General features: G+C 44.1%; 1 protein-coding gene across 3 annotated transcripts; it reads right to left on the bottom strand.

The window, feature by feature from the left end:
* Nucleotides 1–53323: 53323 nt before the first annotated feature.
* Nucleotides 53324–116496, bottom strand: LOC122929131 (B-cell receptor CD22-like). Of its 3 annotated transcripts, XM_044282622.1 has the most exons (11): nucleotides 116445–116496; nucleotides 114039–114149; nucleotides 107940–108305; nucleotides 100097–100459; nucleotides 94770–95063; nucleotides 79235–79480; nucleotides 77563–77671; nucleotides 58964–59018; nucleotides 56462–56541; nucleotides 56023–56083; nucleotides 53324–54618 (listed from the first exon to the last, which is right to left on the bottom strand). In XM_044282622.1, the coding sequence occupies exons 2-11, from the start codon at nucleotides 114091–114093 to the stop codon at nucleotides 54502–54504; spliced, it is 1746 nt and encodes a 581-aa protein (XP_044138557.1). In that variant the 5' UTR covers nucleotides 114094–114149; nucleotides 116445–116496; the 3' UTR covers nucleotides 53324–54501. The 3 variants fall into 3 exon arrangements, with proteins under 3 accessions (XP_044138557.1, XP_044138560.1, XP_044138559.1); XM_044282625.1 differs by lacking the exon at nucleotides 100097–100459 and having other exon boundaries at nucleotides 116445–116489; XM_044282624.1 differs by lacking the exon at nucleotides 116445–116496 and having other exon boundaries at nucleotides 114039–114308.
* Between the last annotated feature and the right edge of the window lie 27683 nt (nucleotides 116497–144179).

Genomic DNA, 144179 nt, shown 5'->3' with positions numbered 1-144179 from the left:
ATCATCCCCATGAACATTGGAAGCTGTAATCGCTGCCAAAAGGGCTTTAACTAAGTCCTGAATAATGGGGCTGAATCCTTATGTCAATGCAAGTTTTCAATTTTTAATTTTCTATAAATTTGCAAAGATTTCAACTGTGGTGGACTGAAAGCAGAATGATATGAAAAAACGGAATTTTTATTTTTTTATCTTTAAGGTAAGGCTGAAACAAACCAAAATGTGAAAAAGGTGAAAGGGTCTGAAGACTTCCCAAATTCACTGCTGATAGAGTCACTGTGTACATACATTGCATGACTTATCCTGTACTGATCCTGAGTTACATCCTGTATTATACTCCAGAGCTGCACTCACTATTCTGCTGGTGGAGTCACTGTGCAGATACATTGCATTACTTTGCTTATCTTGTATTGTTCCGAAGTTATATTTTGCATTATACCCCATAGCTGCACTCACTATTCTGCTGGTGGAGTTACAGTGTAAATCCATCACTGTTACGGTAGTGGTCCATGTCCGCCATGCTCCTCTCCTATAGGTGGGAAACAGCTAAGTCCCTGCTCATCCACTCCATAGCTGCAGGGCTCCAGCAGCGTATTCCTGTCTGTGTCTTCTTCTTCCTGCCCAGTGATCCTGGATGCCAGAGGACGCCTTCTATGTAGACTGAGGCCTGCTTCCTTCCAGCAATGCCTCTCTCTAGCATATGACTGGTTACCCTGTGGTACTTTGGGCACTTTTCATTGTGGGAATGTGCCTGAGCAATAGGTTTTAATTCACTAGTTTCCTGCTTAGGTGTGCTCTGTCCATTTGCCTTTTCCATGCACCTAACTTCTGCCTATTCTCTTTTCTGATCCTGAGCTGAGTTTACTGTATAGCACATACTCTGTCTGCCCCGACCTCAGCCGTTTCCTGATTAGGGATGTTGCCTGATCGTTCGGTGCTCTGAAACAGTGTCTCTTGACCACCGTAGGTCAGCAATCGCTAGAACCAAGATTACTCCTAGAGTTAGCAGCCTAGTGGTTTCCCTGCAGCAAAGTTTGGATCCCTGTATAGGGTTTAAAGGATTAAGACCAGGGAAGCCAACTAGATAATGCCCTTAGGAATAGCCTGTATTATATACCACAGCTTAACTCCTATATTAAAACTTTAAAGAAGAAATCCCCAGCATTCCCTGCTTGTTCAGTGTCTGGTGATTCTGGTTCATTTTGTCAATTGTTGTCTTTCAATTGTCTTCTTCAGTATAATAGCTCATAAATGCTGTTGTGGTTGGATCTGGCAATAAGGCTAATCATTTTCATTTCCAAACTGAATATGAAGATAATTAAATGGGTTGTCCAAGTTATTTTTTGGTTCTTTGCATGTTTCTAACTAAGCAAATGTAAGGAATTTGCAATTCACTTACTTTCTCTACAGTGGCCTGGTTATCATAGTTAACTGAGCATCGTGTGATCTGTGATGTCAGTTTCTTTCCCTGCTGTGATGACATTCCATGCACAAGCCTGAGGGAACAGTACTGCCTTTGTGCACAAAACCCCTTCTACCATCAGCAGCACAGACCCAGGGTTTGAGGCTCTGCTTCAGGTACTGAACATCTGCAGGTCTTCTTCTTTTCTAGGCAGAGAGTAGATAAATGCTGTGCACAGGATCTCTACCCCCTCCCACCTCACCCTGAAAACACTGAGCTGACAAATACCAGAGGAGGTTTCTCCTCTGTACTCTTCTGCTGGCTGTGAGGAAGTGTTTGCAGAGCATTGCACAAGAGCAGGTAGGGGGAAGATGCTGAGTGTATCAGCAATGCAATGGCACTGTACAGCTGGGGCTTGTAGTCCCATACATACAACATGCAGGTAGGGCAGCAATTTTCTTCACTTCCTTTGCAGAGCAAGGGGAGGGCAAAGGCAGTGTTTGTTAACACCCAGAAATATTCAAGGAAAACCTCAGAGCTTTTTGTTACATTCCCCAACAGCTCTGCAACTGCATGTCAACAAAGGGCCAGATCAGAACTAAGGAAACAAGTAAATATAATTCGTTTTTGTCTAAAACTTGCTTTGCATATATATATATATAGAACAAATAAGCACACCGCAGCACATCCAATAGTGAAAAGAAAGTGGGATCCTTTATTCACCCAAGCAACGTTTTGGTCCGCTTGCTAGGACCATTCTCAAGCAATACATCATAGACAACTGTGGGTTTTTATGTGGTCATATCAAATTAACATACATAAGTGATAATCAATAATAATATACAAAAAGGTGCTATAAAGCATCTCATATAAATATATCAAAAGCATCATAGCCGAAAAACAGTGTAATTGAATACCCAAAACATCCAGGTATATTAATTCATAAATAACATAATATGTTACATAAGTGTACCTGTACATGTGCTGACGTAGAAGGACCAAACATGGAATCAGGCATGCTCAGTGGTAGGAGGATACAGTGTTGAAAAATTGCACCACATGGATACAGCGTCCCGGAACTGAAACTGCGCATGTCTGTGATGTCATTCAGGAGAGAATCACATGATCCCGAGTGATACATCACCTGACATGTCGCATAGCAAGTTGCTTTATTAAAACGTAGAAGTGCACGCCGGGGTCGAGTGGAGGGGGAACGCAGGAACGCCGTTCCCTTTCAGCCTCAAGCCAGGAGAACGCGGCTGAATCAGATTCACAGGGGGAGACGGAGCGCACTGTGCAGGGCAGGCTAAGGGAGGAGGGGCGGCTTCAGTTGAGAGAAAGCTGTCTGTGCAGTGCCTGCGACTCCTCTCATGGTGCCCCGCCCCCTACTGACATCATCTCCTTCACTTCTTCCGTCAGCCAGATACGCTGCAACTCGAGTATGTTCAGTCACTTCGGGCAGAGCGTTCGCAGCTGACACATAGCTACGAGATCATTTAGAATGTCTTTCAGAAAAGTTTGTCCTGGGATTCGAACTCACGACCTCTACACATCAGAGGAAGGCATTTACCCTCACAGCCATGAAAGCTGTCTAGGTAGTTGCATAAAAAAAAAAAAATTAGACTTCTACTTATACCTAGTGTACTGATACCTAGTGTACAACCATACACATGACAGCTGCCCACTGTGTATGGATGTAGCAGAGCTGGGTGTGTTGGGGCAGCTGTCATGTGTATGGTTGTACACTAGGTATCAGTACACTAGGTATAAGTAGAAGTCTTATATATTTTTTTTTTAAGCAACTAGCAAGACAGCTTTTATGGCTGTGAGGGTAAATGCCTTGCCTCTGATGTGTAGAGGTCATGAGTTCGAATCCCAGGACAAACTTTTCTAAAAGTGTTTTTTTTTTTTTTATAAGACTTCTACTGATACCTAGTTTACTGATACCTAGTGTACAACCATACACATGACAGCTGCCCCAACACACCCAGCTCTGCTACATCCATACACAGTGGGCAAAGTTACCTACAGTAGAAGTCTTATATTATATTTTTTTTAAGTAACTAGCTAGACAGCTTTCATAGCTGTAAGGTCGAATCCCAGGACAAACTTTTCTAAAAGTGTTTTTTTTTTTTTTTGTCCGCAGCGACACAAATTACAGCATGCTAGATTTTCTGTGCTTTTTTATTTTTTGGAGGGGGAGGGGGGGGGGGGTTTGTAGTGGATCTTGGGTGAGTTCCCACACTTTTTTTCCCAGGACTTGACCCCTGAGTGCATGCGTCATAACAATGTATAGATATATAACGGCAATATATAAATTCAGGATAAATCATCCAGGGTATATTATCGGGTGACGTTGTCACAGACGGTGTACAGGAAACAAGGCAAAGCAACATGCATAAATGACTCGCTGGATCCAAAAGCTAAGGAACAAAAGGGAGACCCCTGCAGAAGACCTGGCACTTTCCCTGGCTGCTCAGCCTATGCAAAGATCCGAATGGTGGAGGTTTGCATATCCACGTACCTTGACTATATAACCCCTGAGCACCCTACAATAGTGAGGGGACACGACCACTGGCTCCCTACACAAGATACGGAGGGAGTCAGGGTCACCTGGGATCCAGCAAACAGAAAATAGCAGATAAATGTTCAACACTTAACTTTGTAGCAGAGAGGAGAACAAGACCAGCAAGCACACACACTCCAGGAAGAAGTATAAGCCGCCCAGAAAAGCATTCTGGGGAGGAATTTAAAGGGAAGCAATTAGTCCAACACATGACAGCTGAGAGAGGCTAACGAGATGAGTAACTGAATACCACAACAAAGAAAGTCAAGGAGGAGGTTCTGAAAGGCCTCTGTCAGAGCTTCTCAGCTGTCTGGTTGTGACAGTACCCCTCCCTCTACGAGTGGACTCCGGACACTCAGAACCCACCTTCTCAGGATGGGACCTATGGAAAGCCCTGATGAGACGAGAGGCCTTAATGTCCGTCACTGGGACCCACATCCTCTCCTCAGGACCATACCCCTCCCAATGAACAAGGTACTGAAGAGAACCGCGGACAAGACGAGAATCCACAATCCTAGAGACCTGAAATTCAAGATTCCCATCAACCATAATCGGAGGAGGAGGCAAAGGCGAGGGTACAATGGGTTGAACATAAGGTTTCAATAAGGACTTATGAAAAACATTATGGATCTTCCAAGTCTGAGGAAGATCAAGACGGTATGCAACAGGATTGATGACAGACAGGATTTTGTAAGGCCCAATAAACCTAGGACCCAACTTCCAGGAGGGAACCTTCAATTTGATATTCTTGGTGGACAACCACACCAGATCACCAACATTCAGGTCCGGACCAAGCACACGTCTCTTATCTGCCACACGCTTATATCTCTCACTCATGCTCTTTAGATTATCCTGAATCTTTTGCCAAATAGATGACAAAGACGAGGAGAATCTGTCCTCATCAGGTAAACCAGAAGACCCCTCTCCCGAGAAAGTCCCAAACTGCGGATGAAACCCATATGCACCAAAAAATGGTGACTTATCAGAGGACTCCTGACGACGGTTATTTAAAGCAAACTCAGCAAGGGACAAAAAAGAACACCAATCCTCTTAATTCTCCGCCACAAAACAGCGCAGATATGTCTCCAGATTCTGATTGACGCGCTCTGTCTGGCCATTCGACTGCGGGTGGAAAGCAGAAGAGAATGACAACCTTCCAGAATCTGGAAACAAACTGCGTGCCCCTATCAGAGACTATGTCTGAAGGAATACCGTGCAATTTGACAATGTGATCAATAAATGCCTGCGCCAGCGTCTTAGCATTGGGCAAACCAGGAAAAGGAATGAAATGCACCATTTTGCTAAAACGGTCCACCACCACCAGAATCACAGTCTTCCCCGAGGAACGAGGCAGGTCCGTTATGAAGTCCATGGACAGATGTGTCCAAGGACGGGAAGGAATGGGTAAGGGAAGGAGAGGACCTGATGGCCGTGAATGAGGGACTTTGGCACGAGCGCAAGTCTCGCAGGCTGCCGCAAAACCCTCAACCGACTTACGAAGCGCAGGCCACCAGAATCTCCGAGCGATGAGATCCAGTGTGGCTCTTACCCCCGGGTGCCCAGCAAGGACCGTATCGTGGTGTTCTTTAAAAATCTTGTGTCTTAAAGCGAGAGGCACAAACAACCTCCCAGGAGGACAAAGATCAGGAGCCTCTGACTGGGCTGCCTGCACCTCTGCCTCCAATTCAGGAAAAAGAGCCGAGACCACCACACCTTCAGCCAAAATGGGACCCGGGTCTTCAAAATTCCCGCCTCCCGGAAAACAACGTGACAGGGCATCTGCCTTCACATTCTTAACTCCAGGGCGGAACGTGACAACAAAATTAAACCTAGAAAAGAACAAAGACCATCTGGCCTGTCTCGGGTTCAGACGCTTGGCTGACTCCAAGTAGGCCAGATTTTTATGGTCAGTAAATACGGTAATAGGGTGTCTGGCTCCCTCTAGCCAACGGCGCCATTCCTCAAAAGCCAACTTGATGGCCAACAATTCCCTATCTCCACATCGTAATTTCTCTCTGCGGAGGAGAGTTTTCTTGAGAAAAAGGCAGACGGTCGCCAATTGGCAGGAGAGGAACCCTGAGACAAGACCGCCCCCACACCCACCTCAGAAGCATCAACCTCAACTATAAAGGGTAAAGAAACATCAGGTTGCACCAAGATGGGAGCGGAGGCAAAACTCTCCTTGATATCAGAAAAAGCCTTACGTGCCTCTACTGACCAAGAAGAAAAATCTACCCCCTTTCTGGTCATATCAGTGAGTGGTTTAACAATAGAAGAATAATTCAAAATGAACTTCCTGTAATAATTGGCAAAGCCCAAAAAACTTATCAGCGCCTTCTGATTCTCAGGAAGCTCCCACTCAAGCACAGCGCGGACCTTCTCGGGGTCCATGCGAAAACCAGAAGCGGAGAGAAGAAACCCCAGAAATTGAATTTCTGGAACCGCAAACACACATTTTTCCAGTTTCGCATATAATTTATTCTCCCGCAGGATGAGCAAGACCTGACGTAAGTGTTCCTTATGAGTTTTGAAATCGGGAGAAAAAATCTAAATGTCATCCAAATACACCAATACAAATTTTCCCATCAAATGATAAAAAATGCTGTTCACGAAATGCTGAAAAACGGCTGGGGCATTCATCAAACCAAAAGGCATAACCAAATTCTCAAAATGGCCCTCAGGGGTATTGAAGGCCGTCTTCCATTCGTCCCCTTCTCTGACCCTGACCAGGTTGTATGCCCCTCTTAGATCTAATTTGGAAAAGACTTTAGCCCCAACAACCTGGTTAAACAGGTCCGGGATAGGGATGAGCGAACTCGAACTGTATAGTTCGGGTTCGTACCGAATTTTGGGGTGTCCGTGACACGGACCCGAACCCGGACATTTTCGTAAAAGTCCGGGTTCGGTGTTCGTCGCTTTCTTGGCGCTTTTGTGACGCTTTCTTGGCGCTTTTTGAAAGGCTGCAAAGCAGCCAATCAACAAGCGTCATACTACTTGCCCCAAGAGGCCGTCACAGCCATGCCTACTATTGGCATGGCTGTGATTGGCCAGAGCACCATGTGACCCAGCCTCTATTTAAGCTGGAGTCACATAGCGCCGCCCGTCACTCTGCTCTGATTAGCGTAGGGAGAGGTTGCGGCTGCGACAGTAGGGCAAGATTAGGCAGATTAACTCCTCCAAAGGACTTGATTAACTGATCGATCTGCAGCTGTGGATCATTGAGCTGCTGATCCTCAATTGCTCACTGTTTTTAGGCTGCCCAGACCGTTTGTCAGTCACATTTTTCTGGGGTGATCGGCGGCCATTTTGTGTCTTGTGGTGCGCCAGCACAAGCTGCGACCAAGTGCATTTAACCCTCAATGGTGTGGTTGTTTTTTCACTAAAGCCTACATCAGGGTGAAGCTGTCACACCAAGTGCATTTAACCAGCAATAGTCTGTTTATTTTTTGGCCATATACTACATCAGGGGCAAGCTGCGCCTGTCACCAAGTGCATTTAACCCTCAATGGTGTGGTTGTTTTTTGGCTAAAGCCTACATCAGGGTGAAGCTGTCACACCAAGTGCATTTAACCAGCAATAGTCTGTTCATTTTTTGGCCATATACTACATCAGGGGCAAGCTGCGCCCGTCACCAAGTGCATTTAACCCTCAGTAGTGTGGTTGGTCAAGCTATCACACCAAGTGCATTTAACCAGCAATAGTCTGTTCATTTTTTGGCCATATACTACATCAGGGGCAAGCTGCGCCCGTCACCAAGTGCATTTAACTCTCAGTAGTGTGGTTGGTCAAGCTGTCACACCAAGTGCATTTAACCAGCAATAGTGTGGTTATTTTTTGGCCATATCCCAGTCTAATTCTGTCACTAAATCCATACCGGTCACCCAGCGCCTAAATACTAGGCCTCAAATTTATATCCCGCTAAATCTCTCGTTACCGCTGTCCTGTTGTGGCTGGGAAAGTTATTTAGTGTCCGTCAAAGCACATTTTTTGTTCTGGGTTGAAATACAATTCCCAATTTAGCAATTTCATAATTTAGTGGTTTCTGCTATATCAGAGCTATTTGAAATCTATCCCTAAAAGGGTATATAATATTCAAGGTGCACATAGGGTCATTCAGAATAACTTCACACACACGCTACTGTGCATTTCCAAGTCCAATTCTGTTAGTAAATCCATACCGGTCACCCAGCGCCTAAATACTAGGCCTCAAATTTATATCCCGCTAAATCTCTCGTTACCGCTGTCCTGTTGTGGCTGGGAAAGTTATTTAGTGTCCGTCAAAGCACACTTTTTGTTCTGGGTTGAAATACAATTCCCAATTTAGCAATTTCATAATTTAGTGGTTTCTGCTATATCAGAGCTATTTGAAATCTATCCCTAAAAGGGTATATAATATTCAAGGTGCACATAGGGTCATTCAGAATAACTTCACACACACGCTACTGTGCATTTCCCAGTCTAATTCTGTCACTAAATCCATACCGGTCACCCAGCGCCTAAATACTAGGCCTCAAATTTATATCCCGCTAAATCTCTCGTTACCGCTGTCCTGTTGTGGCTGGGAAAGTTATTTAGTGTCCGTCAAAGCACATTTTTTGTTCTGGGTTGAAATACAATTCCCAATTTAGCAATTTCATAATTTAGTGGTTTCTGCTATATCAGAGCTATTTGAAATCTATCCCTAAAAGGGTATATAATATTCAAGGTGCACATAGGGTCATTCAGAATAACTTCACACACACGCTACTGTGCATTTCCAAGTCTAATTCTGTCACTAAATCCATACCGGTCACCCAGCGCCTAAATACTAGGCCTCAAATTTATATCCCGCTAAATCTCTCGTTACCGCTGTCCTGTTGTGGCTGGGAAAGTTATTTAGTGTCCGTCAAAGCACATTTTTTGTTCTAGGGTTGAAATACAATTCCCAATTTAGCAATTTCATAATTTAGTGGTTTCTGCTATATCAGAGCTATTTGAAATCTATCCCTAAAAGGGTATATAATATTCAAGGTGCACATAGGGTCATTCAGAATAACTTCACACACACGCTACTGTGCATTTCCAAGTCTAATTCTGTCAGTAAATCCATACCGGTCACCCAGCGCCTAAATACTAGGCCTCAAATTTATATCCCGCTGAATTTGAATACAATACATTGGGCCAAATAATATTTTTGTTGTTGTGGTGAACCATAACAATGAGGAAAACATCTAGTAAGGGACGCGGACGTGGACATGGTCGTGGTGGTGTTAGTGGACCCTCTGGTGCTGGGAGAGGACGTGGCCGTTCTGCCACATCCACACGTCCTAGTGTACCAACTACCTCAGGTCCCAGTAGCCGCCAGAATTTACAGCGATATATGGTGGGGCCCAATGCCGTTCTAAGGATGGTAAGGCCTGAGCAGGTACAGGCATTAGTCAATTGGGTGGCCGACAGTGGATCCAGCACGTTCACATTATCTCCCACCCAGTCTTCTGCAGAAAGCGCACAGATGGCGCCTGAAAACCAACCCCATCAGTCTGTCACATCACCCCCATGCATACCAGGGAAACTGTCTCAGCCTCAAGTTATGCAGCAGTCTCTTATGCTGTTTGAAGACTCCGCTGGCAGGGTTTCCCAAGGGCATCCACCTAGCCCTTCCCCAGCGGTGAAAGACATAGAATGCACTGACGCACAACCACTTATGTTTCCTGATGATGAGGACATGGGAATACCACCTCAGCATGTCTCTGATGATGACGAAACACAGGTGCCAACTGCTGCGTCTTTCTGCAGTGTGCAGACTGAACAGGAGGTCAGGGATCAAGACTGGGTGGAAGACGATGCAGGGGACGATGAGGTCCTAGACCCCACATGGAATGAAGGTCGTGCCACTGACTTTCACAGTTCGGAGGAAGAGGCAGTGGTGAGACCGAGCCAACAGCGTAGCAAAAGAGGGAGCAGTGGGCAAAAGCAGAACACCCGCCGCCAAGAGACTCCGCCTGCTACTGACCGCCGCCATCTGGGACCGAGCACCCCAAAGGCAGCTTCAAGGAGTTCCCTGGCATGGCACTTCTTCAAACAATGTGCTGACGACAAGACCCGAGTGGTTTGCACGCTGTGCCATCAGAGCCTGAAGCGAGGCATTAACGTTCTGAACCTGAGCACAACCTGCATGACCAGGCACCTGCATGCAAAGCATGAACTGCAGTGGAGTAAACACCTTAAAACCAAGGAAGTCACTCAGGCTCCCCCTGCTACCTCTTCTGCTGCTGCCGCCTCGGCCTCTTCTGCTGCTGCCGCCTCGGCCTCTTCCTCCGCCTCTGGAGGAACGTTGGCACCTGCCGCCCAGCAAACAGGGGATGTACCACCAACACCACCACCACCACCTCCGTCACCAAGCGTCTCAACCATGTCACACGCCAGCGTTCAGCTCTCCATCTCACAAACATTTGAGAGAAAGCGTAAATTCCCACCTAGCCACCCTCGATCCCTGGCCCTGAATGCCAGCATTTCTAAACTACTGGCCTATGAAATGCTGTCATTTAGGCTGGTGGACACAGACAGCTTCAAACAGCTCATGTCGCTTGCTGTCCCACAGTATGTTGTTCCCAGCCGCCACTACTTCTCCAAGAGAGCCGTGCCTTCCCTGCACAACCAAGTATCCGATAAAATCAAGTGTGCACTGCGCAACGCCATCTGTAGCAAGGTCCACCTAACCACAGATACGTGGACCAGTAAGCACGGCCAGGGACGCTATATCTCCCTAACTGCACACTGGGTAAATGTAGTGGCAGCTGGGCCCCAGGCGGAGAGCTGTTTGGCGCACGTCCTTCCGCCGCCAAGGATCGCAGGGCAACATTCTTTGCCTCCTGTTGCCACCTCCTCCTTCTCGGCTTCCTCCTCCCTCTTCTTCCACCTGCTCATCCAGTCAGCCACACACCTTCACCACCAACTTCAGCACAGCCCGGGGTAAACGTCAGCAGGCCATTCTGAAACTCATATGTTTGGGGGACAGGCCCCACACCGCACAGGAGTTGTGGCGGGGTATAGAACAACAGACCGACGAGTGGTTGCTGCCGGTGAGCCTCAAGCCCGGCCTGGTGGTGTGTGATAATGGGCGAAATCTCGTTGCAGCTCTGGGACTAGCCAATTTGACGCACATCCCTTGCTTGGCGCATGTGCTGAATTTGGTGGTGCAGAAGTTCATTCACAACTACCCCGACATGTCAGAGCTGCTGCATAAAGTGCGGGCCGTCTGTTCGCGCTTCCGGCGTTCACATCCTGCTGCTGCTCGCCTGTCTGCGCTACAGCGTAACTTCGGCCTTCCCGCTCACCGCCTCATATGCGACGTGCCCACCAGGTGGAACTCCACCTTGCACATGCTGGACAGACTGTGCGAGCAGCAGCAGGCCATAGTGGAGTTTCAGCTGCAGCACGCACGGGTCAGTCGCACTACAGAACAGCACCACTTCACCACCAATGACTGGGCCTCCATGCGAGACCTGTGTGCCCTGTTGCGCTGTTTCGAGTACTCCACCAACATGGCCAGTGGCGATGACGCCGTTATCAGCGTTACAATACCACTTCTATGTCTCCTTGAGAAAACACTTAGGGCGATGATGGAAGAGGAGGTGGCCCAGGAGGAGGAGGAGGAGGAGGAGGAAGAGGGGTCATTTTTAGCACTTTCAGGCCAGTCTCTTCGAAGTGACTCAGAGGGAGGTTTTTGGCAACAGCAGAGGCCAGGTACAAATGTGGCCAGCCAGGGCCCACTACTGGAGGACGAGGAGGACGAGGATGAGGAGGAGGTGGAGGAGGATGAGGATGAAGCATGGTCACAGCGGGGTGGCACCCAACGCAGCTCGGGTCCATCACTGGTGCGTGGCTGGGGGGAAAGGCAGGACGATGACGATACGCCTCCCACAGACAGCTTGTCCTTACCCCTGGGCAGCCTGGCACACATGAGCGACTACATGCTGCAGTGCCTGCGCAACGACAGCAGAGTTGCCCACATTTTAACCTGTGCGGACTACTGGGTTGCCACCCTGCTGGATCCACGCTACAAAGACAATGTGCCCACCTTACTTCCTGCACTGGAGCGTGATAGGAAGATGCGCGAGTACAAGCGCACGTTGGTAGACGCGCTACTGAGAGCATTCCCAAATGTCACAGGGGAACAAGTGGAAGCCCAAGGCCAAGGCAGAGGAGGAGCAAGAGGTCGCCAAGGCAGCTGTGTCACGGCCAGCTCCTCTGAGGGCAGGGTTAGCATGGCAGAGATGTGGAAAACTTTTGTCAACACGCCACAGCTAACTGCACCACCACCTGATACGCAACGTGTTAGCAGGAGGCAACATTTCACTAACATGGTGGAACAGTACGTGTGCACACCCCTCCACGTACTGACTGATGGTTCGGCCCCATTCAACTTCTGGGTCTCTAAATTGTCCACGTGGCCAGAGCTAGCCTTTTATGCCTTGGAGGTGCTGGCCTGCCCGGCGGCCAGCGTTTTGTCTGAACGTGTATTCAGCACGGCAGGGGGCGTCATTACAGACAAACGCAGCCGCCTGTCTACAGCCAATGTGGACAAGCTGACGTTCATAAAAATGAACCAGGCATGGATCCCACAGGATCTGTCCGTCCCTTGTCCAGATTAGACATTAACTACCTCCCCTTAACCATATATTATTGGACTCCAGGGCACTTCCTCATTCAATCCTATTTTTATTTTCATTTTACCATTATATTGCGAGGCTACCCAAAGTTGAATGAACCTCTCCTCTGTCTGGGTGCCGGGGCCTAAATATATGCCAATGGACTGTTGCAGTGGTGGCTGACGTGAAGCCTGATTCTCTGCTATGACATGCAGACTGATTCTCTGCTGACATGAAGCCAGATTGTCTGTTACGGGACCTCTCTCCTCTGCCTGGGTGCTGGGCCTAAATATATGCCAATGGACTGTTGCAGTGGTGGCTGACGTGAAGCCTCATTCTCTGCTATGACATGCAGACTGATTCTCTGCTGACATGAAGCCAGATTGTCTGTTACGGGACCTCTCTCCTCTGCCTGTGTGCTGGGCCTAAATATATGACAATGGACTGTTGCAGTGGTGGGTGACGTGAAGCCTCATTCTCTGCTATGACATGCAGACTGATTCTCTGCTGACATGAAGCCAGATTGTCTGTTACGGGACCTCTCTCCTCTGCCTGTGTGCTGGGCCTAAATTATGACAATGGACTGTTGCAGTGGTGGGTGACGTGAAGCCTGATTCTCTGCTATGACATGCAGACTGATTCTCTGCTGACATGAAGCCAGATTGTCTGTTACGGGACCTCTCTCCTCTGCCTGGGTGCTGGGCCTAAATTATGACAATGGACTGTTGCAGTGGTGGGTGACGTGAAGCCTGATTCTCTGCTATGACATGCAGACTGATTCTCTGCTGACATGAAGCCAGATTGTCTGTTACGGGACCTCTCTCCTCTGCCTGTGTGCTGGGCCTAAATATATGCCAATGGACTGTTGCAGTGGTGGCTGACGTGAAGCCTCATTCTCTGCTATGACATGCAGACTAATTCTCTGCTGACATGAAGCCAGATTGTCTGTTACGGGACCTCTCTCCTCTGCCTGTGTGCTGGGCCTAAATATATGCCAATGGACTGTTGCAGTGGTGGCTGACGTGAAGCCTCATTCTCTGCTATGACATGCAGACTGATTCTCTGCTGACATGAAGCCAGATTGTCTGTTACGGGACCTCTCTCCTCTGCCTGTGTGCTGGGCCTAAATATATGCCAATGGACTGTTGCAGTGGTGGCTGACGTGAAGCCTCATTCTCTGCTATGACATGCAGACTAATTCTCTGCTGACATGAAGCCAGATTGTCTGTTACGGGACCTCTCTCCTCTGCCTGGGTGCTGGGCCTAAATATATGACAATGGACTGTTGCAGTGGTGGCTGACGTGAAGCCTGATTCTCTGCTATGACATGCAGACTGATTCTCTGCTGACATGAAGCCAGATTGTCTGTTACGGGACCTCTCTCCTCTGCCTGTGTGCTGGGCCTAAATATATGCCAATGGACTGTTGCAGTGGTGGCTGACGTGAAGCCTCATTCTCTGCTATGACATGCAGACTAATTCTCTGCTGACATGAAGCCAGATTGTCTGTTACGGGACCTCTCTCCTCTGCCTGTGTGCTGGGCCTAAATATATGACAATGGACTGTTGCAGTGGTGGCTGACGTGAAGCCTGATTCTCTGCTATGACATGCAGACTGATTCTCTGCTGACATGAAGCCAGATTGTCTGTTACGGGACCTCTCTCCTCTGCCTGTGTGCTGGGCCTAAATATATGACAATGGACTGTTGCAGTGGTGGGTGACGTGAAGCCTGATTCTCTGCTATGACATGCAGACTGATTCTCTGCTGACATGAAGCCAGATTGTCTGTTACGGGACCTCTCTCCTCTGCCTGGGTGCTGGGCCTAAATTTATGACAATGGACTGTTGCAGTGGTGGCTGACGTGAAGCCTCATTCTCTGCTATGACATGCAGACTAATTCTCTGCTGACATGAAGCCAGATTGTCTGTTACGGGACCTCTCTCCTCTGCCTGTGTGCTGGGCCTAAATATATGCCAATGGACTGTTGCAGTGGTGGCTGACGTGAAGCCTCATTCTCTGCTATGACATGCAGACTGATTCTCTGCTGACATGAAGCCAGATTGTCTGTTACGGGACCTCTCTCCTCTGCCTGTGTGCTGGGCCTAAATATATGCCAATGGACTGTTGCAGTGGTGGCTGACGTGAAGCCTCATTCTCTGCTATGACATGCAGACTAATTCTCTGCTGACATGAAGCCAGATTGTCTGTTACGGGACCTCTCTCCTCTGCCTGTGTGCTGGGCCTAAATATATGCCAATGGACTGTTGCAGTGGTGGCTGACGTGAAGCCTCATTCTCTGCTATGACATGCAGACTGATTCTCTGCTGACATGAAGCCAGATTGTCTGTTACGGGACCTCTCTCCTCTGCCTGTGTGCTGGGCCTAAATATATGCCAATGGACTGTTGCAGTGGTGGCTGACGTGAAGCCTCATTCTCTGCTATGACATGCAGACTAATTCTCTGCTGACATGAAGCCAGATTGTCTGTTACGGGACCTCTCTCCTCTGCCTGTGTGCTGGGCCTAAATATATGACAATGGACTGTTGCAGTGGTGGGTGACGTGAAGCCTGATTCTCTGCTATGACATGCAGACTGATTCTCTGCTGACATGAAGCCAGATTGTCTGTTACGGGACCTCTCTCCTTTGCCTGTGTGCTGGGCCTAAATTTATGACAATGGACTGTTGCAGTGGTGGGTGACGTGAAGCCTGATTCTCTGCTATGACATGCAGACTGATTCTCTGCTGACATGAAGCCAGATTGTCTGTTACGGGACCTCTCTCCTCTGCCTGGGTGCTGGGCCTAAATTTATGACAATGGACTGTTGCAGTGGTGGGTGACGTGAAGCCTGATTCTCTGCTATGACATGCAGACTGATTCTCTACTGACATGAAGCCAGATTGTCTGTTACGGGACCTCTCTCCTCTGCCTGTGTGCTGGGCCTAAATATATGCCAATGGACTGTTGCAGTGGTGGCTGACGTGAAGCCTCATTCTCTGCTATGACATGCAGACTAATTCTCTGCTGACATGAAGCCAGATTGTCTGTTACGGGACCTCTCTCCTCTGCCTGTGTGCTGGGCCTAAATATATGCCAATGGACTGTTGCAGTGGTGGCTGACGTGAAGCCTCATTCTCTGCTATGACATGCAGACTAATTCTCTGCTGACATGAAGCCAGATTGTCTGTTACGGGACCTCTCTCCTCTGTCTGGGTGCCGGGGCCTAAATATATGACAATGGACTGTTGCAGTGGTGGCTGACGTGAAGCCTGATTCTCTGCTATGACATGCAGACTGATTCTCTGCTGACATGAAGCCAGATTGTCTGTTACGGGACCTCTCTCCTCTGCCTGTGTACTGGGCCTAAATATATGCCAATGGACTGTTGCAGTGGTGGCTGACGTGAAGCCTCATTCTCTGCTATGACATGCAGACTAATTCTCTGCTGACATGAAGCCAGATTGTCTGTTACGGGACCTCTCTCCTCTGCCTGGGTGCTGGGCCTAAATATATGCCAATGGACTGTTGCAGTGGTGGCTGACGTGAAGCCTGATTCTCTGCTATGACATGAAGACTGATTCTCTGCTGACATGAAGCCAGATTGTCTGTTACGGGACCTCTCTCCTCTGCCTGTGTGCTGGGCCTAAATATATGCCAATGGACTGTTGCAGTGGTGGCTGACGTGAAGCCTCATTCTCTGCTATGACATGCAGACTAATTCTCTGCTGACATGAAGCCAGATTCTCTGTTACGGGACCTCTCTCCTCTGCCTGGGTTCCGGGGCCTAAATATCTGAGAATGGACTGTTCCAGTGGTGGGTGACGGGAAGCCAGATTCTCTGCTATGGGACCTCTCTCCAATTGATTTTGGTTAATTTTTATTTATTTAATTTTTATTTTAATTCATTTCCCTATCCACATTTGTTTGCAGGGGATTTACCTACATGTTGCTGCCTTTTGCAGCCCTCTAGCCCTTTCCTGGGCTGTTTTACAGCCGTTTTAGTGCCGAAAAGTTCGGGTCCCCATTGACTTCAATGGGGTTCGGGTTCGGGACGAAGTTCGGATCGGGTTCGGATCCCGAACCCGAACATTTCCGGGAAGTTCGGCCGAACTTCTCGAACCCGAACATCCAGGTGTTCGCTCAACTCTAGTCCGGGATCAAAGGAAGCGGATAAGGGTCACGAATTGTGATACTGTTCAGATCCCTGAAATCCAGACAAGGTCTTAAAGAACCATCTTTTTTCTTAACAAAGAAAAAACCGGCGGCAACAGGTGACTTCGAGGGTCGTATGTGTCCTTTTCTCAGACTCTCAGAGATATAAGCACGCATAGCGATCCTCTCAGGTTGTGAAAGATTGTATAAACGAGATTTAGGTAGCTTGGCGTCTGGGATGAGATTAATAGGGCAATCGTACTCCCTGTGCGGGGGCAAATCCTGAACTCCACTCTCAGAGAAGACATCCGAAAATTCAGAGAGAAAAGATGGTACAGTCTTAGTAGCAACCTCAGAAACAGATGTCATGAGGCAATTCTCTCTGCAAAAGTCACTCCAACCATTTATTTGCCTCGCTTGCCAATCAATGGTGGGGTTATGCTTAGTGAGCCAGGGCAGCCCCAACACCAGAGGGGTAGGCAAACCGCTAAGGACGAAACATGACACATCCTCAACATGAGCATCACTCACAATTAAACGGATATCGTGAACTATGCCCTTTAATGATTTCTGAGAAAGTGGAGCGGAATCGATAGCAAAAACAGGAATATCCTTTCCCAAAGTGCGCACCTGGAAACCATGAGTTATCGCAAATTGATTATCAATGAGATTGACCGCTGCTCCACTATCCACAAAAATCTCACAAAAAATGTTCTTGCTCTCTAGCGCCACCCTAGCCGGCAGGACAAAACGGGAACTACAAGCATATGGAAAACCTTCAATTTCCGCCTCAACCCTGCCAATAGTAACAGACGGAACATTTTTAAAATATTTTTTCCTGTTTGTTTCTTTATTACTCCCAGAAAACTGCCTGAATCTCCTAAAGGGACAAATATTTGCCAAATGATTTATACCTCCACAACAAAAACAAACCCTCCCATGCGAGCTGAATCTTCTATTGTCAGAAGCAATCAACCCCAGCTGCATGGGCTCCTGCTCAGAAGGGGCTGACAGCGACTGAGACCCCTGCGCACAGAATGGGACCGCTGCACTGTCCTGGAACTGAGTATGACAGGAATGGGACATCTCTCCTCTCTCTCTAAGACGCCTGTCAATACGAACGGCCTGAGACATAGCAGAGTCCAAAGAAATAGGCCTCTCATGAAAGGCAAATGCATCTTTCAATCCCTCTGAAAGACCATGGCAAAATTGACTTCGGAGTGCAGCATCATTCCAACCAGTATCAACTGCCCATCTCCGAAATTCTGAGCAGTATATTTCTGCGGATTGTTTACCCTGGCATAATAGACGTAGTCTAGACTCAGCCAGAGCAATACGATCCGGATCATCATATATCTGACCCAGGGCTACAAAGAATTCATCCACTGAACGGAGAGGCCGTGCCCCCTCCGGCAGCGAAAAGGCCCAGGACTGAGCGTTACCTCTGAGCAACGATATAATGATCCCCACCCTCCGTTCCTCATCACCAGAGGAATGGGGAAGAAGGCGAAAATGGAGATTTCAAACCTCTCTAAAACGCACAAAATTCTCACTACCCCCGGAGAACGTATCCGGGAGCGAGATCTTAGGCTCAGAACAAACTCCATGAACGCCAGCTGAACCGGTCATTCGAAGCTGAGAAAAAGTCCTGCGGAGATCAGCTACCTCCAATGAAAGACCCTGAAGGCGTTCAGCCAAAAGTGAAACCGGATCCATGCTTGAGACGGTTTCGGCGGCTTATAATGTCACGGACGGTGTACAGGAAACAAGGCAAAGCAACATGCATAAATGACTCGCTGGATCCAAAAGCTAAGGAACAAAAGGGAGACCCCTGCAGAAGACCTGGCACTTTCCCTGGCTGCTCAGCCTATGCAAAGATCCGAATGGTGGAGGTTTGCATATCCACGTACCTTGACTATATAACCCCTGAGCACCCTACAATAGTGAGGGGACACGACCACCGGCTCCCTACACAAGATACGGAGGGAGTCAGGGTCACCTGGGAGCCAGCAAACAGAAAATAGCAGATAAATGTTCAACACTTAACTTTGTAGCAGAGAGGAGAACAAGACCAGCAAGCACACACACTCCAGGAAGAAGTATAAGCCGCCCAGAAAAGCATTCTGGGGAGGAATTTAAAGGGAAGCAATTAGTCCAACACATGACAGCTGAGAGAGGCTAACGAGATGAGTAACTGAATACCACAACAAAGAAAGTCAAGGAGGAGGTTCTGAAAGGCCTCTGTCAGAGCTTCTCAGCTGTCTGGTTGGGACAGACGTGCTATCTTGCGATGCACTGTCATCCGAATTAAGCGAGCAAAGGGGGCGGGGACCAGCGGCAGCCGCTACCCTCCCACCTCACGCGCACGTAGTAAACCAGGCCCGGGATAAAAGGCCAAATAATCACGTGCAGGAAACAAAAAGCATGTGCATCTAAGAGAACAAACAAAAGAAAAGAGAAGGGAGGTTAGAAAAATAGAAAAAATTATCTAGCGTAAAAGCCTGTGAATAAAAGTTCCTCATTAAGACCCTGCGGGGACAAACAATCCAAGTTGTAAATCCATCGGGATTCCGCTTTGAGCAAACATTGTGTTATACGTGTACCCCTGATATTGATCAAATTTTTTATAGGCAGGAGTCTGGAACGGCGATGGGGGCACGCTGTGCGCCCTCCTACGCAAACCTATTTCTAGGTTGGTGGGAGGAGGCCTGCGTGTACCCGTCGCCGTCCTTCCGTGGGTGTGTGGTGGGCTGGTTCCACTATATTGATGATGTCCTGTTCTTTTGGCAGGGCTCCAGAGAGACTTGTGTTCAATTCATCGATACACTGAACAAAAATGATTTGAATATTCATTTAACGTACACCATATCGGATGATACAGTGGACTTTTGGATCTGAGATTACGTAAGGAGAACGAACGGATCGTTACATCCCTCTTCCGAAAAAGTACGGCTACCAACGATTTGCTGCACTATCAGAGTTTTCATCCAGCCCATATGAAGAGAGGGATACCGAAAGGGCAATTTCTCAGATTGCTGGGTTATCCCAGGAAACTTATATCCCACGCCTACGAGGAAGCCAAGGGCACTGATCGAATGAAATTATTCACTCCGAAACCAAAAACTAGGGACGATAAGATACATTTAATCACTCGCTACAATAATCAGTATTCAGCACTATATAAAATTCTGGAGAACCATTGGTTTCTGCTTACTTCAGATCACAGGCTGATGCCCCATATGGATGATAAGCCAAAGATAATTGCTCGTAAGGCACCCTCACTCAAAGACCAACTTGTACGGAGTCACTTTCAGCGCCCTACACGGGGATTAAACAGAGGCATCAAATTGAAGGGTACACACCCTTGCGGCCAGTGCAATGTCTGCCCATTCATGTTGGGAAAGGACAACTTTACAAACGGTAAGGCGTGTGTACGCCTGAATCACTACATAAATTGCCGCACCAGGAATATCGTATATGGGATCATTTGTCCATGCAGGAAATTGTATGGCAAACCTCACATGAACTGCGGAAACGGATCCAACAACCATCTGTCCAATATCACCCTGGCCGCTCGGGATAGGGCTAACGAGGAGAAATCTCTTACTTCTGTGGCCACACATTTTTTGGACCATCATGGTGGTAAGTACAACGGCTTGGGTTTGGAGAAAGTCCACTATAATATCAGGGGTACACGTATAACACAATGTTTGCTCAAAGCGGAATCCCGATGGATTTACAACTTGGATTGTTTGTCCCCGCAGGGTCTTAATGAGGAACTTTTATTCACAGGCTTATACGCTAGATCATTTTTTGTATTTTTCTAACCTCCCTTCTCTTTTCTTTTGTTTGTTCTCTTAGATGCACATGCTTTTTGTTTACTGCACGTGATTATTTGGCCTTTTATCCCGGGCCTGCCGGATTATCCCCTTCTCTGCACTTCAGTTTGGGACTGATCTAAATATTGCTTATTAGGAAGAATTTCACTGGACCACCACGGAAGAGGATCTCTTATTATCACCGTTTTATTGGACATGTAGTGAATGATTCATTAGATTCGCCACACTTTTATTTGTTTTGTACACTTATTTGGTGCAGCACCTCCCTGAATGCCACCTCCTGTAATATCCTCCTACCCCTGTGGCCTTGGTGTGGGGTCCTGTGGGTGACGGCACGGAGCATTCTTCTCATTTAATTTTCTTCCTTATCTTCCTTCTTTTTCCTTTATTTTTTTTTTATACAACATATTATGTGGAACAGGGAGGTATTCAGGATAGAATAATGTACAATAAAGTAATAATTGAATACAATTTAGATTGAAAATAATTGTTAGATATATTAATATAAAAAATAAAAAATATAAAATATAAAATATAAAAAATAGAAAATAAAAAATGTAAAAAAATAAAAAATTAATTATAAAAAATAAATAATGAAAAATACATATTTTCAAAGGAATATTTTAATTAAAAAGTAAAAAGAAATCTAATACCAAAAAAATTAAAATCGATAAAACTAAATAATAATAATAATACAAATTAAATATAAGAATGTCGGGGTAAGGAATAAAAATGAGGCACATGTTTTTAATCACATAACTTTGGGCAAAAATCATGTAGCCTAATTAACATATCAAGTCTAATTTGACTGATGGTTAATTCTGCACATGAATTAATCACAGGATGAAAATATTGGGTTAATTTAGGGCTTTGATGGTGCCTTTCTATGCACTAATTAATTCTATTTATTTATAGTATTTTTCTATTTATTTATAGTATTATCATCATAATTGATCCTCTACTAGATCACTTGTATGGATCACAATTCAATTTTCCACATTAGTTTGTTTCACTTTTGTTTTTCATCATTGTTCACAAATGTTTTTTTTTTATGTGTGCCTCTTTGTTTCATACATTTATACTTTTCTTTATTTGCTGAATACTTTGGATCCTGTAAACGAATATTGGCATTAGGTCTCATACAGGGACTCTATCTATCAATTATTGCCCGTTTATGTAAATGTTGTTCTATTCTCTGTCTGTCTATTTTCTCCTCTATCTCCGCTGCCGTGCGCTCGCCCACAGCATCCCATACACACATGCGCACTCTGCGCTCTATCTCTGTTATGTCATCTCCGGCTGCTGACACGCAGCAAATGCCTTCTGAGCCTGCACGATTTGCTGCATCCGGTGATTGGAACGCAGCACACGCCGGCTCTACTGTACGCATGGGCAGACGGCACGTCCGGTCGCCGCCTGCTTGTGGCGTTCCCCATTAGCCATATCCATGTGCTCTTAGAAGGCCTCTCTTCCCCTCTCTCCTCCTCCATGTTAACGAGGTGGTCGCCGCCCCCTCTCTCCACATGGGGGCCTGAGACGCAGGTAAAGACTATTATTATTTTATTACTATGTATATATATATCTGATCATGGGTCATTTAGGATCAGGCACTCCTGAGGAAGCCAGCAAGTCTGGCGATACGCGTTGGGCTTTTTTCCTGACCGCCACGCATACCCCCCACCATGCTACTTCTATGTTAAGTATTTGAGCTTTTATTCATTGTTGATGGCTTACATGCACTTTATAAGGTTATATACTTATTGATGTGGGGGCATGTCTATGACTTTGTGCTGAGCCAGGGTGGCATGTGCTGATATATGGTTCACATGGCCTTGATTTGTTGTATACAACGATTTTAACTTATTCTGTATTGTGTCTGTCTTCTTGAATAAATTTGTTATATTTTAGATGTGCTGCTCCTGTTTCGGTATTCTTTCTCTTTTTTGTTACATTGTGCACTGCATACCGTGAGCCGGCACTCTTCCTTTATTTTTGGATGTGCCCCTATTTTTTGAATTGCAAGGATATATATATACAGGTCCTTCTAAAAAAATTAGCATATTGTGATAAAGTTCATTATTTTCTGTAATGTACTGATAAACATTAGACTTTCATATATTTTAGATTCATTACACACAACTGAAGTAGTTCAAGCCTTTTATTGTTTTAATATTGATGATTTTGGCCACAGCTCATGAAAACCCCAAATTCCTATCTAAAAAAATTTGCATATTTCATCCGACCAATAAAAGAAAAGTGTTTTTAATACAAAAAAAGTCAACCTTTAAATAATTATGTTCAGTTATGCACTCAATACTTGGTCGGGAATCCTTTTGCAGAAATGACTGCTTCAATGCGGCGTGGCATGGAGGCAATCAGCCTGTGGCACTGCTGAGGTGTTATGGAGGCCCAGGATGCTTCAATAGCGGCCTTAAGCTCATCCAGAGTGTTGGGTCTTGGGTCTCTCAACTTTCTCTTCCCAACATCCCACAGATTCTCTATGGGGTTCAGGTCAGGAGCGTTGGCAGGCCAATTGAGCACAGTAATACCATGGTCAGTAAACCATTTACCAGTGGTTTTGGCACTGTGAGCAGGTGCCAGGTCGTGCTGAAAAATGACATCTTCATCTCCATAAAGCTTTTCAGCAGATGGAAGCATGAAGTGCTCCAAAATCTCCTGATAGCTAGCTGCATTGACCCTGCCCTTGATAAAACACAGTGGACCAACACCAGCAGCTGACATGGCACCCCAGACCATCACTGACTGTGGGTACTTGACACTGGACTTCAGGCATTTTGGCATTTCCCTCTCCCCAGTCTTCCTCCAGACTCTGGCACCTTGATTTCCGAATGACATGCAACAGTTCAGTGCTGCTTCTCTGTAGCCCAGGTCAGGCGCTTCTGCCGCTGTTTCTGGTTCAAAAGTGGCTTGACCTGGGGAATGCGGCACCTGTAGCCCATTTCCTGCACACGCCTGCACACGGGGGCTCTGGATGCTTCTACTCCAGACTCAGTCCACTGCTTCCGCAGGTCCCCCAAGGTCTGGAATCGGTCCTTCTCCACAATCTTCCTCAGGGTCCGGTCACCTCTTCTCGTTGTGCAGCGTTTTCTGCCACACTTTTTCCTTCCCACAGACTTCCCACTGAGGGGCCTTGATACAGCACTCTGGGAACAGCCTATTCGTTCAGAAATTTCTTTCTGTGTCTTACCCTCTTGCTTGAGGGTGTCAATGATGACCTTCTGGACAGCAGTCAGGTCGGCAGTCTTACCCATGATTGCGGTTTTGAGTAATGAACCAGGCTGGGAGTTTTTAAAAGCCTCAGGAATCTTTTGCAGGTGTTTAGAGTTAATTAGTTGATTCAGATGATTAGGTTAATAGCTCGTTTAGAGAACCTTTTCATGATATGCTAATTTTTAGAGATAGGAAATTTGGGTTTTCATGAGCTGTATGCCAAAATCATCAATATTAAAAAAATAAAAGGCTTGAGCTACTTCAGTTGGTGTGTAATGAATCTAAAATATATGAAAGTCTAATGTTTATCAGTACATTACAGATAATAATGAACTTTATCACAATATGCTAATTTTTTGAGAAGGACCTGTATATATATATATATATGTATATTGGTGATGTGCACAGTATGAGTGCTGGAAGGTGTGTATATCCCACCCAGATACCTCAGCTAGGTAAGAAAAATAAAGTCCAGAAAGCTGCAGGAAAGAAGTTTTGTTTACATTTTGTTCTGGGGTGGATTTTATTTGAACTGGTGGATAGGTTTGGTAGTGGGATCTGCCAGTCCACACCCTTCCAGTACGGGTATTGTCTTTTACATGAGGTCAGTGTAGGTGTAGCCTGTTGTAATCAAGAAGGGACAAAACAAACCCTCTGGGTGTCAGTCGGGGAAGAAAAAACTTGGAAACAGAGGCCTACAGAGGCTCTGGGTGGTCTCAGCCAGAAGGGCTGAGGGGCCACCAGGCTACGTGTAGCTGGACCTCTTCCCGGTATGGACTTTTGTTTGATTATTGGATCTGCTAAGGCTTGGAGCCTGAGACCCTGTGTATAACCTGTGCTTAGAGGTGAGTCGCTGAAAACGACTATGTATTAGTTAGAGCCCAGATGGGCAAGTGTTTATTTTTTATGCTATTTTTTGTGTGGATGCTGAAGTGCCAAAATAAAGCAATCCAATAAGTTTGGACGTTATATCTTGTTATCTGCGAAGAAGTCTGTGATTGCGACCCCCTGAGAGAGAGAGAGCGATCCCTTACAATTGGTGGAGGATGAGGACAATGTACATGCAAAAACGGCACAACATTGTTGCTAGGGGAAACATCCAGTAAAATGTGTTGCCAGGAGCAACGGCCTAACAGAAAGAGCAGGTGCTGCTGAATGCTGCTTTGCTATTGTGTTGGAGTTAAACGGTCGGAAGCCTGTTTGTCTGGTGAAGCTGCTGCTTGTGCTATTCTGGACACTTTTGCTGTGCATGCAAGGAAACACTTGCTGAGATTTAGAGGACTGTCTGTTACCAGTGGTCTCATGGAGGAATATATAAAACAACAGGAAAACCTGGTCAAACAGATGGGATGTACCCAAAGTGAACTAATGCGGTTTGATGCAGAGTGGGAGGCTTTGGGGGCGCAACTGCAGTTGGCCCTGAAGAGGGGGCTTCAACGCTAAGGGGACACTTTGTGAAGGTCGAGGGTGTCAGTGATGCGGCTGGAGAATCCGAGGAAAGGTCTTCAAAGTGTGTAACTTACCGTCTGAGAAAAGCCTGGATTCAAGGCCAAGGCGTTTCCCATGGCAACCACTGCATTGAGGAGTCTGCATGCGATTGTGGTGCCAGGAACCACGGGCTGGAAGTTCCTATGATCCAAGAGAAGGAAGATGTTCCCATGGCACCCTCATCTCCCGGGAGTACTGAACCTGTGACGTCACTGGGTAAGAGCGTTCCTATTATTGCTTGCGTAGCAGACAAAGTGAGCAGGGCTCTAGAGGTTGGGCGTACACTAAAGACTGAGTCCCATGGGCAGTCTGATCCTGGCGTGGTCTTCCCATCAAGGAGACCAGAGATGCTCCAGTGCTGGAGGTGCCGTGAGGGTGGACACATTGCTGCCCACTGCCCTCTTACCTCAGAAGCCCTGAACTGTGGTGTGAGCCGGCAGCAGTTGCTATCTACCAAGCCGCTAGGTGTTTTAAACACCGGGACTAGAAACTGCTAAGAAAATGTGTGACATTGTGGTGGATGGCAGTCCAGTCCAAGCATTGTTGGATGCAGGGAGCCAGGTGAGCTTGGTAGCTGGGGACTATGGACTGGACAAAATGTTAAGTGTGCTGGAGATTCATGGGGATAGCAAGGACTAAATGTGAGACTCCAGTGGGAACTGGGACTTATGAACTTGGAGTTGCAAAAACACTCATGCATGGTGTAATGTTGGGCCCGTGATTTCCCCTTGTTCTGGGAGTTGTGGGGAAATGGAGACACTTCTGCAGCAAGTGACAAAACCAGGGCTGTGGAGTCGGTAGATAAATGGTCCAACTCCAACTCCGACTCCTCAGTTTTTGGTACTTCCGACTCCGACTCCCCGACTCCGACTCCTTTGTATTTAATATGCGAATGTCATTACCATATCATTACCACAGAACTACTGGCTAGGAAGCTGCTGCCTTCTCCTTTGTGTGCTGATCTTCTGCTGAAGATAGGGCAGTGGGAGGATCCAAGAAGGGGCAGGGGAAGGGGCATTCATTTTAAAACATGATTTCCCTAGTAGAATCCCATAGTCATGTTTAAAGTTTAAGCTAACAATCGAGTTTACAATTTTTTATAGCAGTTTTTCAAATGGTTTACAGCTTCAGTCTTAAACTATTGACTATCCATTCCCTTCACTTATGCAAGTGTCTAGTCCTGCAAAAAACATATTTACTTAATCAGTTATCAGTAAGAGGCTAGGTTAACCATGGGCGTTGCGTTCTCTATAACAGCGGAACACAACACAATGGAAAGTATAAGTATTGCCGCTCCTTAACTGTGCGTTGCGTGCCATATAGTGAAGCATATGAAAAGCATGCTTCTTCATGGTCACTTAACGTGTTCGTTTTGCGGTAACGTGACGCACTGCATGCATTGGCCTTTATTCTTACAGTAGAGAAGTACTGTATTTTTCGCAAAAGTGGGGGAAAAATATCAGTGCGTCTTATGGGGCGAATGCTATGACCGTCCGGTGAATAGGCTGAGAGGGAGAAGAGGCTGGGGGCCGGCATCTGTTTCTGTAATGGCAGCGGGGCCCGGTGCAGTCACTGTATTCTACTACACCGGGCCCCGCTCACTGTAGTATACAGTAATCATATCTAACTTGTGGGTATTGTTAAAGTATTCCAATCATCTTAAAAACTTCTTGGCAGTCAGGAGGCCGGGAGGGCGCTCGTAGCGTAGCTCACTACGTCACGCGCCTGCTCCGCCCACTTTATGAATGAAGCAGGCATCGGGCCCCGCTGCCATTACAGAAACAGATGCCGGCCCCCATTCACTACACAGGGACACTGTTATGGGGAGGATCTGTGGATGACACATAAGATAAGATGCTATATATGTGTCATCCACAGATGCCCCCACAATGATCCCCTATAACAATGCCACCCACAGATGCCCCCATAACAGTGCCACCCACAGATGCCCCCATAACAGTGCCACCCACAAATGCCCCCATAACAGTGCCACCCACAGACCACTATTAGTTCAAAACCCACCAAAAGCACACCTTTTGGTTCAAAATATTTTTTTTCTTATTTTCCTCCTCAAAAACCTAGGTGCGTCTTATAGGGTGAAAAATATGGTAATTAATTATAACTTTTTGTGAATTGTGACATTTAAACTTGCTTTTTAAAATTTTTATTCCAATTTAAGTCGGTTCATTTTTTGCCGACTCCGACTCCAGGTACCCAAAATTGCCTCCGACTCCGACTCCACAGCCCTGGACAAAACTTCTGCAGAAATTGGGCCTAACCCTTTAAATGAAGGTGTGAAGGAGATGAACATTGAAAACAATGTGCAGATAAGTTGCAAAGTGAATTGTCAGTTACAAGAGGTAAATTTGGGATGGCTAAACTCAGGGATCCTATGCTAACCCGTGTATGAGGAAGCAGGATAGTGAAACCTGAGGTTGACAGAACAGTTGTAAAATCTGAAGTAGATGTGGTTACTGAGAAACGGCCCTAATGAAAATGTGAAGGTATTTGAAATATATAAATGTGATGACGACGACACCCCTTTTCTTTGCAGGATATGATTGGGGAAGAAGCTCCCCCTGCTGGTAAAAATGTATGTGATTTGACAATGTTGATTTATAATGTTGGTAGCACAGAGCTGAGGGAACCCACTGTAGTAAATGTGCAGGAAAGTGTGACAGTGTTAGAGGGTGTACCACACGTATCAGGTGCGGATAAGGAGTCTCCACAATGTTCTATGGGTAGTGAGCTCATGTGCAGTGTTGATGAAGATGTTGTAACATTCAACGCGAACCAGGCAAATGAAAGAGAGCCTGAGCGGGACCAGGACATGAACCTGATTAAGTAGAGAAGTCAGTATAGTGTCTGAGAACTATACTCAGGCAGTGGAAGACTTCCTGACCAGTCTGACCATCCCGAAGGAGCATGCAGAAGAACGTGACCATGCTGAAGCAGAGGCTCATGAAAGAGAGACCAAAGCGTCCAGGGAAGATATTTTAAGTCAGTCTAAAGAAAATAAAAATAAAAGTCTGGAGGCGGAGAGGATCCATATGCAGGAGGAGCTTGCTACGGCGAGCAGGGCCAAAAGGCAAGCCCAACAGGGTTATACTGAACTGGCCAATGACAGACTGAGAAAGGCTACTCTCCAGATTGACCAGCTGAATGCTGATCTGAAGGCAGAATATAGTAATGCTCAGAAGAATGAGAATGCCCGTCAGTTAGAGCGACAAAACAAGGAGTTAAAAACAAAATTGCAAGAATTGGAAGACTCTATTGAAACCAAATTCAAAGCATCTGTCATGGCTTTGGAAGCAAAGATCGCACAATTGGAGGAATAGTGATGGACGAACATCGGCCGGGGCGCGAACCGCAAGATCTCGGCGAACCCCATTCACTTTAGTGGCAGGCGAACCTGAAAAACCTTCAGGTCAGATTTTCAGTCACCAAATACAAACTATGAGTGCACAAATAGTCCCACAACATGGACAGTGACACACCAGAGGGGGATCATTGGCAAAAATTCCCACAAAAATTATGTATTTTAATCAGGGTCCATTTTTATGCATCTTAAAGGGAAACTCTCAAAAATGTGCCCTGCTGGAGCCTAAAATTTTGCATTTCCTATTGTTTTGATGTATACAAGTGTGCAGCACTCCACGTTCTTGTATCCTGCAGAGTCTATTAAAAAAATGCATACGTTAACATAATTTTTTTTTCTACCATGGATCTTTATGGTGAATGGACGCCACTGTACGGCATCCCTCTGGGGCATCATTTTTCTGAAACAGACAGTCCGTAAGCAGGCAGTTTCCTTGAAAATCTGGCTGCTTGCCAGGTTTATTGAGGCAAAAAGGTTTGTACAGCAGAAAACAAACAAAACATAAAGTAAATCCTTTCCGTCCGGCGCTAAGCTATACAGTCGTGTCCTGACTATACGGTGTGGAGCTGCTCCCCGACACCGCCAACATAAATGGTAAAGCAAACCTTTTGTTTTTCTCGCATCCAAACATAGCTCTCTCTTCAGCAACACAGGTTACGGTCCTGTGACTCAGCACATGAGAGCCCTGTTGTGCTCTCTTCCTGTTTATTTAAAGTCCACCTGGAGGTGAACTCCAGTGGACCACAATCTCTGGACCGGAACCAAGCCTGCCACAGAGGCTGGAAAAACCCGGTCCGGATTCCGGTTCAGTCCCTGACAACAAAGCGCATGCGAGGTGAAACATACCTATCATCCACCACCTTGCCTCGCATACCGTCACATATCCCCCCCCTCTGCTCTAGCCCCCGCGGCTGAGCAACTGTCCCCAGCATACAATGTATGCGGGAGAGGGAATCCGCATTGTTTTGGAGCTTGCCCGGCCTATGCTCTACTGAAAACTTAAAGGGCTGTAAGGCCAGAAACCATCTTGTCACACGGCTATTTTTTTCCCTGTTGTCACACATCCACTTTAGGGGTGCATGGTTAAACGACCTTCCCAATAAGTAATATTTCAGCGAGTCTAGGGCCCATTTAAAAGCCAGACACTCCTTCTCAACAATGGCATAGTTCTTTTCATGCTGTTCAGCTTTTGGCTCAGGTATACCACTGGGTGCTCCTCACCATCTCTGGTTTGGCATAGGACAGCCCCTAGGCCCACCTCAGAGGGGTCCGTCTGTACCACAAACTCCTTTGAGAAGTCCGGGGTTACCAACACCGGTAGTACACAAAGGGCCCGCTTTAACTTCTGGAAGGCCTCCTCAGCTTCAGGATTCCATTTAACCATGGCCGACCCTCTGCCCTTTGTCAGGTCGGTCAGAGGGGCGGCAATGGTGGCAAAGTTGGGTATAAATCGCTGGTAATACCCCGTAATGCCAATAAAGGCCCGAACTTGTTTTTTGTTTATCGGTTGGGGCCATTTTTGAATTGCCTCAACCTTATTGGTCTGGGGCTTGACCAGTCCCCGGCCAATAACGTAGCCAAGGTATTTGGCTTCCTCCAGGCCTATGGCACACTTTTTGGGGTTGGCCGTAAGACCTGCTTTCTTAAGGGAATCTATCACTGCTTGTACCCGGAGCAGGTGCGATTCCCAATCTGGGCTGTGGATGACCACATCGTCCAAATAAGCAGCTGCATACGGGTGATGTGGGCTCAAAGTTTTATCCATCATTCATTGGAATGATGCAGGAGCTCCATGCAGACCAAAAGGCATCCGCTTATACTGAAACGAGCCTTCAGGAGTGGAAAAGGCTGTTTTCTCCTTGGCCGATTCAGTTAGGGGTATCTGCCAGTAGCCTTTCGTCTGGTCTAGGGTGGTTATGTAGCAGGCTTGTCCCAACCTGTCCACGAGTTCGTCGACCAGAGGCATCGGGTAGGCATCAAACTTGGAGACACTGTTGAGTTTCCTAAAGTCGTTACAAAACCTAACAGTGCCATCGGGTTTTGGGACCAGCACTATGGGGCTCGACCAATCACTGTGGGACTCTTCTATCACGTCCAACTCTAACATCATTTTTATTTCCTTTGCGACTGCCTCTCATCTGGCCTCCGGTATTCTATATGGCTTTACATTTACGCGAACCCCAGGTTCTGTCACTATGTCATGCTGAATCACGTTGGTTCGTCCGGGTAAGGGGGAGAAAAAGTCTCTATTTTTGTACAAAAACACCCTAACGTCACTTTGTTGCACCAGGGATAGGGACTCCATTATGGGGACGTCAGGGATCACCGGTCGCCGGACTGTTGCGGCCGGAGACGTGGCCAACAAAGTCTCTCTGTCCTTCCAGGGTTTTAAGAGATTTACATGATAAATCTGTTGTGGCTTTCGTTTCCCGGGTTGGTAGACCTTATAGCTTATCTCTCCTACTTTTTCAACCACCTCAAAGGGACCCTGTCACTTAGCCAGGAACTTGTTTTCAACCGTGGGAACCAGTACCAACACTCGGTCCCCTGGGCTGAAAGTACGGACCTTGGCACCCCGATTGTAGACCCTCCTCTGGGCCTCCTGGGATCGCTTCATATGTCCACGAACCTAGGGGCAAGCCAGCTGCGATTCGATCCTTCATCAAGGAGAAATGCTCTATGAGGCTTCGATATGGGGTGGCCTCTCCTTCCCACGTTTCTTTGGCGACATCTAGCAGCCCCCTGGGATGTCTACCATACAAAAGCTCAAAGGAGGAATAACCTGTGGACACCTGCGGAACCTCGCTTATGGCAAACATGAGATATGGTAGCAAAAAATCCCAATTTTTCCCATCTCTGTCAACCACCTTTTTCAACATACTTTTCAGCGTTTTATTAAATCGCTCCACAAGTCCATCCGTTTGGGGGTGGTAGACAGAGGTGCGGAGATGGGAAATTTTATATACTTTACACAGTTCCTTGGTGACCCTGGACATAAATGGGGTGCCTTGATCGGTTAAAATCTCCTTTGGGATCCCAACTCGACTAAACACCTGGACTAACTCCTTGGCGATAGTCTTAGCGGAGGTGTTATGCAAGGGGATGACCCCAGGGTAGCGTGTTGCGTAGTCCAGGATTACCAGAATATGCTGGTGACCCTGGGCAGACTTCACCACTGGCCCCACCAGGTCCATGCCAATCTGTTTAAATGGGACCTCAATTATTGGTAGAGTGACCAGGGGACTGTGAAAATGGGGTGCCGGTGCTGATAATTGGCCCTCGGGGCACGACCCACAGTACTGCCTGACATCTGCATGCAACCCAGGCCAGAAAAATCTCTGGGCGATTCTCTCCCTGGTCTTTTCAACGCCGAGATGTCCCCCCATCACGTGACTATGTGCCAGGTCTAGTACGACCCTGCGGAAGGGTTTGGGGAACCAGTAGCTGTTTGACCTTGTCTTCTCCACGTTTTATCACCTGATACAGTAAATTGTTGTTGAGGGCCATGTAGGGGAAGGACACCGCCCAGTTAGGGACCACCGGTTCCCCATCCACCATCTTAACATTTTCCCTAGCTCAAATGAGGGTGACATCTCGCAGTTGTTCAGTACAGAAATCCTCTCTCCTGACTTCTAAATCTGGCATAACATTTGGACTACTCTCACTGTCAGGGTCAGAGACGTTCTCCTGTTCATTACCCTTGAACTGAGGGCTAGCTTCCCAGTCCTCCGGCTCCCCAGCCATGACAGGGAAAGGAAGAGGATCTCCTGCTTCTTCAACAACATCCCCTTCCCTTTGGAAAAAAGGATCTGGCGAAAGCCCCCATACCTCCCCAGCAGGGGGAGCTCTATCTACCAGTCTCCCCTTGCCTTCCCATAAGCTCCAAAAATTGGGAAAATCTCTCCCCACTAACGCTTCGTGAAGCAGTGACGGCACCACCCCGACTGAATGTGTCACACTGCCCCAAGGGGTATCAACCTCAATCACTGCTGTCTGGTAGTCTCGTGTGTCCCCATGAATACAAATGACCCCGATAGTACTGGGGTGTAGTTTGGTGGGGTTTACACAATCCTTCCTGATTAGTGTCACCACACTACCCGAGTCTAGCAGGGCTGTGAGTGGTTTTCCATCCACAGAAATAGCACACATTTGTCTCTCGGTGTGACTCGAACATGCTGCAGTATACGCGACCTGTGCAAAAATAGAAATGTGTCTTTTCCTGTAAGCATAGTCACACTGCATAGGTTTATCATTTAAAGGACAGTTTGCAGCAATATGCCCAAATGCATGGCACCGATAACACTGTATGTGCTCTACCCCCAGTCCTTTGAAGGGTCCCAAAGACCTTCCTGGCTTCTTTGGCCAGTCTCCAGGTCTAGGACCCACAGTCTCATTAGCTGCAAAATCAGTCTTAACATTACCCCTGATTTTGAACCCAGGAACAGTCTTACCACATCCTGGGGGTGATCTTGCGTCCCAAGACGCTCCACGGTGGGGCATAGACGGATTCAGCAAGTCCTCAGAAGCAAGGTACCTCTCCACTAGGTCCACCAACTGGGTTTCAGTGTTGGGGTCCCCCTGTCCGACTCACTTCTTCAGTGTCGCAGGTATCGGTCCATTACTACCCGCTCCACGATCTAAGGGCTGGTCAAGGTCTCTGGCTGCAACCACTTCCTGGTGAGATGGATCAGGTCAAACATTTGAGAACGGGGTGGCTTGCCGCTGGAGTAACTCCACTGATGCACACGCTGGGCTCGGACTGCCATGGTGACACCCAAGCGTGCAAGTATCTCCCTCCGTCTTCAGTGTCTCATAGTCCTGGGCCTTATCCGGTTCGAGATCAAAGTACGCCTTTTGAGGTTCCCCGGTCAAAAACGGGGCCACTAGACCCGCCCACTGTTCTTTTGGCCACTCCTCGTGGACAGCAACTCTCTCAAAAGTTGCAAGGTAGGCCTCAACATCATCAGTAGGTGTCATCTTCTGTAGGTGGTAGGAGGCACGTACCAATTTTGGTTCCCCTGGCGCAGGAGGTGCGAACCCCTTTTTCAGTCCCACAAGAGCCTCTGCGAACTGTCGGTCCATCTCCTGTTGGGCCGCCTGTTGTGCTGCAGCGGCCTCTGCGACTTGGCGGTTGGATTCCCGCTGAGCGGCATTGGCCTGTAGCAGGGTCTTTAACATTTCCTCCATTTTCAGAAAATGCCCGCTGAGTCCACCACGTGTGGGAGATTAGCTCGTGGGGATCGCCTTTTTCTGAAACACAGTCCGTAAGCAAGCAGTTTCCTTGAAAATCTGGCTGGTTGCCAGGTTTATTTAGGCAAAAAGGTTTGTATAGCAGAAAACAAACAAAAGATAAAGTAAATCCTTGCCGTCCGGAGCTAAGCTATACAGTTGTGTCCTGACTATATGGTGTGGAGCTGCTCCCTGACACAGCCAACACAAATGGTAAAGATCTCACTTCAGCAACACAGGTTACGGTCCTGTGACTCAGCACATGAGAGCCCTGTTGTGCTCTCTTCCTGTTTATTTAAAGTCCATCTGGAGGTGAACTCCAGTGGACCACAATCTCTGGACCGGAACCAAGCCTGCCACAGAGGCTGGAAAAACCCGGTCCGGATTCCGGTTCAGTCCCTGACAACAGAGCGCATGCGAGGTAAAACATACCTATCATTCACCACCTCGCCTCGCAAACCGTCACAATATTTTGATTGTTTCTCCTTGTTACTGGTATATTCCATTTCCCTTTTGGCTACCTCCTGTTCTTGTTTTTGCATCAAATACCTTTTTCCCCTTTACAGATAGCTATTTGTTTCATAAGTATCCCCCTCATATAGGCTTTCCCAGCCTCCCATACGCTCTTGGTTTCTGCTGTAGCATCATTTAAAAAAAATAATATTCTCTAATCTCATTTTTTATTTTATTGTGATTCCCATGTATGTCTATCCATCCCAATTCAATTCTAATCCTAACCTCTCTCTTCTGACACACATCCCTTATATTTACTACCAGTGGGCTGTGAACTGATACTCCACGCTGAGTATACTTAACCTTATAAATTTCATATAATGCACTTTTTTTGTGAATGCCATATCTATCCATGACAAACTTTTATGTGTTTTAGAAAAACATGAAAATCTTTTCACCATTGGATTGTGTAGCCGCCATATCTCTACCCAATTCATTTCTACTATAATATCTTGTAATCTAGTTTTTTGACCTGTCCCTGTTTTATTTCCTAATCTACACCTATCCATGTTATCATCCATTACCCTATTAAAATCCCCCACAATTAATAGTGTCCTATCACCTCGATTCACTGAGAATTCATGGATCTTTAATAAAACATCCATTTTAGAACAAGGAGGTATGTAAACATTTGCTATAATCCAAGGCTTATTTGCTATTATACAATCCAGAACCACATAACACCCTTCGGGATCTACCATCTCCTCCTTGACCTGTACACTAATATCCTTGTGCAACAATATACTCACTCCTCTTGAGTATGAGGGAAATACTGAGTGGTATGCCTTATGTATCCATTTTTTCATAATATTCCTACTATTTTCTTTTATTAGATGCGTCTCTTGTAAACATATTATAGCAGGTAGAAATGTGTTAATCACATCAAACACAGCTATTCTCTTTGATCCTTTTCTCAATCCTCTAACATTCCATGAAACTACACACATTACTTCTTTTAACTACCAAATAATGACTTGTAAGGTGCCGCCATATCTGACGAGGAGGAGGGCAGAGGACAGGAGACCAAGGAGGCGGCGAGAGAGAGAGAAGAGAAAAGAAGGAGAAAAAAAAAAAAAAAAACTTTTTGCTTTCCCACGGAGGTGGTATCCCACCCGGCTGCACCCCATTGTAGCCTCTACCAACTTGACCCAGGGGACCAGTATGGCCCCTGACTCCCTGACTAGCATACCCTACCGTCCAGGCCCCTCCCCCGACGCATATGCTGTTCCTTATCATTTGTCCCTGATCCATTCTCTAACTTCTTCCGGGGTAGTAAAGAATTGTGCTCTCCTATTCCATTCAATCCGTAACTTTGCCGGGAACATCATAGAATACTTTATCCCTCTTAAACAAACTTCCTTTTTGATTTCTATATATCAACTTCTTTCTTGTACTGTCTCCCTTGCACAATCTGGGAAAATAACACCGTAGCCCCCGAGCACAATAAATTCCCCTTATTCCTGGCCCTACGAAGGATCTCATCCCTATCTTTAGCAGACATTCATTTAACCATAAAAGGTCGTGGTCTCGTGCCTGGAGGGGGAAGTTTGTTTGGAATTCTATGTGCCCGCTCTGCCAGATCTAGAATTTTTGTTATATCCTGCCGTTGTTCCGTCAACCATTTTTGCACAAAGAGCGCAGCGTCCTGGCCCTTCACTCTCTCCGGGAATCCCAAACATCTTAAATTCGACCTCCTAGATCTCTTTTCTATATCTAGTATTTTCTTTTTAATTTCTTTATTTTCCATCGATATTTTAACCTGTTCCCCTGTGATTTTTGGTATCTGATCTTCTATCACAGATATCCTTTTTTCAGCTTCTTCCAATCTATTTTTATATTTCTGCATATCCGCCTGGAGAAGTCCCACTGACTATTTTACATTTCCCACCTGGAGAGAGAGATCGGATATTGCTGAATTACATTTTTTTATTTCCAAGTATATGCCTTGCAGACTGGGGTGTTGCCCCTCCTCTGCTTCTATTCCTTCCTCTATCATCAGAGGTCTTTTTTTTAGATCTCCCCCGCCAGGTGGGACTTCCTCCCTCACTTCAGCTCCATCTACCCAGTGAGTCCCCTCCTCACCCTGAGACATCTGCTCCACCTTATCTTGTTGCGATCTATCCCTTTTATTTTGGGAATTTTGAGGGGACATAGAGTGTCTGGTCATAGAGGTTATTAATTGTTGTCTGGAGCGCTCAACCTTTCTATTCCCCGGAGAGATAGAGGTATCCAGGACCATTTGTGCTTTTCCCCGTTTGCCCCCCATATGTTTGGCCATTATCCCCTTTTCTTTTCCTCTTTCCTTCCCCGTAAAAAAAAGAAGGGGCCTCATGCCCGTTTTATTAAGAAAAGGGGAGAGAGGTCCAAATAAAAATACAGGCAATGCAATCGGTACAAGTCACTACACCAATTAGTAATACACCCTGATAATACACAATAGTGCCGTCGTCACTCTCAAATACCAAATATCACTCTATCATCCATTATTCCATGCTTGATTGTTCTACGAAGGTTAGCCCCAATACAGGCAATATTTTAGTGACTGGGGTTAAGCTATTATAGCCTGTACGCTAATCTCGCGTGCTTCCCAGATTTTACGAAAGGAAGGAATGCTGAGTAAGACACAATCTGTATAGTGAGTCTATATAGTCAGTATAGACAGTGCGTGTAGTAGGACTGTTTGATATCACACCCAGATAATATGCCTCTAGTATGTAATCATCATTTCTCAAAAAGGGTATTACATTGACATCCACTATTCCACATATTGGTGACAAACTTAAAAAAATAAATAAATATTAAAACTTTTTTAATTTATCACCCGCTTGCTTTCAGGTTGGATTCACATTTGGATCATTAATTAGGATCCTCATCATTGTTTATAATTATAATTACATCGCCATTTTATCCTGTAGGAACTTTTATTGTGGTTATTGTTATACCATGAATACTTGTATTATGTTCATTCTGTATGTCTTGGCACTCTGGCTGCTATATATATCAAACTAATTGCCCTCATCATGTGGTATGATCTTATTATATTCTATTGGATGGCATTCGGCCATGCATTATATTTCTAGCATTATCCTCTTATTAAATAGGTTCTATCGTATCTATTTGTGCATATCGCACTGCTCAGGCTTTCCCCTTCACTACATTGTGCGCTTCAATGTGCGTCTCACCCCTCCTTTGCATGACGAACGCATCGTGCGCTCCACCATTCATGGTGGAGCGCACGGTGTGTTTCATCATGTGTTCCACCGCGGCACCTGATTTCCGGTCATGTGATCCACACATCCGGTTTATCATTGCCGCTCGGATATTGCCACCGCTTGATTTACTTATTGGTCCTCTTGTTGGGACATAGGATTCTGACATGCATGTATTTCAATAGAGTTCATGGCACTATATGGCCTTCCTCCATCTATAATAACTCCATAATAATCACATATTGCTGTAATCTGACAGGTGGAACGCATATGCCGACCATGTGACCCATACTTCCGGTTTCCGGCTACATTCGGTCTGACATGCCTCTTGATTGTTCACAACACCCTGCTGCACAGGTGAATGACATTTTTATTTTATTTGTTACCCTATATAACATGGTACCCCAACATATGGCTCTTTACCCCTGAGGAAGCCGGATTGCTCCGGCGATACGCGTTGGGCGTTTTCTCATTCTGTCAGGTCCACTATACCAGCGGCTTATTTAGGTTTGACTTTCTTACTCAGACTTTATTCTGGTCTGTTTGTATTTTTAGTGGTCTCACCTCACTTTATATTTGCTTCATGTTTTATATTGGATTTTTATGTGCTGGTTTATAAAATATGTATGCTTATCTCTTGCATTTCAGTGGACCTGTATGTGTCGGTTATATTTATTCTACTGTATACCGCACTTTGTCTCAATTGTATACAATTTTTAATGTGTATTTGTTGGTGTGTCTAATAAACTTTATATTTTTGATATTGATGGATTGTCGGATGTGCATATATGGGGTGGTTCTTATGACTCTCTCTTGGGTCAGGTGATATTTTTCCATGATTTTTTCACCACCCTTTGCACTCCGTGTATTATTAGGTGTGCCCCCTGATCTTTGCATCATATTAGTGACAATTAAACTACCATCACTTATTCTTTAGTAGTATTATATTCCATTCAATCCAGGCCAACATGTACCAGTAAGTCCGGTTAGTTGGTTATTACTGCTGATATTAGTATCTCACTCCAGTATAGCCGCTCACATCCAGCACCCCCTCTTATACCTTTTTTTTTTCCTTTTCCCCTCTGTCAATCAGTCCGTGGGTCTGCCACTACTGTGAGTGCTATCAGCTATTTACAAGTGTCAATCCAAGCATTTCTAATCTTTTTGGTGATTGCGCTACCAGTTGTATTATGTCATGCACACAATTCTCACGTGACTCTTTCGTGGCTGTTCCCAGAGATCTGATTCCATTGTTAAGCATTTTTTGAGGCTCTTTGTTGTTATTGCGCTGGGGGTGTTCGCAGCTTCCCCCAACCTGGGGAACCTCGCTCACAGCTCAGGATCTTACTGCGTCCTCTGTCTCCCGACGTCTCAGATGCGCCTCTCCCCGATATTCACACCACATTAATCGGATGTATAGCCGCTCCTCATCCACTCTCTTTCCGGGATCAAACCACCATGGAGGTCCGGGGAATCCTCACCGAATCCACCGTATCGACCTAGGGCTCCTCACTAATAGTTCCCGCTGCGTCGGCGGAGGTTTGTAGCCTGGGAAGGAGGCAGCGCGCGCCACGTCAGACGTCGACACTCATGCTCCTCCCTTGTGAGGACCACGAGTTACATGCTTGACAGTCGTCAGAAGGTTCACCCAGTGGACAGTAATAGTTATGTACCTTCCCTGCCCGTGTTTGCTAGACCACGTGTCTGTGGTCAGATGTATCTTGGCATCGACACTGTGTGCCAGATATACATTCACTTGCCGCTGAACGTGGCCATATAGCTTTGGGATGCCCTTCTGGGAGAAATATTTCCTTCCGGGGACCTTCCATCGCGGTGTTCCTATGGCCACAAATTTTCTAAAGGCCTCCGAGTCCACCAGTTTATATCGCAGTAGTTGGCGGTCTAGAAGTTCTGACAAGCCAGCAGTCAGCCATTGGGCAAGAGGGTTATCCGGCATCATCATCTTTTTTCGCTCTAACATTTGGGGGAAGGAGGCCTGCCTTTTGCCACATGAACACGACGACGGCACGGTGGAAGGTGGAGTGGAGGAGAGAGGAGAAGGAGAAGAGGCAGGACCGGGAGCGCCGGTAGTGTGGCTTTGTGGGTTCTGACGATGTTGCTCCCACTGGGCTCGGTAATGGTGCCTTCTTAAGGCGGTCGTCCCTAGGTGAGTGTTGGGCTTACCGCGACTTATGCGTTCACAGCACAGGCTGCAGATGGCAACACTATTGTCAGCAGTGGACACGTAAAAAAAAGCCCACACTGCAGAGCCATGTGCCGGCGTCCTGGGAGCGCCAGATGGTGGATGGCTCGTTCCAGATACATTAGCAGTCAGCTTTTTGCCTCCTGTGCACTGTAAGTTCTGCCTGATTCTCCTCCTTCTCCTACCTATCTGCTGCTCCGTCTCTCCCTCTGAACTCCCCTCTTCTTCCTCTCTTGTGGGCGCCCACGTGACGTCCATTGGCACGTCATCATCGGATTTGTCGCCTTCACCACCACTGACATTAGAGATCTCGGAGTAGGCAGCAACAGCGGGGACCACCCTCCTTGGGCTAATCTGGGTACTGTCATCAGACTGTTGGGTGGCGGCCATTGATACCTCCTCTTCCTGATCCGATGCTAAGGATGGCTGAGCAGCTGTAAGGTCTTGCAATAAATGGGAAAATAATTCCTCTGACTCGAGCAAAGGGATATGGTGGTGGTAGTGGTGTCTTTGTGGTGCACACAGCAGAGAGTGATGAGGGGGCAGATAGAGAGGATGAGGAGGGTACAGAAGCGTAAGGATGAGTGAGCCACTCAACCAAGTCTGGGGCGTCCTTTGACGTAATCGCAAGCACCTTCTGCAACTTCCCACTTAGGCTGCGGCCTGGTGCACCTGCACGACCCCTACCACCCCTGCGGAATGGCCTGCATCAAATTTTCAAAATGACCCTGTGACAAAGGTCCCTAAAGAAGAGCAGTATTTCTGGAAGAAGGTATATCGCACCCCTGCCTCAATCAGTTTTTTTGGAGTGCAACTCGTAAATCACACCAGTAGAAATTATTTCTTTAAATTGTGTTTTCACTCTGTGTAGATGCGGTAACGCAGCAAAACCTCAGACAAATGCTGCACTACCTAAATGCACTATATAGAAAGTAAATTATTGGCATATAGCACCCCTGCTTCAATCAGTTTTTTTGGGGGGCGACTGGTATATCACACCAGTAGAAATTATTTGTTCCAATTTCGTTTGTCCTTCTGTGTAGTTGCGGTATCGCAGCAGAACCGCACACAACTGCTGCACAATACAATTGCACTATAATATACTTTCTATGTTAGAAAGTATATTATAAGTATATTACACCCCTCAGTATATTACACCTATCAATAGCACACACATAAGAGTCCTTAAAGGGACTTTTGTGGCCCTATTAGCTAGCATTTCGTGTCCCTAACAGTCTGTCCCTGCTCCACACAGCAACCTCTCCCTACACTGGCAAAAGACTGAATGTAAATTGGCGGCCAGATCGGGTTTATTTATAGGGTAGGAGGTGTGTCCATGTGCTGAAACGTCTCAATTGGCTGTCCTGTACCACCATATGGAAGTGTCATGGGTCAAAGTTCGGGCGCGAATATCGCCATATGTTCGCCCGTTCGGCAAACAAGCAAAGTTTGCCGCGAAACGACCACCGGTCGAACCGCAAGGCCATCTCTATGAAGTAACAGCCTTGATACTGATACAATAGAAAGACAGTCTGCAAATAAACAAGTCCGTGTTAATGCAACTGGAAGATGAAAGGCGCAATGCTGAACAGTATAAAGATGAGGCAGGGAAAAATAATGTTCGTATGAAACAGTTGAAGCGCCAGGTAGAAGAGGCCAAGAAGTCCAAGCCAGGACCAGTTGAGAATGGGTCTGAAGATGGTGGCGCTGCAACGTCAGCCGAGACAGAGAAGAGGGAAGAGGTTTCTGCTAAACAAGTTGAGAGGGCTGAAGCGGGTGCACATGCCAGGAGACTCAAGGCAGTGAGTAACCGGAACCTGGTCATAAAAGACATCCCCTTCACCATCAATGCTTCCAGGAAGTCAGCAGCCCTCTGGGGATTAGATACAGTTAGATGGACAACCAATATGCAGATGTTGTCTACTACTATGGGATTGATCTCCTGGAGCTTCCATAAATGGAGAACAATGTCCTAGCTGACCCTCAGAAGGGAATGCCAGAAGAGGAAGATGAAGAGTCTGATAAGGACCCCAGTGTTCTCCGTGCATTCAACTTCGATGAGTTGTTTATGTACTAAGTGTATTTGTATTCTTGTACTGCAATTTCATTCTTGTCTCCAGGGGAGCTAGTTGTGTCTTGCGTCTGAGAGGCGTTTGATCGTGTGTGCGCTGTCAGCCAAACAATAGTATTTTCTTTTAAAGTGTTTCCTGACTTTGTGGTTTGAAATTAAATTTATTTACCCAACTATTTCTTTAAAATCACTAAATGGGAAAAAAATAATTACTGACATTCCGGCTGCACATGTCTGAAATAGCCCTGATCTCAGCACCAATGTTTTTATGTATGTTTAGCACACTAAGACTTTAAAGCAAATTATAGCAGACCTGTAAAGGATAAAATGAACTTGCTGGCTCCTCACTTCTCCTCCATGCCTAAAACTGCTCCACCGGGCTCCCTCACTGTAAACATACAGTTTGATATAGCCACAGCCGGTCCTTCTCCTCCAGGCCTGCGATGCTCAACTGGACTCCCTGGCAGTAAACAGCCAGTTTGACATTGCAGCAGCCAATCACTGGCGGAGCAGTGACTGGCTCCCCTTGCATAATGTGATCATCTGTCACGACATAAGAGGAGCCAATCACTGCTGCGGCCAGTGTTTGGCTGCGGTAATGTCAAACTGCCAGAGAGTCCAGTTGAACATCGCAGGCCTGTAGGAGAAGGACCGGAGAGCCAGCGATGATGTGAAGCAGGTAAGTAATCTTCCCTCACAGGTCTGGTAAAGTTGTGGGGGGAGGGTAGCCAACCCCCCCTCATTCTTGCACAACTAATTTATGAATATTTGGGATAGACATACATTGATCATGAGATACAGGGCATGATACAAAACACGCAACTACAATAGTAAAATAAAATGGAAATTAAGCAGTTTTTTTATTACAAAAAATATACGGTACATTTAAAATTATTATCCTCTCTCTGTTCTTCTACCCTAGAATATGTTTGTGAGGATACATATTCACATTCCACCCACAACTTACCCAGGCTGACTTAACACCCCAAAAAGATATCAATAATCCATAGATACATTGACAAAGTTGTCGAAATGCTGCACAAATATCTATTCATGCATTTTATTCTTCATTTTAGTAATGTTTTCCTGCTTTGTGCTGAACAGTTGTTTTCATGCTGCCAGGGCTTACTGATTGTTCATATGACTCCTGTCCCTCATACAGACTTTACATCTATTTACAGCTGCCTGCATGCTTTCCTATTTCAAGGTGTAATCGCTGATTTCCATGGGGGAAAAAGAGCAGACCAATTTCGGGAAATAGGCTCGTTTTGGAGTAAAGTGTTGCATGTCCTCAGTATGAGAACAAGCCATGGATACCGCTATTGCTCGTCCTCATACAGCTGCATTGTTTGTGGGCAGCAAAATGCAGTTTAGACAGTACAATCTACTGCCCAGAAATGATAATTTACCTGTCTGCATCACTCATCTTATAATCAATGACACCTTTAAATGGGCTGATTGTCATGATCGATGGTCCATACGAATGTTTGTTCACAATAATCAGCCCGAACATTGAAGCAGCGTAATAGGGCCTTATGGTAGTACTATGATTACTACCTTGACTCTCTGCTCTCCTCTAACCAACATGCACACCTTCTACAAAGACAAGGAGGGAGAGAAGAGAGCACAAAGCAATGGGGGAATGCCAGATTCCAAAGTACTTTATATCACTAGCAGGAGATTGCTTTATCTTCAGGAACATGGCCATGTGACTATATGTAAGTCATGTCCACAGAGACATTTCATCTACTAAAAAAAAAAAAAATTCCTCCAACGTCTTATGTGATACTTAACAGTGCAAGTAATAAAAACAAATGTCATACTTGTGGAGAATTGGAGATGCCATGCTACATAGACACTTTGAAGCCAACCAAGAAATGCAACTTTAGACTTAGGGTAGTTTAGGGGATGGTTGGTTGGCCAGACTGACTATAATAATGGATAAGCCTTTATATGGACTTCTTGAAATGATTTGCTATGTAGGGATCAAAGGCCGATGAAAAATATGTGGGTCAAGGATGGAAGTATGAACCTCCTTAACACTAGTCAAGACATTTCTATATGGTATTTCCTATAGCACTTTGTATCAGAGTCAACAATAAGTGCAAAGCCTCCTACTGTCCACAACATTCTTTTACAGATAATTGTTTTCCTGTTGAATGATATCAGTCTTTCAGTCTGGTAATGGAACAGGAGAAGGAAGGCATTTATAGGTTCTTCTAGATCAGTGAAAGAGGCTTGGATGCAGAATGATTGGTATTTACGGTATGGCTATGCATTTAGGCACCAAACAAGTACATTTTCTAGTCCCAAAAAATAAAAATGCTACAGAGATAAACATATAGAAATGAAAAAAAAAAAAAAGTGGTGGAAGGACGTGTCAGATACTGTATATCACTAAACAGTGAATATTAAATTAACGCCTTCAAGCGACAGCCAGTTTGAACCAACCAATCTAGTTGGTCCCTTGCCGGCTTCTCCGGGGTCTCTTCTCTCACAGAGAGCCAGAGACTTCAGGGCTGTGCACTAAGTTAGTTGCGATTTGGATGTACAGTTAAGTCCAAATGTGTGAATGGGTTAATCAATAAACATACACAAATATTGATGTAAATGTGCAATAAATTCTCAACCAGCAGGACGTGCTCCAATCTAAAAGGGAGCTGCCAATAGATTTCACAGTCATTTTGCCCTCTTCCCCTCCCATGCCATGCCCTCTTTTATTAGACCTGTCGGGAAAGTGGCGTGTGCAGAGAGAATTCTTGTTGCAAAATAACTTCGGATGTAGTCGAGCTAAAGTTGACTCTGATAACTCTGATAACACGCCACAGTGTTATTTGTGCCATCTTGTGACAAAAGCCATTGAAATAAATTGAAAGAGTTAAATAAACTTTTTGTTGAATTTTTTTACTTAACAATGTAACCATAAAGTTTCGCTCGGCTGCATCTGTTTGCTAAATAAGTGTCGTATATCAGATGATAAATGAGCCCCGATGCCTAATTTATGATGAGGCGCATATCTTGTCCCAAGTGGCATATAAAAGTTGTAAACACAAGGTTTGTGACTTTCTTATACCACAAAAGTGACCATTGATGATGCTGGACATGTGCTTGTTAAGCGTGGCGTGTAGCAGCTCTATGATACACCCTACAGGTTAACACCGTCTGATCCACAATTCAAAAAGGACTGGATTAAACTTTTTGTCCAAAGACTGAGCTGAAAGTCTTGGCTTTATGTTCAATGCTGCGTGGTTTACCACAACTACATTAAAGCTCCATTGAGTGATGAGAAGATATTTGAGGGTTTAGGGCTATTGCTATGTAAACCGTTTGGGGTCTGAATATTTTGAAATGTGGTGAACCTTCTAAATGATGTATTTCTCCTGCTTCAATTACGCCAATGGATTTCACAGCACTGATCAGAAATTGTCTTCACATCGGTCTAAATCTAAAATAAGTTTCTCAAACACATTCACACCTGAGACAGTTACATATTAAGTTAAAGGGGTTGTCTCATTTCAGTAAGTGGCAGTTATCATATGGAGAAAGGTAATACAAGGCACTTACTAATGTATTGTTATTATCCATATTGCTTCATTTGCTGGCTGGATACATTTTTCCATTGCATTATACACTGCTCATTTCCATGGTTACGACCACCCTGCAATCCATCAGTGGTGGTCATGCTTGCACAATATATGAAAAAACACTAGCCTATGTGCTCTCCAATGGTCCAGAGGCTGGCACTTTTTCCTATAGTGTGCAAGCACGACCACCACTGATGGATTGCAGAGTGGTCAGTAACCATGGAATGAGCAGTGTATAGTGTGATGCAAAAATTAATGAAGCCAGCAAAGAAAGCAATATGGGAAATCCCATATTGGGAACTCCCTGGATCAACGACCCCTCTCTAGTAGCTATAGCCTGTAATATTATTAAGCTCCAGAAATACATCCAGGTCCCTCCTGAATTCCTTTATTGTACTCACCATCACCACCTCCTCAGGCAGAGAGTTCCATAGTCTCACTGCTCTTACCGTAAAGAATCCTCTTCTATGTTTGTGTACAAACCTTCTTTCCTCCAGACGCAGAGGATGTCCCCTCGTCACAGTCACAGACCTGGGGATAAATAGATGATGGGAGAGATCTCTGTACTGACCCCTGATATATTTATACATAGTTATTAGATTTCTAAAGTGAATAACCCTAATGTTGATAATATTTCAGGGTACTGTAGTTGCCCCATTCCAGTTATTACTTTAGTTGCCCTCCTCTGGACCCTCTCCAGCTCTGCTATGTCTGCCTTGTTCACAGGAGCCCAGAACTGTACACAGTACTCCATGTGTGGTCTGACTAGCGATTTGTAAAGTGGTAGGACTATGTTCTCATCACGGGCATCTATGCCCCTTTTGATGCAACCCATTATCTTATTGGCCTTGGCAGCAGCTGCCTGACACTGGTTTTTGCAGCTTAGTTTTCTGTTCACTAAAATTCCTAGGTTCTTTTCCATGTCAGGGTTACCGAGTGTTTTACCATTTAGTATGTACTGGTGACTTGCATTATTCCTTCCCATGTGCATAACCTACATTTGCTAGTGTTACGCAGTGTTTTGCCACTCTACTATTATATAGCTATGGATCCATAACCTTAAAGGGGTTGTCCCATGATAAATATTTTACAGTTTTTAAACCAGTACCTGGATCTGAATACTTTTCATCTTATAAAAACATTAGTATAGCCACTGAGTTATTTGTGAAATGTATCTGGCGCCACCTGCTGTTTTTTTTTCTTATTTCTTTGTCCTGCACACTGAGATGGCCGCACATGCTCAGTTTCATCCTTCAACTGCCTCCTGAGCTGTGATTAGGAGAGAGATGTCGCAGAAAGGACATGCCCCCTGAGCTGTAGCAGCAAGGATATGCCCCCACCTGAGCTCTAGCAGAATGGACATGCCTCCTGAGCTGCCAGCCTGAAGTGACACAACAGATAATATCATTAGTATAGAGTTATGAGATTGGGAGTCCTCTCTAGTCACTAGAAGAATTCATAACCGTCCCTATGGTAAGGAGGACCAAGAAGTCTCTAAGGGAGTATAAGAAAAGGAGGTCCTAAATCACAACATCTAAGGATCTAAATGGGAGGTTACAATATAGCAGATAGAGTTCTCTGGTTTACAAATGGGTGGGGACTGAAAATCAGTGGTCCTCCTATCAGTGGTCAATGAAAAAAAGACTACACTTACAGATGTGATCAATGACTTCAATGGGTGTGTTTGGTCTGCATCACGGACCAAAGTAGTGCGCGTATCCATCATTTTTTTATGCTGATCCTCAGTGAATGAAACACATTAAAATCAATATGTATGTGCGTGGAAATTGCAGACTGGACGTCAGTAAAAAACTGAAATGTGAATGAGTCTTACATTTTTGGTTTAACCTCTTCCCGACCTCCCCATATAAAATTTATCTTGGCATCCGGGACATTAAATGTGGTGCCACCTCGCACATACAGCGGGTGCCTGCTGTTTTAAACAGCACTCACCCAGGACTAATGTATGTGATCAACAATAACGTTGATCGCATAAATTTCAGCCTTCAGATGCCATGGTTAAATGTGACAACAGCATCTGTGCAATTAAATACTGGGAGCGCGCGGCTACCCCTTGACGGGATCGGGGGAGCCAGATGTAGTGTGCTATAGTTCCCTAGTAAAAATCTTAAAAAGTATAAAACAAAAAAGAAAACTATAAAAAATATTAAAATATATAAAAATCCACTCCCTTTTCCTCAAAATTAAGATAAAAATACAAATGGGAGAGGGAGGTGGTCTTCTCTGAGGACATGGAGCGATTCACATCTGTCATCCCCCTATGGATCAGATACATTGATGATGTGCTGCTCCTGTGGGGGGGGGGGGGTGACAGTGTTTTGTTCCAGGAGTTTGTTGCAGCCCTGAATATTAATCCATTAGGGCTATTCTTCATGTCCGAGATCGATTCCAAACAAATTTCCTTTTTGGATTTCACCATATCACTGGATGCATCTGGTCATATCATTACCAATGTGTTCAGGAAGCCCACGACCACCAACAATTTGTTAAAATGGGAGAGTGGGCACCATTTGGCCCTGAAAAGAGGGATCCCGAAGGGACAATATTTAAGGGTGAGGAGGAATTGTTCTCAACTTGGTGATTTCAGGGTGGCTGCGAGAGATCTCCAACAGAGGTTCCGGCGTCGTGGTTATCCACAGCGATGCCTGAGACAGGCGTATCAACATTCACTCAGCGCCAATAGGGATCTTCTGCTGTCCCCCAAAAAGAGGGAGGTCGGTGACAACAATGTCAGAATTATTGGCACGTACAACAGTGCCCTAGAGGCTGTATGTCAAGTCCTCCTTGAGCATTGGGATATACTTAAATCTGATCCAGAAATTGGTAACATGATCCCACCCAGACCATCTGTCACTAGTGATGTTGTGAACATAAAATTTTCCATTCGCGAACGGCGAACGCAAATTTCCGCAAATGTTTGCGAACATGTGAACCGGGCGAACCGCAATAGACTTCAATAGGAAGGTGAATTTGAAAACCCACAGGGACTCTTTGTGGCCACAATAGTGATGGAAAAGTTGTTTCAAGGGGACTAACACCTGGACTGTGGCATGCCGGAGGGGGATCCATGGCAAAACTCCCATGGAAAATTACGTAGTTGACGCAGAGTGTGGTAAGTTGAAATCGCAATGCGATTTATAGAACTTGAATTAATCGCATTGCGATTTCAACTTTCTCAAATCCGACAGTACATTCTAGCATGGAGTCGTTCCCATGGTGACGGGGACGCTCCATGAGCACGGAAGTCGGCAGAAGTTCTAAGTTGAAATCGTAATGCGATTTATAGAACTTGAATTAATCGCATTGCGATTTCAACTTAGAGCTTCTGCCGACTTCCGTGCTCATGGAGCGTCCCCATCACCATGGGAACGACTCCATGCTAGAATGTACTGTCGGATTTGAGAAAGTTGTAATCACAATGCGATTAATGCAGGTTATATTAATTACATTGCAAATTCAACTTAGATCTGCTGGGTTCCTAATGGTTGTATTGCTAGAATATAACGAAGATTGGGAATATAGCGCTATATTCGTTATATTCATCAATTCTAGCAATACAACCATTAGGAACTTAGCTCTAAGTTGAACTCGCAATGCGATTAATATAACCTCCATTATTTGCATTGCAATTACAACTTAGATCTGAGTTCCTAATGGTTGTATTGCTAGAATTGACAACGAATATAGCGCTATAGTCTCAATCTTCGTTATATTCTATCAATATAACCATTAGGAATCCAGCTCTAAGTTGTAATCGCGATTAATATAACCTGTATTAATCACATTGCGATTACAACTTTGTGACACTGCAGCTTCAGAATGAATCTAAGATGGATGCTGTCCTTGCTTTTTGATAGGCGGTGGGAGGGTCTGGGAGGGAGGGTCTGCTGCTGATTGGCTGGAATGTGTCTGCTGACTGTGAGGTACAGGGTCAAAGTTTGCTCAATGATGAAGTATAGGAGGCAGATCGAACATCGCATATGTTCGCCTGCCGCGGCGAACGCATACATGCGATATTCGCCGGGAACTGTTCGCCGGCGAATAGTTCGGGAAATCTCTATCTGTCACCTATCGGCGTAGCAACAACTTACGAGACATGTTGACATATAGTATTTTTCTAAGTCCTGTAAACAAGGCAGACATAGCAGAGCTGGAGAGGGTCCAGAGGAGGGCAACTAAAGTAATAACTGGAATGGGGCAACTACAGTACCCTGAAAGATTATCAAAATTAGGGTTATTCACTTTAGAAAAAAGACGACTGAGGGGAGATCTAATTACTATGTATGAATATATCAGGGGTCAGTACAGAGATCTATCCCATCATCTACTTATCCCCAGGACTGTGACTGTGACGAGGGGACATCCTCTGCGTCTGGAGGGAAGAAGGTTTGTACACAAACATAGAAGAGGATTCTTTACGGTAAGAGCAGTGACACTATGGAGCTCTCTGCCCGAGGAGGTGGTGATGGTGAGTACAATAAAGGAATTCAAGAGGGGCCTGGATGTATTTCTGGAGCGTAATAATATTACAGGCTATAGCTACTAGAGAGGGGTCGGGGATCCAGGGAGTTATTCTGATGCCTGATTGGAGTCGGGAAGGAATTTTTTATTCCCCAAAAGTGGGGAAAATTGGCTTCTACCTCACAGTTTTTTTTTTGCCTCCCTCTGGATCAACTTGCAGGATGACAGGCCGACCTGGATGGACAGATGTATTTTTTCGGCCTTATGTACTATGTTACTATGTTACTAAACCACAGTCCTGATTGTGCAGTTCCCTTACAGGGACAGTCCCCTGTGGGTCTTGCAAGTTCTGTGGATTTATAGACAAGACCAAGAGTTTTGCCAACAGAGCATCAGATAAGACCTATTTTATTAGGTCATTTTTCAACTGCAAGTCAGTTGGTGTTATCTATCTGATGACATGTGTTTGCGACATCAAATATGTTGCCAAAACTATTAGGGAACTCAGGCGACGCATAGGGGAACATGTTATGGACATTACGAATCTGAAAGACACTCCTATTGCATGCCATGTGTCTGATTGTCACAGTGGCATCGGTTAAGTTTCACACAATTGATTCTGTAAAGATGTCACTAAGGGGCGGTGATTGTGACCTCATCATTTTGCAGAAAGAGGCGCGATGAATTTTTAAACACCATCTTTCCCCAGGACTAAAGTAGCTCCACCCGCTGTTCAGCCATTGGTTTATACTCTACCGAGCCTTCTGGCCGGATTGGCTGTCATGCCCCCCGGTGTCCGGCGGGGCGGGGTTTCACCCTTTTAATCTTGGCGTTCTGCGAGCCACTTCGCGGCCATTACAGCGCCGATTTGTTGCACGCCAGCACGTTGCCCCTCAATCTAGAGGTGGACAGCTTAGGCAGGACCGTAGGTTCCAGTGATTACGCCGTGCCTCACACTAGAGGAATTCGGTCATAGGCAGGTCACCCTACCTCTGCCTCCTTGTTGCAGCCTCAAGTGAACATCCATATCAGAGGCTGTGGGCTCCAGTCACGGTGCATGTTGCTCCTGATGAAGTGCATCGCGTGGAGCATAGATTACATAGGACTGTGTCAGAGGAATCGGTGCTCTTGACACACCAGTCAGAGTCAGCGGCTCTTACTCTGTCTCAGTCCTGCACCTGTACTGTTTCAGTGCAGTGGATGTTTGCGCGCTGACATCCACTGTTAGTTGAGGTGATATCTGGTACTACACATGGTAACAGGTATCCAGTTGTACAGTACTTCACCCAGGTTTCACACCCAGAACCTTGTGGTAATATGCCCCCAGTGTTGGTGGGTTTTAGTTTGTAGGACACACCGATCATTCTGCTCTAGTGCATTTCCACCTTCACCAGTGTGGTTATGATGATGGTTGGTCCCATAAATTAGTGACGTTTTAATCAGCTGCTTTGTGCAGTTTGGGTAGACACCCCTATATTTTATCCAGACATTATAAAAAAGAATTTGTTATTTTGTTTTAGCGTCCTTCCTATATTTATATATTTATTCAATAGTTCATTAGGACGCATACCTAGAACACCATCCTCTAGTTGTTATTTTATAATAAAAAAATATATAATAACATCCAAAGCCGCTCTCATTATTCTACTGGTAGATTCACTGTGTACATAAATTTCATTACTTATCCTGTACTAATCCTGAGTAACATCCAGAGCTGCACTCACTAATCTGTAGACGGAGTCACTGTGTACATACATTACTTATCCTGTATTGATCATTAATTGCATCCTGTATTGTACTCAAGAGCTGCACTCACTATTCTGCTGGTGCAGTCACTGTGTACATACATTACATTACTTATCCTGTACTGATCCTGAGTTACATCCTGTATTATACTCTAGAGCTGCACTCACTATTCTGCTGGTGCAGTCACTGTGTACATTACATTACTTATCTTGTACTGATCCTCAGTTTTGAACCTGTATTATACTCCAGAGCTGCACTCACTATTCTGCTGGTGCAGTCACTGTGTACATGCATTACTTATCCTGTACTGATCCTGAGTTACATCCTGTATTATACTCCAGAGCTGCACTCACTATTCTGCTGGTGGAGTCACTGTGTACTTACATTACATTACTTATCTTGTACTGATCCCGAGTTACATCCTGTATTATACTCCAGAGCTGCACTCACTATTCTGCTGGTGCAGTCACTGTGTACATACATTACTTATCCTGTACTGATCCTGAGTTACATCCTGTATTATACTCCAGAGCTGCACTCACTATTCTGCTGGTGGAGTCACTGTGTACTTACATTACATTACTTATCTTGTACTGATCCCGAGTTACATCCTGTATTATACTCCAGAGCTGCACTCACTATTCTGCTGGTGCAGTCACTGTGTACATACATTACTTATCCTGTACTGATCCTGAGTTACATCCTGTATTATACTCCAGAGCTGCACTCACTATTCTGCTGGTGCAGTCACTGTGTACATACATTACTTATCCTGTACTGATCCTGAGTTACATCCTGCATTATACTCCAGAGCAGCACTCACTATTCTGCTGGTGGAGTCACTGACACTGTGTACATGCATTACTTATCCCGTACTGATCCCGAGTTACATCCTGTATTATACTCCAGAGCTGCACTCACTATTCTGCTGGTGCAGTCACTGTGTACATGCATTACTTATCCCGTACTGATCCCGAGTTACATCCTGTATTATACTCCAGAGCTGCACTCACTATTCTGCTGGTGCAGTCACTGTGTACATACATTACTTATCTTGTACTGATCCTCAGTTTCGATCCTGTTTACTGCTCTATTCATGAACACAAAATAGGATGAACGTGAAGAAAACTTCCCATTTTGGCCAGTTAAACGTTGATAGTATATTAATAGTTATTCTATGTATGGAATTTGTGTCAGCAGTTGATTGTCTACATTTGTCTTGCATTCAGTGTTGCTCGTCCATTATGTGGAAATCCTTTTTTCTGCTAATTCTTTCCTGTTTGCACAGCAGATAATTCAGCAGTAAATTGCTGTAGAATACAGTAACAGGATAGTTTCAGGCAGCCTGAGACCCAGAGAATTCAGTAGAAATGATATGGAGAATTCTATGTAGTGATACATTTCATTTGCTAAATGTTACTACTGTGATGTCAGGATCTACACTGATCAGGTACTAATGGTATATTCCAGGGATATGTCATCAATGTCTTTAACAAGAAAACCTTTGCCACAGATTTGATATGAGGAATTCTGCTGCATGTAGTGCTGCTATTCCCAGTACAATAGCAAATTCCAGGACAGAATTCCATATAACCATGATGTATCAATTATACATGATTTAGTATTTTAAATACGAACAGAGTCTGTAGTAAGTCCAAGCAATCGAGACACACGTGATCCAAAAACACATGCTTATTAAAAAATACTTTCATTGCCTAACTGAAACAGAGAAAATACATACCCTCACCCTCCAAAAAAATCTAAAAAGGTAAAAGACACTTTTAACAATGTACAAAACATAGTCAAGAAACCTAGCATATGCCAAAATATAAAAATACGATAAGGTAGCAATGTCCTGTGTAGAGAGCCAACTGAAAGAGGAAAATGCTGTCACAATACCATCAATATTTAAGAACCTTAAATTATACTGACCACTAGAACACATATGTTTAGTTGTTGCCTCGTTTTCTGTACAGTATGTGTTACTCAAATCATTACAATCTAAAAGTTACTATGAATAACTTAAAAACAATGTTCTAGAAGAGCAATGTTAACAAATTATACAGCTTTCGGAACGGTTGATGAAGCTATTGAATGGGTTACTTTCTTGACTGGAAGATTTCTAGACCTGGATTTTTCTTGATTTTTAGACATCAAGTAAAATAAATTAGCATAAAATGGAGAAGATTAGAGACAATTGTGAATTTTTTAAGGAGAACCAACTACGGCAGGAGACCTGCAACAATTTGTCCTAGGTGTCATAAAGCATTTCAGAAGAACATTCTAGTAGAATTCCAAGAATATTTTTAAAAAAGAGCATTCCAAGAATACTAAACTTCAGGACCTGCAGCCATTCTACTCTCAAGAGAGATCAGTGTTACTCCAGACTGGTCAAAGTGACAGATACTAAGGCTAATGTAGAGGGGCATTCCTTGCATTCACGGGTTGATGATCTCCTTTCATAGACAGATAAATACTCCTTGATAGAATCACACATGGAGTTGATTAGGTGGTAACATTCTGGATAATATGTTATGCTTTAAGTAACTCATTGATCTAGAGCATTCTTGAGGAAAAGCAGATCTTTCATTGGGTCATCAAAATCCAAGTCAAGGCTGCATACAAATGATGGACGAGAAACTATAACTAGTTTCGGACCACTCAAGTCTAATTCCAGACTTGAATTAAAAAGTGATACTGTGGCAAGTAGAAATGTTCTCTGAAGGGACTTTTGAGGGCAGTTTATTCTTGGGTCTGTAGAGTTTACAGCATGGAATATCTAAATTTTCAGCTGTGCATATTCTGTTTCTTCCCAGGTCCTTGAAGTTTTTGGAATGTGATTTGCTTGAGGCAGCTTCACTGAGGTATAGACAATGGAGTCTTCAGTATTTTCTCCCTATAAAAATGATAGCATTTGTTTTTATAATATCTATCTATAATACTGTGAATATATTGAGCTGATTACATCTTTACCATTTTCCCTTTCGTGGCGGTGCTCCATGTCTGCCACATTTACACTGTCTGGATCAGGCATGGGAGTCACATCACTTACCTAGTTTTTGCTTAGCCGTCAGACTCTTGTCTATGTCCCACACTGCAGGCCGCAGCCTGACTGCAAGACCTCTTTCTGTGTGTATTAGATCCTACAAGAGCTAATTTACCTTTCTGATCCTATGCTCAACTGCTTTATTAATGAGTTAATCAGATCTTCTATATACTGTATACTGGGATGTTTGTTCCACCCCTTGCCTATTCAAGTGGTATTTCTAGCTTGCTAGACCCTACAAAAAGCTATAAACCATTTGTCTGCCCGTGTACCAACCATTGCCTCATTCCCGGACTCTTACCTCTCTGCCACCTTACCTGACCCATGCCTGTTCTCCGTTCTAACCCTGTGCTGCTTGTCCTGACCCTAAGACTGATTCTTGGATTTGCCCAAACTCTCCCTACGATTACTGACCACGAGCATTGCCTGCTCCGTCAGTGTTTCACACTGGTGTCTCTGACTGCTGTGGGTCAGCAGCTAACCACATTGGTTGGTTGGCACAATGGGTCAACTATCCACAACATAGCGTGTTTATTCAACATTGGTGTCTATACCCCTTTTTCTAGGGTAACTCCAAAACATGTTTTGCCTAGGGGCTTTTTTAGGACTTGATGAAATCAATCAATATTTCAATATTCTGTGATCTATAAGTTAAGATGACCAAATTTTCATAACTTTGTTTGGGTCCGATTTGGTTGAATACCGTAAATCCAACTAGAACTGAAAGTGCCTCAGTTTCCCTAAAAAGTAATTTATGACACTCGGGGGTCTTTTAGGATTGTATCCAATCTTTTTCCAGATCAATAAGTTCCAGACTTCATTGCTAATGTCAGTGACATATACGGCTATGTTTAAAAGGAAGGTAGCCGCTGGTAAACAGCCTGTTTGATAACACGCTGCACTGTTGGATATTTTTTAAGTCTGTATTTAAAAAATGGGATGAATCTTAAAAGTGTCTGATTCCCCAAAAAATAATTGGGGGAAAATTTGTTACAAATTTGATTTGTGCAGAATTGATTCACTCATCTCTAGCTGCAAGGAAGCTATTCCTTGGCATGAAATTATATGTGTCTTTTGAAATCTTTGACCATAACTGCTACTTGCCAAATGGTTTTGTATGACTAGAGTATTGCATATAGGAGGCAGCAAACTTTTATAACAGAGAATATCAAACACACAATCATTGTTTTGGAATATGGGACCAATAGGGTTGGAGATGCAGGTTGACAAAATCATCCCGTCTACTGTAGTTACCTTGCACTGGCAGCCCGTTCTTTTTTCTCCATTGTCAATATTTTGTCCAATAAGAAAATTCCTGTAAAATTAATGTAAAAGTGCAAATCATAAACCATCCACAGCAAATCTACAGTACAATAACTGCTCAGTGATGAGAAAACCAAGAAAACTGTGAAAAACACATTGTGGATTAATAATTACAAGTATATGTATAGATATAAGTAGTATTGACTTCAAACTACTGGAGTCTCCTGTGTGGTTCTCTGGCTTGTGGCTGTCAGAGCATACTGGGAGTTGTAGTTTTTAATTGATATACAAGTTGGAGAACAACTCCTCTAATTAACATCCATGATAAACAGCAATTTTCACTTTTTCATTAGGTTCCCATATCCAGAAACATCATGCTTTCCTAGAGAGAACCGCAGTCTACTCCTGAGTACATGAAGCTAGAACGTACCGTCTTCTTGGAGAGCTTTTCTCTTGTGCACCATCAACGCTTCCGTATAAAAGGTTATCCATCGTTATCTGCTCCGTTATCTGAGTCCAGATGCAAATTATAGGTTAGGAAAGAAAATGGGATTGAATGTGTTTAATCACTCATTTCTAGACAAATATTCTAGTTGGAATATTTAAAGAAATTACAGTCAAAATTATAGTGAAACTGAACATCTGACTATAGTATAGATAAAGACAACCAAATCAAACTGAGTAAAAAATATTACACTTGGTGATTGATTGATTTATTGAGTAAAATGATCCAATAGTCATGTCTGTGAGTTTCGAAAAGTATGTGAACTTTTGCTTTCTGTTTCTACAGTAGTGTGACCTTCTATAACTACAGCAAAATATTTCCGGCAAATGTTAACTAGTCCTTCACATCTGCCTGGTGGAATTTTAGCCCATTTTGCTATATAAAACAGCTTCATCTTTATTATTTTGGTGGGTTTCTTCCCATGAACTGGACCTTCCACAACAGTTCTATTGGATTAAGGTCAGGACTTTTACTTGGCCATTCCAAAACTTTACCTTTATTATTCTTTAACAATTCTTTGGTAGAACAACTTGTGTGCTAAGGGCTCCTTCACACTTGCGTTGTTCTGTTTCGGCATAGAGTTCCGTCTCTCGGGGCTCTATGCTGGAAGAATCCTAATCAGGATTATCCCCATGCATTCTGAATGGAGAGAAATCCGTTCAGGGTTCATCAGGATGTCTTCAGTTCCGGACCGGAACGTTTTTTGGCCGGAGAAAATACCGCAGCATGCTGCGCTTTTTGCTCCGGCCAAAAATCCTGAACACTTGCCGCAAGGCCGGATCCGGAATTAATGCCCATTGAAAGGCATTAATTCGGATCCGGCCTTAAGCTAAACGTCGTTTTGGCGCATTACCAAATCCGACGTTTAGCTTTTTTCTGAATGGTTACCATGGCTGCCAGGACGCTAAAGTCCTGTTTGCCATGGTAAAGTCTAGTGGGGAGCGGGGGAGCAGTATACTTACCGTCCGTGCGGCTCCTTCAGAGTGACGTCAGGGCGCCCCACGCGCACGGATGACGTGATTGCATGGACACGTCATCCATGCGCATGGGGCGCTCTGACGTCATTCTGGAGCACCCCGGGAGCCGCACGGACGGTAAGTATACTGCTCCCCCGCTCCCCACTACTACTATGGCATCCAGGACTTTAATAGCGTCCTGGCTGCCATAGTAACACTGAACGCATTTTGAAGACTGATCCGTCTTCAAATGCTTTCAGTTCACTTGCGTTTTTACGGATCCGGCGTGAAATTCCGGCAAATGGAGTACACGACGGATCCGGACAATGCAAGTGTGAAAGAGGCCTTAGGCTTGTTGTCTTGCTGCATGGCCCACATTCATTGAAGCTCCATAGATAGCTTTTGTTCTACTGGAGAAGATCATAAATATCAATTTCTCTAGAGCCACTCGTTCAATAGATACCCTGTAAGTCACTGGCTGACCCTTTAACTCATCCTTTGGAATAATAACTTGGGATATGAGCCACAATCATAAACTCTGCAATCCACAGGCTGCTGTGATTTTTTCATGGAACTTAGAATGGCCCTAGAAAAAAAAAAAGCTAAAAGCGCCCTCAAGTTTTAGGCGAGTACAAATTGCCAGAAGGTGGGCCAACAGAAGTAGGCCGGGCCAGTAATACCATAGTGCAGCACAAAATACCACCCCAGCAAAACTAAATGGCACAGTGCAGCATAAAATATTGTCCTACCATGATACTGAGGACTGTGATACAGTTGAATACATGAAGGCAGCTGCTGGACAGATACATAAGTACCTGATTCTTCCAGCATTAATTAATACTGAATTACATCATTATGTACATGGCTAGCAGCCATGAGGAGGGCTCAGGTGGCCCAGTGTAGGGTATATGGCTATTCCACCCCTGGAGGAGGAGGTATATTAAAGGCAGTTTTAAGCAACAACCACTTGGAAGCAAATATGGATCTGTTAAAAGGTGTAGACCAAGGCAAATCACCCATGGGGCCCTAGTTTGCTTAAAGGAGTTGTCCAAGTGCCCTCAGCATGCCTCTGTAAACAGAAGATTCATACTAACATGTTCCCCACCACTCTATTCCTCCTCTGCGTGCATGTTGTGGGCCCCAACTTGTTTTTTTTCTGAGGCTGCATGGGCATAACCACATGCTCCTCTCCAGCCAATGACTGGCTTTAATGATGATGCGCTGCTTCTAGACAGAATGGAGGTCCAGCGGGGAGAACGTAAGTGAGAATCTTCTGTGTACGAAGTATTCCTGGAGAACCCCTTTACGGGTATACCTGATAAAATATATGTATTTGAAAAGTAGCCCTTTCATGAATCTGAAATGTTGTGCCTAATTTTAGTTGAGTGGTCCACTGAATAGTTTGAGCAAACCAACATTTTTTGGTGCCTTTCATTTAGAACTTAGACATTTTAATATACAGAATTAGTACCTTAGCATTCTCCTGAGTTCTTCTCTTCTCTGCCAGGGCTAAGGTTCTTTTTCTTCTACAAAGAGAATATTGAAACAGATACTGCCATATACTTAGACATTGTAAACTAAAGTGTCTGCTTTTAGGCCCTTTTTTTGCAACAAATTTACCAAATGTCACACCCCATTTGTTAATATGGAAGACAAATTAGGCATTAATTTTACTCCACATTAGACACTAACAACTTTTTTGTGACTTGGCTAAAACTGTTATACGCTACATAAAACTTTCTCACTCCCTTAGTAAATACACAATTATGGGCATGGAGCAAACCAACAAAAAATTGCTAAACTTTCATACATGTGTCACTTATCCTACTTCACCTAACAAAATACAATATACTCTCCACTCTTCTGGCACAAAGAGTTTCATGCATTTCCTCTTAAGACTAGATGGTCTAAAAATGTGGCAAATTGTGGCTAGATGATCAATCTGTTTAAGCTGTCAAGTCTAATTTTACACAACCCATAAGTTGATTTACTTTACACCAAGATCAAATGCCGCTTTTATGGCTTATAAAAATATCATACACAGCTAATAAATGGTGGTGCAAACATATACACCCGATTTTTGGCACAATTGACACATTATGATGTGTAAAATCTCCCCAATTTTGTTTATAGAAAACTATAAAATTTTGAGAGCTGTAAACGACTAGAGAAGAGAAAAAAATGAGAAGGAATGAGGGAGCAAAAGAGTGAGGAAGGAAGGAGGAAGGGACGGGAGAAGGCAAGAGAAGAAAAGATTGTAGGAACGATCAGGGATAGAGGCTTAGCTAGGCTTTTCTCCACCTGGGGGAAAATATTTAGATTGGTGACCTCTCATTTGAAAATGCACCCCTCACCCTATCGATTAATGTTATGCAAGTTAGTGCACATAACTTATGTAGAGGTCAGCGTAGACGTTTCATGTAGACGTTGCACCTAATGTTAAAAAATAAATGTAAAGAAAAATGAGAAAAAAAATTTTGTAGCAATAAAGATGCTTTAATGTAAAAAAAAAATAATCAAATGAAAAAAGATACACATGATTGTCATTGTATTGGCCTAAAATATCAAGTTACAGTATTTAACCTCCATGGTGAGCAATGTAAGGAAATAAAAAGAAAAATCTAATAATCCCAGAATTGCAGGGTTTTTTTTTGCTTGTTTATCCCATGCCTCCCAAACAACTAAAGAATAAGTAATTAAAAAGTTGTATATATCCCAAAATGATGCCAATAGAATTTTCAACACATTGCATAAAAGAGAAGCCCTCTCAATGCTCTGATGAGGAGAAAAGGGGCTTGGTTGTTCATAAATACTAAAACATAAAAAAGCTGCAAACATTTGATGCATAATTGCACTATTTAGTAAAGTTAATGTCATATGAATGAAATCCAAATAACAAAAGCTTAAAAATTGGGGGTTTCTATAAATTCATCCTCCCCATTTGGAGACATTATTGGTGGAAATGTATTGTTACATTTGTGCCAGAAAACACAAATTTAGAGACTTGTATTTTTATGTCTAGGTAGGTAGATGACAAATGCTGAAGTAACATCTATAAACAATATTTACCATTTAATATACTTTCTACAAATTACACCAACGGAGATGCAAAGCTGAATTCAAAATGTACCCCCTATGTGTATCACAAGATGGTGAACTTAGAAGAAAAGACTAATATTCGTCCAAAGAGAAATCCCTCAACAACAACAAAAAAATAATAAAGGTAAGGTCCCTGGAAGGTGAGGAGAAAAAAAAAAAAATAGAAAAATCTCTACGTCATAAACAGAACTAGAAGGCTCTATATTATAGAAGTTAGTTGAAGACCTGCAGTGATACTCCATGGAGCACCACTATGTACACCTTTGACCAAAGTCGGCGCAGACTTCCTCTGCTGGGCACCAGCACTGTTCTCATGATGATATACAGGGCTAATGACTGCTCAGAAGTGTCTGCTTCCGAATTCAGGTTTTTGCTGTCACCCTCTCCTGGCAAACAGAAGCAGACTCAAGAGAAGAGAGGATACAGCACAAAGACAGGAATTTTATGGAGGCTGACAAGCACGCACACAGACTGTATGGCTGATTTATGAGTATCCTGGTCGGTAGTCACAGCAATCAACTGATTTCTTCCATTGGCTCCTCATGTCTGTGTTTGCCTAAATTAGTTCATGTGTTTATGCTGTTTTATCTTGAAGAAAAAAAAATGTTTGGCTCTTCTGACATCCCCTGCCCTCAGACCTAATTATGCACAGGATATATTTCCTGACTGTGCAACCCACCCCTTCCCTCCTTATTTCACATTATCAGAAAGGAAAGGAGAAAAGAGAGAAGTACCTGCATGTGCTCCTCAATAATAAACTGGACTGGGCAGATAACATGGATGCACTATACAGAAAGAGTCATATCAGGCTCTACCTGCTCAGGAGGCTGAGAGCTTTTGGACTGCAGAGAGCACTTCTTAGGGCCTTTTTCAACTCTAGTGGCATCAGTCATCTTCTTCGGAGTGACCTGTTGGGGTAGAAGCATCTCAACCAGGGAGGGGAAGAGACTTGACAAACTGATTAGAAAGGCCAGCTGTATCCTGGGGAGCCCCCTAGACCCAATGCAGGTGGTAGGTAAGAGAAGGATATTATCCAAGTTGATCTCCATGCTAGAGAATAACTCCTATCCCATGCGTGGGACCATGATAGCATTGGGCAGTTCCATCAGTGAACGACTGTTTCACCCAAAGTGTGAGAAGGAGCGCTATTGGAAGTCATTCCTCTCTGCTGCTGTTAGGCTGTACAACCAACACCGACCCAAGCGGAGATAGACTGCACTCATCGCCTACTGTATTCCAGTGGATATCATTCCATTTAACCCCACTCTACCCCGGACCAGTTTTCACTCTCCTGCCAAAGGCCATTTTTTTGCAAATCTGACATGTGTCAATTTATGTGGTAATGACTTTGGAACACTTTTACTTATCTAAGCCATTCTGAGATTGTTTTCTCGTGACACAATTTGAGTCAATATATTTCACCTTTATTTATGAAAAAAATCCCAAATTTACCAAACGTTTGGATAAATTAGCAATTTTCAAAATTGTAATTGTTCTGCCTTTAAAACAGAAAGTGATACCTCATAAAATATGTATTACTTAACATTCCCCATATGTCTACTTTATGTTGGCATCATAAAAAAAATAAAAAATATGTTACTTTATTTTTTGGGACATTAGAAGGCTTATATCTGTAAAGAATAAATAATGGCAACTGGACTTACTGTAGATTTCTTGAAAACGTTTCACTCGTTCTTCCAACGAGCTTTCTCAGTTCTGAGTGATTGTACAAAAATTCTGGGAATAAATATGTAACTGAATCCACATCTGGTAATTATACCCAGCATTGGGTCAAAGGTGTTGATTCCATTATCCTAATTGGAGTCAGTAGGTGATAAAGACTTCCCAGAAAAAGGTGTCAAGACAGCATTGTATGTGGCAGACAATAGATGTCTAACCCCCCCACCTCTATTCAAGCTTGGCTTCTCCATTTTTACGTAGATGGCCTCCTTCACGCCTCGTTTGTACCAATCGGCCTCCTTATCCAAAACACGTACTTGACTGTCTTTAAAGGTGTGACCTGTTCCTTTTAGATGTAAGTACACGGCTGAATCTTGACCAGAGGTTTTGGCTCTTCTATGCTGAGCCATACGCTGATGTAGTTGTTGTTTTGTTTCGCCGATATACAGTTCTGAGCAGTTCTCATTGCACTGGATTGCGTACACAATGTTGTCCATCTTGTGTTTAGGCGTTGGGTCTTTGGGGTGAACCAGTTGTTGCCTCAGTGTGTTTCTGGGTTTAAAGCAAACAGGAATGTGATGTTTATTAAAAATCCTTTTGAGTTTCTCAGACACCCCAGCTACATATGGGATAACCATATTCTTGCGTCTGTCATGCTTCTCGCCCTCACTGGTAGTCTTGGTGGTCTTTCTTCTCCTTCCTTCTGTTTTGACAAAGGCCCAAACTGGATACCCACAAGTTTTAAGTGCCCCTCTGAGGTGTTTGAGTTCCTTCGCCTTGGCCTCTGTGCTGGTGGGGATTTTCTCTGCCCGGTGGTGTAGAGTCTGGATGACTCCCAGCTTGTGGTCTAGAGGATGGTGGGAATCAAATAGCAGGTACTGGTCTGTGCGTGTTGGTTTTCGATAGACCTCTATTCCCAGCTATCTTCCCTCTTTCACTGTTATAAGACAGTCCAGAAACGCCAGTTTGTTGTTCTGCATATCTTCCCGCGTGAAATTGATGTTATGATCCACTGAGTTGATGTGGTCGGTGAAAGCCTGTAACTCTTGTTTATGAATTTTAACCCAAGTGTCATCCACATATCTGAACCAATGACTCAGTGTAATTCCCTTGAAAGTGGTCAGGGCTTTCCTTTCTACTTCCTCCATATACAGGTTCGCTACAATAGGCGAGACTGGCGATCCCATAGCACAGCCATGTTTTTGCTTGTAGAACTTGTCCTTATACTTGAAGTAGGTGGTACTCAGACAAAGGTCCAGTAAGGCACACACTTGGTCTGGCCTAAGTTCTGTTCTGCATCCTAAGGTGTTGTCTAATAGCAACTGTTTCCTGACTGTTTTAATTGCCTCTGTAGTGGGTATGCAGGTGAAGAGGGATGTAACATCATAGGAGACCATTGTTTCTTCTGTGCCCAATACCAAGTTCTGGATTTTGGTGGTGAAATCTTGAGTCAATACAATGCTGTCTTGACACCTTTTTCTGGGAAGTCTTTATCACCTACTGACTCCAATTAGGATAATGGAATCAACACCTTTGACCCAATGCTGGGTATAATTACCAGATGTGGATTCAGTTACATATTTATTCCCAGAATTTTTGTACAATCACTCAGAATTGAGAAAGCTCGTTGGAAGAACGAGTGAAACGTTTTCAAGAAATCTACAGTACGTCCAGTTGCCTTGATTTATTGTTTACAGATATATACCATGACCTGGATAAATGAGAACCTTCACAGACATTAGAAGTAGAGTTGAGCGAACACCTGGATGTTCGGGTTCGAGAAGTTCGGCCGAACATCCCGGAAATGTTCGGGTTCGGGATCCGAACCCGATCCGAACTTCGTCCCGAACCCGAACCCCATTGAAGTCAATGGGGACCCGAACTTTTCGGCACTAAAAAGGCTGTAAAACAGCCCAGGAAAGAGCTAGAGGGCTGCAAAAGGCAGCAACATGTAGGTAAATCCCCTGCAAACAAATGTGGATAGGGAAATGAATTAAAATAAAAATTAAATAAATAAAAATTAACCAAAATCAATTGGAGAGAGGTTCCATAGCAGAGAATCTGGCTTCCCGTCACCCACCACTGGAACAGTCCATTCTCAGATATTTAGGCCCCGGCACCCAGGCAGAGGAGAGAGGTCCCGTAACAGAGAATCTGTCTTCATGTCAGCAGAGAATTAGTCTGCATGTCATAGCAGAGAATGAGGCTTCACGTCAGCCACCACTGCAACAGTCCATTGGCATATATTTAGGCCCAGCACACACACAGGCAGAGGAGAGAGGTCCCGTAACAGAGAATCTGGCTTCATGTCAGCAGAGAATCAGTCTGCATGTCATAGCAGAGAATCAGGCTTCACGTCAGCCACCACTGCAACAGTCCATTGTCATAAATTTAGGCCCAGCACCCAGGCAGAGGAGAGAGGTCCCGTAACAGAGAATCTGGCTTCATGTCAGCAGAGAATCAGTCTTCATATCATAGCAGAGAATCAGGCTTCACGTCACCCACCACTGTAAGAGTCAATTTTCATAAATTTAGGCCCAGAACCCAGGCAGAGGAGAAAGGTCCCGTAACAGACAATCTGGCTTCATGTCAGCAGAGAATCAGTCTTCATATCATAGCAGAGAATCAGGCTTCACGTCACCCACCACTGTAAGAGTCAATTTTCATAAATTTAGGCCCAGAACCCAGGCAGAGGAGAAAGGTCCCGTAACAGACAATCTGGCTTCATGTCAGCAGAGAATCAGTCTTCATATCATAGCAGAGAATCAGGCTTCACGTCACCCACCACTGTAAGAGTCAATTTTCATAAATTTAGGCCCAGAACCCAGGCAGAGGAGAAAGGTCCCGTAACAGACAATCTGGCTTCATGTCAGCAGAGAATCAGTCTTCATATCATAGCAGAGAATCAGGCTTCACGTCACCCACCACTGTAAGAGTCAATTTTCATAAATTTAGGCCCAGAACCCAGGCAGAGGAGAAAGGTCCCGTAACAGACAATCTGGCTTCATGTCAGCAGAGAATCAGTCTTCATATCATAGCAGAGAATCAGGCTTCACGTCACCCACCACTGTAAGAGTCAATTTTCATAAATTTAGGCCCAGAACCCAGGCAGAGGAGAAAGGTCCCGTAACAGACAATCTGGCTTCATGTCAGCAGAGAATCAGTCTTCATATCATAGCAGAGAATCAGGCTTCACGTCACCCACCACTGTAAGAGTCAATTTTCATAAATTTAGGCCCAGAACCCAGGTAGAGGAGAAAGGTCCCGTAACAGACAATCTGGCTTCATGACAGCAGAGAATCAGTCTGCATGTCATAGCAGAGAATCAGGCTTCACGTCAGCCACCACTGCAACAGTCCATTGTCATAAATTTAGGCCCAGCACCCAGGCAGAGGAGAGAGGTCCCGTAACAGAGGATCTGGCTTCATGTCAGCAGAGAATCAGTCTGCATGTCATAGCAGAGAATGAGGCTTCACGTCAGCCACCACTGCAACAGTCCATTGGCATATATTTAGGCCCAGCACACACACAGGCAGAGGAGAGAGGTCCCGTAACAGACAATCTGGCTTCATGTCAGCAGAGAATTAGTCTGCATGTCATAGCAGAGAATGAGGCTTCACGTCACCCACCACTGCAACAGTCCATTGGCATATATTCAGGCCCAGCACCCAGGCAGAGGAGAGAGGTCCCGTAACAGAGGATCTGGCTTCATGTCAGCAGAGAATCAGTCTGCATGTCATAGCAGAGAATGAGGCTTCACGTCAGCCACCACTGCAACAGTCCATTGTCATAAATTTAGGCCCAGCACCCAGGCAGAGGAGAGAGGTCCCGTAAAAGAGGATCTGGCTTCATGTCAGCAGAGAATCAGTCTGCATGTCATAGCAGAGAATCAGGCTTCACGTCAGCCACCACTGCAACAGTCCATTGTCATAAATTTAGGCCCAGCACCCAGGCAGAGGAGAGAGGTCCCGTAAAAGAGGATCTGGCTTCATGTCAGCAGAGAATCAGTCTGCATGTCATAGCAGAGAATCAGGCTTCACGTCAGCCACCACTGCAACAGTCCATTGTCATAAATTTAGGCCCAGCACCCAGGCAGAGGAGAGAGGTCCCGTAACAGAGGATCTGGCTTCATGTCAGCAGAGAATCAGTCTGCATGTCATAGCAGAGAATCAGGCTTCACGTCAGCCACCACTGCAACAGTCCATTGTCATAAATTTAGGCCCAGCACCCAGGCAGAGGAGAGAGGTCCCGTAACAGACAATCTGGCTTCATGTCAGCAGAGAATTAGTCTGCATGTCATAGCAGAGAATCAGGCTTCATGTCAGCCACCACTGCAACAGTCCATTGGCATATATTTAGGCCTAGCACACAGGCAGAGGAGAGGTTCATTCAACTTTGGGTAGCATCGCAATATAATGGTAAAATGAAAATAAAAATAGGATTGAATGAGGAAGTGCCCTGGAGTCCAATAATATATGGTTATGGGGAGGTAGTTAATGTCTAATCTGGACAAGGGACGGACAGGTCCTGTGGGATCCATGCCTGGTTCATTTTTATGAACGTCAGCTTGTCCACATTGGCTGTAGACAGGCGGCTGCGTTTGTCTGTAATGACGCCCCCTGCCGTGCTGAATACACGTTCAGACAAAACGCTGGCTGCCGGGCAGGCCAGCACCTCCAAGGCATAAAAGGCTAGCTCTGGCCACGTGGACAATTTAGAGACCCAGAAGTTGAATGGGGCCGAACCATCAGTCAGTACGTGGAGGGGTGTGCACACGTACTGTTCCACCATGTTAGTGAAATGTTGCCTCCTGCTAACACGTTGCGTATCAGGTGGTGGTGCAGTTAGCTGTGGCGTGTTGACAAAAGTTTTCCACATCTCTGCCATGCTAACCCTGCCCTCAGAGGAGCTGGCCGTGACACAGCTGCCTTGGCGACCTCTTGCTCCTCCTCTGCCTTGGCCTTGGGCTTCCACTTGTTCCCCTGTGACATTTGGGAATGCTCTCAGTAGCGCGTCTACCAACGTGCGCTTGTACTCGCGCATCTTCCTATCACGCTCCAGTGCAGGAAGTAAGGTGGGCACATTGTCTTTGTAGCGTGGATCCAGCAGGGTGGCAACCCAGTAGTCCGCACAGGTTAAAATGTGGGCAACTCTGCTGTCGTTGCGCAGGCACTGCAGCATGTAGTCGCTCATGTGTGCCAGGCTGCCCAGGGATAAGGACAAGCTGTCCTCTGTGGGAGGCGTATCGTCATCGTCCTGCCTTTCCCCCCAGCCACGCACCAGTGATGGACCCGAGCTGCGTTGGGTGCCACCCCGCTGTGACCATGCTTCATCCTCATCCTCCTCCACCTCCTCCTCATCCTCGTCCTCCTCGTCCTCCAGTAGTGGGCCCTGGCTGGCCACATTTGTACCTGGCCTCTGCTGTTGCCAAAAACCTCCCTCTGAGTCACTTCGAAGAGACTGGCCTGAAAGTGCTAAAAATGACCCCTCTTCCTCCTCCTCCTCCTCCTCCTCCTGGGCCACCTCCTCTTCCATCATCGCCCTAAGTGTTTTCTCAAGGAGACATAGAAGTGGTATTGTAACGCTGATAACGGTGTCATCGCCACTGGCCATGTTGGTGGAGTACTCGAAACAGCGCAACAGGGCACACAGGTCTCGCATGGAGGCCCAGTCATTGGTGGTGAAGTGGTGCTGTTCTGTAGTGCGACTGACCCGTGCGTGCTGCAGCTGAAACTCCACTATGGCCTGCTGCTGCTCGCACAGTCTGTCCAGCATGTGCAAGGTGGAGTTCCACCTGGTGGGCACGTCGCATATGAGGCGGTGAGCGGGAAGGCCGAAGTTACGCTGTAGCGCAGACAGGCGAGCAGCGGCAGGATGTGAACGCCGGAAGCGCGAACAGACGGCCCGCACTTTATGCAGCAGCTCTGACATGTCGGGGTAGTTGTGAATGAACTTCTGCACCACCAAATTCAGCACATGCGCCAAGCAAGGGATGTGCGTCAAATTGGCTAGTCCCAGAGCTGCAACGAGATTTCGCCCATTATCACACACCACCAGGCCGGGCTTGAGGCTCACCGGCAGCAACCACTCGTCGGTCTGTTGTTCTATACCCCGCCACAACTCCTGTGCGGTGTGGGGCCTGTCCCCCAAACATATGAGTTTCAGAATGGCCTGCTGACGTTTACCCCGGGCTGTGCTGAAGTTGGTGGTGAAGGTGTGTGGCTGACTGGATGAGCAGGTGGAAGAAGAGGAGGAGGAAGCCGAGAAGGAGGAGGTGGCAACAGGAGGCAAAGAATGTTGCCCTGCGATCCTTGGCGGCGGAAGGACGTGCGCCAAACAGCTCTCCGCCTGGGGCCCAGCTGCCACTACATTTACCCAGTGTGCAGTTAGGGAGATATAGCGTCCCTGGCCGTGCTTACTGGTCCACGTATCTGTGGTTAGGTGGACCTTGCCACAGATGGCGTTGCGCAGTGCACACTTGATTTTATGGGATACTTGGTTGTGCAGGGAAGGCACGGCTCTCTTGGAGAAGTAGTGCCGGCTGGGAACAACATACTGTGGGACAGCAAGCGACATGAGCTGTTTGAAGCTGTCTGTGTCCACCAGCCTAAATGACAGCATTTCATAGGCCAGTAGTTTAGAAATGCTGGCATTCAGGGCCAGGGATCGAGGGTGGCTAGGTGGGAATTTACGCTTTCTATCAAATGTTTGTGAGATGGAGAGCTGAACGCTGGCGTGTGACATGGTTGAGACGCTTGGTGACGGAGGTGGTGGTGGTGGTGTTGGTGGTACATCCCCTGTTTGCTGGGCGGCAGGTGCCAACGTTCCTCCAGAGGCGGAGGAAGAGGCCGAGGCGGCAGCAGCAGAATAGGCCGAGGCGGCAGCAGCAGAAGAGGTAGCAGGGGGAGCCTGAGTGACTTCCTTGGTTTTAAGGTGTTTACTCCACTGCAGTTCATGCTTTGCATGCAGGTGCCTGGTCATGCAGGTTGTGCTCAGGTTCAGAACGTTAATGCCTCGCTTCAGGCTCTGATGGCACAGCGTGCAAACCACTCGGGTCTTGTCGTCAGCACATTGTTTGAAGAAGTGCCATGCCAGGGAACTCCTTGAAGCTGCCTTTGGGGTGCTCGGTCCCAGATGGCGGCGGTCAGTAGCAGGCGGAGTCTCTTGGCGGCGGGTGTTCTGCTTTTGCCCACTGCTCCCTCTTTTGCTACGCTGTTGGCTCGGTCTCACCACTGCCTCTTCCTCCGAACTGTGAAAGTCAGTGGCACGACCTTCATTCCATGTGGGGTCTAGGACCTCATCGTCCCCTGCATCGTCTTCCACCCAGTCTTGATCCCTGACCTCCTGTTCAGTCTGCACACTGCAGAAAGACGCAGCAGTTGGCACCTGTGTTTCGTCATCATCAGAGACATACTGAGGTGGTATTCCCATGTCCTCATCATCAGGAAACATAAGTGGTTGTGCGTCAGTGCATTCTATGTCTTTCACCGCTGGGGAAGGGCTAGGTGGATGCCCTTGGGAAACCCTGCCAGCGGAGTCTTCAAACAGCATAAGAGACTGCTGCATAACTTGAGGCTGAGACAGTTTCCCTGGTATGCATGGGGGTGATGTGACAGACTGATGGGGTTGGTTTTCAGGCGCCATCTGTGCGCTTTCTGCAGAAGACTGGGTGGGAGATAATGTGAACGTGCTGGATCCACTGTCGGCCACCCAATTGACTAATGCCTGTACCTGCTCAGGCCTTACCATCCTTAGAACGGCATTGGGCCCCACCATATATCGCTGTAAATTCTGGCGGCTACTGGGACCTGAGGTAGTTGGTACACTAGGACGTGTGGATGTGGCAGAACGGCCACGTCCTCTCCCAGCACCAGAGGGTCCACTAACACCACCACGACCATGTCCACGTCCGCGTCCCTTACTAGATGTTTTTCTCATTGTTATGGTTCACCACAACAACAAATATATTATTTGGCCCAATGTATTGTATTCAAATTCAGCGGGATATAAATTTGAGGCCTAGTATTTAGGCGCTGGGTGACCGGTATGGATTTAGTGACAGAATTAGACTTGGAAATGCACAGAAGCGTGTGTGTGAAGTTATTCTGAATGACCCTATGTGCACCTTCAATATTATATACCCTTTTAGGGATAGATTTCAAATAGCTCTGATATAGCAGAAACCACTAAATTATGAAATTGCTAAATTGGGAATTGTACTTCAACCCAGAACAAAAAATGTGCTTTGACGGACACTAAATATCTTGCCCAGCAACAACAGTACAGCGGTGGGTAACGAGAGATTTAGAGGGATTTAAATTTGAGGCCTAGTATTTAGGCGCTGGGTCACCGGTATGGATTTAGTGACAGAATTAGACTTGGAAATGCACAGAAGCGTGTGTGTGAAGTTATTCTGAATGACCCAATGTGCACCTTCAATATTATATACCCTTTTAGGGATAGATTTCAAATAGCTCTGATATAGCAGAAACCACTAAATTATGAAATTGCTAAATTGGGAATTGTACTTCAACCCAGAACAAAAATGTGCTTTGACGGACACTAAATATCTTGCCCAGCAACAACAGTACAGCGGTGGGTAACGAGAGATTTAGAGGGATTTAAATTTGAGGCCTAGTATTTAGGCGCTGGGTCACCGGTATGGATTTAGTGACAGAATTAGACTTGGAAATGCACAGAAGCGTGTGTGTGAAGTTATTCTGAATGACCCTATGTGCACCTTCAATATTATATACCCTTTTAGGGATAGATTTCAAATAGCTCTGATATAGCAGAAACCACTAAATTATGAAATTGCTAAATTGGGAATTGTACTTCAACCCAGAACAAAAAATGTGCTTTGACGGACACTAAATATCTTGCCCAGCAACAACAGTACAGCGGTGGGTAACGAGAGATTTAGAGGGATTTAAATTTGAGGCCTAGTATTTAGGCGCTGGGTCACCGGTATGGATTTAGTGACAGAATTAGACTTGGAAATGCACAGAAGCGTGTGTGTGAAGTTATTCTGAATGACCCTATGTGCACCTTCAATATTATATACCCTTTTAGGGATAGATTTCAAATAGCTCTGATATAGCAGAAACCACTAAATTATGAAATTGCTAAATTGGGAATTGTACTTCAACCCAGAACAAAAAATGTGCTTTGACGGACACTAAATATCTTGCCCAGCAACAACAGTACAGCGGTGGGTAACGAGAGATTTAGAGGGATTTAAATTTGAGGCCTAGTATTTAGGCGCTGGGTCACCGGTATGGATTTAGTGACAGAATTAGACTTGGAAATGCACAGAAGCGTGTGTGTGAAGTTATTCTGAATGACCCTATGTGCACCTTCAATATTATATACCCTTTTAGGGATAGATTTCAAATAGCTCTGATATAGCAGAAACCACTAAATTATGAAATTGCTAAATTGGGAATTGTACTTCAACCCAGAACAAAAAATGTGCTTTGACGGACACTAAATATCTTGCCCAGCAACAACAGTACAGCGGTGGGTAACGAGAGATTTAGAGGGATTTAAATTTGAGGCCTAGTATTTAGGCGCTGGGTCACCGGTATGGATTTAGTGACAGAATTAGACTTGGAAATGCACAGAAGCGTGTGTGTGAAGTTATTCTGAATGACCCTATGTGCACCTTCAATATTATATACCCTTTTAGGGATAGATTTCAAATAGCTCTGATATAGCAGAAACCACTAAATTATGAAATTGCTAAATTGGGAATTGTACTTCAACCCAGAACAAAAAATGTGCTTTGACGGACACTAAATATCTTGCCCAGCAACAACAGTACAGCGGTGGGTAACGAGAGATTTAGAGGGATTTAAATTTGAGGCCTAGTATTTAGGCGCTGGGTCACCGGTATGGATTTAGTGACAGAATTAGACTTGGAAATGCACAGAAGCGTGTGTGTGAAGTTATTCTGAATGACCCTATGTGCACCTTCAATATTATATACCCTTTTAGGGATAGATTTCAAATAGCTCTGATATAGCAGAAACCACTAAATTATGAAATTGCTAAATTGGGAATTGTACTTCAACCCAGAACAAAAAATGTGCTTTGACGGACACTAAATATCTTGCCCAGCAACAACAGTACAGCGGTGGGTAACGAGAGATTTAGAGGGATTTAAATTTGAGGCCTAGTATTTAGGCGCTGGGTGACCGGTATGGATTTAGTGACAGAATTAGACTTGGAAATGCACAGAAGCGTGTGTGTGAAGTTATTCTGAATGACCCTATGTGCACCTTCAATATTATATACCCTTTTAGGGATAGATTTCAAATAGCTCTGATATAGCAGAAACCACTAAATTATGAAATTGCTAAATTGGGAATTGTACTTCAACCCAGAACAAAAAATGTGCTTTGACGGACACTAAATATCTTGCCCAGCAACAACAGTACAGCGGTGGGTAACGAGAGATTTAGAGGGATTTAAATTTGAGGCCTAGTATTTAGGCGCTGGGTGACCGGTATGGATTTAGTGACAGAATTAGACTTGGAAATGCACAGAAGCGTGTGTGTGAAGTTATTCTGAATGACCCTATGTGCACCTTCAATATTATATACCCTTTTAGGGATAGATTTCAAATAGCTCTGATATAGCAGAAACCACTAAATTATGAAATTGCTAAATTGGGAATTGTACTTCAACCCAGAACAAAAAATGTGCTTTGACGGACACTAAATATCTTGCCCAGCAACAACAGTACAGCGGTGGGTAACGAGAGATTTAGAGGGATTTAAATTTGAGGCCTAGTATTTAGGCGCTGGGTCACCGGTATGGATTTAGTGACAGAATTAGACTTGGAAATGCACAGAAGCGTGTGTGTGAAGTTATTCTGAATGACCCTATGTGCACCTTCAATATTATATACCCTTTTAGGGATAGATTTCAAATAGCTCTGATATAGCAGAAACCACTAAATTATGAAATTGCTAAATTGGGAATTGTACTTCAACCCAGAACAAAAAATGTGCTTTGACGGACACTAAATATCTTGCCCAGCAACAACAGTACAGCGGTGGGTAACGAGAGATTTAGAGGGATTTAAATTTGAGGCCTAGTATTTAGGCGCTGGGTCACCGGTATGGATTTAGTGACAGAATTAGACTTGGAAATGCACAGAAGCGTGTGTGTGAAGTTATTCTGAATGACCCTATGTGCACCTTCAATATTATATACCCTTTTAGGGATAGATTTCAAATAGCTCTGATATAGCAGAAACCACTAAATTATGAAATTGCTAAATTGGGAATTGTACTTCAACCCAGAACAAAAAATGTGCTTTGACGGACACTAAATATCTTGCCCAGCAACAACAGTACAGCGGTGGGTAACGAGAGATTTAGAGGGATTTAAATTTGAGGCCTAGTATTTAGGCGCTGGGTCACCGGTATGGATTTAGTGACAGAATTAGACTTGGAGATGCACAGAAGCGTGTGTGTGAAGTTATTCTGAATGACCCTATGTGCACCTTCAATATTATATACCCTTTTAGGGATAGATTTCAAATAGCTCTGATATAGCAGAAACCACTAAATTATGAAATTGCTAAATTGGGAATTGTACTTCAACCCAGAACAAAAAATGTGCTTTGACGGACACTAAATATCTTGCCCAGCAACAACAGTACAGCGGTGGGTAACGAGAGATTTAGAGGGATTTAAATTTGAGGCCTAGTATTTAGGCGCTGGGTCACCGGTATGGATTTAGTGACAGAATTAGACTTGGAAATGCACAGAAGCGTGTGTGTGAAGTTATTCTGAATGACCCAATGTGCACCTTCAATATTATATACCCTTTTAGGGATAGATTTCAAATAGCTCTGATATAGCAGAAACCACTAAATTATGAAATTGCTAAATTGGGAATTGTACTTCAACCCAGAACAAAAAATGTGCTTTGACGGACACTAAATATCTTGCCCAGCAACAACAGTACAGCGGTAACGAGAGATTTAGAGGGATTTAAATTTGAGGCCTAGTATTTAGGCGCTGGGTGACAGGTATGGGTTTAGTGACAGAATTAGACTTGGAAATACACAGTAGCGGGTGTGTGTGAAGTTATTCTGAATGACCCAATGTGCACCTTCAATATTATATACCCTTTTTGGGATAGATTTCAAATAGCTCTGATATAGCAGGAACCACTAAATTATGAAATTGCTAAATTGGGAATTGTATTTCAACCCAGAACAAGAAATGTGCTTGAACGGACACTAAATAACTCGCCCAGCTACAGCACTAGGGACAGATTTAGCTGGATATAAATTTGAGGCCTAGTATTTAGGCGCTGGGTGACCGGTATGGATTTAGTGACAGAATTAGACTGGGATATGGCCAAAAAATAAACAGACTATTGCTGGTTAAATGCACTTGGTGTGACAGCTTCACCCTGATGTAGGCTTTAGCCAAAAAACAACCACACCATTGAGGGTTAAATGCACTTGGTGACAGGCGCAGCTTGCCCCTGATTTTGTATATGGCCAAAAAATGAACAGACTATTGCTGGTTAAATGCACTTGGTGTGACAGCTTCACCCTGATGTAGGCTTTAGCCAAAAAACAACCACACCATTGAGGGTTAAATGCACTTGGTGACAGGCGCAGCTTGCCCCTGATTTTGTATATGGCCAAAAAATGAACAGACTATTGCTGGTTAAATGCACTTGGTGTCACAGCTTCACCCTGATGTAGGCTTTAGCCAAAAAACAACCACACCATTGAGGGTTAAATGCACTTGGTGACAGGCGCAGCTTGCCCCTGATTTTGTATATGGCCAAAAAATGAACAGACTATTGCTGGTTAAATGCACTTGGTGTGACAGCTTCACCCTGATGTAGGCTTTAGCCAAAAAACAACCACACCATTGAGGGTTAAATGCACTTGGTCGCAGCTTGTGCTGGCGCACCACAAGACACAAAATGGCCGCCGATCACCCCAGAAAAATGAGACTGACAAACGGTCTGTGCAGCCTAAAAACAGTGAGCAATTGAGGATCAGCAGCTCAATGATCCACAGCTGCAGATCGATCAGTTAATCAAGTCCTTTGGAGGAGTTAATCTGCCTAATCTCGCCCTACTGTCGCAGCCGCAACCTCTCCCTACGCTAATCAGAGCAGAGTGACGGGCGGCGCTATGTGACTCCAGCTTAAATAGAGGCTGGGTCACATGGTGCTCTGGCCAATCACAGCCATGCCAATAGTAGGCATGGCTGTGATGGCCTCTTGGGGCAAGTAGTATGACGCTTGTTGATTGGCTGCTTTGCAGCCTTTCAAAAAGCGCCAAGAAAGCGTCACAAAAGCGCGAAGAAAGCGACGAACACCGAACCCGAACCCGGACTTTTACGAAAATGTCCGGGTTCGGGTCTGTGTCACGGACACCCCAAAATTCGGTACGAACCCGAACTATACAGTTCGAGTTCGCTCATCCCTAATTAGAAGGCTTGGAATTTTAGAAGCAAATATTAAAGTTTTTAAGAAAAGTTCCAAAACCCATGTTACTTTGTGGGGCTTACATAGTATAAACAACCCATAAATGACCCCATTTTAGAAACTACACCCTCAAGGTATTCAAAATGGATTATTATTAAACTTGTTAACGCTTTAGGTGTTCCACAAGAATTAAAGGAAAATGGAGATGACATTTCTAGATTTTTAATTTGAATCCATTTTTTTCTGTAACACAGAAAAGGGGTTATTTCACCAGTCCATATCCACTGCTGCCCTGCTGTCCCTTGTGGGAGCAGATGCTGCACCACTCACCATGCCATCCAGCTTCCTGGTTGTTGATGTTCTCTACTTGAGGTTACATCCATGCTCCTGTCTGATGCTCCCTTATGAAAGAAAGAAACGCTGAACTTTACGTATAGCGCATGGACCACAAAGGGCGCACTAAAACAACCGGTTATGGGAAATATTTCGGTTTCGGCAGTGTTCAATTTATTCGTGAGACAACGCGTTTCGGGGTGCTAAAGTCCCCTTCATCAAGTCTGAGCTGGATGAGCAGGGCAAGTGCCGCGGTCATTCACAGAATGCTGACCTCACGTGCCTCTATGAATGACCACGGCACTCGCCCTGCTCATCCAGCTCAGACTTGATAAAGGGGACTTTAGCACCCCGAAACGCGTTGTCTCACAAATAAATTGAACGCTGCCGAAACCGAAATATTGCCAATGACCTGTTGTTTTAGTGCGCCCTTTGTGGTCCATGTGCTCTACGTAAAGTTCAGCGTTTCTTTCTTTCATACCGTTACCCGAGTGGCAGGGTGGCCCCTGCCCAAGTCGATCGGATGAATCTAGGCTGCACCAACCGTTACTCATCCATACTTGACCTTCATTGCAGTTGCGTCCAATTGATGCAACCACAATAGGTGAGCAAACAATTTTTTTTCAGTAGAAATTTGATTTGCTAAAGTTACTCACCCTATGAGCGCCTTTCTCTATCCTATTGGCCACTATTTGCTGATGCTCCCTTAGGCCTTTTTAAGGGCCAGTGAATGTGTTCTCAAAGCCTTCATCACCCAATGGGTACTTCATGTGCCTTCCTTAATCAGAGGGCACATGAGCTTTAGGTTTCCTGATGACTAGTAAAGGTGTTTTGGAAGTCTGGAGCTTCTGTGAGTCTCATGTGTTTTGCCCGCTTTAGCTCCTACCTGTGATTCTGTTGTTCTCAAGTTGTGTTCCTGCACCTCCTGTCACAGTTCTGTTTGTATTTATGTTATCCTAGTCTGTCTGTCTTGTTTGTGCCCCTGCCAAGTACCCAGCCTGCCCTGCCTGTGTCTTCACCACTACCCAGCCTTCCAGGCCTGTGTTCATCTACAAAACCAGCATCATCATCTAAGTGATTGTTCAGTTTCCCTGCGGCTCTGGTGCAATTTCAGTATTCTCACCTTTGGATACTGACCCGATTGGGTCAGCTGACAACAACACTATCCCAGGTAGTCGGCACAGTGGGATCAACTGCACTGATCCGTTTCATAAGGAAAGGAGGAAGGAAAGAAAATGTAGGAAGGAAGGAAGACAGGGAAGGGGCAAAGGAAGGAAAAAACGGGAAGAAGGGAAGAAAAGAAAGAGGGATAGAAAGAAAAAAAAAAGGAAATAAATAAAAAGAGAGAAGGAGAAAAGGAAAGATGTAAAAGGGGAGAAAGGAACGCAGGGGAAGAAGATAAATATTTTAAAATATAACTAAATCATAAAGTTTCAATGATATTATTGCTCATAATGTGCACATATTCATCTATACCTATATCTCCTACCTTTTAAAAATACAGAAAACTGCTCCCAAAACTATTATAACTAAAGCTGTAAGCCCAGCTGTGACTCCAATTATGAAATAGCTCTTAGGCTTCTCATTTTCAGGCGCATCTGAAAAATAGTTATAACAAGATGTGTCATTTCATTCAATGACATTTATATCACTTTCATGTTAGATTATTAGGACTTTGTAGTGAGCAAAGGTTTGTGATGTGCAGCTCGTGGCCGCCCCCTAGTGGGAGTATTAGTGTTTTACTGTCACTACAGAACCACAAGAAAGAAATCTACATGTTTGCTAAAGGACACTGTACACACCTGCTGTTATTAGCAAAAAGAAAAGAAAAAAACTTTGGTCAAGTATTGGAAAATCTAATTTTATAGTTTATGCACTGTGTAAGTACGATTAACTCTTTGATGATCGCTGATATGCCTTTTTATGGCAGTCATTAAGAACCCACATTTTATAGCACCACTTTTTTTATTGAGCTGTAGATTAGGCCCCTACTGGGTGCCTTAGCAAGGACCCAGGGCTCTCCTTACAGAAAGCCTGCTGGTAGTACAAGCTAAAAAGTGGAATTTATGAAGCTCTGCATTCCAGAATTATTGTCTCAAGGGCAGTGGCGCACAAAGAGCGGTGGTAGTCATGCCCCTGTTGCAACATTCTGGGCTTAACTGAGCAAATATTTTGAAACATTTTGAATTTTACAACACTCTACAGTTTTGGAAAGTGGGCATTGTTAGCTATGTTAATGTTGAAACCATTGTAAGTTGAGTCTATAACGCTATGGAAAACTAGTAATTGGTTTCAAAGGCTCAAAGTATAATCTCAAGATAAGGGAAAATGAAGATTTAAGAAAACAGATAACAAAGACAGATAAAGCGAGTCCTCACATGTACCAGTCATGAGTAGATGCTGGAAGCTGTAAATGACTTTCTATAATGAAGACAGGAGCTTTTTTAAGTTCCTGCATAGCACAAAAAAATACCATGCAGCCACCCTAACCTGACCTCCAAAGGAGAAGCTCATCCTGGCAGAGAAAGAGGGCATGAACATAGTACCGTACTGTACTGTTAACAGGAGCAGTACAGGTGTTTACCAGAGAAATGGCCATGTTGATTGGTCAAGTCCAAGTCTGAGACATTGTCTGTTGAGTGTAGTTCCAATGATAGCCCCGGAAGACCATTGGATGTTGAAAATATTGTATTCTGAGGTCATTGTATCTTGAGGGATCACTGTATATGCTATAGTTTCCAAGGCAGGAAAATCCTGCGGACCTACACGTAAACTGGCAGAGTTTATGGAAATGTCCTCAGAAGTAGGCATTTTGAGGGAATTTCCAACAACAGATTTAATACAATGTTTAATACATTACAAAGTTATGACTTCCCAGTAAAACCTTTGAAAGACTGCAAATCACATCGCAATCACTGGTTCTCCACTGAGACACCTAGACTTACATATCTTGTGGCAAAGTATTGTCAAATTATGTCTCTATTTTTAAAGCTGGTCACATATCCCAGGATATACTGGGCCAAAAGCAAAAGACAAGAAAGGGCAAGTCTGGAAGCAGTAAAACAAGGCGAGGTGTTCAAAATATGATGGTGAAACTCACAGGACTAATGCCATAGGGGTTATGTATGAAGTCCACCAAATGCATTTAAGGTAATACTCACATTGTTCAGTAAAAGAAAAGGCTGATGAGTTTGTGGTTCCCATGTCATTACTTGCAGAACAGATATATCTCTCCGAGGTCCCATTCTGCACAATTATCTGTACACCAGTTACGGTTCCGGTTTTCCCATACCATATGTATTGAGTCACTGGTGGATTAGCACGACTCGAACACTCTAAAGTGATGTTGCCTCCTTCCTTTGCCAGAATGTTATTGATCATTGATATTGTTACGTTCTTAGGTTTATCTGTAAATATAAAAGAAACCTTCTATGGTCCTTTTTTCTTAAATAATTTTTCCATTAGTTAAAGTAAATTTTCCATATTTTTCTAGCGTACCTTGTAAGCTACCTGAATGCTTTGGGAGAAGAGGGGTTTGAACAAAGCCGGTAGATGCTTGACAATTAACATTGACATTATTCTTATGTAACAGGTAAGTTTTTGCTTTTCTTTTTTAAGGCTTATATCAATATATTCATTGTGTTTAATGCAATTCCAATTTGCAAAATGTTTTGGTTGTAATTTTTGTAATCCAGTATTGTAAGTGGAAAACATTGGTTGTTTTATGTCAATTAAGCTAAGAAATATTAACTTTTTTATCAATATGATGTTGAAGCCACCACTAGAGATGTCTAAAAAATTCAATTCGGACTGTTCGCAGAATTTTCAAAATTTTTTGGTTTGATACGAGTTTATTCGTGGTGAATCGCATTAAGAAACGGCTATTTTCTGGTTGCAGAGAGCATTTATAGTGGTGTAGAACACTGTGCCTTGCATTAACACGCATAGGGAGTCTTCTGTGGTAGTGAAATAATACTGTGAGTCAGTATGACACGCAGATGACAGGAGCTCTTAGGCTCACTGCACACTTCACTTATTTGGGCAGTTATGGGAAATAATTCAAGTATGAACTCAGCCTTACAGGTCAATGTTAGCGCCAGGTATAAAGAACCTTGCAGAGGCCCAAGATCCTACATCCACCAGCAGCAGCAGCAGCTAGACCTGGAGCAGGTCCTGAAGCAGCAGGTGGTGACATACTTGGACAGCACCCTGCCACCCCAAATTGAAGATCCCCTGCACTACTGGGCAGCCAAACTGGATTTTTAGCCGCAACTGACAGAGTTTGCCTTGGAAAATCTGTTCTGCCTGGCCAGTAGTGTGGCATCAGAGTGAGTGTTTAGTGTGGCGGAGGCCATAGTTACCCCAAGAAGAACTCACCTGTCCACCCAAAATGTGGAGAGACTGACCTTTGTCAAGATGAATCAGGCGTGGATCAGCCAGGATTTCCAACTACCAATGTCTGATGCATCAGACTAGATCATCCATGGTGCCACACCAACACTTTGACAAAAGAGACCAGTTTCTTCTGGCTACCTGCCTTAGCTACTATTATGATGCTACCATCCGTCTGGTTTCACACATCTGATGCCAAGTGCTTCTTCTTTCACCCACCATCTTTAGCTGGTACTGGTATTGCCACCCACCTCCCAACAATGTCAACGGGTCACTTTGTTTCTCCTGATGCTGGTGCCACCTCCACACTGTCATTGTGCCACCCTGTGGCCTGCTACTGATGATGCTGCCGTCACCTCCACGCCCTGTCATTGTCCTACTCTGTGGCCTCTTGATGCTGCTGCTGCCACCTCCACACTGTCATTGTGCCACCCTGTGGCCTCTTCCTGATGCTGCTGCTGCTGCTGCCATCTCACCTATGTCATAAGGCCAATCTGTGGACATCTTATCCTGTTCCCAACCTCCCCACTTCATAACTCGGCCACTATTTTGCCTTTCGGCCTGGCTGACATCATCATTTATTTGACCCTTCTTCTGATTTGTCAGAAGTAAGGAAAAATGAGACGCACAACAGATCCTGTCTGTGTAACAGCTGTAAGGCCTGTGTCACATGGGGGGGGTTATTGTTCTGACGGATCAGTGGAAGGGCAAAGTAAGGCTACTTTCACACTAGCGTTCGGGTGTCCGCTTGTGAGCTCCGTTTGAAGGGGCTCACAAGCGGCCCCGAACGCATCTGTCCAGCCCTAATGCATTCTGAGTAGACGCGGATCCGCTCAGAATGCATCAGTCTGGCAGCGTTCAGCCTCCGCTCCGCTCAGCAGGTGGACACCTGAACGCTGCTTGCAGCGTTCGGGTGTCCGCCTGGCCATGTGGAGGCAAGCGGATCCGTCCAGACTTACAATGTAAGTCAATGGGGACGGATCCGTTTGAAGATGACACAATATGGCTCAATCTTCAAACGGATCCGTCCCCCATTGACTTTCAATGTAAAGTCTGGACGGATCCGTTCAGGCTACTTTCACACTTAGAATTTTTTTTACAATATAATGCAGACGGATCCGTTCTGAACGGATCCACCGTCTGCATTATATGAGCGGATCCGTCTCAGATGGATCCGCTCTGAACGCAAGTGTGAAAGTAGCCTAATCAGTTACGTCAACACAAACTTACTGCTTCAACCCTTTCCACTCTGTGGGGGGGGGGGGGGGCTCTACTTGTATAAGCGTTAAATAGAACAGGTTCTGTAGACATCTATCTGTTCATATAGTTGGTCCAACATATGAAGGGTGAAATTCCAACAGGTGGAAATGTCGCATATCAGCCTATATTGGGGGATGCTGTTCTACCTCTGCAGCTCAAGAAGGGTGTGCTTTGCGGTGTATGAGTGGCTGAAGTGCATGCAAAGTTTCCTGGCCATTTTTAGTATGTCTTGCAGATGGGTGGAAGACTTCAGGAAACACTTGACAACGAAATTGAACACGTGTGCCATGCAGGGCGCATGGCTCAGCCCTTTTTTACTCAGCGTCGACACCATGTTCCTCACGTTGTCGGTCACCATGGTTCCGATTTTCAGTTGTAGCGGAGTAAGCCAGGATTAGATTTTTTTGAAGGCCTCGGAGCAGTTCCTCCCCTGTGTGACTCCGTTTTCCCAGGTAAACGAGGTGCATAACAGCGTGACACTACCGTGCCCTGCACATGTGGTATGCTGGAGGGGCACTGTGATTTGTCCCTGCAGTGGAGGCTGAGGACACAGTGGAGGATGAGGAGGCAGAGGTGAACATTGTCGCAGAACCAATGCAGTGAGAACGTGGAGGCGGAAGCGGAGTCACTTGGCCAAGTTGCTTGTGTGTCTGGGCATGAACCACATTTACCCAGTGGGACGTAAAGGACATATATTGTGCTTGACCGTAGTTACAGCTCCACATGTCAGCGCTGTTGTGCACTTTGGCAGACTCCGACAGGCTCAAGGACTGGCCCACCTTCTGTTCTACGTATGTGTGCAGGGATGGTACTGCCTTTTCCACAAATAAATGATGGCTTGGGACTCTCCACCTTGGATCTGCACAATCTATCATTTCTCTGAAAGGTGCAGAGTCCACCACTTGGAAAGGGAGAGATTGCAGCACCAGCAAGTTGGGTAGGAGCACATTCAGCTTCTGCACCATTGGATGAGTGCATGCATACTGTTGTCTCTTGGCAATCGCTTCGGTGTTTGATTTCTGACGGAATGACTGATAAGGAGTAGGAGGAGGAGCAGGGGCATCAGGACCAGTAGAAGAAGGGAATTACAGACAGCTCCCTTCGACTGAGGTGGTGGAGCCTTGACTGCCTGAAATCGGGTGCATGCTACTGGGTGATGCAGCGGTTGCCACGGCAGGCTAGACCACAACATCGGAGCCATGGTTCTCCCAGGCCACTTTATGGTGATGCTGCATATGTTGACTCAGGGCTGTGGTGCCAACATTGGCACCCTGGTCACACTTCACCTTCTGCCCACAGATTCTACAAATGGCCATGTTCACCTCCTCCGGTGGCTTAATGAAAAACTGCCACACCGCCGAGTAGGTGATTTTACCCCCAACACTACGCACTGACTGACTGCTACCGCTACTGCTTCTGTGAACCCCTGCACCACTACTTTCCGGGCAGGTATGGTCCTGCGAAGTGAGTGGTCTATCCCGGGCACATTTGGCTCCCGACCTCCTACTGCTGCCACCCTGCTGACTACCAGCCACGCTAGCGACTTGCAGACTCCTCCGCTGCCTCACAGGCAAGCTGCCATCCTCTCCTCCTGATGATGATGAAGCCCAGCTCCCAAGTGCGATCAGCTACATCATCATTATCGAGTACTGTCTGCACGTCACTGATGTCCTCCTCAACGGTCTCTGGGTCAGGAGCCTGACCGCTCACAACACCAGCTCCCACTCCACTCTCCTCATCACTAAGTGCCTGCCTACCGGAGGAAGCGGCAGATGTCTCCTCCACATCTTGGCTGGCCAGTAGCTGCTGACTGTCCTAAAGTAGCTTGTCCTCGCTATATAGTGGAGCTGAGCCCACATCATATAATACTTCTTTGGCTGAGGGAACAGAAAAGGACAGAGGCAGGTTTAGGACAGGTGAGGGCACAGGGCCTTCTCCTGGGCCATACCAACTAAGGGTTGTGTCTGATGTCACTTGGGACGAAGTGGATGACTGAGTCAACCATTCAAGAACCGCTGGGTTGCTGGTCAAGACACGTCCGCTAGATGATACCGGGAGCTCAGGCCTCTCGCTGAGACTCCTGTTGCCACGCCCCCTTACTCTGCTGCAACCTGTGCCCGCGCCAGAAACATTTAGGCCTCTGCCTCTCCCCTGTGCAGGACCTGTCACTTCTCTGCCTGATATACTGTTAGATCAAATAAATAAATAAAAAGGAAATTAAAAAACCCCAAATAAGTCTGTAGTTTTCTCACTTCACCACACAAGATGTTGTTTTTTTTTACTAATACACACCTATGAAGGCTTTAGAACATATAACTGCACCGCTGAACTGCAAATAATATATATTTGTTTGCCACTAATACACGCCAAAAATGGCAGTAATTTTCTCACTTCACCACACAATGGCTAATACAAGCCAAAAATGCTTTAGAACATATAACTGCACCGCACAAGGGCAAATAAGACATATAAATATTTCCTTGTAATAAACCCTGTTATTGGCTGTAACACCACAATAACAAGAGCGGTTTGCTGGAATTACAGAGCTGTATAATGGCAATTTGGATCCCCAGTCAGTGCAGCAAGGTGTAATAGGATTGTTCCTATTACCCAAGCTGTAACCTCCCCTACTGAACCCTGTTCTGCTTCAATACTGTGGAATGATTCTTCCCTATGCTTTCCCTACACCTGGAATAATCTTTCCCTGAACTTCTAAATCGTTTTTTTTGGCACAATGAAGTCTTTCCTACCACTGTCCCTAGCGCCTGCTGACATCTCTCCCTGCACTAAGAAAATGGCTGAATCCAAGATAGCTGAGGCTATTTATAGGGCTGTGACATCACAGGGCTGGCTGGCTGCTGATTGGCTGCATGCATGGCATTGTGGGTGATCCCTTGTTCCCAGAGTTCCTTGCTCCATGTTCTAACACATGCAGCAGCCATTTTAGGAAAAAATGTGATTCGTTACCACAAATCGTTAGGAAATTCAGATTCGGTACAAATATAATTTTTCCTGAAATTCGGATCGAATTCCACTTCGTCAACTTCGATTTGCTCATCTCTAGTCACCACTTGCACTCAATAGCTAAGAGCGTAGGACTAATAACTTGTAGCTCACCAGTTAAAATATACCCCCTTCCCCAATGATCCTATGCTGTCAATCCCTCCTCATTCTGGGGGCCATCAGGGATCAGAAGAAAAGGTGGCAATACACTTAATGGCGATATGCTGGTCTCAGTGCCAGTTACAGATATATTATAGCTATCTAACCTTGTGTTTACCATCTGTTGCCGATTTGTATATTGACTCCTAATTTGACCCAGCTTGTTTTACTCATCTTCTGCTTACTACCTGTTATATTGATATCTGTCTTTGCTAGACCACCATTACTGGACCTTGGCTTCTCTGACTACCTTCCAGTATATTCATATATGGTCCCACATGTCTTTTAGCACTGTAGCCTTATATAGCATCATATAGAAAATAGATTCTAGGAATTCTGTTTTATGCTACTCCGTGGATTTGCATGTAATATTCCATACTCCTTCCTCTGCCAACCCCTCCATCTCCTCCTTGATTAACAGGGCCAGGCAAGATGACTATGCAGGACCTCAGATCTGGGGGCATCGCAAATTGCTGTTCTTTTATATATTTTGTTAGTTCATGTTATGTATTTTCATGTTTTAACCTTTATTCCAGCCAAGAAGGTGATACCGTGAAGGTAATGGTTGGCAATTTTTTGCCAGAAGAGGGTAACTACCCTGTTCCTCTCCCTCCTGATAGGAATGGTCTGGTACTGCTTCCTGCCAGGAGTGGAAGTTCCAGTTTAGACAGTGAAGAGAAAGGAAGCACATGCTAGAGCTTCTATGCCAAGGAACCATATCCATTTTTTTTTACCCTGTGAGATCATCACTCCAGATAGATCTTCAGTATCCAGATAACAGAGTGAACAGCAAACGTACAGCTTTACAGACACTGTTACAGGGGATGGACTAATGTTTAGACACCTATCACCTAGAGTAACCACCAGATCATACTAACTCCTAGCCTGAATCTTATAGTTGACACCTATATCAATAAGTACTTGCTAGTGCCAATCTATTGACATTTAACCAGCCACCACAACTCCTCATCTGGTGCCAGAATCTATACATTGTACTTAATACAGCTGGATGCGCAACAAGTTATTTTTTGCAATAAGTAAAGAGAGACTTTTATATGTTTACTTCTGGCCTGATTTTTCAAACCACATTTCCACTGCACTGATCCCCAAGGACCAATGGCCTAAGGGAGTACACCATGACACAACATTTCATCAGGGCCACTAGCTCTCTCCTCCTCTGCACTGGCTCCTCAGAGGCTTGCTGCACCTGTCAATCAAGTAGGAAAGGGAAGGGCTGGCAGAGTTGGCAGAGTAAGCAGGTGGAGCAAGAGAGCAGAGAGTGGCTTGGGTCTGATCTTAACTGCTAATTTGGACATGAAAGTACTTTTTCTCCAGCATAAAGCACCTGAGATAGTCCCACAAGGCATTATGTATGTATATTTTTTCTCTACACCAAAAACTTAATGCTAGGGTTTGTGTTTTTCTTTGATATTTTTTCAAATGTAAGATATTGCTGTTTAGAATTGAGTGATGAATATTGGCATTTACCACTACAGAAGTATCTCTATTTCAGGAGTGTAAACAGACATCAGAAGACTCCTGGGAAACAACCAGAGTGTAGCTAGAGGGGAGCACCTGGGGCATATGAATCTTAAACTGAATCTCAGGCTAAGGCCTCATGCACATGACCGTTGTTCTGGTCCGCATCCGAGCCGCAGTTTTTTGCGGCTTGGGTGCGGACCCATTCACTTCAATGGGGCCGCAAAAGATGCAGACAGCACTCCGTGTGCTGTCTGCATCCATTGCTCTGTTCCGTGGCCCCTGCAAAAAAAATAACATGTCCTATTCTTGTCCGTTTTGTGGACAAGAGTAGGCATTTCTACAATGGGCCGCATGTTCCGTTATGCAAATTGTGGAAGGCACACTGGCGGCTTCCGTGTTTTGTGGATCCGCAATTTGCTGACTGCAGAAAACGGAACGGTCGTGTGCATGAGGCCTAACCTAAATGAAAACCTAGCCAAGACTCTGGCAACAAAGTTTAATGAGCTACTCAACTCTCCAGAAAATGCACCATTAAAGGAATAAAATTTTTATGTTCTGTTAACCGTGCACTGGCCATACTAACATATCTAATATGGTTGTATTACTTATTCTGCTCCATTTGCTCACTTTACAAACCAGTCATGTGACTTGGTTTGTTGTCTTGCAGACTAGAGATGAGCGGCAGGGGTCATATTCGAATTCGCGATATTTTGCGAATATTTTTTAGAATATTCGTCGAATATTCGAAAATTCGAAAATTTGCGATTTTTTTTTTTACTCAGAAAATCGGCAAGGTAATGATTGTGTAATATGCAAATTTTCTGATTCGAATTTTTCGGTTTTCGATTTTTTTATTGCGAATTTTTCAACTTACAACTATTAGACAAAGAAGATTATAGCACTATATTAGCTAAATTGCTCTATATTCGATTTTTTTTGAATATTCACTATATTGCTATAACAGTTTTTTTGAATATTCGTAATATTCTAAAACAATAATATATAGCAATATAGCGAATATTCAAAAAAAACGAATATAGAGCAATTTAGCTAATATAGTGCTATAATCTTCTTTCTCTAATAGTTGTAATTTTTTTCTCATCTGAAGTTCAGATTGGAAAAAAATTACAACTATAAAAAAAAGATTATAGCACTATATTAGCTAAATTGCTCTATATCCATTTTTTTCGAATATTCGCTATATTGCTATAACTTCGGTTTTTCGAATATTCGTAATATTCTAAAACAAGAATATATAGCAATATAGCGAATATTCGAAAAAACGAATATAGAGCAAAATTTGCAAACACTACTACTCCTAAAGTCAAGTATATTGCCCACAAGCTAGAAGCAGGAAGGGATCATGTGTAGAGTTGAGCGAACACCTGGATGTTCGGGTTCGAGAAGTTCGGCCGAACTTCCCGGAAATGTTCGGGTTCGGGATCCGAACCCGATCCGAACTTCGTCCCGAACCCGAACCCCATTGAAGTCAATGGGGACCCGAACTTTTAGGCACTAAAACGGCTGTAAAACAGCCCAGGAAAGGGCTAGAGGGCTGCAAAAGGCAGCAACATGTAGGTAAATCCCCTGCAAACAAATGTGGATAGGGAAATGAATAAAAATAAAAATTAAATAAATAAAATTAACCAAAATCAATTGGAGAGAGGTCCCATAGCAGAGAATCTGGCTTCCCGTCACCCACCACTGGAACAGTCCATTCTCAGATATTTAGGCCCCGGAACCCAGGCAGAGGAGAGAGGTCCCGTAACAGAGGATCTGGCTTCATGTCAGCAGAGAATCAGTCTGCATGTCATAGCAGAGAATGAGGCTTCACGTCAGCCACCACTGCAACAGTCCATTGGCATATATTTAGGCCCAGCACCCAGGCAGAGGAGAGAGGTCCCGTAACAGACAATCTGGCTTCATGTCAGCAGAGAATCAGTCTGCATGTCATAGCAGAGAATGAGGCTTCACGTCAGCCACCACTGCAACAGTCCATTGGCATATATTTAGGCCCAGCACCCAGGCAGAGGAGAGAGGTCCCGTAACAGAGAATCTGTCTTCATGTCAGCAGAGAATTAGTCTGCATGTCATAGCAGAGAATGAGGCTTCACGTCAGCCACCACTGCAACAGTCCATTGGCATATATTTAGGCCCAGCACACAGGCAGAGGAGAGAGGTCCCGTAACAGACAATCTGGCTTCATGTCAGTAGAGAATCAGTCTGCATGTCATAGCAGAGAATGAGGCTTCACGTCACCCACCACTGCAACAGTCCATTGTCATAAATTTAGGCCCAGCACCCAGGCAGAGGAGAGAGGTCCCGTAACAGACAATCTGGCTTCATGTCAGCAGAGAATCAGTCTGCATGTCATAGAAGAGAATGAGGCTTCACGTCACCCACCACTGCAACAGTCCATTGTCATAAATTTAGGCCCAGCACCCAGGCAGAGGAGAGAGGTCCCGTAACAGACAATCTGGCTTCATGTCAGCAGAGAATCAGGCTTCATGTCACAGCAGAGAATCAGGCTTCACGTCACCCAACATTGGAACAGTCCATTGGCATATATTTAGGCCCCGGCACCCAGACAGAGGAGAGGTTCATTTAACTTTGGGTAGCCTCGCAATATAATGGTAAAATGAAAATAAAAATAGGATTGAATGAGGAAGTGCCCTGGAGTCCAATAATATATGGTTAAGGGGAGGTAGTTAATGTCTAATCTGGACAAGGGACGGACAGATCCTGTGGGATCCATGCCTGGTTCATTTTTATGAACGTCAGCTTGTCCATATTGGCTGTAGACAGGCGGCTGCGTTTGTCTGTAATGACGCCCCCTGCCGTGCTGAATACACGTTCAGACAAAACGCTGGCCGCCGGGCAGGCCAGCACCTCCAAGGCATAAAAGGCTAGCTCTGGCCACGTGGACAATTTAGAGACCCAGAAGTTGAATGGGGCCGAACCATCAGTCAGTACGTGGAGGGGTGTGCACATGTACTGTTCCACCATGTTAGTGAAATGTTGCCTCCTGCTAACACGTTGCGTATCAGGTGGTGGTGCAGTTAGCTGTGGCGTGTTGACAAAAGTTTTCCACATCTCTGCCATGCTAACCCTGCCCTCAAAGGAGCTGGCATTGACACAGCTGCCTTGGCGACCTCTTGCTCCTCCTCTGCCTTGGCCTTGGGCTTCCACTTGTTCCCCTGTGACATTTGGGAATGCTCTCAGTAGCGCGTCTACCAACGTGCGCTTGTACTCGCGCATCTTCCTATCACGCTCCAGTGCAGGAAGTAAGGTGGGCACATTGTCTTTGTAGCGTGGATCCAGCAGGGTGGCAACCCAGTAGTCCGCACAGGTTAAAATGTGGGCAACTCTGCTGTCGTTGCGCAGGCACTGCAGCATGTAGTCGCTCATGTGTGCCAGGCTGCCCAGGGGTAAGGACAAGCTGTCCTCTGTGGGAGGCATATCGTCATCGTCCTGCCTTTCCCCCCAGCCACGCACCAGTGATGGACCCGAGCTGCGTTGGGTGCCACCCCGCTGTGACCATGCTTCATCCTTATCCTCCTCCACCTCCCCCTCATCCTCGTCCTCCTCGTCCTCCAGTAGTGGGCCCTGTCTGGCCACATTTGTACCTGGCCTCTGCTGTTGCCAAAAACCTCCCTCTGAGTCACTTCGAAGAGACTGGCCTGAAAGTGCTAAAAATGACCCCTCTTCCTCCTCCTCCTCCTCCTCCTCCTCCTCCTCCTCCTGGGCCACCTCCTCTTGCATCATCGCCCTAAGTGTTTTCTCAAGGAGACATAGAAGTGGTATTGTAACGCTGATAACGGCGTCATCGCCACTGGCCATGTTGGTTGAGTACTCGAAACAGCGCAACAGGACACACAGGTCTCGCATGGAGGCCCAGTCTTTGGTGGTGAAGTGGTGCTGTTCTGTAGTGCGACTGACCCGTGCGTGCTGCAGCTGAAACTCCACTATGGCCTGCTGCTGCTCGCACAGTCTGTCCAGCATGTGCAAGGTGGAGTTCCACCTGGTGGGCACGTCGCATATGAGGCGGTGAGCGGGAAGGCCGAAGTTACGCTGTAGCGCAGACAGGCGAGCAGCAGCAGGATGTGAACGCCGGAAGCGCGAACAGACGGCCCGCACTTTATGCAGCAGCTCTGACATGTCGGGGTAGTTGTGAATGAACTTCTGCACCACCAAATTCAGCACATGCGCCAAGCAAGGGATGTACGTCAAATTGGCTAGTCCCAGAGCTGCAACGAGATTTCGCCCATTATCACACACCACCAGGCCGGGCTTGAGGCTCACCGGCAGCAACCACTCGTCGGTCTGTTGTTCTATACCCCGCAACAACTCCTGTGCGGTGTGGGGCCTGTCCCCCAAACATATGAGTTTCAGAATGGCCTGCTGACGTTTACCCCGGGCTGTGCTGAAGTTGGTGGTGAAGGTGTGTGGCTGACTGGATGAGCAGGTGGAAGAAGAGGAGGAGGAAGCCGAGAAGGAGGAGGTGGCAACAGGAGGCAAAGAATGTTGCCCTGCGATCCTTGGCGGCGGAAGGACGTGCGCCAAACAGCTTTCCGCCTGGGGCCCAGCTGCCACTACATTTACCCAGTGTGCAGTTAGGGAGATATAGCGTCCCTGGCCGTGCTTACTGGTCCACGTATCTGTGGTTAGGTGGACCTTGCTACAGATGGCGTTGCGCAGTGCACACTTGATTTTATCGGATACTTGGTTGTGCAGGGAAGGCACGGCTCTCTTGGAGAAGTAGTGGCGGCTGGGAACAACATACTGTGGGACAGCAAGCGACATGAGCTGTTTGAAGCTGTCTGTGTCCACCAGCCTAAATGACAGCATTTCATAGGCCAGTAGTTTAGAAATGCTGGCATTCAGGGCCAGGGATCGAGGGTGGCTAGGTGGGAATTTACGCTTTCTCTCAAATGTTTGTGAGATGGAGAGCTGAACGCTGGCGTGTGACATGGTTGAGACGCTTGGTGACGGAGGTGGTGGTGTTGGTGGTACATCCCCTGTTTGCTGGGCGGCAGGTGCCAACGTTCCTCCAGAGGCGGAGGAAGAGGCCGAGGCGGCAGCAGCAGAAGAGGTAGCAGGGGGAGCCTGAGTGACTTCCTTGGTTTTAAGGTGTTTACTCCACTGCAGTTCATGCTTTGCATGCAGGTGCCTGGTCATGCAGGTTGTGCTCAGGTTCAGAACGTTAATGCCTCGCTTCAGGCTCTGATGGCACAGCGTGCAAACCACTCGGGTCTTGTCGTCAGCACATTGTTTGAAGAAGTGCCATGCCAGGGAACTCCTTGAAGCTGCCTTTGGGGTGCTCGGTCCCAGATGGCGGCGGGCAGTAGCAGGCGGAGTCTCTTGGCGGCGGGTGTTCTGCTTTTGCCCACTGCTCCCTCTTTTGCTACGCTGTTGGCTCGGTCTCACCACTGCCTCTTCCTCCGAACTGTGAAAGTCAGTGGCACGACCTTCATTCCATGTGGGGTCTAGGACCTCATCGTCCCCTGCATCGTCTTCCACCCAGTCTTGATCCCTGACCTCCTGTTCAGTCTGCACACTGCAGAAAGACGCAGCAGTTGGCACCTGTGTTTCATCATCATCAGAGACATGCTGAGGTGGTATTCCCATGTCCTCATCATCAGGAAACATAAGTGGTTGTGCGTCAGTGCATTCTATGTCTTTCACCGCTGAGGAAGGGCTAGGTGGATGCCCTTGGGAAACCCTGCCAGCGGAGTCTTCAAACAGCATAAGAGACTGCTGCATAACTTGAGGCTGAGACAGTTTCCCTGGTATGCATGGGGGTGATGTGACAGACTGATGGGGTTGGTTTTCAGGCGCCATCTGTGCGCTTTCTGCAGAAGACTGGGTGGGAGATAATGTGAACGTGCTGGATCCACTGTCGGCCACCCAATTGACTAATGCCTGTACCTGCTCAGGCCTTACCATCCTTAGAACGGCATTGGGCCCCACCATATATCGCTGTAAATTCTGGCGGCTACTGGGACCTGAGGTAGTTGGTACACTAGGACGTGTGGATGTGGCAGAACGGCCACGTCCTCTCCCAGCACCAGAGGGTCCACCAACACCACCACGACCATGTCCGCGTCCCTTACTAGATGTTTTCCTCATTGTTATCATTCACCACAACAACAAAAATATTATTTGGCCCAATGTATTGTATTCAAATTCAGCTGGATATAAATTTGAGGCCTAGTATTTAGGCGCTGGGTGACAGGTATGGGTTTAGTGACAGAATTAGACTTGGAAATGCACAGTAGCGTGTGTGTGAAGTTATTCTGAATGACCCTATGTGCACCTTGAATATAATATACCCTTTTAGGGATAGATTTCAAATAGCTCTGATATAGCAGAAACCACTAAATTATGAAATTGCTAAATTGGGAATTGTATTTCAACCCAGAACAAAAAATGTGCTTTGACGGACACTAAATAACTTTCCCAGCCACAACAGGACAGCGGTAACGAGAGATTTAGCGGGATATAAATTTGAGGCCTAGTATTTAGGCGCTCGGTGACCGGTATGGATTTAGTGACAGAATTAGACTGGGATATGGCCAAAAAATAACCACACTATTGCTGGTTAAATGCACTTGGTGACGGGCGCAGCTTGCTCCTGATGTAGTATATGGCCAAAAAATGAACAGACTATTGCTGGTTAAATGCACTTGGTGTCACAGCTTGACCAACCACACTACTGAGGGTTAAATGCACTTGGTGACGGGCGCAGCTTGCCCCTGATGTAGTATATGGCCAAAAAATGAACAGACTGTTGCTGGTTAAATGCACTTGGTGACGGGCGCAGCTTGCCCCTGATTTAGTTTATGGCCAAAAAATGAACAGACTATTGCTGGTTAAATGCACTTGGTGACGGGCGCAGCTTGCCCCTGATGTAGTATATGGCCAAAAAATGAACAGACTATTGCTGGTTAAATGCACTTGGTGTGACAGCTTCACCCTGATGTAGGCTTTAGCCAAAAAACAAACGCACCATTGAGGGTTAAATGCACTTGGTGACAGGCGCAGCTTGCTCCTGATGTAGTATATGGCCAAAAAATAAACAGACTATTGCTGGTTAAATGCACTTGGTGTGACAGCTTCACCCTGATGTAGGCTTTAGCCAAAAAACAACCACACCATTGAGGGTTAAATGCACTTGGTCGCAGCTTGTGCTGGCGCACCACAAGACACAAAATGGCCGCCGATCACCCCAGAAAAATGTGACTGACAAACGGTCTGGGCAGCCTAAAAACAGTGAGCAATTGAGGATCAGCAGCTCAATGATCCACAGCTGCAGATCGATCAGTTAATCAAGTCCTTTGGAGGAGTTAATCTGCCTAATCTCGCCCTACTGTCGCAGCCGCAACCTCTCCCTACACTGATCAGAGCAGAGTGACGGGCGGCGCTATGTGACTCCAGCTTAAATAGAGGCTGGGTCACATGGTGCTCTGGCCAACCCTAGCCATGCCAATAGTAGGCATGGCTGTGATGGCCTCTTGGGGCAAGTAGTATGACGCTTGTTGATTGGCTGCTTTGCAGCCTTTCAAAAAGCGCCAAGAAAGCGTCACAAAAGCGACAAACACCGAACCCGAACCCGGACTTTTACGAAAATGTCCTCGTTCGGGTCCGTGTCACGGACACCCCAAAATTCGGTACGAACCCGAACTATACAGTTTGAGTTCGCTCATCCCTAATCATGTGTACTGATTTAAAAAAAAATAATAATAAATCGAAAAAAAATCTGAAAAAATTTGAATATTAAAATTTACGAATATATAACTATATTCGAAATATTCGCAAATTTTCGAAGTGCCTATATTCGCGATAAAAATTTGAAATTCGAATATTCGTGATCAACACTATTGCTGACATCACATCGGCGGTTCACATGCTCCCCCCACCTGAGCTGCACTGCCCGTTGACGTGATGTCAGCGTTGAGGGGCAGAGTCATGGAAGGGTCTGCCTCAGTGTATATTCACGCCTCTCTCCTGTGTCCACAGCATGCTTAATGGAACATAAAAGTTTAATCTTGTAAAACCCCTTTAATTATGAGCAGTGGGATCATTAGCACAACCTGTTAAACAGGTGGAAATGCTAATTTATTATTTTTGGGGGATGGAAGTATCCTTTGCCTGCAGTTAATCCACTGCTCCTTTCTATATCATGCTCATATACATTCTTGATTCTCTTATATTATTTTACTCTATTTAGTTTTTTTTTTTCATTTTGTGTGCTTTTTTAATTTTTATATTTGTATTATTTTGGTTAGCTTCATTTTTTTGTATTCTCTGCTAATAAATATTTGCATTACTTCTCTGGAGCCACAGTAGCAAACTTCTGTTGATATATTGATTTGAATAACATAGTTGTAGATGACTTACATTTAATATCCAGGGTTACATATTGCCTTGACGGATACTTATTTGGAAAAGTAACAATGCACTCGAGTTTTGTTTTATGGTCTCTATATGAAGGAATGTATCCTATTGTAGAATTTATCCTCCAAATTCCTCGACAACGATCTTCCAGGCTTATGCTGACTTTTGAGTCAATTCCCTTCCATGTGATGGATGGGGGGCTGGAAGCACAGGTGTGATTTACTGAACAGGTGATTTTGACTGGTTCATTCTCTTTCAATTCCTCAGGTCCTGTAATTGTTGGTATAGGTGGAGTGTCTAAAAGAAAGGCATGAGATGAATAACTGTAACTCTTGGGGTCAGCAAGGAATGACCATGGGTTTACTCTTGCCGTTGGTCTAGAGCTAGTTTTAAAAGCTCATATATAATCTAACATAAGCTAACATTTTATAATTTAACCCCTTAAGGACACTGACATTTTTCACCTTAAGGACCCCGCCATTTTTTGCAAATCTGACATGTGTCACTTTATGCGGTGATAACTTTAAAACGCTTTTACTTTTCCAGACCATTTTGAGATTGTTTTCTTGTCACGTATTGTACTTCATGACAGTGGTAAAATTGAGTCAAAAAAATAAATTTGTATTCAAAAAAAAAATCCAAATTTTCATTTTGTAAATACCGTTTTATTTTTGGGGGACGTTAGAAAAGCCTTCTAACGTCCCCAAAAAATAAAATGGCATTCACACAATGAAAATTTGGATTTTTTTTTATAAATCAAATTTATTAAATTTTTTATCAATTTTTCCACTGTCGTGAAGTACAATACGTGACAAGAAAACAATCTTAGTTTAGAAGCAAATCTTGAAATTTTTCATAAAATTTCTAAAATCCATTTTTTCAGGACCATTTCAGGTCTGAAGTCACTTTGTGAGGCTTACATAAAAGAAACAACCCAAAAATGACCCAATTTTAAAAATTATACCCCTCAAGGTATTCAAACTGATTTTACAAACTTTGATAACCCTTTAGGTGTTCCACAAGAATTAATGGAAAATAGAGATAACATTTCAAAATTTCACTTTTTTGGCAGATTTTCCATTTGAATCCATTTTTTCCATTTACAAAGCAAGGGTTAACAGCCAAACAAAACTCAATATTTATGGCCCTGATTCTGTACTTTACAGAAACACCTCATATGTGGTCGTAAACTACTGTATGGCCACACGTCATTGCATATAATGAAAGGAATGCCATACAGTTTTTGGAAGGCAGATTTTGATGGACTGGTTTTTTGACACCATGTCCCATTTGAAGCCCCACTGATGCACCCCTAGAGTAGAAACTCCAAAAAAGTTACCCCATTTTGGAAACTACAGGATAAGGTGGTAGTTTTGTTGGTGCTATTTTAGGGTACATATGATTTTTGGTTGCTTTATATTACACTATTTGTGAAGCAAGGTAACAAGAAATAGCTGTTTTGGCACCGTTTTTAATTTTTGTTATTTACAACATTCATCTGAAAGGTTAGATCATGTCATATTTTTATAGAGCAGGTTGTCACGGACGAGACAATACCAAATATGACTATTTTTAGTTGTTTGTTTCAGTTTTACTTAACAAAGCATTTAAAAAAATATATATAATTTTTAGTGTCTCTACATTCTGAAAGCCGTAGTTTTGTTTATTTTTTGGGCGACTGTTTTGTGTCGGGGCTCATTTTTTTGGGGATGAGATGACGGTTTGATTGGTACTATTATAGGGTGCATTTGACTTTTTGATCGCTTGCAATTACATGGCTTTTATTACACCATTTTTATTTTTACGGTATTCATCTGAGGGGTTAGGTCATGTGACATTTTTATAGAGCAGGTTATTATGGATGCGGCAATACCTAATATGTCTACTTTTTTTATTTATGTAAGTTTTACACAATGATTTCTTTTTTTTAAACAAAAAAAATCATGTTTTAGTGTCTTCATAGTCTGAGAGCCATAGTTTTTTCAGTTTTTGGGCGATTATCTTAAGTAGGGTACAATTTTTGCAGGATGAGATGACTATTTGATTGGCACTATTTTGGGGAGCGTATGACTTTTTGAACGCTTGCTTTTACACTTTTTGTGATGTAAGGTGACAAAAAATGGCTTTTTTTACACCGTTTTTATTTTTAAAAAATACAGTGCTCATCTGAGGGGTTAGGTCATGTGATATTTTTATAGAGAATGTTCTTATGGACGCAGTGATACCTAATATGCATACTTTTTTTATTTGCCTAAGTTTTACACAATAACAGCTTTTTTAAAACAAAAAAACTCCATAGTGTCTCCATATTCTGAGCCATATTTTATTTTTATTTTTTGGGCGATTGTTTTAGGTAGGAGCTCTTTTTTTGCAGGATGAGGTGATGGTTAGATTGATACTATGTTGGCGGGCATACGCCTTTTTGATCGCTTGGTGTTGTACTTTTAGTGATGTAAGGTGACAAAAAAATTTGTTTATTTAGCACAGTTTTAATTTTTTATTTTTTACGGTGTTCATCCGAGGGGTTAGGTCATGTGATATGTTTATAGAGCCAGTCGATACAGACGCGGCGATACCTAATATGTCTACTTTTCTTTTTTTCCCTGTTTTTTTTTACTTTATTTGTAGAAAATTAGTTTTTTTGTTTATTTTTTACTTGAAATTTTTAATTTTTTAGGGGGAAAACTTTATTTTTTCAATTTTTTTCACTTAATTTTTTATCCCATTTTGGAACTTCAACTTTTGGGGGTCTGGTCCCCTTTACAATGCTTTCCAATACTTCTGTAGAGATGACAACTTTCAGACAATGAAGTGGACTTTGATCCAAAATTCTGGAAAAATTTGATTCATCACGAAGCTGAATTTCCTCATGCTTCGTGTTAGCTATTGTTGAGCGAAGCAAGCTTTGGATGCTTCATCCGAAGTCGCTTTGTTCAAAACTTTGGAATAATACTGTACGTAGATTTGTTTCACTAGAGTATTGGAATGTATGGGTTCCATTCTAATACTGTATGGAGACAAATCTCTATACAGTATTATTCCAAAGTTTTGAACGAAGCGACTTCGGCTGAAGCATCCGAAGCACGCTTTGCTCAACAATAGTGGCAACAAATCAATTTTCCCTGAAATTGCAGTAAAAAAAAAATATAACATAGTCACTTCATCCATTTAAGCATGAATAGCCCACCATGGCCATTTTGATTAAAGATCCTGTGCAAAATCCAGTGACGTATGATGTCATCACACACCGCACAAGATTTTGCACAGTGTCTTTAATCAAGATGGCCGGGTGGCCTCTTTGCAGTCAAATGGGCAAGGTGAGTATTATTTATTTATTTATTTATTTTACCGGACTAACATCTGAAATCCCTCACTATTATATACTTTTCAGATGTCGCAATCAGTGATGAACGCAGAGGAGTTTAATGATGGAGGGCGGCGGGATCGCTGTTCCCCATCATTGTGCCTTCTACTTACATAGAAATGCGCTTTGTGACAAAGTAATTCGTTACAAAGCTAATTTCTTAGTGAAATTTGGGGAAGAAGCCAAATCGAATTTTTCTGAACTTCACTCAACACTATTCTTAACATTGAATTAATCCAAGTTTGCAATACTGCAACAGAGTCTATCTGCCTTTTATTCCAATTCAGAAGACTGATATACTGATGTCATGAACAATATCACTCTTAGGTCGGGTTCTCACTAGTGTTGGTCGAGCACCAAAGTGCTTGTGTGTTCAGGTGCTCAAGTAGAACACTTTGGGATGCTCGGGTGTTCTACCGAGCACCCGAGCACAATGGAAGAACCCCAGGCACCCCCTGCTCGGAAGAGGGGAGAGTATATATATATACTCTGCTGTATAGAAATACTTAGTAGTAGTAAGTGTTCCTGTACAGCAGAAGTCTCATGTGTTTTTGTAGTGTAGTGGTTAACATTCTGGGCTGTAATATCAAAGCTTGTGAGTTTGAATCCAGCCATAAACTTTTCAGAAATACAGGCTAAATTTAATTTAAACATATATATATATATATATATAACTTTTTAGCCATAATATATTTACATATATTGTATATTTAGAATATATTATATATTATAAAATATGCAAATATATTATGGATAAAACATCAGTAGTAGTTTCCCACATACTATGCATTCATATATATCAAAAGCATAAATGACTGGATTTGAACTCACAAGCTTTGACATCACTGCCCAGAATGTTAACCACTACACCACAAGAGCTGCACGACCAGCTGCTAAGAAGAAAAAAACATCTGAGACTTCTGCTATATAGGAACACTTACTACTACTAAGTATTCCAATACAGCAGAAGTTATATATATATATATATATATATATATATAGATATATAGATAGATAGATAGATAGATAGATAGATAGATAGATAGATAGATAGATATATAGATATAGATATATATATATATAAATATTTATTTTATTTTATTTTTATTATTATTATTTTAATTTTATTTTAATTAATTTAGAAATAGTAACTGGCCAAGCAGCTCTTGTAGTGTAGTGGACAACATTCTGGGCTGTGATGTCAAAGCTTGCGAGTTTGAATCCTGCCTCAAACTTTTCAGAAGCACAGGCTAAATTACATTTAAATACACTGACTCGCGCATCCCTAGTTCTCACCAGCACTAGGAATTCTGTTATAGTGTTCCGTTATAACAGAATATAATGGAATTTAGGAGGCATTCTGTTTTGCTCTGTCCTAATACTTGTTTATAGGGCCAAATAATGGTTCTGTTTTGCCTTGTTATACATAATCGAAAACAAAAAAGGTCCTGTCAACAGGACTTTTTTTTCCATCATGAATAATGGAAAAAAAAATCTAACCATTATATGTTCCCATAGACAGGTATTAGCACAAAGCAAAATGGAATGCCTCTTAAAGGGTTCTGTTTTGCATTCCGTCCTAAAATTCTGCTATATTCCTTTATCACGCTGTTAGAACGGAACACTGTAGTGGAATTCCTAGTGCTGGTGAGAACCTGGCCTAACTAGACACCACAAATATGGGTATATTCAAGATCAGGAAAAGCTTCCATTTCTCTACTATCCCAAATAATCCTCATTTATCGGCCATCCAGACCCAAGAAGATTAATATTGGATCAACGATGGAAAAATAATCATTAGGCCTTCTTTCTACCTGTCTGAATGATTTGTAAATATACACAAATTTGGGTCAGGTGTGATAATATATTGGCTTAAGTTTACCAGAAAATCATTACTCGTGGTTAGGATATTGAGCATAACAAGGAAGGAGTACAAATTAGTTTTTATGAAACAGCCCACATTTACCTATGACAGAGACTCTACAGAATCTTTTCTGATGGACATGATATGAGTTTATTTCTGGACTGATCCCGGGGTAGATGTCATCTGATTCCTGCACATCATTAATCCTCAGGGAACAAGTGTTTGTTGAATTTCTCACCAGAAATGTTCTTCCATTGTACTTTACTTCCACATCAGTTGGCGTTCTACTGTTGAATATCTTAGGATACCCTATCAATTTTTTTTTATACCAATACAAGGTGAAGTTCTGAAAATTGTCAGGATGCTTAAGTTTGCAGGGAATTTCCACACAAGAACCCTTTAAAACATCTATAGAGCGAGGGAAGGTGAACCCCCAATCCTTGCATGAGAAATTTTCAGAGCAATCTGAGAAAATGTAAAAAGGGATAATTATTTCCTATGTAACTTTCATCTGTCTGTCACTAATTAATGTTGGTGTAAAGTAGAACTGGCTAAGTTGCCATTAGCAACCAATCAGGTTCCTCCTTTAATTTTCCAAAGGAAACGTGGAATCTGATTGGTTGCTATGGGCAACTTTACACCAGTTTGATAAATGACCCCCTAAAGCAATGCTTGAAAGTTTGTGACCTCTCCAACATTTTCTATATTTCTACATACATGTGAACTAAAACTACCTGACATTCTTACACAAGTTGTAAAAGTAGATCAAGTTTACCAACTCAAGCAAATGAATCAAAAATATTTGACTTAGTCATTCATTTATTAATGAACTCATTCAATGTTACATGTCTTTGAGAGAGAAAAGTATGTAACCCTATAAGATAGCAGAAAATTTGAAGGGCAGATTAGAGTCAGGTGTTTTTAGTCAATGTAATGACAATCAGGTGTGAGTTGGCGCCCCTCGTTTTATTTAAACATTTTGATTAGTTAGAAGTTTGATCTTCATACCATGTTTGTGGAAGTTTACCACAGCACAAAGATTTCTGAAGACCTCAGAAGAAGAGTTGTTGATGCTCATAAGGCTTGGTTTGCAAAACTTTCTCTAATTAACTTGGACTCCACCAACCCAAGTTAGGTTATTTTCACACTAAACCTGCATAAAACCTCATCTCATCTGTGAAATACAATGATGATAGTGTCATGTTTTGGGCCTGATTTGCTGCATGTGGACCAGAAGGACTTGCCATCATTAACGGAATCATGTATTCTTAATTATGCCAGCAAATTCAGGAAAATGTCAGGACATATGTATGTAAGCTGAATCTCAAGAGAAGATAGGTAATGCAGCAAGACAACTGCCCTAAGCATACAACTTGTTCTCCGATAGAATGGATAAAAAAGGATAAAGGTAATGTGCGGTGGAAGGGTCTGAAGCAAACAGTACATGGGAGGAAACTCAACAAGAAACAGAAGCTGTTTTGTATGGAAGAATCGGCTAAAAATCCTTCAAGCCGATGTACAGGACTAATGACAATTACCAGAAACTTTTAGTTGCTTTTACACCAGATAATGAAAGCAAAGGTTGACATTCTTTTGCCATTCATAGATATGTGATATTTAAGTTTTCTCAAAAGGAAATAACTTATATCATAGTCTAATATTTTTGGTTCATTTGTTTGATTTGGTTATCTCTATCTACATTACTTTCAGGACTTGTGTGAAAATCTGATGTAGTTTAGATCCAACGTAGTTCTGCATGCAGAAATATAAAAAATTGGGAAGGGTTTAGAAAGTTTCAAGCATCACCATATTTAAGTCGATATGTTTCCTGTGAGGAAATTATATACCGGATGCTGGTGAAGGGCTCATGCACAAGGCCGTTGCCCAGCCGTGGCCATATTGCAGCCCGCATACAGTGAGTCCGCAATTCACGGGCAACAGCCGTGTGCACCCAGTGTGCACCCGCATCACGGATGCGGACCCATTCCATTGAATGGGTCTGCAATCCAGGAGATGCGGTGCGAAACAGAGGCACGGATTTGAAGCCCACGGAAGCACTACGGAGTGTGTCTTTGGGTTTTCTGTCCGTGCCTCCGCACCGCAAAAAAGTAGTGCATGCTCTACTTTTTTGCGGTGCGGACCGTCTGTTGCGGATCGCGGACCCCATTCAATTGAATTGGTCTAACATCTGCACGCGGTGCCCCCGCGGTCGGTGCCTGTGCATTGCGGACCGCAATTTGCGGTCTGCAGTACGGGCCCGGCCAGCACACGGTCATGTGCATGAGCCCTAAGAAGTTGGAAATAAAGCCAAGTAGGATTGGCCAGTCACCTGAGCACATCGTAACACAGTACAACTAAACATGTTCAAGATGTCAGCCTTTATTGGGAAGCAATAACTAATGTTTTTACTGCCTTAAGCAAAGCTTAAGTTATTGACAGATCCCCTTAGCAAAACTCTGGGTTACTTTCTTTAAATGAACTAACCATATTGCTAAAATCTTGTACTAAATAGCCCTGGAGCAATTTACCACACAGCACAATCCAATTAGTCCCAATTAAGGACGAGCTAACCCGTTCGAACCAAACCAGGCTTGGTCTGAACTTTTATATTTTTCATATGGTAGACAAACCTAAATATTTTCATGTTTGTTTCGGAGGAATCCACTAAAAAAGGCGTGTAGCGCCATTTTAGTGCACATGTCGGTGGGAAAAAAAAAAAAACAGAAAGGGAAAAGAAAGGTTCTCCCAGGACCCTGAGAGGAAGTGGGGGAAGGTCTTGTCCTGATTGGCTCCCAGGATGACAGACATCGTGATCTAATCAGTGCTACAGCAGGCAGGGAGGTGCCCTAGCAGAATTAGCAGAATGCCATTCTGTGCTGGGCTGTAAATTAGGGTGGTTGGGTGTTACAGTGTATGCCAGGAAAACAATTTCAGGGAGTCAGGGAGAGTCAAATCGATCAAGCTTATTACCAGGGAGAGTAAAGGGAAAGGCTAGGATTTCAAAGAAGAACTGTGTGTGTGTTGTGTAGAATAGGGACAAGCAAGGCAGGTGACAGTCAGGGAAAGAGAAGACAGGAGCTGTGACTGGCTTTGCCTGCTATCAGAAGTGCAGGTGCTGCACTACAGGGTTCAAAAGCAGCTACCTGCAAGCAAATACTTTCACCCCCCCCCCCCCAATTTTCCCTGAAATAATTTTTTTTGTGGGGTTCAATTTAATTAAGCAGCATATACTGTATATGATATTACGGCAGCAATGCCCAAAAAGTGGCAGCAATCTACATGTGTGTATTAAGGTGAAATTGTGCATTAGGCCTCAATTGACCGTTTACGTGTATTTAGTTTCCACACAGTTTCAATTTCCCTTTTTTTTGTTGTTGGGGGGAGGGTTAATTTAATTAAGCTGCATATATATGTGATTACTGCAGCAATACCCATGGTGTGGCAGCAATCTACCAAGGTGAAATTGAGCGCCAAGCCTCAATTGTCTGTTTATGTATATTCAGTTTCAGCATGCTTACAATTATTTATTTATTTGTTTATTATTATTTTTTTTGTTGGGGGGGGGGGCAATTTAAATAACCAGCATATATACTTGATTACACCAACATACAGGATGTATATTACAGAGCTAGACCAAGCCGAAGTGGTACTCTAGCTCTATCAATCAAGGGGAGGGGGGAGTGTTTTGACGTTGGTAGGTGTCGCATAACCGTTTTCATACTGAAAAAGCCTGCTTCCTGGTGCTCGAAATAGCCTGCCATCAAAAGAGTAAATGTACGGTTTTATCAACAACCTTGACGCCAACATTGAGGAGGAAGGTATTATTTCAAACTGCAGGATCTGGTGATAGAACGCTTTAAAGAGGCATGGACAGGGAAGGAGCCTGTGAAGGAAGCACAACCCTGGGTGAATGAATAGGCAGTGAGAGCCTGTAATGAGAATCACCCGCACTAGCTCCTTGCACGTTTTTTCTCTGCGCTCTTTAAATGCTGAACTTAGCTGTGATTTATGTATAAATCCAGAGATGGGAGCGCTCTGACTTGTGGCTGAGACTTAATAACGAGCGAGACAGTTAAATTACACTCTGATAGAGAAATGAGCCTGTGCAGACTGCGATACAGGCAGCCATCAGCCATAAGCAGAAATACTTCCCTAGCCTCTGGCGTGCACATAATGATAGATACAGCCGGGGTTCCTGCATAATGTGAGGAATGGGAGCGCTCTCAGTTCATCTGCTAACCATAATAGTAGTACAACATCTAGATGTGGTTGGCCACCCACAGCGATGTAATTAACGATCCTAGTTTTTGCACAGGATCTATAATATGGTGAATTATTCATGTTCTGTGGGAAGAGATTATTAAAGTGAGTTGTTTCACTTCAGCAACTGGAATTTATTATTTAGAAAAAGTAAATACAAGGCACTTACTAATGTATTGTTATTGTCCATATCGCTTCCTTTGCTGGCTGGATTCATTTTTACATCACATTATACTCTGCTCGTTTCCATGGTTAATACCACCCTGCAATCCATCAGTGGTGGTCGTGCTTCCACACTACAGGAAAAAGTGCTGTCCTCTCTGGTGATCGGGACCATGGGAGCACACATAGACTGGTGCTTTTTCCTATAGTATGCAAGCCCGACCACCACTGGTGGATTGCAGGGTGGTCGTAAGGGAATGAGTAGTGCACAACGTGATGGAAAAATGAATTCACCCAGCAAAGGAGGCAATATGGATAATAACAATACATTAGTAAGTGCTTTGTATTAACAATGTCTCCATAAATCAATCCATGCTGTAAATCAAAGTCTCATAAATAGCAGCAATGATTAAAGTTGCTAATACTGATAATGATGAGATCAGTAGTAAATGAATGATAAAGAGAAGAAAGGATTCCAGCAGTTTAAAAAAAAAATTTGTTGCGCTTTATTTCTTCTTGTAGCAAATAACTCACAAAGACATAATCCTCCACGCAAGCAACGGTTGACGCGTTTCGAACACAGGTGTGTTCTTAATCTTAAACATATTTACATGTCTTACAAGGGTAACTGCCACATTTGGAAAAGCCCCTGTATTTGAGCCAATACAAAATACAAAAATACCAACTAACACTTGGCTCAAATACATGGACTTTTCCAAATGTGGCAGCTACCCTTGTAAGACATGTAATTATGCCTTACCTACCAAATATTTCCAAGATCCGAACCGAAAAATGAAATTTTATATGAAAAATTATAATTGTGACACAACTAGCATAATTTACATCATATCATGTACTGGGTGTGATTTGATGTACGTAGGCAGATAAAGAAAAACTAACATATTAATTACATAGAGAATCCATCCTGCCTGGGTACGTCAAATGCAATATAACAAAAACAGAGACAGGTGCACGCTGCGGTCTTACTAAGCCCTCAAACTGGTGTTAAAATTGAGAGATTAGCCAACATGTCCTACATGAGGACATGTCTGAGCCCGAGCACCGCGCCAAGGTTTCTGAAGTAGCTCGGTCCCGGTTTAGCGTTAGGTCCTGAGCTATTTGAGAAACCTTGGCGCGGTGCTCGGGCTCAGACATGTCCTCATGTAGGACATGTTGGCTAATCTCTAAATTTTAACACCAGTTTGAGGGCTTAGTAAGACCGCAGCGTGCACCTTGTCTCTGTTTATCACATACACACATTTACTATCCTGTGTAGGATGTCCATTGTGGTACTTGTGGTCCGCTGCAGGCATCCTCCATTGTATGCATTTTTGCTTGGGAGTGCAGGATCTGCCCCCCCCCCCCCCGGTATAGATGCACCACTGCATATGGGGTTGAGCACTTCCTGCTTTTTAATACCGCGCCAATTTGTAGTTTGTACGTCAAATGCAGCCAGACATTTCAGATCCTCACATGATCAGAAGTTTCCGAGCGTTTGCAATTGAAAAAAATTGATACCCGCCCTAGAGGAGGTGATATAAAAAAAATAATCTTGCAGAGAGAGGCATTTTGGATCTTCCGGTTAAACACTAGGTCTCCTATGAGATTAAATATGAGAAAGGAACTAATATATTATTATTAATCTATATCAAGATTTTATATAAAGAATATAAAAAATTCCTTTTCTATCTTTTTTTTTTTTTTACATTTCAGACATTTAGCTAGCATCATTATAATTTATGGCACAAAAATCTTTTGTTTAATCTGTGTTTGTGCCATGACAATATGACACATGGATTTTTAATGTTGTTCACACATTGTGTTTTTCATATGTATGAATTTATGACACAGTTTTAATTATTAATTAATATTATTATTATTATTATTATTATTATTATTATATGAAATAACACATTCTATACAAAGTATTATTTTTATATGGTATGTGTTATATGTAGTAAGTTAGGGCCCTTGCACACGTCGGCCCGCTCGCGGGGCTATTGTCCCTCACTCATAAGATCATAGACATTGTAATCTATGATGCTGTGCGCTCCCATGCACACATTCAATGCCTTTCCGGAACAAATTTGAACTTGATTGGAGGTGTGACCTTGATTTATAAAGCTCAGCAGAGCTCGGCTCACTGAGTTACGATTAAGAACTCAACTGTGTTCGAAACCTGTCAACTGTTGCTTGGGTGGAAGATGATGTCTTTGTGAGTGTTTTGCTACAAAAAGAAATAAAGCGCAACAAAGTGTTTATTGAAAGTGCTGGAATCCTTTCTTCTGGTTATCGCTTGTGGGATTTGCCTGGTCCGTTCCTTGCACAGGACTGTAAAAGATGAGGCAAGCTGGAACGTTTTATGAAATGAATGGATCCGAAAACCTTCCGCAAAATTGTGGAACGGGTGCAGATCCGTTCATACGGCCGTGTGAATGAGCCCTTAAAGATCTACTGATAGGGAACTTAGATTGTGAGCCCCATTGGGGACAGCTTGATGCTAATGTCTGTAAAGCGCTGCGGAATATAGTAGCGCTATATAAGTGCATAAAATAAATATATATATATACAAAAAAAAAAAAGCAAAGGCAGCACACTGGTATCCGTGTCAAGAAGTGGGAAATTTATTAACCCATTTGATAGCATTCTATCACATGGCTTAGTAAATTACCACTGCTTGACACGGATACCAGTGTGCTGCCTTTGCTTTCTTTTTTTGGTATATGTAGCAAGACCTTGGTCCTTGGTCTTTTTAAGGTATTGCACCGCCAAATTGTTTGTGTGCTGCTCTTCAACTCTTTTTGTGTATATACAGTATATATATATATATATATATTGTAGAAAAAGTCCAGCGGGAGCACCAACCAAAAAGTGGGTGCAATGTCCACAAGGGTTGGAAGAAGGCTCTTGTGAGCCAAAACGTAAACATATTATGGGTGAATAAAAGTTTACATATTTCACTTTTATTCAGGAGTGCAGTCCTATTTTTTCTATTTTTATATATATATGCAAAAAATAGCAGCACTCCCAACGTCAGGTGCAAAGTCCTTAAGAATTTCCGTATAGAAAATCCATAGTTACCAAAATAATAGAAGTACGGCAGCACTCCGGTCTTTAAAGACTGGAGTGCTGTCTTACTTCTATCATTTTGGTGTATATATATATATATATATATATAATGTGTGTGTGTGTTAGAATGCATACTCACTGTTTATGTAGAGTTCCCCTCCCCAGCAGCTGTGCCAGCACTTCACTCGACGTACTAAACAGAGATCCCTGCTGATGTGTTAGACAGCGTACGATGTGTACTTACGCCGGCCTCTCACTTGGCGTCCTGGGCTGCGTGTACCTATATTACTTGCTGTCTTAGCGCACCCCGGGTAATTTGGCTCAGCATATTGCAGGTATATTATTTCAGTGTGTTTTCAATGTATCCACATATTCGTTAATTTTAGAAGAAATTCTTCATAAAATATTTCCTTCAAATCCAAATTTCTGCAAACCAGAAACAATGTATAAATACCTGGGATCTTGACATGGACTGCCTTTTTACGCTCGTCTTTGTATAAAAGATAGGAATTGACCTCTTCACTTATTCCTGGGTAGTACCACCAACCATATCTCACGTCTCTGATTCTCAGCGAGCAGTTGTTTGTTTCATTGATAAGTGAGGTGCGTCCTCTGTACTCCGGGATGACTCTAGAGGAGTCCTCACTGTACACTACTGGGTAGCCAACAGTTCTGTATGTATACCACACAATACGGACCTCTCCATAGTCAGTGGGGGCAGTGAAGGTGCAGGGAATCTCTATATCAGAATGTCTCGCTGTGTCTACGAGTTGTGGGAAAGTGAATTTCCATTCTTCTCTTTGTTTTTGTGAAAAACACCCTGAATAAATAAAAATAATAACAAATATACAAAAAAAAAAAATTGTAATAATAACATAAAACTATAGTATCTAATGAATCTATGAATCCTAACAACAAAAAGAAACGGTGACTATTCTCTACTGATTCTGATGGATCTCTCTGCAGCGTTCGATACCATAGACCAGGCATGCTCAACCTGCGGCCCTCCAGCTGTTGTAAAACTACAACTCCCACAATGCTCTGCTGTAGGCTGATAGCTGTAAGCTGTCCAGGCATGCTGGGAGTTGTAGTTTTGCAACAGCTGGAGGGCCGCAGGTTGAGCATGCCTGCCATAGACCATAAACTCCTCCTCACCATGCTCCACTCAATTGGTCTTAAGGACACTGCTCTCTCTTGGTTCTCCTTCTACAGTAGGATGTGAAAGTTTGGGCAACCTTGTTAATCGTCATGATTTTCCTGTATAAATCGTTGGTTGTTACGATAAAAAAATGTCAGTTAAATATATCATATAGGAGACACACACAGTGATATTTGAGAAGTGAAATGAAGTTTATTGGATTTACAGAAGGTGTGCTATAATTAGGCAGGTGCATAAGATCCTCCTTTTGCAGAAATTACAGCCTCTAAACGCTTCCTGTAGGGTCCAATGAGAGTCTGGATTCTGGTTGAATGTATTTTGGACCATTCCTCTTTACAAAACATCTTTAGTTCATTCAGGTTTGATGGCTTCCGAGCATGGACACCTCTCTTTAAGTCACACCACAGATTTTCAATTATATTCAGGTCTGGGGACTGAGATGTCCATTCCAGAACGTTGTACTTGTTCCTCTGCATAAATGCCTCAGTGGATTTTGAGCAGTGTTTAGGGTCGTTGTCGTGTTGAAAGATCCAGCCCCGGCGCAGCTTCAGCTTTGTCACTGATTCCTGGACAATGGTCTCCAGAATCTGCTGATGCTGAGTGGAATCCATGCATCCCTCAACTTTGACTAGATTCCCAGTCCCTGCACTGGCCACACAGCCCCACAGCATGATGGAACCACCACCATATTTTACTGTAGGTAGCAGGTGTTTATCTTGGAATGCTGTGTTCTTTTTCCTCCATGCATAACGCCCCTTGTTATGGCCAAATAACTCAATTTTAGTTTCATCAGTCCACAGCACCTTATTCCAAAATGAAGCTGGCTTGTCCAAATGTGCTTTAGCCCAACTCAAGCGGCACTTTTTGTGCTGTGGGCGGAGAAAAGGCTTCCTCTGCATCACTCTCGCATACAGCATCTCCTTGTGTAAAGTGCGCCAAATGGTTGAACGATGCACAGTGACTCCATCTGCAGCAAGATGATGTTGTAGGTCTTTGGTGCTGGTCTGTGGGTTGACTCTGACTGTTCTCACCATTCGTCGCTTTTGTCTATCCGAGATTTTTCTTGGTCTGCCACTTCGAGCCTTAACTTGAACTGAGCCTGTGGTCTTCCATTTCCTCAATATGTTTCTAACTGTGGAAACAGACGGCGGAAATCTCTGAGACAGCTGTATCCTTCCCCTACACCATGATGGTGAACAATCTTTGTCTTCAGGTCATTTGAGAGTTGTTTTGAGACCCCCATGTTGCTACTCTTCAGAGAAAATTAAAAGAGGAGGGAAACTTACAATTGACCCCCTTAAGTACTCTTTCTCATAATTGGATTCACCTGTGTATGTAGGTCAGGGGTCACTGAGCTTACCAAGCCAATTTGAGTTCCAATAATTAGTTCTAAAGGTTTTGGAATCAATAAAAAGACAACAGTGCCCAAATGTCTACACCTGCCAAATTTTGTTCAAACAATTATAGCACACTTTCTGTAAATTCAATAAACTTCATTTCACTTCTCAAATATCACTGTGTGTGTCTCCTATATGATATATTTATCTGACATTTTTCATCGTAACAACCAACGATTTATACGGGAAAATCATGACAATTAACAAGGTTGTCCAAATTTTCGCATCCCACTGTATCTCTGTGGCCACTCCTTTAGTGTATCATTCACTGGCTCTTCTTCTTCTCCTCTCCCTCTTGATGTTGGAGTTCCTCAGGGCTCAGTACTAGGTCCTCTACTCTTCTCCCTCTATACAGCCCCCATCGGACAGACTATCAGTAGATTTGGCTTTCGATAGCATCTCTATGCTGACGACACCCAACTATACAATTCATCCCCTGACATCACCCCTGCTTTACTCCAAAACACCAGTAATAGTCTGGCAGCTGTCTCTAACATCATGTCCTCTCTGTATCTAAAACTTCTGAAACTTCCATCATAAGCCATATTTGTGATATGCCTAGCGCTCTGATAGGTTATTATAATAAAAAATTGGAACTTGCCATTAGCAAGTACCCACATTTTTCATAATCTTCCTAGTAACAACTGACATCACAGACACCCTGTGCTTTGATTGTCTATTTCCCTTTTTCACACTCTGGAGTCTTGCATCTGCGCAGTCTGGGTCTGAGCACACCGAGATTTTGGCACCGTTGTGCCTTAGGGTCCATTCACACGTCCGCAAAATGGGTCCACATCCATTCCACAAACAGGTGTGGACCCATTAATTTTCAACGGGGCCGGAATGTGCAGCCCAAATCCGCATTTGCGGATCTGCACTTCCGTTCCGCAGAAAACTAGAACATGTCTTATTCTTGCCCGCAATTGCAAGAAAAGGAATTTTCTATGAGAGTGCCGGCTATGTGCGTTCCCCAAAATGTGGAACGCACATTGCCGGTGTCCGTGTTTTGCGGATCCACACATACGGACGTGTGAATGGAACCTAAATGTAGGAGCCACATGGAACTCCACCTGTTTGTAAGTAATCTCTTGGTGATTTGTTGATATGATCACTACTTTGTATGTCTGCTTGCTAATTGTATAAACGCACTTCTATGGTGGGAGGTTGTTTCCACACCCATTAACTATTTAAGCACATTATGTCCTTCACTTTCATTGCTTGATAAAGACTTCTTTAAGTCAAAACGTTGCATTGTATGCTGCTCACTGAATAAAAAGTACCAATTTTTTTGCACAAACTGAAGAGTGCTGCGGATATCCTTATTAATTTGCTATCTGAAGAGATCCCTAGCCTGGACCTTTTCTCCGCGAGCACCACTATGAGCACCACTATCTGGATCTGATTCCTAGGTACCGGGACCGCTGGTATGTGTTATCCCATGATGGGATTTGTAGTGCTGCTTACTATTTTGCATAACTATTGGTCCTATGAGTGCTACGGCAAATCACAAGTCTTAGCAGTCACACATGGTTCAACGGGATGTCACTAGTAGTGGCGTGTCTTTCAAGCAGACAAGACCACCAAGGCCTGTAATTGGATGCAGTGACTTTTTATTTGGCACAGGTTTGGGCCATTGGGGTTCTCAGGTCCTGGGATTAGCAACCCTCTTAATAAAGAATGGTGGACTACAGTAGACATAATAAAGGGTAACTATCAAAAAAAGATTGGCACACTCATACATGCGGAGCCCCACGGAATGTGAACAATTTCTTATAGCTGTACTTGGTTAAAATATAATAAAATACCTTTGAATAAAATATATAAAAAAGAATTAAACAGTGTATACAGTTGTTGCTATATTGTTCTGATTTGCTTATTGCGGATACTGGTGATATCCGAAATAAGTATATTTGCCCTGATTATGGCTTGGTTACACGTATACTGTGGCTGTGTCTCATGATCCTGTTAATTCTAATCACTGGTGACTTCAACAATAAACACCAACATACATATGTGACACTTCTTATCTGCATAGTCCATACACTTCCCAAATGGTCTGTAATCAATTCCTCATGAGAATCCTCTCATGGGCTTTCATTTAAATTTTCGAAAGTTTCCGAAATAATCTTCGAAATTGACCAAAAGAGAGAGTTTTTTTCGAGAAATTTTTCTACGCAGACTTCGGTTTATCTTAGCATTCGAAAAAACGGCATCACAGAGTCAATGTAAAAGATCGCATGTGAAGATTTTTTATAGACAGAAACCATGCTGGTATTTTTCGCAAAATATGCGTTAGAGTTATAATCGATACCAATAACCCACAACTGTGGGCTTACCTTTCCTTTTTATTCAGCAGTTTTTTTCAAGTAGTTGGTTCCGATTGCAGGCCGGCGTCCCGGTCTTTACTATGTCGGTTTTTCAACACTCTGTATTTCGCAGGGGATGTGTTCCCAGTAATCACTTTCAGCTGATTAAAGGTAGGTGTGTGCAAAGGCTTCTTTCTTGAATCCTCGATATCCTTTGTTGTTAACAGTGCACTGTTTGATCGGGTTCAAGTCTTTCAGGGGTGAAACTTACGCCAGACGCGTTTCGGGGATAACTCTCTTACGCCTCTGGCGTAAATTTTACCCCTGAAACACTTGAACCCGTTCAAACAGTGCACTGTTAACAACAAAGGATATTGAGGATTCAAGAAAGAAGCCTTTGCACACACCTACCTTTAATCAGCTGAAAGCGATTACTGGGAACACATCCCCTGCGAAATATAGAGTGTTGAAAAACCGACATAGTAAAGACCGGGACGCCGGCCTGCCATCGGAACCAACTACTCGAAAAAAACAGCTGAATAAAAAGGAAAGGTAAGCCCACAGTTGTGGGTTATTGGTATCGATTATAACTCTAACGCATATTTTGCGAAAAATACCAGCACGGTTTCTGTCTATAGAAAATCTTCACATGCGATCTTTTACATTGACTCTGTGATGCCGTTTTTTCGAATGCTAAGATAAACCGAAGTCTGCGTAGAAAAATTTCTCGAAAAAAACTCTCTTTTTTGGTCAATTTCGAAGATTATTTCGGAAACTTTCGAAAATTTCAATGAAAGCCCATGAGAGGATTCTCATGAGGAATTGATTACAGACCATTTGGGAAGTGTATGGACTATGCAGATAAGAAGTGTCACATATGTATGTTGGTGTTTATTGTTGAAGTCACCAGTGATTAGAATTAACAGGATCATGAGACACAGCCACAGTATACGTGTAACCAAGCCATAATCAGGGCAATATACTTATTTCGGATATCACCAGTATCCGCAATAAGCAAATCAGAACAATATAGCAACAACTGTATACACTGTTTAATTCTTTTTTATATATTTTATTCAAAGGTATTTTATTGTATTTTATTATATTTTAACCAAGTACAGCTATAATAAATTGTTCAAATTCCGTGGGGCTCGGCATGTATGAGTGTGCCAATCTTTTTTTTACAGTTATTCAATTTGAAGGGTGAATAATCAGATTGTGCACCTCCTGTGATTGTAGGGTTGGTGAGCTATTTCCAAGACATCTATTTAGTGCATAATAAAGGGTAAGTTGTAATAAAACTGATCCTCACATGATATGTTTTTACAAAACACATCACATTATGGTGTTATAGTACAACTCAAATTCCTAGACCCAAAATGTCCAATCAAGGTTTTTACATTGTAGCAGAGAACATATACTGTGTAATAATTAGAGATAAGCGAAGTTTGTGCAGTATCTTCAAGCAAGATGGCCGTGGTGGCCTCTACATGCTCAATTGGATGACGTAAGGATTTTTAAAAAAATATTTACCGCCATTTCAGGGAAAATCGATTCATTACCACGAAGCATGAGGGAATTCGGCTTTGCGGCGAATCAAATTTATCCTGAAATTCGGATCAAAGTCCATTTAGTTAACTTCTATTCGCTCAACACTAATAATAATAATACACCAATCAGATCTTACCTACCTAGAGTAAAATGGAGAAGAAACCATCCTTTCAAAAAGAAGTGGCGGATCATCATTCCAGCATGAATTCAGATTTCTGACTTCACTTTTATTGATAATTTTTGCTTAATTTCTTGTAGAGAGACCAGAAAATAAAATGAAAGTGAAAACTGTAAATACATTCTACACAAAGACAGTTTCATTTCATAACCTCCGGACCTCATCTTCATACTGTATGTGTAGATAAGTAGAAATTAGCAAATCGATTGGAAATGAATGAAATCCAACCCGAATTTTGTTAAAGTTCATGTTTCGACCAAAGGCCAGTTTTAATGAGAGAATGTTTTTTTTTATATTATATATAAATTATTTATAAAACAATAAAAAAGAGTGAGAGACGAGAGAGAAAAAAATTAGTCCCAAGAGACCTCAGGCTGAATTTATTCGAACCCAAATCAAATTTTCCATCCAATTTGATAGAATTCGACCCAAAATGAATTTCAACAAATTTCCTGATCTCTATAGAGAAGTTATGTCAGTTCACTTTAGGAGAGATCCTAAATCAGGATGACCAAGGCAACAATAACCCCTGCCTTATGTTTTGAATTAGACATTGAAATGGAGTGCTTGGATAGAAATATATGACAGTGTAATGTGGTCACTATATGGCAGTATGATTTGGATACTTTGTTATGGCATTGTATGGCACTATTATTTGGCCAATGAATGGCTGTATAATGTAGACATTGTTTCAAAGTACAATAAAAAAAATACATCCAAAACCAACTACAGTACTTCAAAAATCAAGGAGATAGTTAGATCAAGGAAAAATTAGAGGACGGTCCGAAGTCCATGTTACTATAAAAAAAAAACAAGATATAGTAAATCCTGTAGCTATCAACCCTATTTCCAAGGGTTAAAATATCAATATGGATTTGTCTTGGGTTATCTGGCATGCATTGACATCTGAAGACGAAGAGCTATGTACCGGTATATGGCAGTAATATCAATCTTCTGGGCCACTGGAGTCTGGTAACATAGAGAAGCCGCTGGCTCCTTTTGGAGGTGAGCTGCTCCACTGTAGCGTGCCGGTACACCCTTGTCCACCTTCGTAGCTGATGTTCACTTCTAACATCAATGGCACGTGGTGCTCTGCAGTTTCCATGTCTCTTATTCCCAATGGCGCCATTTGGCCACTCACCACACACTTTCACCACAGCGGCACAAGAACAAGTCCCGCTGCGCAGTTTCAGAAATACCGCTACCCTCAACCTCGAAGCCAATAATCATCTCTTTTTGCAACTCTGATAAATCGCCCCTTTTACCCATGACAGCGACTAGAAATAAGTCTGCAGACAGCCTATCGCACACCTTATATACCCACCAAACCAGATCACCACACGCTATCGGCTGCTGATGTTGAAAGTAGGAATTGGTCAGAATAATTTGAAAGAAAGAAAAATGTCTGCCGCTATTCACATTACTGTACATGGAGGTGAGGGCGGTATATCTATTCTATCAGACTTTTTTCATTCTAGCTACAGCTCATAGCACCTTAAATACATTACGGTGTAAAACAACAGCCTGTACCATTAATACCGCACATGTACAGGCACACCTCCCCTGTATGTTACACCCCAGTCCATAAATACCGCACATGTACAAGCACACCTCCCCTGTATGTTACACCCCAGTCCATAAATACCGCACGTGTACAGGCACACCTCCCCTGTATGTTACACCCCAGTCCATAAATACCGCACATGTACAGGCACACCTCCCCTGTATGTTACACCCCAGTCCATAAATACCGCACATGTACAGGCACACCTCCCCTGTATGTTACACCCCAGTCCATAAATACCGCACATGTACAGGCACACCTACCCTGTATGTTACACCCCAGTCCATAAATACCGCACATGTACAGGCACACCTCCCCTGTATGTTACACCGCAGTCCATAAATACCGCACATGTACAGGCACACCTCCCCTGTATGTTACACCCCAGTCCATAAATACCGCACATGTACAGGCACACCTACCCTGTATGTTACACCCCAGTCCATAAATACCGCACATGTACAGGCACACCTCCCCTGTATGTTACACCCCAGTCCATAAATACCGCACATGTACAAGCACACCTCCCCTGTATGTTACACCCCAGTCCATAAATACCGCACATGTACAGGCACACCTCCCCTGTATGTTACACCCCAGTCCATAAATACCGCACATGTACAGGCACACCTCCCCTGTATGTTACACCCCAGTCCATAAATACCGCACATGTACAGGCACACCTCCCCTGTATGTTACACCCCAGTCCATAAATACCGCACATGTACAGGCACACCTACCCTGTATGTTACACCCCAGTTCACCATCACATCTAGACAGCACAGCCGTATGTAAGATACTCACACGTCCTCTTAAGATTAAGCCTCTTTCTTCTACTGAACAAAGAGCTGCAATATCTATAGAATGTCATTCTCTTTAGAGAAGTGGTTACTGGATATTGCAGCAAACTTCTAGTTTCCTTATTTGCAGATAGTCTTAAAATATATAACTGCTGTGCCAGATAGATGGAGAGATAGTGAGCCCAGAAATATATCATTATCTGACTTTTCATTTAGTATTTTGGGTGCTATCGGGACTCGTAGAGAAAGCCCGGGAGTCCTGCCTGCCCCACCCACCCACACACAGTATTAATGTGGGTGAATGGAAACAGGACTCAAAGGCTTTCTCTATGAATAATATTTTACATAAATTACAGAATAAAAGAATAATATATATATTCTTCTGAGCTCAATGTCTGCCCTCTGTCACACGCTGTGGTCTGATCCACTTTAAGAAGTAAGCTATGCGAGAGAGAGAGAGAGAGAGAGAGAGGTATTAGCTAGGGACAGAACAAGCATCAGTTTAGTTAGTATTAGACTGTTTGTCACTTGGCTGCAGCCAACAATTACCATCTACTGAGGCCCTGCTTGCTTTGCATATCAATATTTAAGGCTACAGTACTACAGCCTAATGTACATAACAATGTTCCCAAAAATCTGTTGAAACGTGTCTTAAACTATGCGTACCAAACCTGTAGCATCACAGTCAGTGTGTACTTTTGCTGCAAACTCTGTGCAGTTAAAAGAAAAAAATGCAAAGTAAAGTTTCTTCAATTGCGAATACTGTAAGCGAACCAAACCATGTCAGATGTATTTAGCAACTTCATGGTCAGGGTATATTTTTGTTGATGATCTGTCCAATTATACACAATTTTCTTAAGTGTTTTAAATGTAATTACAAAAAGTCTGTCTATCACTGACCGGTGGACCTGACCCGAGATGTTGATTTGTGTCATTCGCTATTATATTGTGGTGGATTCCTGCAGTACAGTGTGACGTCGCATGGTTTAAATAGTCTTCAAAATAAAATGGTAAATGACAGAGCGGCAACAGACAGGGTAATGGAAAATGAAAGACCCATGTCAAATGAGAATGTGGATGATCTGACCACTAGGACCCTCACCAATCAATTACAATGAATGAATATGGTCCCACATTACCGTTATTACACAAAAATAGCAACAAGGAGTTCCTCATTCTAATCATTGGGGATTCCAGTGGCCAGACAACGGATCCTTCAATTCCCAACTAGTGAATAGGTGACTATCTCTGACCATTATATGACTTGTACCTCACATTTTAGTTTTCAGTTTTCTCCTTTGTATTAGACATTTCTAGCTCTCAGTTGGGCTGTGGGTGGAGGCTAGCTGCTTCATGTCTGCCCATAGAACACCCATATTTATTCCTAATTGTCTCTCACTCAGAAACACCATAGAGAACATTATAGAGAAGTACTGAGCAGTAGTGATGTGAATAAAGTATTTTAGGTGGGATTAATAATATTAGCTGCTGAACGTGCTAATTCATCCCTGTGCTATCTGGAAGAAGAAATGGTTGATAACTCTAGAACAAAGCATTTTTCTCTAATACAATATATTATAACGTTTCTCCGATACTAGTTGTGTAGAAAGTTTGTTAATTTTTTTTTGGGGGGTGATTTGTTTCTATTTTCCATTTGACAATCTATATTTAAAAGAAATTAAAGGGGTTGTCTAGATTCAGATCTAGCATGCTCTCCCTTGCCCTGTGCGATACAGCTGTTTGTTTACTGTATTTGTTTATACTTTTTACATTGCTAGACATAGGCTTCCACCAAGCAGTGTTATCGGTGATGTCACCGGCATTGATAGGCAGGCTTTAGCGATGCCCTAGCCGTTTTACAGGCTAGGGCAGCACTAAAGCCCACCCATTAGTGCCGGTGATGTTATTGGGCTCACTGCTAGGCAGAAGCCTCCGACTAACTTTACCCATGGAGAGCCCAGTACCTCACTGGAGCTCCAAAAAAGCCCTTCTCCTGCACAATTCAGCTCCGATGCTCATATCAGGGGGGCTGCCTGGTTAAAATGGGGATATGTCCAGGTTTAGCTCTGAACCCAGACAACCTCCTTTAACCACTTCAGCCCCGCTAGCTGAAACCCCCTTAATGACCAGGCCACTTTTTACACTTCCGCACTACACTACTTTCACGGTTTATTGCTCGGTCATGCAACTTACCACCCAAATGAATTTTACCTCCTTTTCTTCTCACTAATAGAGCTTTCATTTGGTGGTATTTCATTGCTGCTGACATTTTTACTTTTTTTGTTATTAATCGAAATTTAACGATTTTTTTGCAAAAAAATGACATTTTTCACTTTCAGTTGTAAAATTTTGCAAATAAAACGACATCCAAATATAAATTTTTCGCAAAATTTATTGTTCTACATGTCTTTGATAAAAAAAAATGTTTGGGTAAAAAAAAATGGTTTGGGTAAAAGTTATAGCGTTTACAAACTATGGTACAAAAATGTGAATTTCCGCTTTTTGAAGCAGCTCTGACTTTCTGAGCACCTGTCATGTTTCCTGAGGTTCTACAAAACCCAGACAGTAGAAACACCCCACAAATGACCCCATTTCAGAAAGTAGACACCCTAAGGTATTCGCTGATGGGCATAGTGAGTTCATAGAACTTTTTATTTTTTGTCACAAGTTAGCGGAAAATTATGATTTTTTTTAAAAAAAAATTTTCTTCCAAAGTCTCATATTCCACTAACTTGTGACAAAAAAATAAATTTTCCTTGAACTCACTATGCCCATCACGAAATACCTTGGGGTGTCTTCTTTCCAAAATGGGGTCACTTGTGGGGTAGTTATACTGCCCTGGCAATTTAGGGGCCCTAATGTGTGCGAAGTAGTTTGAAATCAAAATCTGTAAAAAATGACCGGTGAAATCCGAAAGGTGATCTTTGGAATGTGTGCCCCTTTGCCCACCTAGGCGGCAAAAAAGTTACACACATGTGGTATCGCCGTACTCAGGAGAAGTTGGGGAATGTATTTTGGGGTGTCATTTTACATATACCCATGCTGGGTGAGAGAAATATCTTGGCAAAAGACAACTTTTCCCATTTTTTTTATACAAAGTTGGCATTTGACCAAGATATTTATCTCACCCAGCATGGGTATATGTAAAATGACACCCCAAAACACATTCCCCAACTTCTCCTGAGTACGGCGATACCACATGTGTGACACTTTTTTGCAGCCTAGATGCGCAAAGCGGCCCAAATTCCTTTTAGGAGGGCATTTTTAGACATTTGGATCCCAGACTTCTCACGCTTTCGGGCCTCTAAAATGCCAGGGCAGTATAAATACCCCACATGTGACCCCATTTTGGAAAGAAGACACCCTAAGGTATTCCGTGAGGGGCATGGCGAGTTCCTAGAATTTTTTTTTTTTTGGCACAAGTTAGCGGAAATTGATTTTTTTTGTATTTTCTTACAAAGTCTCCCTTTCCGCTAACTTGGGACAAAAATTTCAATCTTTCATGGACTCAATATGCCCCTCACGGAATACCTTGGGGTGTCTTCTTTCCGAAATGGGGTCACATGTGGGGTATTTATACTGCCCTAGCATTTTAGGGCCCTAAAGCGTGAGAAGAAGTCTGGAATATAAATGTCTAAAAAAATTTACGCATTTGGATTCCGTGAGGGGTATGGTGAGTTCATGTGAGATTTTATTTTTTGACACAAGTTAGTGGAATATGAGACTTAGTAAGAAAAAACAAAAACAAAAAAAAAACAATTTCCGCTAACTTGGGCCAAAAAAAAATGTCTGAATGGAGCCTTACACATACGGTTACACATACGGTTGTCTGAATGGAGCCTTACAGGTGGGTGATCAATGACAGGGGGGTGATCAATGACAGGGGGGTGATCAGGAAGTCTATATGGGTGATCACCCCCTTGTCATTGATCACCCACCTGTAAGGCTCCATTCAGACAACCGTATGTGTTTTGCGGATCCGATCCATGTATCCGTGGATCCGTAAAAATCATACGGACGTCTGAATAGAGCCCTACAGGGGGGTGATCAATGACAGTGGGGTGATCAGGAAGTCTATATGGGTGATCACCCCCTTGTCATTGATCATTCCCCTGTAAGGCTCCATTCAGACGTCCGTATGTGTTTTGCGGATCCGATCCATGTATCCGTGGATCCGTAAAAATCATACGGACGTCTGAATGGAGCCTTACAGGGGGGTGATCAATGACAGGGGGGTGATCAATGACAGGGAAGTGATCAGGAAGTCTATATGCGTGATCACCCCCTTGTCATTGATCATTCCCCTGTAAGGCTCCATTCAGACGTCCGTATGTGTTTTGCGGATCCGATCCATGTATCCGTGGATCCGTAAAAATCATACGGACGTCTGAATGGAGCCTTACAGGGGGGTGATCAATGACAGGGGGGTGATCAATGACAGGGGGGTGATCAGGGAATCTATATGGGTGATCACCTCCCTGTCATTGATCACCCCCCTGTAAGGCTCCATTCAGACGTCCGTACGTGTTTTGCGGATCCGATCCATGTATCCGTGGATCCGTAAAAATCATTCGGACGTCTGAATGGAGCCTTACACGGGGGTGATCAATGACAGGGGGTGATCAATGACAGGGAAGTGATCAGGAAGTCTATATGCGTGATCACCCCCTTGTCATTGATCACCCCCCTGTAAGGCTCCATTCAGACGTCCGTACGTGTTTTGCGGATCCGATCCATGTATCCGTGGATCCGTAAAAATCATACTGACGTCTGAATGGAGCCTTACAGGGGGGTGATCAATGACAGGGGGGTGATCAATGACAGGGGGGTGATTAGGGAGTCTATATGGGGTGATCATGGGTGATCAGGGGTTCATAAGGGGTTAATAAGTGACAGGGGGGGTGTAGTGTAGTGGTGTTTTGTGGTACTTTACACAGCTACCTGTGTCCTCTGGTGGTCGATCCAAACAAAAGGGACCACCAGAGGACCAGGTAGCAGGTATATTAGACGCTGTTATCAAAACAGTGTCTAATATACCTGTTAGGGGTTAAAAAAATCACATCTCCAGCCTTCCAGCGAACGATCGCCGCTGGCAGGCTGGAGATCCACTCGCTTACCTTCCGTTCCTGTGAACGCGCGCGCCTGTGTGCGCGCGTTCACAGGAAATCACGGCTCTCGCGAGATGACGCATATATGCGTAACTCTGCGCAGAGCTGCCACCTCCGGAACGCGAATCTGCGTTAGGCGGTCCGGAGGTGGTTAAAGAGGACCTTTCACCGATTATTGCAATGTGAACTAAGCATACAGACATGTAGAGCGGCGCCCGGGGATCTCACTGCACTTACTATTATCCCCAGGCGCCGCTCCGTTCTCCTGCTATGCCCTCCGGTATCTCTGCTCACTAAGTTATAGTAGGCGGAGATTTCAGTCACTAAGTTATGGTAGGCGGAGTCTGCCCTTGTTCTGTTCTAGCGCTGGCCAACCGCAGCGCAGAGCTCACAGCCTGGGAGGTTATGTTCTCCCAGACTGTGAGCTCTGCAATGAGATTGGCCAGCGCTATAGAAGAACAAGGGCAGACCCCGCCTACTATAACTTAGTGAGCGGAGATACCGGAGGACATAGCGGGAGAACGGAGCGGCGCCCAGGGATAATAGTAAGTGCAGAGAGATCCCCGGGCGCCGCTCTACATGTCTGTATACTTAGTTCACATTGCAATAATCGGTGAAAGGTCCTCTTTAAATCGTGCAGTTTCGAATAGTCCACAAGTCATAATAAAATGTTGAGATTTCCTGTTCTGTATAGGTAATGGCCTCCTGTGAACAAGACAGACATAGCAGAGCTGGAGAGGTTCAGAGGAGGGCAACTAAAGTAATAACTGGAATGGGGCAACTACAGTACCCTGAAAGATTATCAAAATTAGGGTTATTCACTTTAGAAAAAAGACGACTGAGGGGAGAACTAATTACTATGTATAAATATATCAGGGGTCAGTACAGAGATCTCTCCCATCATCTATTTATACCCAGGACTGTGACGAGGGGACATCCTCTGCGTCTGGAGGAAAGAAGGTTTGTACACAAACATAGAAGAGGATTCTTTACGGTAAGAGCAGTGAGACTATGGAACTCTCTGCCTGAGGAGGTGGTGATGGTGAAACAATAAAGGAATTCAAGAGAGGCCTGGATGTATTTCTGGATTGTAATAATATTACAGGCTATAGTAACTAGAGATGGGTCGTTTATTTAGGGAGATATTCTGATTGCCTGATTGGAGTCGGGAAATAATTTTTTTCTCCAAAAGTGGGGAAAATTGGCTTCTACCTCACAGTTTTTGTTTTTGCTTTCCTCTGGATCAACTTACAGGGTAACAGGCTGAACTGGATGGACAGAGGGCCTTTTTCAGCCTTATAAACAATGAGACAGCCTACAATGCGTTGCAAAAGTATTCACCTCATTGACTTTTTTTTGTATTTAGTTATATTACAGCATTAAGTTCAATGTTTTGTTAATCAGAATTTTATGTGATGGATCAGAACACAATAGTCTAAGTTGGTGAAGTGAAATGAGAAAAAAATATAAATAAAACTATTGTTTAGAAATAGAAAACAGAAAATTGGCATGTGCGTATGTATTCACCCCATTTGTTAGGAAGCCCATAAAAATCTCTGGTGCGACCAATTACCTTCAGAAGTCACAAAATTATTGAAATTATGTCACCTATGTGCAATCTAAGTGTCACATGATCTGTCATTACATATACACACCTTTTTTGAAAGGCCCCAAAGGCTGGAACACCTAAGCAAGAGGCATCACTAACCAAACACTGCCATGAAGACCAAGGAACTCTCCAAACAAGTAAGGGACAATGTTGTTGAGAAGTACAAGTCAGGGTTAGGTTATAAAAAAATATCCAAATCTTTGATGATCCCCAAGAGCACCATCAAATCTCTCATAGCTAAATGAAAAGAACATGGCACACCATAACTCATGGACTGGGCAAGGAGGGCATTAAACAGAGAGGCAGCACAGAGACCTAAGGTAACCCTGGAGGAGCTGCAGAGTTCCACAGCAGAGACTGGAGTATCTGTACATAGGACGACAATAAGCCGTACGCTCCATAGAGTTAGGATTTATGGCAGAGTGGCCAGCAGAAAGCCATTACTTTCAGCTAAAAACAAAAAGGCACATTGTGAGTTTGCGAAAAGGCATGTGGGAGACTCCCAAAATGTATGGAGGAAGGTGCTCTGGTCCGAGGAGACTAAAATTGAACTTTTTGGCCATCAAAGAAAATGCTATGTCTGGTGCAAACCCAACACATCACACAAAGAACACCATCCCCACAGTGACACATGGTGGTGGCAGCATCATGCTGGGGGATGGGACTGGGATACTGGTCAGAGTTGAGGGAAAGATGGATGGTGCTAAATACAGGGATATTCTTGAGCAAAACCTGTCCCACTCTGTGCGTGATTTGAGGCTAGGACGGAGGTTCACCTACCAGCAGGACAATGACTCCAAACACACGGCTAAAGCAACACTTGAGTGGTTTAAGGGGAAACATGTAAATGTGTTGGAATGGCCGAGTCAAAGCCCAGATCTCAATCCAATAGAAAATCTGTGGTCAGACTTAAAGATTGCTGTTCACAAGTGCAAACATACAACCTGAAGGAGCTGGAGCAGTTTTGCAAGAAGGAATGGTCAAAATCCCAGTGGTAAGATGTGGCAAGCTCATAGTGACTTATTCAAAGTGACTTGGAGCTGTGATTGCTGCAAAAGGTGGCTCTACAAAGTATAGACTTTGGGGGGTGAATAGTTATGCACATTGACCTTTTCTGTTATTTTGTCCTATTTGTTGTTTGCTTCACAATGCAAAAAAAAAAACAAACCTCTTCAAAGTTTGGCATGTTCTGTAAATTAAATTAAGCAAATCCTCAAACAATCCATGTTAATTCCAGGTTTTGAGGCACCAAAATACAAAAAAAAGTTAAGGGGGGTGTGAATACTATTGTAAGCCACTGTATACCTAAGAAATAAGCAGTTACTCGCCTCTTCTTTGTGCTTTCCTCCCAGTCTGCAGTGCTATACTTTCCATTTTTACAGCGGTATATGTCCAGGGTAATGTGACGGCACTTGAGTTAGGAGTATGCCCTGACCGGCGGCAGCTCCCCTTCCGTATACTAAAAGTTTGCACTCATAGAGAGCACAACACCACACCTACATGTGTAATAATGTCGGGAGGACAAAATATATAGTTACTAAACCAAACAAACATTGAACACCTCCACACATAGGTATTTTCAACTTTATTGTTGATATCATAAAAAAATATCTGCAACAGCAGACTGTGGTATACATGGCAACATTTTTATTCAAGAATGATATCAAACATATAGAACAGCATAATTAAATACCAGAGTAAGCAGCAGATAAGAGCAGACAGTAAAGGACTGATGGACCCAGGGGAGGGCCGAAGGGTCGGCCACATCAAAGATTCTGGCTAAAAATGAAGTGAAAATAATTCTAGTAATAATAGTAATAAACAAGACTGCCAGCAAGAGGCAAAAAAAAACTAGTTTAAATAAACCGGTTTCAAAGAAACTAGGTACAAGGATCCACAAGCTGGCAGCCAAAAGTGAACTGACAAACAAAATTCGGCAGGTGCATACATTTGGGCACTGTTGTTGTCATTTTATTAATTCCAAAACCTTTAGAACTAATTATTGGAACTCAAATTGGCTTGGTAAGCTCAGTGACCCCTGACTACATACACAGGTGAATCCAATTATGAGAAAGAGTATTTAAGGGGGTCAATTGTAAGTTTCCCTCCTCTTTTAATTTTCTCTGAAGAGTAGCAACATGGGGGTCTCAAAACAACTCTCAAATGACCTGAAGACACAGATTGTTCCCCATCATGGTTTAGGGGAAGGATACAGAAAGCTGTCTCAGAGATTTCCGCCGTCTGTTTCCACAGTTAGGAACATATTGAGGAAATGGAAGACCACAGGCTCAGTTCAAGTTAAGGCTCGAAGTTGCAGACCAAGAAAAATCTCGGATAGACAGAAGCGACGAATGGTGAGAACAGTCAGAGTCAACACGCAGACCAGCACCAAAGACCTACAACATCATCTTGCTGCAGATGGAGTCACTGTGCATCGTTCAACCATTCGGCGCACTTTACACAAGGAGATGCTGTATGCGAGAGTGATGCAGAGGAAGCCTTTTCTCCGCCCACAGCACAAAAACTGCCGCTTGAGGTGGTCTAAAGCACATTTGGACAAGCCAGCTTCATTTTTGAATAAGGTGCTGTGGACTGATGAAACAAAAATTGAGTTATTTGGCCGTAACAAGAAAAACACCTGCTACCTACAGTAAAATATGGTGGTGGTTCCATCATGCTGTGGGGCTGTGTGGCCAGTGCAGGGACTGGGAATCTTGTCAAAGTTGAGGGACGCATGGATTCCACTCAGTATCAGCAGATTCTGGAGACCAATGTCCAGGAATCAGTGACAAAGCTGAAGCTGCGCCGGGGCTGGATCTTCCAACAAGACAACGACCCTAAACACTGCTCAAAATCCACTAAGGCATTTATGCAGAGGAACAAGTACAACGCTCTGGAATGGCTATCTCAGTCCCCAGACCTGAATATAATTAAAAATCTGTGGTGTGACTTAAAGAGAGCTGTCCATGCTCGGAAGCCATCAAACCTGAATGAACTAAAGATGTTTTGTAAAGAGGAATGGTCCAAAATACCTTCAAGCAGAATCCAGACTCTCATTGGAACCTACAGGAAGCGTTTAGAGGCTGTAATTTCTGCAAAAGGAGGATCTACTAAATATTGATTTCATTTCTTTTTTGTGGTGCCCAAATTTATGCACCTGCCTAATTTTGTTTAAACAATTATAGCACACTTTCTGTAAATCCAATAAACTTCATTTCACTTCTCAGATATCACTGTGTGTGTCTCCTATATGATATATTTAACTGACATTTTTTATCATAACAACCAACGATTTATACAGGAAAATCATGACGATTAACAAGGTTGCCCAAACTTTTGCATCCCACTGTACTTTCTATGTTAGAAAGTATATTATAAGTATATCACACCCCTCTGTGTATCACACCTATCGATAACACACCTATACCTGTCTTTAAATGGACTTTTGTGGCCCTATTAGCTAGCGGTTGGTGTCCCTAACAGCCTGTCCCTGCTCCACAAAGCAACTTCTCCCTACACTGGCAAAACACTGAATGTAAAATGAGGGTTCTTTTTATAGGGTTGGGGTATGTCCATGTGCTGAAACTTCTCAATTGGCTGTCCTGTCCCACCTGATGGATGTGTCATGGGTCAAAGTTTGGCGCAATGCAAAAGAATATGGCGCCAGCGGACATCGCCATATGTTTGCATGTTCGTCGAATCGCAAACGCGCAAAGTTCGCTGCAAAAAGACCACCGGTTGAACCGCAAGGCCATCTCTATTGAGGTACTCTACTGCTTGGTTAGCCTGTAAAACAATAATGCCATGACTTCCTTCCTCACCAAACCTTTTTCTGTGTCAACAGAAAAAGTAATTTTCTGTTGACACATTCCCTTTAAGGATCTCGCAGACGGACTTACACCACAGACAAAAGTGGAAGTTTGCCTGCCCATCACGTTGCATAGTTAACTCGATTCTTAAGTTCCTCTCTCTGCAACACTCAGCAAAGTTCCCAAAAAAGTTATCAGTTCTGTATAACTAGATTTCATAGAGCCTCATAGCCCATTCCGCCTCACCAAAGCCCATACATTTGAAAGCTAACGACAGAAGAATCTCTACATCATTATAACAAAGTTTTGACCAAAGCGACTTCGCTCAACACTACTTTCGGCCTGTTTGTAGTCGCTTAGATGCCGCATAGATGGTGTTCGGTCAGCTTCTGCCAGTGCTATTAAAGGAGTAGTCCAACCCTTCACAAACAATAGCCTATCCTCTGCTTGTAAATTACAACTAATGTTGAGCAAAGTATTCAAAAATTTAATTTGGCTGCTTTTTTGTAAGTAGTCTCGTTCATAGCTGATCACGGTATCTCATATATATATATATATCATATGTATCATACTTTGCAGACCGCTGGCGTGAAATCTCGCGTGGCCTGTGATGACGTCATCATGTCGGCCACCATGATGTTGTCATACATCATCGTGCATGAGATTTCGTGTGAGATCTTCGATCAAGATGAAGGCGGACGGCCTGTCGCAAGCAAATTGATGAGGTAAGTATTATTTATTTTTGTTTTGTTTTTTACACCATTTCAAGGAAAAATCGATTCACTGCCAAGAAAATTCGGCTTTGCAACTAATCAAATTTTCCCTGAAACGGCGAATCAACATTAATTACAGTGGATCACTATGGAGGTGCTCTATGAAAAAAGAGTATCCAAAACAGATGACCCCTTTAGCCTCAGCATAAAAATCCGGCCTCTTAGTTGAGCTTTCTGTTGATACCATTTATCGAAAGGGAAGCAGAAAGGATATTTATTTGATATATATATATATAATATTTTTTTTTTTATGTGGATACATTGTATGGTAGACATATGTTTGAATCTAAGGTTTAATTATTTATTTATTTCACTGCAGGTCTCTTTGACCATATGTGCTTTTGTTTCCCTCTAGTGGCCGTCTACCAAATTCACAGGGTCACAAGGTCTAATATCTGTGAGTAGTAAATATCTTTCAGCCTCCTAACCTACTAAACAATTGACTGTGTTTTACTTACAATGGACTAACTGACTAACTGACTCGGAGGACCAGTTGTATTTTTGTTTATTTTTATTCTTCTCTTTTTCCCGTTTTGGATTGTATCTATGTTATTTTATCTTCCAATCTCAATGACATATGAGGGGCAGCGTTTATGCTGTCCCCCCCTCCACTCTGAACTTTGAACCATTCTTTGCTGTCAAAACTACAATATTTTAACCTGTATTGCTATGTTTTACTAACCAATGGTGTACTTACCTGACAGAGGAACAAGGACAGTCCTGAAACGCGTTGAATTGTCATCACTAAAGCAAGTTCTTCTATGCATGTGGCATGATCCCTCTTTGCTGCTCCGCCAGTTACCTTGTCTTCTTTTATTCAGCTGCGCACTCCGGGTTCCTCGAGACTGGCGGCAAGACGAGCAGCAGGGAAAATTTCTCATTTTGATCCGTGCTTTTCCAGCAACCAGGTAAGCGTCTCTCCGATCTCCCTCCTGCAAGTCCATCTTTACGATCCTTCACATTTTTCTTTTCTTTCTTTTTATGCTCTTAGTATTATCATAGAAGCATTTGCTTGGGAGAAGTGGTGTAGATAGACTTTTTCTAAGATTTTAAGTGATAACTCCACTTTATGTGAAGTGACGCACAAGACAATACAAGACCCTTGATGCAAGTAGCCAAAATATCAACTAATACTTCGTATCAGTGGCATACCTCCAATAGAGGCAGACCATGCAATTGCTATGGGGCCCATAGTGAAAATGGGCCCACAGTAGAGGATAAGCCCCGCTCCAGTATAGTATCAGTGGAGAAAGCTAAAGCACCTGTAAATACAGTATGTCATCATAGGTCCTGTACATCTAGTAAAGGACCTGCACAAAGAATGGTGCAGCTCCTAGGTTAGATAGGAACATCTGCCAGGATCTGTGATGACATCATCTTTAGCATCGCAAGTCCTGTTCATCTAGTAAGGGAACTGCACAGAACATGTGTAGGTCCCTGGTTAGATAGAAGCATCTGCCAGGACCTGTGATGACATCATCATTGTCATAGGTCCTGTATATCTATGTTCTGACCCAATATCCTGACAATAACTATCATGCTCAATGGTTCCATGTAACAATGGCAATCTATATTGAACTGTGCACTTACTTTAGACTCTCGTCAGACAGCGATCAACTCAAGTGATCAGGTATGTGTGAAGAATCCAGATTAATTTATTCCAAACTGAAATATTGTAGTTATGCACAAGCTCAGACTGGCCCACAGGGGGTACAGATACAAGGCTTAATAGATGTAGTGTGTATCGATATATAGTATACACAGCAGTGTACTGAGGTACGAGGTATAATACAGTAGATGTAGTGTGTATCGATATATAGTATACACAGCAGTGTACTGAGGTACGAGGTATAATACAGTAGATGTAGTGTGTACAGAAATATAGCATATACAGCTGTGTACTGATATGTGAGGTACAAGGTATAATAGACAGTGGCGTGCCTAGGGTATTTGGCACCCGGGGTAGGTCCTTTCTCTGGCAACCTTCCCCCCAGATTTTTTTTAAAAATTGTACCCCCTTACAGTAGTATTGCCCTCATTGTACAACCTTCACAGTAGTTTTGTACAGATGTGTGCTTTCTCACAGCAGTTATGCCCACATTGTGCCCTCTTACAGTAGTTATGCCCTCTATGTGCCCCTTTCACAGTAATAATGCCCACTGTGCCCCCTTCACAGTAATAATTCCCACTGTGTCCCCTTCATTGTAGTAATGCCCTCTGGCTCTGTGCCCCCTCTATAGTAAAAATGCCCATTGTGCCCCCTTCACATTAGTAATGCCCTCTGTGCCCCCTCCATAGTAATAAAGTCCTCTGTGTCCACTCTATAGTAATAAAGTCCTCTGTGCCCTCTCCATAGGTAATAAAGTCCTCTGTGCCCCCTCTATAGTCAGTGTCGGACTGGGGCACCTAGGCCCACCAGTAAAATTTATTTTGGGGGCCCACCATATGGATACATTTAAATATAATAAATAATCTAACACGTTTTTTATATAAACCTAGGCTGGTTGAGGTGCTGTACATTGAATATATGTATAAAGTCTAGTAAGTCTACTGTGTTATATGCCACTTGTGCAGGGGTGGGAGACTAGGGGCCCAGAGGACTTTATTAGGGGGCACAGAGGACTTTATAACTATAGGCAGGCTCGGACTGGCCCACAGTGGTCATAGTGTGCTCACTACCTCCTGGCGCTGTATGCGGTCAAGAAAGTGTGCCTGTGGCCCCAGGAAGGAAGACCAGGGAGGGAGAGTACAGGAAGCGCTCGCAGCGCTTCACTCCCCTCTCACAGCACCTAATGTATACTAGTGAGTGCTTCCATAATTGAAGCGCTCACTAGTATTCGCTTTATAAGACGCACTTTTGGGGAAAAAAAGTGCGTCTTATAAAGCAAAAAACACGGTAGTTCAGGATGCAATCCGGCCTTTTGATGTTGGGGAGTACGAACTAGAAGGTAAACTATGCAAAAGCGAGTTTCTTCCCCTTAGCAACATTCCACACACTGAATGGTGTTCCCAACCAGCGTCTTCCATATATTCAGGTGCCTCATACTTTTGGACCACCCTGTATAACGCAGCAGCCTCTGAAAACTAAGGATGGTTCTCAGGGGTGCACCAAGCCTTTCTGCTGCCTGAGGCGAAAACTGAAAAGGTTACTATTGGAAACTACGCCGGTTTTACTTTAAATAAAAACAAAAATGCCTTACTGACTAGGGATGAGCGGACCCGTGGATGTTCGGGTTCGTCGGGTTCGGCTGAACTTCAGGTCAAAGTTTGGGTTCGGGACTAGAGTTGAGCGAACACCTGGATGTTCGGGTTCGAGAAGTTCGGCCGAACATCCCGGAAATGTTCGGGTTCGGGATCCGAACCAGATCCGAACTTCGTCCCGAACCCGAACCCCATTGAAGTCAATGGGGACCCGAACTTTTCGGCACTAAAAAGGCTGTAAAACAGCCCAGGAAAGAGCTAGAGGGCTGCAAAAGGCAGCAACATGTAGGTAAATCCCCTGCAAACAAATGTGGATAGGGAAATGAATTAAAATAAAAATTAAATAAATAAAAATTAACCAAAATCAATTGGAGAGAGGTCCCATAGCAGAGAATCTGGCTTCACGTCACCCACCACTGTAAGAGTCCATTTTCATAAATTTAGGCCCAGCACCCAGGCAGAGGAGAGAGGTCCCGTAACAGAGAATCTGGCTTCATGTCAGCAGAGAATTAGTCTGCATGTCATAGCAGAGAATGAGGCTTCACGTCAGCCACCACTGCAACAGTCCATTGGCATATATTTAGGCCCAGCACCCAGGCAGAGGAGGGAGGTCCCGTAACAGAGAATCTGGCTTCATGTCAGCAGAGAATTAGTCTGCATGTCATAGCAGAGAATGAGGCTTCACGTCAGCCACCACTGCAACAGTCCATTGGCATATATTTAGGCCCAGCACCCAGGCAGAGGAGAGAGGTCCCGTAACAGAGAATCTGGCTTCATGTCAGCAGAGAATCAGTCTGCATGTCATAGCAGAGAATGAGGCTTCACGTCAGCCACCACTGCAACAGTCCATTGGCATATATTTAGGCCCAGCACACACACAGGCAGAGGAGAGAGGTCCCGTAACAGAGAATCTGGCTTCATGTCAGCAGAGAATCAGTCTGCATGTCATAGCAGAGAATCAGGCTTCACGTCACCCAACATTGGAACAATCCATTGGCATATATATAGGCCCAGCACACACACAGGCAGAGGAGAGAGGTCCCGTAACAGAGAATCTGTCTTCATGTCAGCAGAGAATTAGTCTGCATGTCATAGCAGAGAATGAGGCTTCACGTCAGCCACCACTGCAACAGTCCATTGGCATATATTTAGGCCCAGCACCCAGGCAGAGGAGGGAGGTCCCGTAACAGAGAATCTGTCTTCATGTCAGCAGAGAATCAGTCTGCATGTCATAGCAGAGAATGAGACTTCACGTCAGCCACCACTGCAACAGTCCATTGTCAGATATTTAGGCCCAGCACACACACAGGCAGAGGAGAGAGGTCCCGTAACAGAGAATCTGGCTTCATGTCAGCAGAGAATCAGTCTGCATGTCATAGCAGAGAATGAGGCTTCACGTCAGCCACCACTGCAACAGTCCATTGGCATATATTTAGGCCCAGCACACAGGCAGAGGAGAGAGGTCCCGTAACAGACAATCTGGCTTCATGTCAGCAGAGAATCATTCTGCATGTCATAGCAGAGAATCAGGCTTCACGTCACCCAACATTGGAACAGTCCATTGGCATATATTTAGGCCCCGGCACCCAGACACAGGAGAGGTTCATTCAACTTTGGGTAGCCCTCGCAATATAATGGTAAAATGAAAATAAAAATAGGATTGAATGAGGAAGTGCCCTGGAGTACAATAATATATGGTTAAGGGGAGGTAGTTAATGTCTAATCTGGACAAGGGACGGACAGATCCTGTGGGATCCATGCCTGGTTCATTTTTATGAACGTCAGCTTGTCCACATTGGCTGTAGACAGGCGGCTGCGTTTGTCTGTAATGACGTCCCCCGGCCGTGCTGAATACACGTTCAGACAAAACGCTGGCCGCCGGGCAGGCCAGCACCTCCAAGGCATAAAAGGCTAGCTCTGGCCACGTGGACAATTTAGAGACCCAGAAGTTGAATGGGGCCGAACCATCAGTCAGTACGTGGAGGGGTGTGCACACGTACTGTTCCACCATGTTAGTGAAATGTTGCCTCCTGCTAACACGTTGCGTATCAGGTGGTGGTGCAGTTAGCTGTGGCGTGTTGACAAAACTTTTCCACATCTCTGCCATGCTAACCCTGCCCTCAGAGGAGCTGGCAGTGACACAGCTGCCTTGGCGACCTCTTGCTCCTCCTCTGCCTTGGCCTTGGGCTTCCACTTGTTCCCCTGTGACATTTGGGAATGCTCTCAGTAGCGCGTCTACCAACGTGCGCTTGTACTCGCGCATCTTCCTATCACGCTCCAGTGCAGGAAGTAAGGTGGGCACATTGTCTTTGTAGCGTGGATCCAGCAGGGTGGCAACCCAGTAGTCCGCACAGGTTAAAATGTGGGCAACTCTGCTGTCGTTGCGCAGGCACTGCAGCATGTAGTCGCTCATGTGTGCCAGGCTGCCCAGGGGTAAGGACAAGCTGTCCTCTGTGGGAGGCGTATCGTCATCGTCCTGCCTTTCCCCCCAGCCACGCACCAGTGATGGACCCGAGCTGCGTTGGGTGCCACCCCGCTGTGACCATGCTTCATCCTCATCCTCCTCCACCTCATCCTCGTCCTCCTCGTCCTCCAGTAGTGGGCCCTGTCTGGCCACATTTGTACCTGGCCTCTGCTGTTGCCAAAAACCTCCCTCTGAGTCATTTCGAAGAGACTGGCCTGAAAGTGCTAAAATTGACCCCTCTTCCTCCTCCTCCTCCTCCTCCTCCTGGGCCACCTCCTCTTGCATCATCGCCCTAAGTGTTTTCTCAAGGAGACATAGAAGTGGTATTGTAACGCTGATAACGGCGTCATCGCCACTGGCCATGTTGGTGGAGTACTCGAAACAGCGCAACAGGGCACACAGGTCTCGCATGGAGGCCCAGTCATTGGTGGTGAAGTGGTGCTGTTCTGTAGTGCGACTGACCCGTGCGTGCTGCAGCTGAAACTCCACTATGGCCTGCTGCTGCTCGCACAGTCTGTCCAGCATGTGCAAGGTGGAGTTCCACCTGGTGGGCACGTCGCATATGAGGCGGTGAGCGGGAAGGCCGAAGTTACGCTGTAGCGCAGACAGGCGAGCAGCAGCAGGATGTGAACGCCGGAAGCGCGAACAGACGGCCCGCACTTTATGCAGCAGCTCTGACATGTCGGGGTAGTTGTGAATGAACTTCTGCACCACCAAATTCAGCACATGCGCCAAGCAAGGGATGTGCGTCAAATTGGCTAGTCCCAGAGCTGCAACGAGATTTCGCCCATTATCGCACACCACCAGGCCGGGCTTGAGGCTCACCGGCAGCAACCACTCGTCGGTCTGTTGTTCTATACCCCGCCACAACTCCTGTGCGGTGTGGGGCCTGTCCCCCAAACATATGAGTTTCAGAATGGCCTGCTGACGTTTACCCCGGGCTGTGCTGAAGTTGGTGGTGAAGGTGTGTGGCTGACTGGATGAGCAGGTGGAAGAAGAGGAGGAGGAAGCCGAGAAGGAGGAGGTGGCAACAGGAGGCAAAGAATGTTGCCCTGCGATCCTTGGCGGCGGAAGGACGTGCGCCAAACAGCTCTCCGCCTGGGGCCCAGCTGCCACTACATTTACCCAGTGTGCAGTTAGGGAGATATAGCGTCCCTGGCCGTGCTTACTGGTCCACGTATCTGTGGTTAGGTGGACCTTGCCACAGATGGCGTTGCGCAGTGCACACTTGATTTTATCGGATACTTGGTTGTGCAGGGAAGGCACGGCTCTCTTGGAGAAGTAGTAGGCGGCTGGGAACAACATACTGTGGGACAGCAAGCGACATGAGCTGTTTGAAGCTGTCTGTGTCCACCAGCCTAAATGACAGCATTTCATAGGCCAGTAGTTTAGAAATGCTGGCATTCAGGGCCAGGGATCGAGGGTGGCTAGGTGGGAATTTACGCTTTCTCTCAAATGTTTGTGAGATGGAGAGCTGAACGCTGCCGTGTGACATGGTTGAGACGCTTGGTGACGGAGGTGGTGGTGGTGGTGTTGGTGGTACATCCCCTGTTTGCTGGGCGGCAGGTGCCAACGTTCCTCCAGAGGCGGAGGAAGAGGCCGAGGCGGCAGCAGCAGAAGAGGCCGAGGCGGCAGCAGCAGAAGAGGTAGCAGGGGGAGCCTGAGTGACTTCCTTGGTTTTAAGGTGTTTACTCCACTGCAGTTCATGCTTTGCATGCAGGTGCCTGGTCATGCAGGTTGTGCTCAGGTTCAGAACGTTAATGCCTCGCTTAAGGCTCTGATGGCACAGCGTGCAAACCACTCGGGTTTTGTCGTCAGCACATTGTTTGAAGAAGTGCCATGCCAGGGAACTCCTTGAAGCTGCCTTTGGGGTGCTCGGTCCCAGATGGCGGCGGGCAGTAGCAGGCGGAGTCTCTTGGCGGCGGGTGTTCTGCTTTTGCCCACTGCTCCCTCTTTTGCTACGCTGTTGGCTCGGTCTCACCACTGCCTCTTCCTCCGAACTGTGAAAGTCAGTGGCACGACCTTCATTCCATGTGGGGTCTAGGACCTCATCATCCCCTGCATCGTCTTCCACCCAGTCTTGATCCCTGACCTCCTGTTCAGTCTGCACACTGCAGAAAGACGCAGCAGTTGGCACCTGTGTTTCGTCATCATCAGAGACATGCTGAGGTGGTATTCCCATGTCCTCATCATCAGGAAACATAAGTGGTTGTGCGTCAGTGCATTCTATATCTTTCACAGCTGGGGAAGGGCTAGGTGGATGCCCTTGGGAAACCCTGCCAGCGGAGTCTTCAAACAGCATAAGAGACTGCTGCATAACTTGAGGCTGAGACAGTTTCCCTGGTATGCATGGGGGTGATGTGACAGACTGATAGGGTTGGTTTTCAGGCGCCATCTGTGCGCTTTCTGCAGAAGACTGGGTGGGAGATAATGTGAACGTGCTGGATCCACTGTCGGCCACCCAATTGACTAATGCCTGTACCTGCTCAGGCCTTACCATCCTTAGAACGGCATTGGGCCCCACCATATATCGCTGTAAATTCTGGCGCCTACTGGGACCTGAGGTAGTTGGTACACTAGGACGTGTGGATGTGGCAGAACGGCCACGTCCTCTCCCAGCACCAGAGGGTCCACTAACACCACCACGACCATGTCCACGTCCGCGTCCCTTACTAGATGTTTTTCTCATTGTTATGGTTCACCACAACAACAAATATATTATTTGGCCCAATGTATTGTATTCAAATTCAGCGGGATATAAATTTGAGGCCTAGTATTTAGGCGCTGGGTGACCGGTATGGATTTAGTGACAGAATTAGACTTGGAAATGCACAGAAGCGTGTGTGTGTGAAGTTATTCTGAATGACCCAATGTGCACCTTGAATATTATATACCCTTTTAGGGATAGATTTCAAATAGCTCTGATATAGCAGAAACCACTAAATTATGAAATTGCTAAATTGGGAATTGTATTTCAACCCAGAACAAAAAATGTGCTTTGACGGACACTAAATAACTTTCCCAGCCACAACAGGACAGCGGTAACGAGAGATTTAGCGGGATTTAAATTTGAGGCCTAGTATTTAGGCGCTGGGTGACCGGTATGGATTTAGTGACAGAATTAGACTTGGAAATGCACAGTAGCGGGTGTGTGTGAAGTTATTCTGAATGACCCTATGTGCACCTTGAATATTATATACCCTTTTAGGTTATAGATTTCAAATAGCTCTGATATAGCAGAAACCACTAAATTATGAAATTGCTAAATTGGGAATTGTACTTCAACCCAGAACAAAAAATGTGCTTTGACGGACACTAAATAACTTTCCCAGCCACAACAGGACAGCGGTAACGAGAGATTTAGCAGGATATAAATTTGAGGCCTAGTATTTAGGTGCTGGGTGACAGGTATGGGTTTAGTGACAGAATTAGACTTGGAAATACACAGTAGCGGGTGTGTGTGAAGTTATTCTGAATGACCCAATGTGCACCTTGAATATTATATACCCTTTTAGGGATAGATTTCAAATAGCTCTGATATAGCAGGAACCACTAAATTATGAAATTGCTAAATTGGGAATTGTACTTCAACCCAGAACAAAAAATGTGCTTTGACGGACACTAAATAACTTTCCCAGCCACAACAGGACAGCGGTAACGAGAGATTTAGCGGGATATAAATTTGAGGCCTAGTATTTAGGCGCTGGGTGACCGGTATGGATTTAGTGACAGAATTAGACTGGGATATGGCCAAAAAATAACCACACTATTGCTGGTTAAATGCACTTGGTGACGGGCGCAGCTTACCCCTGATGTAGTATATGGCCAAAAAATGAACAGACTATTGCTGGTTAAATGCACTTGGTGTCACAGCTTGACGAACCACACTACTGAGGGTTAAATGCACTTGGTGACGGGCGCAGCTTGCCCCTGATGTAGTATATGGCCAAAAAATGAACAGACTATTGCTGGTTAAATGCACTTGGTGTCACAGCTTCACCCTGATGTAGGCTTTAGCCAAAAAACAACCACACCATTGAGGGTTAAATGCACTTGGTGACAGGCGCAGCTTGCCCCTGATTTAGTATATGGCCAAAAAATGAACAGACTATTGCTGGTTAAATGCACTTGGTGTGACAGCTTCACCCTGATGTAGGCTTTAGCCAAAAAACAACCACACCATTGAGGGTTAAATGCACTTGGTCGCAGCTTGGATGCACTTGGTCGCAGCACCGCACAAGACACAAAATGGCCGCCGATCACCCCAGAAAAAGTGACTGACAAACGGTCTGGGCAGCCTAAAAACGGTGAGTGAGCATTTGAATTTCAGCAGCTCAATGATGCACAGCTGCAGATCGATCGATTAATCAAGTGAAGTCCTTTGGAGGACTTAATCTGCCTAATCTCGCCCTACTGTCGCATCCGCAACCTCTCCCTACGCTAATCAGAGCAGAGTGACGGGCGGCGCTATGTGACTCCAGCTTAAATAGAGGCTGGGTCACATGGTGCTCTGGCCAATCACAGCCATGCCAATAGTAGGCATGGCTGTGACGGCCTCTTGGGGCAAGTAGTATGACGCTTGTTGATTGGCTGCTTTGCAGCCTTTCAAAAAGCGCCAAGAAAGCGTCACAAAAGCGCCAAGAAAGCGACGAACACCGAACCCGGACTTTTACGAAAATGTCCGAGTTCGGGTCTGTGTCACGGACACCCCAAAATTCGGTACGAACCCAAACTATACAGTTCGAGTTCGCTCATCCCTATTCGGGACCAATGGGGACCTGAACTTTGGTGCACTAAAATGGCTGTATTAAGGGCTAGAGGGCTGCAAAAGGAAGCAAAATGGTATTAAGAGCAGAACAGTTGCCCTGCAAACAAATGTGGATAGAATAGAAAAAAATTAAAAATAATAATCTTAAACTAGTAGGCGGAGGTCTAAGTGGAGTAGGAGGTTGAGGTGAACGTGGCGTTGTAGGTGGAAGCAGCGGTGGAGGAGGTAGCCAACACTGTTTTTGTTGTTTTTTTATATTTATTTTTTCCTTTTATTTATTATTTTTTTTTTAATAAATTTGGGAAGACCCCAAAACACTGGGAAATAGAAAAGAAAACGCAAAGAGAAAGTGCCGCTGTAGTATAACAATGGCTGGTTAAGGCCGGTATACATGTCTATTCTGCACAAGGTCTGAACAAGTCCTGTGGGATCCATGCCTGGTTCATTTTAATGAACATGAGCGCTTGTCTGTGATGACGCCCCCTGCCGTGCTAAACACACGTTCAGATAATGCACTGGCTGCAGGGCAGGCCAGCACCTCCAAGGCATAAAGGGCAAGCTCAAGCCATGTGCCCAAGCAGACCCATCAGTCAGTACGTGTAGGAGTGTGCACAATTACTGTTCCACCTTGTTGCTGAAATGCTGTCTCCTGCTAAGACGTCCCATATCAGCTGGTGGTGCTGGTTGTTGTGGCGTGCTGACATTTTGGCCATGCAAACTAGTGTTGATCACGAATATTCGAATTTCGGATTTTTATCGCAAATATAGGTACTTTGAAAATTTGCTAATATTTTGAATATAGTGATATATATTCGTAATTTCGAATATTCGATTTTTTTTTATCAGTACACATGATCCCTCCCTGCTTCTAGCTTGTGGGCCAATGAGAAGGCTGCAGTATATTTGACTTTAGGAGTAGTGTTGTTTGCAAATTTTCGTAATGCAAATTTTTATTGCAAATTTTTCAACTTACAACTATTAGAAAAAGAAGATTATAGCACTATATTATCTAAATTGCTCTATACAGTTTTTTTTCTCGAATATTCGCTATATTGCTATAACTTCGTTTTTTCGAATATTCGTAATATTCTAGAACATGATTATAGCACTATATTAGCTAAATTGCTCTATATTAGTTTTTTATAATATTCCCTATATTGCTATATATTCTTGTTTTAGAATATTACGAATATTCAAAAAAACTAAGTTATAGCAATATAGCGAATATTCGAGAAAAAAAACGAATACAGAGAAATTTAGCTAATATAGTTCTAAAATCTTTTTTTTTAATAGTTGTATTTTTTTTCCAATCTGAACTTCAGATGAGAAAAAAATTAGAACTATTAGACAAAGAAGATTATAGCACTATATTAGCTAAATTGCTCTATATTCGTTTTTTTTTCGAATATTCGCTATATTGCTATATATTCTTGTTTTAGAATATTACGAATATTCGAAAAATCGAAGTTATAGCAATCTAGCTAAAATAGTGCTATAATCTTTTTTGTCTAATAGTTGAAAAATGTGCAAAAAAAATTGTATAACGGAAATTTGCATTACGAAAATTTGCATATTACACGATCATTACATTGCCGATTTTTCTAGTAAAAAAATCGTAGAATATAACAAATATTCAAATTTGCGAATATTCGACGAATGTTCTACAAAATATTCACGAAATATCGTGAATTCTAATATGACCCCTGCCGCTCATCACTAATGCTAACCCTCCCTTCTGAGGTGCTGGCGGTGCCCCAGCTGCATTGGAGACTTCTACCTCCTCCTCTGCCTTCGCCTTCTGCTTCCACTGAGCCCCTGCTTTCAGGGATGAATGCCATCAGCAGCGCGTCTACCAGCGTGCTCTTGTACTCGCACATCTTCCGATCATGCTCCAGTGACGGAATTAAGGATAGCACATTGTCCTTGTAGCGGGGATCCAGTAATCAGCACTGGTTAGTATGTGGACAACTCGGCGGTCGTTGCGCAGGCACTGCAGCATGTAGTTGCTCATATGTGCCAGGCTGCCCAGAGGCTGTCCTCTGTGGAAGGTGTACAATCTGTGTCCTCTGTATCCCCCCAGCCACGCTACATTGATGTCCATAAGCTGCTTTGGGTGCCACCCTGCTGTGAACACAGCTCCTCTTCCTCATCCTGCACCTCGTCATCCTCCAGAACTGTGCCCTGGCTGGACGATTGTGTACCTGTTGTTGGTGCAGGAACCCACCCTCAGAGCCGATTGTGAATGACTGACCTGATAACCGTGGAAATTATCCCTCTTCCTCCTCCTCCTGTGCCACATCCTCTTCCATCATCACTCTAAATGTTTTTTTGAAGGAGGCATAGAAGTGGGATAGATGTTATATCTGTTTGGTGCATTCTCTCTGTGTGTTCTCTATAGAAGTGGGATAGTAACGCTGAGAGTTGCGTCATCGGCACTGGCCATGTTGGTGAAGTACTCTAAACATACGTCCCGCATGGAGCCCCTCTCCGTGGTGGTATTCCGCAGAGCGACTCACCCATGCGTGCTGCAGCTGAAACATTATCACACACCACTAGGTCAGGTTTGAGGCTCAGTGGCACCAACCACTTATCGGTCTGTTGTTCCATGCCCGTCCACAGCTCCTGCACTGTGTGGGGTTTTTCCCCCAAACAGATGAGTTTCAAAACAGCCTGCTGTCGTTTCCCCCTGGCTGTGTTGAAGTTGGTGGTGAAGGTGTTACGCTGACCGGATGAGGAGGTGGTAGAGGAAGAAGCGGAGTAGGAGTAGGAGGCAATAGGAGGTAACGAGAAATGTCCTGCAATTGTCGGTGGCAGTAAGACATGCGCCAAACTGCTATCCGCCTCAGGCCTAGTCGCCACTGCATTTACCCAGTGTGCAGTTAGGGAGATGTAACGTCCCTGCCCGTGCTTACTGGTCCACGTATCGGTAGTTATGTGGACCTTGTCACAGATCCCGTTGCGCAGTGCACACCTTATTTTGTCCACCACTTGGTTGTGTAGGGCCGGGATGGCTCGCCTAGAAAATAGTGGCAGCTTGGAACCACATACTGTAGGACAGCCACTGCCATAAGGTTTTTAAAAGTATCTGTCTCCACCAGATGGAATTACAGCATTTTAAAGGCCAAGAATTTTAAAATGCTGGCATTCAGGGATGAGGATCGCGGGTGGGTAGGTGGGTACTTCCTCTTTCTCTTGAGTTTTTGTGGGATGGACAGCTGAATGCTTCCATGGGACAGTGTGGACATGCTGGGTGATGGTGGTGGTGGAGGTGGTGGTGTTGCTGCCACATCCTCTGTTTGCGGGGTGGCAGGTGCCACTGTCAGTCCAGAGGGAGAGGAAGAGGCCGAGGCCGCAGCAGAAGAGGGAGCAGGAGTAGCCTAAGATTTTTTGTGGTTTTTCAGGTGTGTACTCTACTGCAGATTGTGCTTTGCATTTAGAACTTTTGCTGAAAAGTTAGGGTTAGTGTCCGGGTACCCAAACTCGCAAAGTTCAGTACGGACCTGAACTTTACAGTTTGCGTTTGCTAAACACTTTTCCTGACTCTAATCAGGCAATCAGAATAACTCCCTGGATGAATTATCCTTCTCTAGAAACTATAACCTCTAGAGATGAGCAAAGTTTTAAAAAATTTGATTTTGAAGCTTCGCCAAATAAAAAAAAAATTTTTTATTCGATCCAAATTAATTTGTGATGAAGCGCATAAAAAATCTGCTATTTCTCGGCCTGTAGTTAGGATATATGTCGGTGTACATCACTGTGCGTTGCAGAAATGTATGGCCTATAACTCTTCTCATGCCGACTAAGGCACTCTCTCTCCAAGAAGAGATAGTACCCCCCAAATCCTGACTTAGGCCTCTCACTCAGTTAAGGCAGTTCTCTCTGCTCTGCACTGATGAGGGACAATCACCCCGAAACTGCTGTCTGCAGATGAGATGCTGGCTTATTTAATTTCCAAGTCATATCACAAGGTATATTTAAAGGGTCAAACATTGACTTATTGGCTGCCATACATCTGGTGGAATTAAAGGCGGAGCTTGTTGAGAGCTCATCTGAATGCTTTTTTTTCCGAAAATGATGAATGAGACAGGCTGGCTAGCCCATTCCCTGCCCACGCCATGCCCACTTTTTTAGACCTGGTGTGAGCGGGGAAAAGTTGCAAGAAAAGATTATTTGTGCTGCAATCTGTGCCAGAAATATACCTAATGTAGGCATATTTCTGATAGTAAATGACCCCCTATGTTTTTGTGTTGCCATTTTATTTTCTGGTAAAGGCTTTGTGTGGATTTTTTTGATTCAGGTGACATTTACATTTTTTCCATTTTGGGGTACATTTGACTTTTTGATTGTTTGATATTATGTTTTTTTTCGGAGGGGAAGTAACCAAAAATGGCTGTTCTGGCATAGTTTTTATTTATTTTTTCACGGCGTTCATCTGATGGGCTAGGTCATTTGATATATTTATAGGTACGGTCGTTACAGATGTGGCAATACCTAATATATCTCCTTTTGTTTGTTTTTTACAATTTATTTTATATAATTAATGGCTTAATGAGGAAAAAGGAACTTTTTTATGCTTTTGTTTATTCTTTATTTTTCATTTTACATTTTCTTATTCCTATAAGATCATAAAAGACCTTTCATGGACACTTAACTTTTTTTTTTTTCATTGCTGATTTTACCTTGAACAGTGGCTGAAATATTAGCCCCACTTACATGAGGAACACAGCCCCCAGAAAGGTTTACAGGGCTCTACAACCTCACTATAGAGGTAATTTGGGTCTGGTTACACCCAGAATCTCATGCATACTTCCAGCCATTGGTGATCACCTGACCACTTTGGCTAGGAATAAGAAGTGGAATTGCACTGCCTGATCTGCATATACAGCACTCATTAAGCTCTGTGTATAGAGTTATAGGGAAGCTAGGGAAGATGAAAAACTGTTACTGCCTTTTCTATGGGGGCCCTGCTGCCACTGTCAGAGGGTTCCACACTCCAGGAACTGCACAAATAGCATGTGGCTTCCATCTCTGCACAGAAATCCATTCAGAGATATATGCTGACTACCCTGGATGTATACAATTATGGTTCTAAGCGAGAGTGTGATATCACATCACAAAAGCCATTGAAAGCCACTGAAAAAGTAAATGTCGTGGGACCTGCTGGAAATAACCAAGTGCTGCACTCGGCTATCCCTGACAGTCTTATAAAGATTGAGGAAGCGAAAGTGGAATATGTGGAAAGCCTTCGAGGCACATATATTAAGACCGGCGTTTTAGACCATTAGCTGGTGGTGGATCCACAGAACTTATGAAGAGGCGCAGACCTCTCTATAATTTGGACACATCCAGCACCAGTTTTAATGTAAGCCAGCTTCCTTGCTGTCTTACATTTAGACCATTTTCTACACCTAAAACAGGTGTAGAAAATGGTAAATGAGACGAGCTTTCCGGCCCGTCTCCTTCCCCGCCCACACCACGCCCTTAATTTTAGGCTTGGCGTTAGCAGGGTAAAGTCACAGATAGCGGCACAACTAACCATTGCACTGCCACCTGTGTCTGATATAGGCCTAATTTAGGTGTATTTCAGATTAGTAAATGACTCCCTTCGAGGTCGCAGCATTCCAACATTAGATCTCCTGGTCTGGAAGTTTCGAGTTGATAATGATGCATAGAAAATGGAAACAGCATTTCCACAAACATGAATTTTTATGCAAGTTACATTATGAATATTTAGGAAAATTATTAGAAACAATGTACAGTATTTTGGTTTATTGTTCATAAAGCAAATGTATCTCCTGCTTCTACCATGATATATACATACTATAGAGAGAGAGAGAAATGACTGTATATTAGTCTATGCCGATATACCTGTTGGGATGTATAAAGCTACCGGGCAAATCCTAAAGCCGAATGCCTAATTATATATTATTCCCATTCTTTATTTCCTGATATGCATCGTCCTGTGCTTATACTGTATAAGAATCCAGTCTGAGTAAGAAGACCTGCA

This window comes from Bufo gargarizans, chromosome 2 (genome assembly GCF_014858855.1).
Source record: "Bufo gargarizans isolate SCDJY-AF-19 chromosome 2, ASM1485885v1, whole genome shotgun sequence".
Taxonomy (NCBI): Eukaryota; Metazoa; Chordata; class Amphibia; order Anura; family Bufonidae; genus Bufo; species Bufo gargarizans.
This window is presented reverse-complemented; position numbering and strand designations above follow the sequence as displayed.

What these genes read in the sequence shown, in the direction of transcription:
- LOC122929131 (XM_044282622.1), bottom strand. Translation starts at nt 114,093, where the DNA reads ATGATGATCCGCCACTTCTTTTTGAAAGGATGGTTTCTTCTCCATTTT. An exon ending in CTTTTCTTTTACTGAACAAT is followed by an intron (nt 77,672 to 79,234) that starts GTGAGTATTACC and finishes ACTATTTTTCAG; the next exon opens with ATGCGCCTGAAAATGAGAAG. An exon ending in GTTTTCTGTATTTTTAAAAG is followed by an intron (nt 59,019 to 77,562) that starts GTAGGAGATATA and finishes TTCTCTTTGTAG; the next exon opens with AAGAAAAAGAACCTTAGCCC.